The sequence below is a fragment of the Uranotaenia lowii genome, chromosome 1 (genome assembly GCF_029784155.1).
Source record: "Uranotaenia lowii strain MFRU-FL chromosome 1, ASM2978415v1, whole genome shotgun sequence".
Taxonomy (NCBI): domain Eukaryota; kingdom Metazoa; phylum Arthropoda; class Insecta; order Diptera; family Culicidae; genus Uranotaenia; species Uranotaenia lowii.
In genome coordinates, this window is record NC_073691.1 from 157,076,955 (window position 1) to 157,221,133 (window position 144,179).

At 37.7% G+C, this 144,179-nt stretch overlaps 1 protein-coding gene across 1 annotated transcript; it reads left to right on the plus strand.

Annotated features, from left to right (window-relative positions):
* The first annotated feature begins 44,721 nt into the window (after positions 1 to 44,721).
* On the plus strand, positions 44,722 to 76,475 carry LOC129738066 (50 kDa spicule matrix protein-like). Its single transcript, XM_055729248.1, has 2 exons — positions 44,722 to 45,045; positions 75,411 to 76,475. Exons 1-2 carry the CDS (start codon positions 44,722 to 44,724, stop codon positions 76,473 to 76,475), a joined length of 1,389 nt encoding a protein of 462 aa, XP_055585223.1.
* The last annotated feature ends 67,704 nt before the right edge of the window (positions 76,476 to 144,179 follow it).

A 144,179-nucleotide genomic window follows, 5' to 3' on the forward strand; every position in this document is an offset into this window, starting at 1 on the left:
AACTGGCGGGTCGGGAACGTGCCAGTCGCTAACGGTAGCCTGTAAGACATTAGGACACACCTCACAGTAATGAAGTCCTTGCAGCGCTGAAGCTACTCCTGAGACTTAATATTAACATTAATAACAATAACATTAAAAAACAGAGGGAACGTCGAGACAACTGACGTTCGCTCGGTCGAAGTTGAATAAGGTAGAAAAACGCAGACAGAGGTCTTTGCGAAGAGAGGACTCCTTAGGTCTCCTCTACTGAACAAAGAAGTAAAGGAGCTAGGAAAGCAGATTGGCAAGGAGGCTTCCAAGGAAGTAGGGAGAAGCCCTGCCGCAGATGGGTCCACTGAAAAGCGCAGTGGTTCCCTGCAAGAGAAGCAGGTCCCTGTAGTAGGAAGAGGTGCATCAAGGAGCGTCAAAAATGTGGCCTTTTGAAGGCAGCCGACATGATCAACAAGATGCAGGAGTTCTTGCGAAGCACCACTAACGTGTGTTACATTTGAATTTTCCGATACGTTTTTCGAGTCAATGCGCAAACTATTTATTTTTTACCCATTCCCTTTCAAACAATTGGTAGCGTGCACACACGAAAAGCACCCCTGCCTGATACATAAAAACAAACATAAAAACACCGAACCAAAACAACCGTACGAGTTTGGAATCTTATTGGCTTGTCAGCCAGACATCGAGTAGACGTCTGCCGAAAGAAACGTCAGTGAAAAACGTCACCCATGACAGATTTATTCTTCGCGTTAGGCACAACTGAACGAGCGACGACCAAAGTTCCGGGAAAATTTTTCATTCGCCCAGCAAGATCGACGCTGTAAAGTTGTATGCCGGGTACGTTATTAAGGCTCGCATGCTGCTGGTAGTGCGAGCACCGCAGCATTGTGTAAAAACGCGTGTAAAGTGGAAAATTCCAAGAAAAGCCGCCGAAAATAAAACGCCGATCTCAGAAAGCGATTCTTTCTGTCCCTGAAGGGAAAAACGGGCGTAGTGCACTAAACGTATTGCAGGTAAGCGGCAAATTGAAATGGCCAATTAGCTTTTTTAAAAGACCCTTATTACAGGCCACGCACATTACACGAGGCCACATTTTCGCCACCGGATATTTATACCGCAGCTTTCGTGCCGCGGAATTTAAATTGGTTCCTTCGCTCAAACCGGAACCAACGTTGGAGCTTTGAATTGGATCTTTCGTCCATATTCGGACCCTTGGGTACCGGATCCGTTTGCGTCGGATCTGTCAGGTCAGGGCTTTCGACATTCGCTTCAGTTTTAACAATTCGAGAGACGTCTCGAATTTTCGTCGCTTCCGGAAGGTGATCAACTGAGCTTCCGTGACTGAGATCCAATTGTAATCTGACGGGATCTTCGCACCAGGAGTGAGCGTGTCAAAGGAAGGAGAAACCTTCGGGATGGCCATTCCACCTCGTGAAAACATTGGTGCAGATGACAGTACACCGGAGAGAAACGTCATTGGAACCCAGCCTGCTGGCGCTTCATCGAAACAGGTTTCGGAGTTGTCCCGACCAGAACAGCTGTCGAAGTTCTTCAAAATTACAGCTGTTGGATTCGATCGAGGCAGAATTGCTACCGGAGTTCGTCGAGAGGAGCAGCACCGTGCATTCACGGCACGAAAAGGATTATTTCCCGAGGAAAGCCAGGAGACTTTCCGCACCGCGCACCCACGTGCGGGAATCGGCACAAAGGAAAACAAGAGCGAACCGCAGCAGGTCCGTGAGAAGATCGTTGGCCAAAGGGTGTTTCAGAGAGTGGCCAGTGGCCTTAATTAACATGTAAGTCGCGTTCTTTTAAAAATCGGTGTATTTGAGGGTAAATAAAATGGGTTTTCCGACTTTGCAACGAATGAATGTTGCCACCAACTTAAGTTTGCGTTTAGTTATTTCTGGGCCATAGAGCCAAAAAGTTCCATTCAACACGCACATTAAGACCGGGTGCCGAAATTGATGGTGCCTTTGCAGAGTGTCGTCAAGAAACGAACAGAAAGCCAAGGCTGCGGAGAAAACCCTGAAGGAAGCAAAATTGGTTGCATCCCAATGACCTACGAAGGAGTCCAAGCCGAGAAAAGCCGCGGAAAGAGATCGCGACTCCCCCGTCGTAATCGATTACTCCAAAAAAGGAGGGATACGGACTACGAGGATGTTGACGGAGAAAGAAGTGCTGCCGGTTGGCGAATGGTTCGTAATAGAAAAGAGAACGCGAAAAAAAGATCGTCATGAAACCAAAACCACCTCCAAAACCTAAACCTCAACCGTTTAGGGGTGATGCCCTCATCGTGGCAGCGAAAGAGGGCGCAACGTATGCGGACTTGTTCTGGAAGCTACGCGCAGAGCCAGTTATCTGCTCATGGCAAGAGCCTAACCAAAACAAGACGCACCAAAAAAGGATGTTGTGATATCACAAAGAAAAGAGTACTATTTGTAACGGAAACTGATAATACAATCAGATCTATCTTCGTCAAATCATGTTAAGAGATCAGGTAAAAATTGTATTTGATAAATGCTCGGATTTTCCATCCGTCATACTGGCAACAATTGACTAACCATTTCCATTCTGTTCAACTGGCAACTATTCCAGTGAACACTACGAATCCACTATTCGTCGGTTCTGAACAATAGAAAATTGACGTTCTCCCTCTCACTTGCGATTCTCTGTAATTGTTTACCTTTTTGGTCAGTCCGGATCAATCGCCGCGGTGAAAAGTTCGGTCGACGCGAGGACATTGATTCACAACTTAAGTCAAACTCTACAGAAGGTGTGTTGTACTTATGTACGATATGATGAAATTTGACATTCGAATGATTGTTTGAACGATACTTTATGCGAGGTGTGCTGTAGTCTTGTACGATTTGTACCATTAAACAATTTTGGGAACCATATTACGTAGCATATTGTGTGTACAATTGTGATTGAAATACGATTTTTGAGAATAATTTAAAATGGGTTAGGAAATCTATATATATAAAAATGAATTTCTGTCTGTCTGTCTGTCTGTCTGTCTGTCTGTTCCCTATAGACTCGGAAACTACTGAACCGATTTGCGTGAAACTTGGCAGGTGGGGGTATTGGAGGCAGGGGAAGGTTCCTATTATGGTTTGAGACCCCTCCCTCTCTCATGAAGGGATGGAGGGGCCTCCCAAACAAAAGACAATTTTTGCATAAGTCGAGAACCCATCAAGCAAATGGTATCAAATTTGGCATGGGGTGATATTTGGGAACGAGGAATATTTCTATGAATATTTGGTACCCCTCCTTCTTCTCAGTGGGATGATAGGAAGAGGGGGGGGGGGGGCTACCTTACAATTTTTCATATAACTCGAAAACTAATCAAGCTAATGGAACAAAATTTGGCATAGGAGGGTAGTGGAATACGAAAAATGGTTCTATGATTATTTCAAACCCCTCCCTCCTTCCATTGGAGATACAGGAAGGGGGGGAGGGGCTTTAACCACTTTTCTATTGCATAGCTTGAAAACTATTCGAGCAAATGAAACCAAATTTGGCTAGGAAGGGTATATGGGTACGATAAACAGTTCTATGAATATTTGGTACTCCTCCCTCCTTCCAGTGAGGATATAGAAAGGGGGGGAGGGTGCTCCTTTACAATTTTTAGCATAACTGGATAAATAATCTAGCAAATGGCACCCAATTTGACGTGGGAAGGTTTATGATTACGATAAATGTTTCTATGATATTTTGAGAGCCTTTCGTCCTTCAAGTCGGAAAATCTTAAGGGGGGAGGGTCCTCCCGTATAATTTTAACATCCCTCGGAAACTTACTAAGCATATGGAATGAAATTTGGGTTGAGCGGGTATTTGAGCACAGGGAAGGTTTATGTGAATATTTGGTACTACTACCTCCTTCCAGTGGGGTGATATGAAGGAGAGGGGGAGGGAGGGGGCTCCTTTACAATTATTCGCATTACTCGAGAACTAATCAAGCAAATGGAAACAACTTTGGCATGGGAAAGCTTTGGCATGAATACGTGAAATGGTTATTAGCTTATTTGAGACTTCTTTCTCCTTCAATTGAGAATGCAGTTAGGGAAGACGGAAGCTCATATGTGTATGATTGTTTTGCATAAACCAAAAACTTATCTAACAAATGGAACAATCATTCAATTTAGCAACTGGGGAAGAATTTGGCATAGGAGTGTATTTGAATACACGGAATGTTCAATCTTGATCCTGTTCTTCCAGGTAGGGGATAGGTAGGAAGAGCGGCTCCGATACAAATTTTATAGCATAACTCGACAACTTATAAATCAATCGAAACCAAATTTGGCATGAGAGGGTATTCGAGCTCAAGATATGTTTTTTTCCGGTAGTTTAGCATCACTACCACAAATCAGTGGAACGATATAGAGGGAAAAGAGGGCATTGATAAAATTTGTTTAATATTTCTAAAACTTATCGAGAAAATAGAATTAAATTATCATGGGAGCAAATTTGTGTACAAGCAATGTTTCTTCGATGGTTTAAAAACCCCTTCTCTTGCCAGAGGGGAGATATACAGTAGGGAGAGGGACACCAATTTTTTGAATAACTCGAGAACTTATCGAGAATGGGGCCATATATGATGTGGGATCGTATTTGTATACAAGAAGTGTTTTTCTGATGTTATGAGACCCACCTTCTTTCAATTAGGGATATAGGAATGGGGGTAATTCGTATGATAATTCGAGACCGAATAGGTAAAATAAATGTCCTATGATGTTATTTTGTTACTGAAAATGCCCACATGATAGTTTGACAAAGTTTCATATTTATAAAAAAAATATTTTGGCATAAGTTATAAACTTTTTAAGCAAAGAAATTCAGAGTCATAAAAAGGATTAAAACACGGATTTAAAAAAAAAAATTGAGATTTCAAAATAAAAAATTTGCAAATTCATTTTGAAAAAAAAAATTAATGATATTGAAATTGAACTTAAAATTTTGTGCAAATAAATAACAAGTTAAATAACTAGGTACCACAAGTTTCAAAAATTTTTGAAGGTGTAGCAAAGCACACCGGGTCAGCTAGTAGCATATAAATATTAAAAACAAAATAAATATTCATTTCGAATATATCTCAAATAAATTTTTATTGAAGATGTTTATCTTCACATCCTTTACACATATTTTTATCTCTCCTTGTTTCGGCAATCGGAGAGGGAAATGAACCCCAATTCTGCTTTTTCATGTTTTTCTTCCCGTTTTTGTTATTCACGGATGACGGGGTAAGAATCTAGACCTATCCGGGATTTTCTCCTTGGTGCATGCGTCTTTGCAGTAGGAAGGGCACCAATTTTATCAGGGCCAATCATGATTTCTGAAAAAAAAAAAAAAAGAGTAACATCATTATTCGAGTAAACAAAATTTTTGATCTATGTTGTTGAATTACATTTTCAAGAAATTCTTCGTATGTACGGATAATCAGAACTGTTATCATGAGGAGTGCATGAATTAGAAACGTCTATGGAAATCGTAAATTGATCATCTTATTAAAGATGGTTAAATCGACACTTTTGGGACCTGCCTTTCTTAGTGGGGTTTCGTTTCACTATAGGATAAAACATGTATTTTCTAACGCCTTCCGGTACTGATGAAAGGCAGTAGAATTTGCACAGAGGGAAAAATTAGCCCCTTCGTTTCGGTTACCCACGCACGAAATGCTCTGACTGGTTGAACCAGCGAAATATTGCCACCGGGAACGTCATGCACAAGTTCATCCAGCAACCAAACATCCAGCCAAAATCATCAAGCTGTTTTTTGACAATAATTGGTTGAAGTTGACGATTTTTGTAACGTCGGGCACATTCCCTAGCTGAAAAAAAAACAATGAGCCTGAGTAGCTGGTCCTGTTTATCCAAGAATTTCTTACCAGATAACATTATAGCCTATCTTATTGCTGGAAAAATTGCCATATTTATTTCCTGCGAGTGGTTGGGATTTTGTCCGGTTGGTCATATCCTTATGATTGTTTTCCAGGAACACTATTTTTTTTTCAAATCGGCAGATCCAGGCTGTGCTTCAACATAACCCCCCCCCCCCCCCCCCCCCCCCCCCCCCCCCCCCCCCCCTACATCGGATTATGAAGAAATTGAGCAAATTCATCTACAAATAGGAAAAAATAAAATTAAATCACTGGTAATATCATTTAAAATGTTTTTTCTCCTCTTACCTTCAATTTCGAATCTTCCTCAGCAGCAAACTTCACAATCACCACAATGTCATCACTAGATCTAAAAACAAGAAACAGCAACATTTTTTGGTGCCGAAAAATTTAACGATGAAATTTGCCTTCGGTGATGAATTCTTCTGCTTCGTTGTTGTTTATTTTGAGCCACGCATCATATTATGCGATGATGGTTGCACGATAAAACGCCGCTACTCATTTTAATACATTCAATACACCATATCATATTGAATTGTCATTTTATGTGGTGATCGCTTAAATCTTTAAAGTGACTCACAAAACGACGTTTATGTGAGATATTTTACGAATCTGTCTGAAATCAATTGCGATTTCGATATAGAAATAATTTATGTGCGAATGAAATGCGTCTTAAAACTCTTTTGTGATTGATAAATGATTTCATTTTGCATTGGTCTTACCAAATACGACTCCATCAAAAATATCGATACAAAATCGTATATCATTTAGTTTCAACATCTTCTACGATGGAAATACGATATAGTAGAATGTTAAGTATACACAATTACGAATTCGAATTGAGTTGCACCCATATGCGAGTTTGACGATGTTTTATTTTACGATTTCATGTTGGCTGGGCAGTCCCAAAGTTGCAACGTTGCTTTTTACTTTTCGACGACATTTCTTCACTCAAAGTTTGACGAAAAACAGCCAATGTAGCTTGCTTTGGTCAGACGTTTATCAGTTGTTTGGCTGACTATTACAGTGCCTGTCAGGTTTGTTTTACTCTGTGTTTTTCTTCATAACTTTTAAAAGCAGGTTGTGGGTTAGGACACGTTTACTTTATTCTTTACGGAAATGGGAAAATTTGAGGAGAAATAAAAAAATAACTCAAGACAAATCTAACAAATTTTCCAGACTGTCGTATATCGAGTTCATTAAAAATCTTTCACATCTAGCGACGCTCCTGGAACATTTGGTCAATGCTTTCAATTCTCTCACTTCCACTATGAGAACGATTATAGCAATAATCAAAGCGCAACTCTCAATAAACTACCAAATTGCAATTGAACCCGATAAAGCTGCTGCCAATTTTCCACTCCAAAACGCATTAGAGTATTGTCAAATTTTGCCATCACAACTTCCTGGGCATTGACCCGGCAGGGCCGAAAGCTCCATGCTTGTTGAAGCGCTAAATGAGAACATTATTGGAATTTATCGGTCCCTACTCTGGCCGTGGCGCCATCGTTATGTACCGTTCGATTTGCAACTCGGAACGAGTTGATCATTTTGGGATTTCGGCTCTCAAAAACTGTGCTTTCGTCCATCCAGGATCCGAAGCCAGCATCCGGACGAAAATCGGTATAATAATCTTTAATCACCTCGCAACTGGCCCGGTCCGAATCGCATTAATAAATTATGAAATAATAACAGGGCGCGACAATCATGCGGTGAAAATTTATTTGGAACTGATTATCTTTCTGATGGGTACGGCACCGATTGCTAAAATTCGGTTGGATCCGATTCCAGGATGCAATTGTGGGCGGGATGCGATTTTCAGAACGGGCCAAGCATTCCCAGAATTTTCCATGGCCTCGGATATGAAGCATTTGTATGCATTCTTTTTTGCTACAGTTGCAACGAGATTGAGGTTTCGTTGAATCAAATTTGGTTTCAATTTCTCCGAATTTCTCTCGACCTGTAATCTATTATTGTTGTATGAAACACTAATGATGTTCAATATGTTTTTTTTTCTTTTCAGGTAATTTGAATCGTTACGTATTTTTCGATGGTGCCTACATTATTGTTGTTGTAAGTATAAGCTGTAACTTTAATTTCAAAAACATTTCTAGACTAACGTTTACGTGAAATGGCTGGACCAAACAGTCGAGAGCACGAGTGTGCAAAATGACCTACCATTAGCGCCAAAGCTCGACAAATGTCCTTCCCGTTTCTTCCAAATGGTTTGTGATGTGTGCCTTTCTACTTAAAGCAGGTCCCAGAAAGCCGTTTCCTGAATAAAGCGTGTTTATTTCCTGTAGCTCTCAAGAGCATCCTTACGGCGGCAGCCATGCGGGATTTTAATCTACTTGTTTTGAAGATCTTTCTTGCTGGGCAGCCGGCTTCTGTTTTCGGGTCCATTAGCCGCAGACGTTCGAGAACCATTAGTTACCGGCAGCCTCCTCTGGGCTCCAGGTGGTCCTCGGTTCTGATTGAAGTAACAACGTTCCAATATAAAACGATGTCGTGTCCTAGATAGGAACGCACAAATTCTTGATAATGAATTCTATCGGAGAGTCTGTTCTCAAGAACATTCAAATCAGGTTCAATCTTCGGAAGTAACCTCCCCGACATGGGAGATGTGAGAAAATTTTCAGCTATTTTAGATAAAAACTTCAAATGCGGTTAAAAGTATTTCAGACACTACTGGTGGCTCTGGATCTAGCACCAGCTTTTCAAACTATTTTTTTTTTAATTGAGCAGGGAAAAGCCCCCGGGAGTTGATCTTGTTCTCCAACCATTCTCCCGAAGGCATAAAACCTCCTCACATTTATTCATCTTTTTTTTTTCAAAAAAATAAAGGTTTACAGTTCTTGGATTACACAATTTTCTTTTTTTACACTATTTCTTCTTCTTTCGTAAAATTTTCGTTGTGGTCGGTGGTTTCGTGGTAGGCGGTGTTGAGGTGGGTTGGTGGGCGGTTTCGTGGCGGGTGGTTTTGTGGCGGAGGTGGCTGGCAGAGAAGGAAATACAGAAAATAGTGATATTGTGGAGATTAGTGACGGATATAATACGAGTGAGGAACTTGAGTAAGCAAGGCCCCCAGTGAGATTACACTCTGTTAAGGGGGCTTTTTACGAACTGTGTGTCACCTAGTTCACAGTTTTGTTGGTTTTATTTCTCCATCATACTAAGTAGCTTGCTAAGTTGGTTTTAAGGTAAGCTTTGACTTGGCGTTTAAAGCTTATTTTGTTTGATATGACTTTCAAGTACGCTGGTAGAGCATTATACTTAATTTTGCTGAAGTAGTTTGGAGATTTCTTCATTTTTTCTGTATTAGCTCTTCTATGTATCAGATTTCCTCTTGACCTTGTGGGAAATCGGTGATTTAGCTGCTGGATTTGTTGGTTGTGGTGGAAAAGTGGGTTGTGTAGCTTATTGTGGATTTGAATTACGCTTTGAAGTTCGCGTAATGCGGCTATTGGTAATATGGATGGAGGGGCTTCGTGGAATAGATTGTATGTGGAAAAAAGTCTGGGGCGTTTGTACACAGCTTTGAGGCATCGGTTCTGCATAGCTTGTAGTGGTTTGATGTCATTTTTTCTTGCAGCTCCCCAAATAGAGACCATGTATTGCAACTTGGATTGCACAAATGCATGATACAGGGTAGCTAGTTGTTTAGTAGGTACGAATCGAGATATCTTCCATATAATACTGTGTATGGCACTAAGGTCTTTTCTGAGACAATCAATATGTGTGTCCCATCTCAAGCGTTCATCGAAATGAAGACCCAGGTATTTAAAGGTTTTCACCTGCTCTATGACAGTTGTATCAACTTGAAGCTGTCCCTGGTAGGAAGAGAGCCGATTGGTTGAGCTGAAGATAACGTATTTGGTCTTATCCAGGTTAAGTGAAAGAAGGTTGACATCGAAGTAAGCTGGCAACTTTTCTAGATCCGTTGACATCTGGCAAATTATTGTCGTAGCATCGGAGTTCTCGTATGACAACGATGTATCGTCAGCAAATAACCTAGGCTTACCATGCAAACGTAGTTTGTGCAAATCGTTCACATATAGAATGAAAAGAAGTGCCCTAGATTACTGCCCTGGGGAACTCCTACACACAGGTCTCCGAGGTCACTAGATGACTGGTTTGTTTGCACGTACTGCTTCCGATTGGCAAGAAAACTGGCGAAAAGAGCATTCGCGTTGCCTCTGATTCCAAGATCACTCAGTTTCCGAAGCATAATGGCGTGGTCAATCGTATCGAAAGCTTTTTTTAAGTCCAGAAACAAGACTCCTAAAAACTTTCGATTGTCAAAAGCTTCATGGATGGTATCGACCAGTTCAGTTGCAGCTGTCAGAGTACTCGATCCTTCACGGAACCCGTATTGGTAACTATACAGTATTCTATGGTGCTTCAAAAATGTCAAGACACGATCTGCTATAAGCTGTTCCAAAATCTTGCTGCAAACCTTATGGTCAAATGGTAGAAATAGTAAGACGGTAATTATAACGAATAAATCCGTCATTGGTTTTGATGGTTTTGATTAATCGTAGTGAAATCGGCCCAGACAACCAGAAGTCGTATTTTCATTTACAGATTACATCGTATAGAATGTTATTTATATTCATTTTCGTATATCTGCACCTACAATGTGCGGTCCATGCATATTCTTTATCGTATTTAAAAGCATTGCATGATTTTATTACGACAAGAAGAGAGACTCGTATTTATGTACATATGAACTCAACCTTTGTGTACGACAATTCGCAAAAAATCCGTGAAACGATCGATATACGGTGATCAGCCGTGACTGAGAGATTTTGTCGTGCTATGCATAAAATAATTCGAAATAAAAAACGTATACAACTGCATTGATTCGTAATAATGTGCATGCAATCGTATACCTTTGCATATTAATTCTCATGTCTGATTTTTGCAAAACGTATTTGCTGGCAAACGTAAAAGAATACAAAAAAGTTCAATAAAATCGTTTATGATAATGGGACATCGATGATTGGAATCGTATTAAAGGAGGCTTCAAAATGTTGGTCTATTTTTAGATCATCGATGTCGTATTCTACGATTTAAAAGATTTAAGTTATAGAAATATACGATTTGCTTTTGGTTTAATGCCTTTGAAGCAAATCCCCTTGAATTAATATATTCCAAATAGCGTCGAGGAACCATCATGAGCTGCAGATCGTATGGTCAGGGGATCAAGTCCAGGTACTAACAATAACTTCATGAACGTTAAAAAACTTGAATTTGACAGCAAAAAACGCATTTCTTTGAAATAATCTTATTTTTATTATTTTTGGGAACAAATAAACCAATTGGTTTAAAGTACAAAATAAAATAATAATCTTATTTTTATTTAACTAACGGAAAATGAGAGCCCTGCACTCAAGTCGCAAAAGACGACCAAATAAGTCGTCAAACTTTCCATATTGTTACGAAAAATGTCGAATATTACAACCTCAATCATCTATATGATGATGCAAATTGTCATAGTATATTCCAAAAAGAATCAGGGTAGTCGTAAAGGATGCGCATGACAAGTCGGGCAAATCGTAATTTTATACAATCCAAATCAAGAATATGTTTGCTAATGTACCTATATGGCCTCCAAAATCATACGTATATAATGGTTTTGCTACATTATATACGATATGTTTACACGTATATTTGCACGTATATTTGCGTTGCAAATTCGAAATACCCACCAAATGGTTGTCTGGGGGATTACGCTTTCTCTTTAGAGTTTAGAGGTTTATGTTTCGGCAGGTACCAGGAAGGTAAATAGTTTGTTATAGGGTGTTCGAATAAGAAAGTGGTCAAACTAAATTGCGTGTAAATCGATTCCTTGTTTATTCAAAAAAATCAAAGTATCATGAAGATCAATATGTGTAAAAGTCGGAAAAGTTCTCAGATAAGATTATGGTAGACCTAGTCCAAATTGGCGAGTCTTTCGTTTGACACTTGCCATCCACTTTCTCCGCAGCAGAACGCCCGCCAGTTTGCTGAACTGAATCAAAGCAATCGAAAGATTCCTTTTAATTCAATCACGGTAAATGAAAAGTTCATATACCGGTATTTCGATAGCAACTTACTACCTTCTTCAGTGAGCGTTTTCGATTGACCGTTTTTTCTGCTTACAGTTTTTTGTGTCTTCTTTAGGTTCCGCTTAACTATCGCCTGATATTTTTCGACTGGGAGAAGTTCTGGTATGTTGAGAGGGTTCTTATCCTGAGTGTTTGTGGTGACATATCACTCCATGGCCTTTTTCCATAATGGCAGGATGCTAAATTCGGCAAAAACAGCACAGAACAGTCATGTTTCTTCAGGAAGGGCAGCAAACGCTTTTGAAGACACTCTTTCACGTATATTTCCTAGTTGGCAGTCCCGGTTGCACCGAAAATGTCGCACCCACCTCGCTCGTTGCGCCCCTGCTTGTCGTGTTCCTACCGGATTCGTAGCGAACCCCTTTTTCGAAGGACAGTCGTCCGGCTTTCTCGTAACATGTCCAGCCCAGCGTATCCGGCCAGCCTCCACCACCTTTTGGATTCTGGGTTCACCGTAGAGTCGCGCGAGCTCGTGATTCATCCTTCGCCTCCACACTCCGTTCTCCTGCATGCCGCCAAAGATGGTTCTTAACATTCGTCGCTCGAATACTCCGTCACTCGAACAACCGGTCCAATGAGCGTCATATACAGGTTACACTTCGTGCGAGGGCTAAGTATTCTCGACCGCAGTTGCTTGTGGAGTCCATAGTAGTCACGACTTCCGCCGATAATTCGGCGCCGGATCTTACGGCTGGTGTCATTGTCTGCGGTCACCAGTGAGCCAAGAAAAACGAAGTCTTCGACTATTTCCAGCTCATCGCCGTCGACCGTGACCTAACTAGACAAGGCGGTTCGGTCGGTCTCAGAACATCATGCAGAATAGACCATCACCTTGTCGAAGTCCTCTGCGCGATTCGAATGAACTCAACAATTCAGCTTCCCGGAAAAGACGTTCTCGTCACGGTCGATCGTGTCATGTGCGGCTTTGAAGTCGATGAATAGACTTGGTTTTCTTGGCTTTTTCGGAGGATTTGCCGTAATGTGAAGATCTTGGTCGTCGTTGACCGTCCCTCCATGAAGTCGGAGTAGGAATTGGTGCAGCACTTTGTAGGCGGCATTTAGGACAGTGATCGCTCGGTAGTTCCCACAGTCTCTCTTTCCACTCTTCCGGTAACTATTCTGTGTCCCGGATCCGGACTATCAACCGGTGAAGGCAATCGGCCAACTTGTCAAGGCCCATTTTGATGAGTTCAACTGCGATGCCATCCTTCCCAGCCGAAGCCGTCCCATTGTTTTCGAGTGGAAAACAGTCCAACCGATACATTAGAAATGACATTTCCGTTCGCGTTGACATCTGTCAGGGTTTGTCTATCAGATTATCTATTTCTAAGCAGCTTCATGCCCTAAAATCTACTTTTTCTTGATCAAGCAGCACTGATTCGTGGGGGTAGATTGCAATTTAGAGCTAGGCATCCGCTGTTAGTACAACAATACCGCTGATTTGATTTCGTCTTGCAACCACCCGTGACATGACATTTCACGTGATTCGCATCCGCTAGTAATCCGAACCCCTTGATTTTCTGAACCCTGTCTTTTCCTCGCTCACATATACTTAAGCCTAGCTTTTGTCGGTATCTGAGATACAAATTATTCAAGTTATTGAATAACTTTTACAAGCAATTATCCTTGTTCTACTTACTACACGATGCCGTTCTTGAAAAGTCTGGTTAAAAAATTACCGTTGAAAAATCTGAATTATTTTTAGGTCTGTTTGGCCCACCAATACCCGGATCAAAAATCGGACCAAAATCGGTTGGAATTCGGTCCGTTCGACCCGTGAATCGGATAGAAATCAGACCAAATTCCAACCGAATTCGGACGAATTCAGTGCTCTGGTGACACAACTTTCTTGACGACGATAAGTTTTTGCGAGTGAGCTGTCAAAACTACCAAATGGTGAGGAAAATCTAACAGAATTCCAACAAAAATCGGACAGATTTAAACTGACAATTAATATTTTGACAGTAATCGGTCCAGTTGCGAATTCGTTCCGATCCGGGTACTTATAAGCAAAAGTCGCTAAAATCTTCCGCCAGTGTTGCACAGGCAGAAGAATTTATAGTTTGCTCATAATTGAATTTGTGCAATAAGCTGACTTCGCAGATGCCCGTTAAACTTTGAGACCTCTATTTTTTTTTATATATATATAACGCGGACCCCCACGCGAACATTTTCGCTCAACAATGATTCGCATTGATTGGGTGTATGCCAGGCAGAGGTGCCAAATGCACTATTTTTTTCCTGATATTGTAAAGACCTTGCTGATTTTTCAAAAATTCCTGAATGTTTGCGCTTTGAAATTTCCTCATTTTCCAGAGAGAGTATAAAGGGTGATACGGTCAAAATTTGGTCAATGGAAAACGCGTGTAAATCGGTGAAATCGTTTCCGCTTCCGCTTTTCCAAATCCGAATTGCCGGGCATTACGCTTAACCCCTGCCATCAGATTTTGTGCAGCCACCTTGTCCACCTTCTTCGCCGCAGAAAGCCAGTTTGCCTTGAACTGCTGCTCGTCCTTAGCAGTTTTTTTGGTCTTCTTTAGGTTCCGCTTGACAATAGCCCAATATTTCTCAATTGGGCGGAGCTCTGGCGTGTTGGGAGGGTTCTTGTCCTTGGGAACCACCTACACGTTGTTGGCGGCGTACCACTCTATGGCCTTTTTACCGTAATGGCAAGATGCCAAATCTGGCCAAAACAGTACGGAACAACCGTGTTTCTTCAGGAAAGGCAGCAGACGTTTATTCAAACACTTTTTCACGTAAATTTCTTGGTTGACAGTCCCGGAAGCTATGAAAATGCTACTTTTCAAGCCACAGGTACAGATGGCTTGCCAAACCAGATGTTTCTTCGCGAACATTGACAGTTTCATGTGCTTGAAAATATCTGCTACCTTTCCCCTTCCTTTTGCCGTATTAAACTCCTGTCCCGGAAGCTGCTTGTAGTCGGCTTTGACGTAGGTTTCGTCGTTTATTACCACGCGGTCAAACTTCTTCAGCATCGTCGTGTACAGCCTCCGGGATCGCGCTTTGGCCACCGTATTTTGTTTATCATCGCGATTTGGAGTCACTACCTTCTTGTAAGTCGATAGTCCGGCTCGATGCATGGTTGTAGACGATACACCCAGCTTATTTGCGGCATCTCGGAGAGAAAGGTTAGGGTTTCGCTTGAAACTGCCGGCAACACTCTTTGTTGTCTCAGCAGCTTCCGGTTTTCGATTTCCCCCCGATCCAGACTTCCTGGCTGTCGACAAACGTTCCCCAAACACTTTAATTACATTTGTAACGGTTGATTTGGCAACTTTTAGCGATTTTGGCAGCTTTGCGTGCGAGTAGCTCGAATTATCGCGATGCGCGAGCAAAACTTTGATACGCTGCTCTTCTTCCTTGAACGACATTTTGACAACTGAAGAGTGAATTCCAAAATCAAAATAGGAGCAACATTCTACACACACACCTTCAAAATGAGGGGTGTTCAGGTTTTTTAAATGCAAAATTGAAAGAAATACGTCAAGTTGATATTGACCAAATTTCGACCAAATCACCCTTTGAAGTGAGAACAGAAAAAAAAATGTTATATAAAAGTTTAATCAAACCTTTTTGTTCCACCGGATTATCCATCTGCTCGAAGATTCTCTAGAGCGAGACCATCGCAATTCAAATACTATTTTGTTATTTTAGTTAGGCCCGTGTTCTCAACGGAAGCCAAATTTAAAGTCTGAGAAACGGCCAAGATTTGGAACGGGGGCCACAATTGAGAGCAACTCAGTCGTTAATTTAAAGCATTTATTGTAAAAAAGTCACAGTTCTAAAGCCAACTTTTAGTTTACCCTATCTTTCTTACCTCATCACAAAATCTGGAATTAACAACAGTATTTTTCATGTTTTAATTCAATCTAGAATCATATTTTGGATCTGTGTTGATTTTTGTTTCTGGCTCGACTTCCCAGATCCCCAGCCCTCATTGAAAATTGATACGATATGGCGGACGTGTCACGTTTCCGATCAAAAGCAGGAGAAGAACACGCAACCAAGGATCAAAATTACAATGTTTGGCGGAAACATTCCCAGCAATTCGAGGAAAAGCTCCAGCAAACTCAATAGTACTAAAGATGATTGTGCCGTGATGATGGCAACATGCGGGAGTCTTGTCTTGCCGGGTGACATCGGATCCTAATCTTTGACACAATATGGCTCCTGGTAATCCTGGGAGCAACGCGACGCGTATCATCATCTTCATATCTTGAAGGAGTTGTTGGTTGCTTGTTGCTACACGTTTTTCAGCAGCCCAAAGACAAGGGCGTTACTTTTTATGACTCAATTTCGTTGGAATCCTGCAACGAGACGGGAGAGAGTTGGTTATGACGAACTCGGCTGGTTGTTTTGCGTCAAATGGCAACTCGAAACTTCATCATCAAGCTCTGGCTGGCATTGGAAGTATAAGTATTTGTTTTTGCCGCTGCTAATCCGATAAGTTGCTTTTATCGAGGGCACACTAACTAGTAGGTTAGGTATATACGCACGACAAAACAAGTCATATTTAGAGGATTAACTATTCCTACGGCTGTATGTAAATGGCAATTTCAGCTGGTTTTGTTGAGTGGGGCTAATCCAATGTAATCCCTAATAGTTTTTCGGTGGAAGAAACTGAAATTGGTTATCGCTACAAATCGAGCAACGGGAGGCAGATTTAATTAAATTATTTTTCTAGAGAAAAATGTCTTTTAGCGACTACTGATCAAATTTAAAGTTGATCTTCATTGCTGATTATAGTGGCTTCACAAATACATTTGAGAATTTTTTTTATATCTACCAGACGCATTGCACTCTGAAGGATGATTGCTGAATTTAAGCCTGTAGACTCGTTAATGCCGGTCCGGCATAGAATCTTATACCAATAATTCCACCTCCAAGGAAGTTCATTATTGGAGCAGAGTCTGATTCGTGATATTTAATTTTTGTAACTCGGCTGTTTCAAGCAAGACACTCTATTGTTAAATCATATGTCGGAGCCATAATTTTGTTTTTTTTATTCTCAATCACCTGAAATTGAATTCAGATATAAATGGTCGAGTGGATTGAATTTTCATTTCGATTATCGCCAGTCTGGTTTACAATTCTGTTAACCTCACAGCCGACCAAATGGTTCGGTTGAAGTCAAAAGCACTGGACCAAAATTCATGACCGGCAAACACAAGTATCAATCCCCATAAAGCTTGTACCCGGGGCCATTAAATTAGCATTTGGAACATCGTTCATTGGGTTCGATTTTCGGAAGGTAGAGATACCACCGCTGCTGCCGAAAAGGAAGGGACAAGTTCCGTGTAGGATTTTCTGTTGAACTGTAAACACGAATCAAGCCAATCAAAGTCCGGAAACGAAAGAGAAATCTACCATACGAAAAACGCCCTGCCATGGAAGTGTTTCTCTTTAGAATACCTCTGAAGAGCTTTCGGTAGGGGGTTGGAAAAGAAATCGGAAAAAAAGCATCCGTCTATCTTCACCGGTTCTCGGGGAACAGTTTATTTATCCAATCAACGATAAATCTTTAATTCACTTTACACTCTGACACCGTTCCGATCTCGAAGCGACGTTTGATGGTTCGGATTGATTTGTGCCCGGAAAAACCAGCTAGCGCTTCCTGCCCCACTTGGTGGTGAAGAGGTTTCGAAGTCGAACGCACCGCAGGGCAGCAAAATGGTGCGGATGCCATTTAGAATATTGATGGATTGATAAATTAATAACAACTCGAATGAGATTAATCTTTTACTCTCTGGAAATATGAAGCACGGTATCTTTAATGCATTCGATTTTTTTGAATGTTTTCTGTCATTAAAAATTAATTATTTATTGAACTAATTATCGGGGGACCCGAGCAGATTTTGATGCATGGAACGATAGCAAAAGGCAACCAAATTGGGGTATTTATACCAAAATGATAGTATTTTTTGGTGTTCATTTTTAGGCGAACTGTAAAACAAATATCACTATCATATCAACAATTTTTCAGGAAAAGCAAAATAAAACGTTATTGAAGTATCAACCACAAAATGATAGCATGATATGCTGCAGAATATTTGCCGATAGTAAATCAATACCTTTGCGAGTTGGGCGGACAGCAAAGAAGAACAGTGGGTTGAGAGAACAGCTGTTGAAATGAAGGGTTAGCCTCCCAAACTATCATGTTAGATGGCGTGTGATCGATTCTCTGCTCTTTTCACTGCCTAATCTGTATCCTACAGAGAGGACAGCCTACCTTTGGCAGTTGGAAGGAAAGCAAAGAAGAACAGCGAGTTGAGAGAAAAGCTATTAGAAAAAGGCGAGTTAAGGGGACAGACTACTTCAGCGAGTTGGGAGGACAGCAAAGAAGAACAAAGAGTTGAGAGGACAGCTGTTGGAAAAAAACGCTAGTCGGGAGGTCAGCCTACCTTTGCGAGTTTGGAGGATAGCAAAGAAGAATAACGAGTTGAGAGGACAGCTGTTGGAAAATAGGCGATTCAGAAGGACAGCAAAGAAGAACAACGAGTTGAGAGGACAGCTGTTGGAGAAAAGGTGGGTTGTAAGGACAGCCTTTCCTTTACGAATTGGAAGGACAGCAATGAAGAACAGCGAGTTGAGAGGACAGTTGTTGGAAAAAAGGCGAGGTTTGAGAACAGCCTCACCTTTGCGAGTTGGGAGGGTGGCAAAGAAATACAGCGAGTTGAGATGACAGCAGCTTTGAAAAAATGCAAGTCGGAAGGACAGCTCTACTTTTGCGAGTTCGGAGAACAACAAAGAAGAACAGCGAATTGCAAGCTGTTGCTGTTGAAAAAAAGGCGAGTCGGGAGGACAGCCTTTGCGAGCTGGGAGGACAGCTAAGATCAGTGAGTTGAAAGAACAGCTGTTGGAAAAAAGGCGAGTCGGGAGGACAGCCTACATTTGCGAGTTGGGAGGGCAGCCCTTCCTTTGCGAGTTGAGCGGATAGCAAAGAAGATCAGTGAGTTGAGAGGACAGCTGTTGGAAATAAGGCGAGTCAGTTGGGAGGACAGCTCTACGTTGGCAAGTTGAAAGGACAGTAAAGAAGAACAGACAGTTGAAAAAAAGGCGAGTCGGGAGGAAAGCCTACCTTCGCGAGTTGGGTGGACAGCAAAGTAGAACAGCCAGTTGAGAGAACAGCTTTTGGAAAAAGGCAAATTGCGAGGACAGCCTTACCTTTGTGAGTGGGAAGGATAGCAAAGTGAAACAGCCAGTTGAAAATACAGTTGTTGAAAATCAAAGCAAGTCAGGAGGACAGCTTTCCTCTGCGAGTTGGGAAGATAGCAAAGTTGAACAACGAGTTGAGAGAACAGCTGTTGGGAAAAGGCTAGTCAGGAGGATAGCCTTACCTTTACGAGTTGGGAGGACAGCAAAGAAGAACAGCGCGTTCAGGGGACAGTTGTTTGGAAAAAATGAGTTGTGAGGACAGTTTTTTCATTGCGAGTTGGGAGGACAGCAAAGAAGAATCGCGAGTTGAGAGGACAGCTGTTGAAACGGGCGATTCGGGAGGACAGCCTAGGTTTGCGAGTTGGGAAAACAGCAAAGAAGAACAGCGAGTTGAGAGGACTGCTGTTGAAAAACAAAGCAAGTCAGGAGGACAGCCTTCTTTGCGAGTTGGGAGAACTGCAATCAAGAACAGTGAGTTGAGAGGACAGCTGTTGGATAAGGGGTGAGTTTTACGGACAGCCTTTTATTTACGAGTTGGAAGGACACCAACGAAGAACAGCGAGTTGAGAGGACAGTTGATGGAAAAAGGCGAGTCAAGAGGACAACCTACCTTAGCGAGTTGGGAGGACAGTTGAAAAGAACAGCGAATTAAGAGGACAGCTGTTGAAAAAAGGCGAGCTGTGAGGACAGCGCTTCCTTTGCGAGTTGGGCGGACAGCAAAGAAAAACAGTGAGTTGAGAGAACAACTGTTGGAAAAAGTGAGTCAAGAGGATAGCCCTACCTTGCGAGTTGAGCGGACAGCAAAGAAGAACAGTGAGTTGAGAGGACAGCTGTTGGAAAAAAGCGAGCCAGGAGGACAGCCTTCCTTTGCAAATTGGGAGGACAGCAAAGAAGAACAGCTGGTTGAAAGAACAGCTAATGGAAAAAGGCGAGTCGGGAGGACAGCCTACTTTTGCGAGTTGGGAGGGTAGCAAAAAAAAACAGCGAGTTCAGAGGACAGCTGTTGGAAAAAAGGTTAGTTGTGAGGACAGCCTTTTCTTTGCGAGTTGGGAGGACTGCAAAGAAGAACAGTGGGTTGAGAGGACAGCTGTGGTTAAAAAGTCGAGTCAGAAGGACAACCCACCTAAGCGAGTTGGGAGGACAGCAAAGAAGAACTGCGAGTTGAGAGGACAGCTGTTGAAAAAAAGGCGAGCTGTGAGGACAGCGCTACCTTTGTGAGTTGGGCGGACAGCAAAGAAAAACAGTGAGTTAAGAGAACAGCTGTTGGAAAAAGCGAGTCAGGTGGACAGCCCTACCTTTGCGAGTTGAGCGGACAGCTAAGAAGAAGAAAGAGTTGAGAGAACAGCTGTTGGAAAAAATCGAGTAAGGAGGACAGCCTTCTTTTGCGAGTTGGGAGGACAGCAAAGAAGAACAGTTGGTTGAAAGAACAGCTAATGGAAAAAGGCGAGTCGGGAGGACAGCCTACTTTTGCGAGTTGGGAGGGTAGCAAAAAAGAACAGCGAGTTCAAAGGACAGCTGTTGGAAGAAAGGTGAGTTGTGAGGACAGCCTTTTCTTTGCGAGTTGGGTGGTTTGCAAAGAAGAACAGTGGGTTGAGAGGACAGTTGTTGTAGAAAAGGCGAGTCAGAAGGACAGCCTACCTTTGTAAGTTGGGCGGACAGCAAAAAAAAACAGTGAGTTGAGAGAACAGCTGTTGGAAAAAGCGAGTCAGGAGGACAGCCCTACCTTTGCGAGTTGAGCGGACAGCAAAAAAAAACAGTGAGTTGAGAGAACAGCTGTTGAAAAAATTAAGTCAGGACGACAGCCTACTTTTGCGAGTTTGAAGGACAACAAAAAAAACAGCGAGGTTTAGAGGACAGCTGATGGAAAGAAAGGTGAGTTGTGAGGGAAGCTTTACCTTTGCGAGTTGGGGGAAAACAAGAAGAACAGCGAGTTGAGAGGACAGCTGTTGGAAAAAAGGTGAGTTGTAAGGACAGCCTTTCCTTTGCGAGTTGGAAGGACAGCAATGAAGAACAGCGAGTTGAGAGGACAGTTGTTGGGAAAAAGGCAAGTGGGGAGGACAGCCTCACTTTTGCAAGTTGGGAGGGTAGCAAAGAAGTACAGCGAGTTGAGAGGACAGCAGCTGGGAAAAAAGGCGAGTTGGGAAGACAGCCCTACGTTTGCGAGTTGAGAGTACAGCAATCAAGAACAGCGAGTTGAGAGAACAGCAGCTTGGAAAACAGTGAGTCGGGAGGACAGCCCCACGTTTGCGAGTTGGGAGGACAGCAAAGAAAAACAGCGAATTGATAGAACAGCAATTGGATAAAAGGCGAGTCGGGAGGACAGCCTTCTTTTGCAAGTTGGGAGAACAGCAAAAAAAAAAAACAGCAAGTTCAGAGAACAGCTGTTGGAAAAAAGGCAAGTGGCGAGGACAGCCTTTTCTTTGCGAGTTGGGAGGACTGCATAGAAGAACAGTGGGTTGAGAGAACAGCTTTTGGAAAAAAGATGAGTTGTGACGACAGCCTTTTCTTTGCGAGTTGGGTGGACAGCAAAGAAGAACAGTGGGTTGAGAGAACAGCTGTTGAAAAAAAAGGCAAGTCAAGAGGACAACCTACCTTAGCGATTTGGGAGGACAGCAAATAAGAACAGCGAATTAAGAGGGCAGTTGTTGAAAAAAAGGCGAGCTATGAGGACAGCGCTACCTTTGCGAGTTGAGCAGACAGCAAAAAAGAACAGTGAGTTGAGAGGACAGCTGTTGGAAAAAAAGGCAAGTCAAGAGGACATCCTACCTTTGCAAGTTCGGAAGACAGCAAAGAAAAACAGCGAGTTGAGAGGACAGTTGTTGAAAGGACGATTTCAGCTCTGTTGTTGTTCGGACTTTTCAATTTTGTTTGCATGTCTCGTCTCCTCGTGTGTGTTAGACATTTAACATGCTCTAAACTAACTCTAAACACTCCAGTGAGGTTCGAATTGACACAATTACTGCACGCTCAAAACTTAATAGCCACAAATGATACATTGCTATGCTACAACCTGGTAAAAAAAATAGAGAATTTAAAACATAAAAATCCAAAAATCTTTTTAACTTCTAGATTGATTCTTACCTGTATGCTTCCAGTGTCGTTTCGGTCTCTATTTGATCACCAAAAACGCCACCAAAAAATCATAGAAAACAGACTCCAAAAACGTGTCGAATCCGTGTGAAAGAACTTAAATTATCGGCTATTTTGAAACCGTTAAAATTGGCCCAAAAACAAAACCATCTGTTGGCTCGTGGCTGAGCAACTCAGCTATTTTTGTCGATTTTGTATGTAAAGTTTTTAGAACACTCAGAACATAAATACCTCAAAATTTACTTCCTGATCGCGCCAAAACAGAGCTCAACTAGTTTGTTTTATTTTTAGGGTGTAGAAAAAGCAGAACAATGTGGATGGTAACTCCAGCAATATGCTCTTGAAAATGATTACAGATATGTTATACAGCGTGAGAATGTAAGACGGGGAGTGGAGAAAATTCTCTTATAAACCATAATATTATAATCCATAATAATAACAACAATTTGAAAAAATTTTTAATCATTGAACCAGTTTTTGACGAAACAAAGTTTGATGTTGGGTCAATAATGTATTCAAACAAGAAATTTGCTACAGCTACATTGAATGGCGGGAAAAAAGACACAACAGGATGTTATCAATGGTGAAAATATTCAACAATCATTTCACTGATTACATTCACCAAGTTGTTGGCCCTTTTTGCTGCCGCGCCTACGTGTCGTCACCCAACGCGTCTTCATTGAAATGTAGATTCAATGTTCCGTTTCCGCATCTCCAATCCCACTTAGGGTTGAATGTTTTTAACTTTTTTACTGGCTTCGGCCCTTGAGCCTATTTCGGTTGGCGCCTGTGTCTATGGAAAAAAGATGGAGAAACTTACGGGAAAATAAAATTATAAAGTCGCTTCCATCGTTCAAGTTTATTCTCCTCCAAATGGATCCTTGGACAGCGCGTTCTGGTCAAAAGTACCGGCACTGTTTAAATTCCGGGGTCGTTCCATAAACGTGGGAAACCCACTCGAACCTAGCGCCAGCCAAGTGTCCCAGTCAGGTAACACAATGGCAGGGTCGTTAAGGGGAAATGCTCATTCAAGTGGGTAAGATTTAGGGCAAATGGATTCTCACCGTTTGGCCCGGAAGAAAGGAAGCACTGATTGTGGCCAAATGAAAGAACGTGCAAAATAAAAACGGCACTTGATAAGGTAGTTTTTACGGCACAAAAACATGCAAAACAGTTCCGGTTAGGGTCCTTCCGGTTCCGGACTTCTGCCGTCCCCCGCTGGAAGCACTTGTCCGTTTTGGATGGAGAAAACTGGAATTAAATATCTTATCGAGTTTTTCTATGTGATTAATGTTTCCACGGAGGCTACATACAAATTTGAATTGGCCAGTATCGAGGGTCTAAATCGGTGAATTGTTTCGTTTATCAAAATTCATTAAACGAAATTGAATCACACGAATAACCAGATTGTGATTTTTTGTGGCGGAATCAAGAAAATGATGCCTGTAACTATCTATCATTTTTGATATTTCGCCAAGGTTCATCGTCGGAAACCTTTTTTGGAACAAATTATTCCTGTGGGATTATGATATGAGCTTTCCTCACAACTATACGTAACTAAGATTTTCAGTGAACACCTCAGGGCCTACTCATTGCCATTTTTTTTCTAATTCGATGGTACTTTTTTTACAGACGAAAAGCCTAGTCCACACTCGGCAACTTGAACTACGATTTCGGATGCTGAGACTTGTTTATGTTTACATTTTGAACTAAACGAAGAGATGCATTGGGCTTGTGATATAGCTCAGTTGGCAAGTCTGTTGTCTCCTGAGCCGATGTCCGTGAGTTCGAGCCCAAGAGTAAACATCGAACACGGTTGTACCGGATAGTTTTTCAATAACGATCCGCCAACTGTAACGTTAATAAAGTCGCGAATGCCATAAAGATGGTAAAACGACTATAATCGAAACAAAAAAAAAAAAAGAAGAGATGCATTTCTCAAGTCTCCCGACAAGTATGGGAGACTTTCAGCAACCAAAATATAAACATAAACAAGTCTCATCAATCGAAATCGCAGTTCATGTTTCCGAGTGAGGACGAGGCTTAAGACTTATAGGATTTTTTGGTTTCTTCTTTGTTCAAGCTAGTGTCATTTGTCTCAAAATTTCTCCTGATTTGTTTACGTTTATTTGAGATGATTCACCTTTCGCTGATGCCTGTCGGAGCCTGTTACAGGATTGACTTGGACCAAGGACCCAAATTCAGAGCCAGACCGATAAGGTACAGGAAAAATCGGACACCCGTTTCCACTAAATGGCCAGGCCAGTAATCAGGGAAGCAAATCGAGCAGAGAGCCCAATGGCTTCTCATCCGTTTTCTTCAATTACTATCAAGATAACTCGCCTAGAATTATTTTCTCTCAGTCAGTTTTAGTGTTGAGGATATTCTCCGACAAAACAGAAAGCGACCATGAGAACAAACGCATAGAGAGTGTTTATTTCATCGATTTATATCCATCCTGACCCTTCGCCCTCTTGGCTTCATGCAAAAGTGAGAATTTGTCTCTTGTCCGTGAACAAGAATTTATCAGCTCCAGATTACCAACGCGTGGCGAAACTGAGCGGCTTCTTTGAGCAAGAGAGCCATCACCTGTTTATGGGTCCTATGGCGATGAAAGTGTTAACGTAAAAAGAGACGAAATTTGAATCGGAATGCACAACTTATCGAGATCAATATTATAATTGATAAATTTCTGGTTTTTTGTTCTTGCGGATGATCCATCCGTTCAGCCTTTGGAACCTTCTGGATACTGGGTTCACCGTAGAGCCGCGAGAGCTCGTGGTTCATCTTTCGCCTACAAACTCTGTTCTCCTGGACGCCACCAAAGATGCTTCTTAACACTCGTCGCTTAAATACTCCGAATGTTCGCAGGTCCTCTTCGAGTAATATCCACGTCTCGTGATCGTAGAAAACAACCAGTTTGATGAGCGTCATGTACAGGTTAAAGTTCGTGCGAGGGTGAGTTTTCTCTACCGCAGATGCTTGTGGAGTTCATAATAAGCACGACTTCCGGTGATCACTAGAAGCCCCCTACGAGATTCAAATTGACTCGATAATTCATCCGAAATCCGCACACAGCACTGTGTTCCATCCAGCGTAGCCTTGATCAGTCTGTTGAACTTCCTGGAAAAGCCGTTCTCGTCCATGATTTTCCATAGCTCGTCACAGTCGATCGTGTCGTCAACGGGTTTGAAGTCGATGCTAAGATGGTGCGTAGGGTCTTGATGTTCAAGGCATTTTTTTGAAGGTTGACCGCAGTTTGAAGATCTGGTTCTTCGCCTCGACTGTCCCTTCATGAAGCCGGCCTGATGACTTCCCACGTATCTGTTTGGTTGTGGCGTTTGGCGGTGGAGTAGCATTCAGGACCACAGTAAGTAGGCGGCGTTGAAGACAGGGACCGTTCGATAGCTCCCACAATCCAACTTGTCGTTTTTCTTGTAGATAGGGCATATTAGTCCCTTCTTCCACTTCCTACTCTGTGTCCCAGACCCGGATCATCATCCGGTGTAGACGATCGGCCAACTTTTCCGGGACCGTTCCTTCCGAGCCGGCTTTTTGCTATTCAGCTAGCGAATGGTTTCCAACAATGTCTAAACATTAGAGCTAGACGGTACCACTCCGTAACATTCCCTTCGATCTTGTTTGACAAGTGTTGAGCCATCCTGGATTTTAATAGATGAAGTCCCATAAACAATGGTGGGAGTAGTAAGGTCATGCTTAGACACTCCCCTGATTGAATAAGGAGAAAAATTGTTGCCAACTCTGTTGTCTGATCTTATAGGGCTAGTCTCATCCAAAGGTACAAAGACATATTACATATTTGAAAGGGGAACGAAGGTTACTTTGATTTGACTTGAATGCATTGTTGATACCCACCATCGGGCAATTCACCTATTAACGAACACTGATAGAACTAGCAATCGCTATGTTAGAGTGTTGCTATGTAATGGTCTTACTAAAGAAGTGGATAAACTATAACTCTATTCCACCACTGGAATCTGCGATGAACCTTTCATTTCAACAGGTTATGGGCCCAGATAGGCCTGGTAAGGAAAACGAGTTAGTGAGAGGGATACTTGTGAAGTTGTGATTCTCAAGTGCGTCAACTATCGGCACCAGCCAAAGCATTAACTGCTCAGAGACGAGCCAGAATACCATAGCAGAGGGCCAGCCAGCAGCCGGAGGACCGCTATCGCCGATACCAGCCAGCCGATACCGTCCCACGCTAACCAGGAGGTTCCGCTAGAGGTATATTTCTGAAAGGTTTGTGGGTCGAGAGGGATACTCTCGATGACGTCACAAGCCATACTGCGGTTAGCAAGCTTCAACTTAATCCGACGGCCGGATGAAGTCTAGAGATCCGCAAACGGGCTGCGAAGAGGTGGTCAGGTCCAGCTGGAGCGTTACCCCTGAATAATTGGGTGGTGCTGATAGCCGAGAGGATTTCTCTTCCTCTTTGCATGCAAGTGCTGATCGGCAGGCGCAACTCGAGTTCTTCACCGGGAAGTCGGATTCCGAGTTACTCTCTATGCCGTCACGAACCACGCTGCAAATACCAGCGAAAGTTCATTTCCGATGACTGAGTGGAAGACTATCGAGATCTGTATCCAGGATAAGTCAGGTCCGAATGCTTAAGATGGAGTGTAGGCCCGGATCGGTGGTTTCAAGAAACTGCTAATCGAGAAGGTTACTTTGGATGGGGCTCCGCGCTGCATTTAGCTTGCGTGAGTTGTTCGAAGCCAGCAGTTTCATTTTCATGTGGTTTTGAAGCTGTTGAAAGAAGTTTTGTGCGTTCGCATGTTGAGGTTATCAGCTACCAGAATCAACGAATGATTAGATTCTGTTGAACTCACGGTTTTTGGATCTTCCTGGGGATTTTTTTTTCCAGTGGTACAGCCGCCGAATCGGACCGAATTCCATCGCCGCATCAGTGGCAAACATCCGGTGAAAACTCCGCCGACTCGTAGGGCGTCAGATTGCCGCACCAGTGGCAAAATATTCGATGGAATCCGCACCAATGGCGAATATCCCGGAGGGACAGCCGCCGAATCCAAGGCTTCCGATCGCCGAACGAGGGGCAATATTCCCGGCGAACCGGTGCCGAATTTGACTGCATACCATCGCCGCACCAGGGGCGAATATCCGGTGGAACAGCCGCCGAATCCGTCTATTTTCGATCGCCGTATATTCCGTATATTCCGATCGCCGAACGAAGGGCAAACCCCGGTGAATCGGTGCCGAATTCATCTGCAGCTGATCGCCGCACCAGCGGTGAAAATCCCGGTGGGACAGCCGCCGAATCGAACCAAATTCCATCGCCGCACCAGGGGCGAACTTCCAGTGGAACCTCCGCCGATTCGTAGGGCGTCAGATCGACGCACCAGTGACGAAATATCCGGTGGAATCCGATCGCCGCCCCAGTGGCGAATATTCCAAAGAAACGGCCGCCGAATCCGATGGTTCTAATCACCAAACCAGGGGCAATAATCCCGGCAAACCGGTGATTAATTCGACTGCTTTCGATCGCCGCAGCAGTGGCGAACATCTGATGGAACCTTCACATCTTAGGGCGTCAGATCGTCGCATCAGTGGCGAACTATCCGGTGGAATCGCCGCCGAATCGAAGTGCGTCAGATCGCCGCACCGGTGGCGAAACATCCCGGGGGGACAACCGCCGCCGAATCGTAGTCCGTCAGATCGTCACACCGGTGGCGAAACATCCCGGGGGGACAACCGCCGAATCCGAGGCTTCCGATAGCCGAACGAGGAGCAAAATCCCGGCGAACCGCCGCCAAACCGTTGTGCGTCAGATCGCCGCACCAATGGCGAAAATCCCGGTGGGACAGCCGAGGCATCCAATCGCCGTATGAGTGGCAAAAAATTTCAGTGGTTCAGGTGCCGAATTTGAGCGCATCCGATCGCCACACCGGTGGAGAAAATCCCGATGGTATAGCCCCGAATTCCGACCGCTTCAGGTTGCGACAGTACGCCGCACCAGTGACAAAGTTTCCGGTTTGTCGTCCGCGTTCATCAGGCGCCCAGAAGAATTCGGCTGATCATCCGATAAGTCGAACATTCCATCGAAGAATAGAAGAGGCACATCGTTACATTGTGAAAGCTTTTAAGTACACGCAATCTTAGGGAAGATGGGAGGGATGAGTCCTTAAAGATGTTGCCCAATACACACAAATTTTATTAAAATTTGATTTTTTTTCATTTGTGGCACCGACCACGAACCCCTAACACAATGCAAGATACGTCTGGGAGTGAAAAACGGTAAGATCGAGGGGAGGTACTCTCAAGGAACTTGCGGATAGCAAGTGTGATTGCTTACAACGCAGAAAAGTTCACCAACCATAGGAGCCACCTAGTAGAGGACCCAATGCAGAGTTACTAGTGCAGAAGATCGTCAGAGAAGAGGGTACGATATGCAGCGGTTAGGAGGACTCCCATTATCCAAAGTCAGGATAGTTCAGCACAGAGGTCGAATGGTCCAGCTCGTGGATAAGCCTTGAGTGGAGATTTAACGCATCTTATCACAGAGAGGGCTAGGGTGTAGGGTCTCGTGGTGTGGTGTTACGTTGCGGTCAACATGTGTGAGCTCGCGTTCAACTGCTAGAAGAGAATTCTTTAACTTTGGAGAAGGTTGTTTGGGCAACAGCCAGCTGCCAGCCTTTCCTCCACAGCCAAGCACATTGACGACTACTGCGATCGAGTTTGGGAGGCTCAAATTATATCTTATGATATTCAGCTACCGATGCTATTACACATTCCTAATCTGCGAATTGAGGAGAGGTGTTAAAACCAACGATTGGGAATTTCGCCTATTGACGATCGCTGGTGGAGGTAGCAATCGCTAGTGTAGGAAGTGACTAAATATGTAAGGACCTTACTAAAGTAGTGATAAAGAATTAACTCTGTTCAACCACTGAAACCCGCGTTGAAAAATCAACACTGATCGTAAACCTTATCTCGTCTGCAGGTTCCTTTTAGCAGTATGCTAACAACTGTAGTACTTTTCAACGAATCAATTTTCGCTCTCGGTCATCCCACACCGATTGCAATTGGCTGAAGTCTCCAATACCTTTGCAAGGTCACCACAATTCGGGCGAATCCATAGCTGATCCTATGCCAAGTGTTGATGTTATCACACATTCTCTGCACCTCGTTGACGATTGTCGTGCTAGGTGATAAGGCGGCAAGTATCTAAGAACTTCTTATAACTAGGACAAAAAATCCCAAGAGTTCGGGTGCCTCAAATACGTCATTGCTTGTCGAGCTGAGTGGCGAGTCCATCCACTTGGCCAAACCTGTGGCGATTAGGAAGCATCCATGACAAGGTAGTTATTGCGACATGTATGTAGTAATCCACTTCGTCATTAGATCTATTCTCTGATGTTTTGTGAACACATGAAAGTTCACAGGATAGTACGAAAATCGGGCTGGAAGCACTCAAAGGCAGATACTTGAGCGCTTCCGGCGCGATTTTTCTAGGCCCGATATTTGCCATTTCTCTCTTGAAGTGCGACCATTTTAGCCATTTTTTGGTCACAAATTCGACGTAGCTTGAAAATCGAGAAGGCAGACGATCATCATATACAAATATTCGACCCCACTCTTAGATCCCGACTGCAATCCTTCCTCTTCGCGGATGTTGGGAGACGAGTGCAAGCTTTCAGAGTACATCAATCGTTTCTCTTACCTCACATGCTCGTAGCTGTTTGATATTCACACTTTCCGAAAGGCTCAAAATAATCATCTTTTCGTATGTAGTATTCCAGAGAACTGGACTCAGTATCGACCCTTGCGGTACTCCACCTTTTACCACTTTTTCCTGGAGTTTTCGCTTGTTCTGAACTGTTACTTGATCTAGGGCTTTCCACCAGTTTTCAAAGGAATGTAGTTCGGTTTTCTTATTTGATTTAACAACCACCTACTCGAGCGGGCCCTCATTTAGGTGTAGGAAATGCAGTAGATGAAATAATAAAATAAACATTTAGTTTACACTTTAGCAAGCTATTGATGAATAATCCTAAAACAAGTCTTCCAAAAACAACGATCGACATCGATTGTTGTTTATGATAAAGTTCCGGGTGCGAACGTCTTCCAAGTAGCACCCTTTAATTGCAATTAAATTATCTTGATTGAATTAACTTTTTTTTTTTAATTGCTTTGTAAACACGGGAGGAAACGAAAAAAAAAGTAGCATCATTTGGAAAGTGTGCTTCTAGTTTTCCGGGCTGCCCGGGCAACTTTCCACCAATCAGTCACCCACACCCCAGCCCAATCCGGCATTGTTTACTGGATCCGTCTGCTGCTGATGGGAGCGAATAAAAATAAACAGTTCATTTCCGACTGGCCCAGGGAGGGTAGAAAAAAAAAACAAAATGGAAGCGGGAAAAAGAATGCCAAAGAAAATGGCGGGAAAATAGTGTGCATAAGTTTTACGAGTTTCCCTGGCAAAGCAGCTGAAAGCAATTACTGACTGCTAAGTGGCTGGAGTTGAATGGATCTGTAAATGAAACTCGGGAAGCTGGGAGCGTTTAAAGATTGCCGGTGCCGGAGCGAAAATGGAACACATTTTTGCCTTTTTTTTTATTTTTGTATTCTTTTTTAAGGATTTTTTTCTATCGAAAAGGAAAAAGAATAATGTCCAGCAACTATCAAACCGAGAACGAAAGGAATTTAAATATGGCCACCGAGAGAACCGATGCTCGTTATTAAGTAGGTATGCAAAAATCGAGGGAAAAAACTTTACCGGTTAGTCGTGCAAAATGCGAAAGTGCTGCTGCTCTTATCTGCAATTTTGTCGCAGCATAAATAAATAAGCCAAGAGCGGGAAATGACATCATTATGAGTGCGATAAAAACGCGAACAACCAAGCAAACGGCGGGTTCCGATTCGCTTTTCTAATTACAGCCACCGGTGTTCTCATTTACCTACTTTACCTAAGCTTTTGTGGCCCACGCTAAATTGAGGAAACATTCACGAGTTACGATTCTTGAATATCTTCTAACGGGAGCTCTCATTTTTTTGTTTTTTTTAGAGAAAGAAATTGCACTTTTTTCTGCCCGAATCAAAATGGGAAACTGAACTAGAAAGGATCTTTTAACAAAAATACTGGAGTAACGTTCTGTTGGATCTCTTATCGTATTCTGTTGCAAATAAAAACAGTTCTCACGAAAAAAAAGCTGTACATAATTGGCAGATCATTAGCGACTTTTCTCTTCAACCCTCAATTTTAGATCCATGATGTCTAGAAATGTTCTATTTAACCAAAGAGCGTTATAAAAACGTTTATTTCGAATGCTCAGCAGAAAGGAATTTCTCCATAATTGTGAACGTTTTTAATTGACTTCAATTCTGTTAGTCTTCAATACAAGCAACGATTCTAGCTCATAATGGTTTAATAATGTACACAAAAGACTTTCAACCACTATGCATCATTCACAGAAAGCATCAAACAAGCTGGAGATAATAATTGTCTTCCAGTTTTCACATTTGTTGTTGTTGTTTTTTTCCGGGATTTTCATCCTTAAATTTTAAAATTGGTTACTACCGGAACGGATAGACTTTGAATAATAAAAATTACGTAGGTACTTGTAGCTATTCAGCTTTGAGCATTAAGTAAGTCCTACCTTTAATTTTTTACCCACAAATTCTAGCCGCAGCCCATGGCGTAGAGGATAGCCTTCAAGTCTTCTAAGCCAACGGTCATGAGATCGATTCCCGGTCACGGCATAATAGTACACTTTCAGTGGGTTGGTGGTTTTGGCGTTTGTAAGATGCTAACCATCATATCATCGGAAAATGTACGCTTAGAATTAAGTAAAAAGGAATCTCTCCGAGGAAACATCAAGTTTCATTAAGATCCTGTATGTGTTTGTGTTCGTACCTCCTCTTTCATAAAAATAAACAGTCTCTACTCTAATAATGAACTTTCTTAAAGGTGGAATTATCGTTATAAAATTTTATACCGGATCGGCACTAATAAGCTTTCTATCATTGTCCTCCCAGTGCAACCGAATTGCATATGTCTGAAAGAAACCAAATTCCTATCACAAGACAATGCAGGATGCAAACAATCAGCCAGCAAGGATATTGTCGAATGATGTACCGAGTACTGTGTATATATTTAAACCGTCATTAGAAAAAAAAATCATTTTTTCCAACCGAAGGCGAAAAACCACTAGCTTTTTTGGTAATCAGCGGTGGCACAAAAACTATGACAATAAACTTTCGTTTGCTAACCGACTCAGATGGTGCACTGAGTAAGATGCCGGACTGGCAAGCCAAGATGAGATGCTGCAGTGAGTTCGATTCTCACTATTTTTTTTTTTTTTGAATGAATCAATAGGATGAAAATCCCAGAATAACCGAATCAAAGCAATCGAAAATGGTTGAATTAAAAGGAATCTTTCGATTGCTTTGATTTAGTTGAATCATTCAACCAAGTAAGCTTACAACACAACAGAGTCCCAGAATAAGTTTTTCTTGTTTCGCTTGAATGTGGTGGTCATGCATCTTCGAGCTTAGGAGCTTTATGCCAGTAGTGCTTTTGCAATCATATCATCTTTTAAAATTATCAAACCCTGGGGTCTTAAAAGCTTCGTCTTGGTCTAAAACTCATCCATAATTTTTTTGCAATTTTTTTTTTAAATAACGTTTACATGAGTAAATTTGAACTTTTAGGTTTGTATGGGAAAATCGGATATTTTGTACTGAAAAATCAACATCAATTTTGTTTCTTCTGTGGAGCTGAGCCAGATGATGATTTTAGTGCCAATTTCTAAATTTCTGAAAGGAAATTTTCTCTGAACATCTTTGTTCAAGGTCGTAACTATATATTTTATTAAACAAAAAAGTTATTAGCTGTTCAATGTCTTTTCGCATTGATAAACAATAAAATAAATTAACATCACTGTTGGGTGCCTAGCGAGGTATTGCAAGACTTCTTTTCATGAAATACTTCGCGAGGCAGCAGTGATGTCAAATGAATTTATTGTTTATCGATGCGAAAAGATATACCCCTGTTAAACAGCTTATAACTTTTTTGCCCAATATAAAACGCAGTTACGGTCGTCAAGAAAGTTGTTCAGTGGAAAACTTCCTTAAGAAAATTTATAAATTGGCACAAAAATCCTCATCTGGCTCAGCTCCACAGAAGAAACAAAAATGATGTTGATTTTTCAGTACAAAATATCCGATTTTCCCATACAAATCTAAAAGTTAAAATTTACTCATGTAAACGTTATGTAAAAGTTTTACCAAAAATCATGGATTTGTTTTAGACCAAGACGAAGCTTTAAGACCCCAGGGTTTGAGGAATTCAAAAATGACTCCAAATTGACTCAGACTTCTGTTCATCTACTTTAAGTAGGAGGACTCCGATAAAAAACGCTTTTCGGACAATGTTTATGTGATTTCATAAAAATTGGTTCACAAGCAAGATATACCGCAAGAAGATTATATATCAGATTTTTCTAGAACATTTGATATTTGTTAGACATTTCGGTTTCGAGATATTGTGAAGGAATCACATATCCTCCGGGATCAAGTATCCTCATTTCCCCTACGTATTTTCGTCCAAATTTCTTCGAGCAAATTTAAGATGGATTGATTTGTTGTGGTCCAAAAAAATGTTTTTTGAGTGCTTTTCTTCATGATTTTTATTTAATAATTTTGATATTGGTGGATGTTGGGCAAAATAACCTGAAATTGCACGGCCCGAATATAAGCGAAACAATATCTGGTAAGCTTAGGTTAGAATAATTCTGCATTTTTTGGAATCAAATTTGCTAAGAAATATTGAAATTGGATGTCTGTGATCAGATTTTGGAATTTGTTTTTGTTATTGAAACAAAGTTTGGATCATCATTGGGAATAAAAACCTGATTCGAATCTTGGTTTTACATTAGAAACCTCAACAAGATGCATTTTTCATATTCGAAACTCATCATTTTGAAATGTGAAAAAATAACAACTATTTCAACATAACATCTTTTATCCCTTTTGCAGAATTGAAACTTAAGAAAGCTTCACAATGATGATCCAGAATTGAAAAATTCGAAACAATTTTAGCATTCGCAATTTTTAATTTAAATTTCAAATAAATCACTGAAGAAAGAATTCATATTAAAAGGTGAAAATTCATTATTTAAATAAGAGATTTCTGGTTGAGGGTTTTGATACGAGTTTTGATTGTTGGTTCATAAATAAAAGAAAATATTATTTGAAACTTAAATAGATACAAAAAAATCAAAGTCAAATTCGGAATTCTGATTTTGAACTTAGGTTCATAAGGCAGGGTTAAGATCCGGAATTCAGATAAAAAATGCAGATTCAGGTTCAGCTCGATGTTAAGTTTTATAAACAAGATAAACATATCAATTTGAGAATTTCATGGAAGATTCCAATTGCGGGAGTTCGCAGTTTCATAGTTTTAATTTAAGATTCAACATTTAAAGTCAGTTCTAAAAACAAAATAAGCAGAAAATACAACTATAAAATAAAATTTGGGTCCATTCTGAAGATGTCATTCTTTGAAAATATAGATTTCAATAAAAAAAATTCTCACGATTCTTAATATAATATAAATTACTCATGGTATTTTTTTTTTCTCGTCAAAGAACTTGTATTTTATCTTTAGTCGAAAAATTGCCTGTAAATATACTTTATTGGTTTTCATAATGCAAATTAAAGACATTTTGCGTTTAACCCGGTTGAGGCTGACATTATTCAAAAATAAAGTTTCCAACTCAAATATTAAATTTTAATCGATTTAACAAGAGTAGAAAATGAATCTGATTAAAACCGCAAGCATAATTTCTTACTTTATTTAAAAATATTTTATGGTTGAAAGGAATTGGGTTATTATTTACTTATTCAAGAAGATTCAAAAAGTTCTTCTCTGAAATGAAACCTTGAATATCATTATTTATAATTTGAATCCTACACCTACACATTTTTTACACTCTTTAAGAATGACTTGTTCAAGCAAAACTTATATGATAAAAATTTGTCACCAAAGCCCCCCTTCCGCTATAAGTCGTTTTTTTTCTACGACCCTTCATATATATGAACACATTTTAAGTTATTTTCATTAAATTTGGAACTCAAGCCATTTCTGTAGTAAAACTGGGTAGATTTTCCATACTCCTCCTTTTTAAGTCGGGGGCTTCCAGGCAAAATTAAAAAAATATCACGTCTTGAACAATCTTCAAGAAATGTTCATCAAAGTTTAGAAAAAAATGCATGTTTTCTCTCTCTTTTAAATCGAGGGCTCTCATGCAAGGTTGCTGAAATCTCAAAATAAACCTATAATTTCACTTAATTTTAAGCAAATTTTCATCACAGAATCTGTGACACCGATCACAGAATTTTTAAAATTTTCACAGACTTCACAAAATTTTGATTTTTGAATGTTATATTTAAAGTAATATTTTTTTATTACTAAGCACCATTTTCGACATTTTGTCCCTCGCTGTTTCCTTATTACAAAGTAATACTAAATTTATGATTTTTTCAATTCATTAAAATTATATGGTTTTCGAATTATAATTCATTTTTTACATGTTAAATGTAAGGTTTGAAAATTATTTTTAACCTTTTATACCCCTCCCCCCCCCCCCCGTAAAAGGCAAAGTAAAATTTTTCGAAACTCCCCCTCCCTCCTAGTAAAATCTAACGTTTTTTTATTATTTGAGAAATTGACACGTTTCTTAAAAAATCGTTGAAAATACTAAAAATGTGACATCCATGCTTCAAAGCAAAGCACTTTTAAAGTAAAACTTTATAAATGCATTTGAAAAGCACAATTTGTACAAAACAACAAATGAAATGTTATAAACGATCATAGAAAACATCATTTCTGACATAGCATCTCAAGCAATCAAAAGTCACATATTTAATTGATTGAAGGCCTCGAAAGTTACATATTGGCTGACAAAGAGAATCCAATGCCCAATTCCCTTAAGTGAACTTTATGTACTCATTTATGAACTTGAAAGCTGCAAAAGTGAATAATATGTACGTTGTATCTGGCTTTTTTGCCCAATTCCCATGAATGAACTAAATGTACTCATTAATGAACTTGAAAGCTGCTAAAGTGATTTATACGTACGTTATATGGGACTTAAGTCACATAAAGGGCACAAAAGTGCTCAAAACGGGATTCACTAAGTCACAAAAAGTGCATTGAGGTGCTTTCAAAAACAAATCACCACATCGAGTTTTAGTTTCAGTTAGAACAACTTCTCGGCGTGGTCTCGTGGTAGCGTGTTCGATTCTTACCACGAAGGTTGGGGTTCGATCCCCAAGCCGGGTAAATTTTTTTTCAATAAGAAATTTGGTAATCGACTGTCATTCTGATGCGATGTATGTAGGAAATGTAGCAAAGAAGCAATTGAACAATTTATCGAGTTTAGAATCCAGTGCGTGGCACCATGGCGGCACCATGCACAGAATATAAATAGTAAATAATCAAGTGAAGGTGATATGAACCGATGCCAAGGGTGCAGTTGAGATAGAGAGAGATTTTTCGCTCATTTTACGATTTTTTGGAAGCTGAATTAAAAGGCCGCTGGAAGCTGAATAGAAGATCATTAAGACTTGTTTTGGAACTTGGAAGTATCATTAAGAACTTAAATTTTGAGCTGCATAGAACGTACTTCATATCAATGATGGGCTGAGTAAGCGTTTTTTGTACCTGTTTTATGGGACTTTTGATTGCTTGGGATGTTCGGGGTAACAACAACCTTCAATGAATTTCCAGAATTGAATTGACAATATAAAGTCTAAATTCCGATAAATAAAAAGAGTGAAAGATCAGGTTGGAATTGGTTCAAAAATGTTGAACGACAACTACGTTGTCGACTTACCTAAAAACTCAGACTCATTTCAGCGGTTAAGCGATAAAGTTTTATGATGTTTTTGGTAAATCGTTTGTAGAATTTAGAGTTGGTAGTGTCTATCACTGAAAAAACTGTCTAAAAATTCATTGTCTAAAGCATGGGTTGCCAAACAAAGGTTCGCGGGCCAGATGTGGCCCGCGACCAACTTTTTGTGGCCCGCGAAGCACATTTTGACAGAGGCATGTTCTATGAATTGATCGGTTTTCTTGGTCTGCGTATATAATTTGAAAAAATATATTTGAATCTACTCACACTAAAATCAAAACAAACATCCGGAAAATCTCTTTGAAGTATATATGCCAAAGGTGTTAAAGTATATAAAAACTAATTTCGTGAAAACACCCTTTAAATTGGCCATTTTGTATATTTTTTTCAAACATTTTCAATTTTATTACGAACGTGAAAATATGCGTATGCGAATATAATTTAAAAAATCTAAAAATTTTAACATAGAGAATCGTTTGGCATTATTTACTCAGAATAGATCATTGGCATGAAGAGCGTTCAAGCGGACACTAGTTTTAATATTGAGGAGTTTGGATAGCCTCAGAAAAATGATGAGATCGTATAAAATTCGTTAAAAATCGTAAAAATTCACCAAAGCATATTAACATCATAATTCAAATTTTACTTTTACAACAACTTCAACCATTCGAAGCATGAATTCTATTTCCACAACCTCGTTCATCCATCCAAATTTAATAACTTTTGCAAATTATGTAAAATATCGAAAGTTTGCTCTGTATTTTTTTCCAAATTGGTATTGTTTGCTAAGCTATTGATGAAAATTAACCCAAATCTAAATATATTTTAACTGGCATCTTACTCTGTATTCATGATCATCAACAATGAAAAACTAGACCGAATATACAGTTGGGTAGTTAAATTCAACTAGAACCGGTTTGGCGCTGACAAATCTCTCAGAAGAAGAATCTCTCAAATTCTTATTTATTGTGTTCATGGAAGGCCTTTTAAATTCACATGTCTAATCGAGATATTGAAAAATTTAGAAAGAATTGGATTGAGTTGAGGTTGAGGTCCGTACTTTCATAAATCAATTTTATTCACAGCAAAAAATAATGTAACGATGGACGATGTAATTTCTGGGAATTACGTATTTCTGTTGCAATAATACATCTAAATGATGTACACAACTTGAACACGTCGTGAAATGTAATATCAAAACCTTCTATGTGATATCGCATCAAGTAGTCAATGTTTTCCTTTGTTGACGTTGGAATTTGATTTCATTTCAAAAATCAAGAAACGGATTATGGACCTCAGCTGTATTTGTTTGGCTTGTAAGTACTTCCAAAATTAATTAAAAATATAAGCAAACCCACTGCTTCAAAACAAATTTCATTATTTTTCCTTTTTTAGGAAATTTGGCTCATATGGATCAGCGGTACGAAACAAATTATTTGTCTCCAAACAGCCGGGCACATCAAGATAATGTAAAATTAGGTACCATTTGCGACTCAAGTTATGTGCAGGTATTTGATGTAATATAGCAATACTTTTTTTGCTGTGTTTATTACTAGCTGGTTTTACCCGCCCTTGCTCAGGGTCCAGTTTAAATATCAATAAATATGAATCATTTTATTTTTGGAAATTTCGGAAGCTTTATATCCATCTTTATTTAATATTTTGACCTAATTTAACCATGTTATTATCAATTTTATTTTATTAGAGACCTTTTATTCGTATTCGACCATTCGTATTCGAAAATACTTAAAAATAGCTTGACCTAATTCAAATTTTGTTCCACATTCCAATTTATTCGATTAATCACATAATCGTTGTTTCTTTTGATGGTCTTGTGAAGTTTGTAAGTTTTGTTAATTTTTTATTAAGTTCTGATTCGGCTTATTTATAAAAATTATCGTTTTTATATTATTCAAAAATTTATAGCTGCTTATAGAAATTTAGAATAATTTCTTTCTTATGCTTATTAATCCACGAAAAAAAAATTAAAACCAAAATGTTTTAGGACGCTCGAATTGATTGACCCTTATTTAATTTTATCTTCAAATGATAACGATGTTTTTGAATTATCTTTTCCATGATTATCCATGGTTTTGAATATTATCCCACTTTTCAAGATGGATAATCTGCCTGTAGAATGGTATAATCAAGTTTATTTACTTAGAAATTCCAAAAAGGTTTCAGCTGAAACTTTGTTGAAAACTTACTCTGCATGATTTCAATTTTATGTGTTTTTTCTCTGTTTGATTTCACACTGTTTTTTGATTAGTTTATACACATGTAGAAAATTCCACTAATAGTTTTTCGCAGTTATCAAAACACACATCATCTCGAATCCGAAATCGCCCATTCTATGATATTATGGAAAAGATGCCAGTAAAGTTATATTTCAATTTTTCTATTCTTTGAGAAAACTATCCCATAAATTATCATAAGTGATCAATGTAAAAATCGTTAGAAATCTTTTTATAATTCGCACTACTAAACGGTTCAATTTTTGTCATAATTGGATGATAGAACTTACCGCATTGATGATCAACAATAACTCAAAAGTTAAAAATTGGGCTAAAAAAAATTAATTGTACAAACCTAAAATGCCAGATCAAATTCCTAATAATTTTCATGCGATTTATTTGGTTTTAACTTTTTCCAAAAAAATGCACGTTTAATTGTCTAGCCCCCCGTTTAAATTCCTACTCCGCTATGAAAGCGTTAAAGTTGCAGCCTTCAGATTATGACTCTGCATTTAACTGATTTTTCTTTATTTATAAGGAATCACTAAAATATGAAAATGGTTAGTTCCTAAAAGCTGGACATTAGTTTCAGAAAACAGTCCACATAGTTATTCAGCTGAAAAAGTCAATTCATTATGAAGATTAATCATTGCATCCACACTTTGCATCCACACGCTGTATATTTATGTAGATCTTCAACGCCCCCATGGACCACATTGAAAACTACTGTTCTAATAAATTTACTCCGAACAGGCAATTAGCAGTATTTTTTTATCCCAAAAGTAGACTTGCTATTTCATCCAAGAACAACGTGCTAGTAACCTGCGCTACGAACAGTAGAAGAATAAAAAAGCCCGCCAAAAATTTTGCTATCCAATTTTTAATCACCAGCAGGCTTTGATTTGCTTTCCAGCACACGTGAACTTTGGATGGTCGTTTCTAGTGCCCAGCCCATGGTGATGGTGAAAACAACCCCGCCAAAGGAAAAAAAAATCGGATGACAAAATGGGTGCCATGACTTTTGGTTCGTGGGAATAAAAACGAAAGTTGTATGGAAGGGTCCCTTTTCTTAGGTGGCAGGGGCTCAAAACTATTACTAAAACCTTATCATGGTCCAAACACATAACTGTACCAAATTTCAGGCTGATCGGTTAAGCGGTGTGGATTTGTATAAGGTGCATACAAACAAACATATATAGTCCAACTCATCTTTATATATTAGAAGATATAACTAAAGTTCGTTGAAAAAATATTGTTTTAAATGTCAAAAACTTGTGAACGCTTTTTTTTCAACAATACCATTCTACCGTTTTTTTTACTTTACTATAAAATTTTTCAAAGGGAAACGGTAAACTAGAAAACTTTGGAAAATATGCGATAATTTTTTTTTTTGAGATCATAAAATTGATTTTATGTCCATTGTAAACCGATGAGATTTCAAATACCTTGAAAAGATTGACGTACATAACTTGGGAGGCATAATTCATTTCATATTGCATAATATTTATACTATTTTTCAAATGAGACAAACTTAGTAAAAACATGCAAGTAACTAAAACGACTTTAAAAGATGAATCTATAACAAAGTTGCCAGAATTCTATTAGCACGTATCCAGGCCTGAAAAATTTGGACTATTTTTATTCAAAAATCTGGCAAATTCCGGACATTTGATTTCAAAATTGTCGACCAAAATTCCAAGCAATATCAATAGCAAATCAATAGCAAAAAAAATATATGTATATAAAAAAAGTCCATCGAAAGTTATCAGCAGATTTTCAATCGTATTTCAAGTTTCCGCAAAACTTTTCATGATTTTATTTAGAGAACTCACTAAAAATTTTCGCTTTGGATGCATAAATACATAAAAAAAACTTTTTCAATAAAATTTGATTTTTTTTTCGGTTTGGCAAAAAAGGTAAACAAATCCGAGCATTTTTCAATTAAATCTGGGCAACCGAGCCAAATCGGACAATTTGTTTTTTTGGCCCACCAGCCAATTTTATTTCTGAAATTTGGCCCGCCTGTTGAAAATGTTGGCCATCCATGGTCTAAAGCAACTCATATTTATTTTTGTAGATTTTTTCATGATGAAGTCATTTTCGAAATATCATGGATTCAAATCGTGGTGTCACAATGCTTAACTTTCCTTTTTGTTTCTGTAAATTTCTCAATTAAAAAGATTTTGATATGATGAAAAGCGAAAAGCGACAATTTTTTTATAATGTGATTTAGTGTTCTTGGTGGCATGTTGGTTCGAAATGTATCTCCATAAATTTTATAGAACCAGCCACTTTTTATTAAATCAAAGACATTAAAAGATGAATAACATATAATCAACAACAATTAACAAATAGGTAGTGAAAAAAAACCTGAGTAGGGTATTTCGGGGGAATATGCACCTGCTAAGGGAAATAGCCGAGTATGCGGAATTGTACTAAAGTTATAAACCCGTAGATATTGCAACATGTGCTTCGTATTTCTATCTTCTACTCATATTCTGTCAATAATATTACTTTTTATGGAAAAAAAATATGAAAAAATCGTTTTTTTTACAAACGCCTTTAAAAGTAACCTTTGAAATCATTGGATGTTAAACGCCCCAGTGTAGGCAAATGATGCTCCAAAACATTGGATCAAAACGACTCAAAAACAACACAATATTCACAGTGAAAATAAATAAATTCTGTCATTTGATTCGGAAAAAATTGGAAAAAATATTTTTTTTTCCAAGTTTATCTACAAATAAAAACAAGTGGTTTGTTAACATTTCCCAGTGGAAAAATTAAAAATTTTGAAATTTTTTGACTTTATTTTGAACTGTGTCAGTTTCAACCAAATTTTTCTGCTGCTTTTGGCGACAAATTTAGTGAACCAATTAAATTTTTAGTGCACATTTTTCACTCAAATCCGATCGAAAGTTATGATTTATATGCATCCTAATGATAAATTTGAACTAAGCAAAGAAAAAGATCGATATATCATTTCGATAATCGGTCTGTATTCATGGAAAACTGCACTAGAAAATTTTGAATAAAACACGTGGTTTTGTTTACATCTTACCGAACAGCACCTTGAGGGGACGGCGATTTGTCCATAAATTGATGGGATCATTTTGATGGAATTTTTTCGTAGAAAAATATTGAAAAATAAGCCGGTGACGGAGCACTTTCGAGGATGCCTTTTAGAAAACAGGATTTGCGGTGGACACTGTATCTCAGCACAGAATCATCTGAAGTAAAAAAATCAGAGCAAAATATATTTAACAGATGTTTTTCTGGACCCAACGATTTTATTTAACTTAAAAAAATTTTATGAAATTTTTGTGGCTGAAGTAAAAACTATGATTTTTCACGAAAAAATCCGCCATTTTTTATCTGTAAAATCTCACCAAAGTAAAAAAAAGCAAATCGTTGGGGTTTAGTATTTAATATGTAGAAAATATGTTCCAAATTTGAAAAGAATCGGTGAAGTAGTTTTCAAATGATGATGTCCACCGACTTTAAAAATGTGCTTTACGCGTTTGAAGTTTCTGCTCTAAAAATGATGCAGTATTAGATAAGAGGAGATAAAGACCTATAATTTCTACAGTTTTGCTTTGATTGACTTGAAAATTTGACACAACATTCTCAAAATGTTTTACGATAAAAAAATTAAAAAAAAATAAAAATTGATTTTTTTAAATTTTTAGACCCTATTCCCCCCTTAATAAATCTTCAGTTTACTATAAAACAACAATTTACCACAGTTTTTCATCAGTTGATAATTCAAATATATAATTTAACCAATCAATAAAATCAATGGTGAAGATGTTTTAGGCAGTCATCTTGGTGTAAAAGCTTATTTCATTTGATCACTTTCTACAACTTGAGTGATGGATAGCCACCACAAAATTTAATTTGATTGTCATTCGTATTTAAATTTTCGTATCGTATTTTTTTTTTAAATGCAAGGTATTGGTTTTAAGAACACATTTGTGTGAAATTAATCCACAAAAAACTTCGCAAATCTCCTAAATTAATCAAAATATAGTCGCTGGCATTTTACTCCGCAAGGACATTATGGACAGAAGTACCATATATGGTTTCGTATGGCTGCGATGAATTATTAATGTAACACCCCTTGTAAGAGATCGTAAGCAAATGAGAAGCCCCCCCTCCCTCCCCATTCCCCCCTAATGTGCTTTTCTAATTTGTGAACGGCCCCTTATCAATGTTGTCACGGTAAAATTGGCATTGGTGAATTGGCGTATCTAGTTCAATAAGCATCTGAAGCACAGGAATTGATGCTTTTTCGGCTCCGATCAACAAGTCGGTAATTAAAAGCATTTGCATAAGGCTGTTTGATTCTAGGATACTTTGGAAATCAATTCATCTCTGGCAAATAAAATAAGTGAACCCTAAACAAGAGAGATAGTTAGTTATGTATCTGACCTCAAAGAGTGAGACGGAGTGGCTGAAGGAGCAAAAGTTTCAAAAGCTATTGCTGAGTTTGTTTCAATAATGTTTCGGCTCCAGTAAAGGAGACGAGTGTTTTGAAAAACAGTTTAAATTGAAACCTCTCTGAGCTGCAATGGAAGAAGAAACTTCCTCTTCCCGGTAGACATAAGCCCTCCTTTTATTTTCAAATGTTTTATTCAGATAATACACATTAAAACACCGCGGTGCACCGGTTAAGCCTAAGGGTCCTGACATTGGAACCCTTCCAAAACCTTTCCTTCAGTTGGCAGTCGTTTCTCCTTAGAGAAAGGCAGAAACAGATAATGAAACCCTTTAAAAGTCAAGCAATTATGCTTCGATGGCATAATTTATTGGATCTCCCACCTCCCAAGTCATGGAATCCTTCCAAACGACTCGATTCCGTTCGATCCCGAGCATATTGGTTGCCTCAACCGGGGAGTGACTTTTCGCAAATTGGCTCCGTCTGTCTACTCCTACCGGGAATAGAACGCCCAGGCAAACTGTAACCGCACATCCGTTTCCGTGTCTGGAAGTCATCGTGATTTTTACCATCCCCCCGGTTCGGTTTCACTCGAACTCAAAGCTCGTCGAATCTAAGTTGGTGCTGCGTGCAAAGTACACATCCCCCAGCTCGAGGGAAGAACCCAGCGAAGGAACGCTATAGAAGGATGAAATAAAATTAAAAAAAAAAACGAACAGAACCATTCTCCCGGATATAAAACTTCCCACGAAAGCCAATAAATTACGGAACTATTATTGGTGCTGGCTGCCATTCCGGGACAGATGGATTTGGTTTCACGGGAAAGGAGGGAACGCTGGCTTTGCTGCTTCCGTTCGTTGTTTGCAACCATCGATGAATCCCCGATATGTGTACCTTCTACGAAGAATCTGGATCCTGGATCGTGTCTTGGATGCATCCTGCGACGCCCACTACCCAGAAAGATAACCGCCCCCTTCGTAGAGATAAGGGAGAGGTGGAGAGGTTCCATTCGATCGATTGTCGTCCGCATCTCCGGGGTCGGTTCCAGAGCGAGCCGAGAATGCATTTGGTCCGGAAGTTTTCCAGCCAAAAGTTCTGCGCCATTCTTCTTCATCAGCATCAGCTCTCGAAGATGGCAACCGGAAATCCGGCCCAGACATTCGCAACCGGAATGGAACCATCGAACAAGTCTGGCTGGATGAACTCATTTGTCAGTAGGAGAGCTAATTAAAACGGTGCGATAGTCGTCTGAACTAATGAGTTCGAAATGGCAATGGGGTGCGATTCCGGTGCTCTAGAATCATTCCAGCTGACGTCACTCTTTTAGCTCTGGCAAGTTTCAAGCTTACGTATATGATAGTACATTTCTGAGTTAACATGTGTCTTTTTGCCATTGAGCTGTAGTTATGTCGTTTTTGCATTACTAAATCCAACCTTCGAATTTAAATTCAGCTGCCATTTTCACAAGAACATGGAACGTTTCTCACAGTTGCAAACTAACTGATCTGGTGTGCTTTGCTTAACCTTTAAAACTAATTAAAATTCATTTGCATTTCATGAAATAACTAACAGCTAGCTGACTCTGTGTGTTTTGCTTCATAAATAAAGGATTTTTTTTTAAATTGGCGAAAATAGAAGAAGTAAACATTGGAAAAAATCTGAGTGGACACCGAGTCCGGAGATCAAAACTTTGGACCGAAAAGTCATGTGTGCTTACGCCAATAAGAAATCTGACTCAGTTCAGAGTGTGGCCAAAAACGTGCATCCATTGTACCAAGGTAAGATTGGTTCCAAAAGACGAGTGAAAAATCGGTATACGTTATCACCGACGACGAAATCTATTACAAGTTTGATTACAAACGCTTCCGGGTGACCAGTTTAACACTGTCCGGAATGAAAATTTGACTTCTACTCATTTAGCCCTTTCACCCAATACCAATATTGTTGGGGTCGCATGCGATTTTAAGTTATTTACAGCATTTTAAAGCTCAGCGGAAGCCGCCATTTTGGATTTTAAGATGGCGTCAGGCAACCAAATTCAACTTCTACTCGTTGATCTCTTTCAGCTAATTGATAGTGTTCATATGAAGTGTATTCGAAAAAAATGCAACACTTGGTTTACTGGTGCAATTACTTTTGAATGCATACATGGGAATTGATGAAATTTTCAGTGAAGCTACTTGATAATGTAGTGTGCACATGAGCATAATTTGTCTAGTATTTTTGGTTTTTTTACAGAAACCATACCAATCGACTCAGCTCGACGAGTTACGAAGATGTCCGTGGATTTGTATGTTCCATTGAAACGTTCTTACCACCCTACCTCCTATTCTAGGTTTTTTTGATGAATTTAGTATCAAAAAATTATATTGTTTTCCTGTAGGTCATATCTTAAAAACAAAAAAAAAACCAAATTTTTTAAACATATCTTGCTTATGTCGCCTCCAAAAAAGGTAGCCATTTGTTCAGCAGCAGTAGCCAGCAATCGCTAAATTAATTACGGAGGTGATCGGAAATTTGGCAAAAAGTTCATCAAACAGCCGAATACTGATCCCACACTATCTATCATGAGAGTTTAGGAGGCTAACCCCTTGACCACTAGTGAGCGTCGAGAAATGTGGTTCTCAAACTTAAACAGTTTGAAATTTTTTGATAGTAAATGAACGCGTTGAATATCAGTTCGCTTATCCTCCAAAAAACGTACTGGCCATCTTTTTTTTTATATTGAGCTAAGTACTTTTTGCTTTCGATTTTCTTTGATAATAATCTGTTTTATAGATTAACCATATATAATTCAGAAATAAGGAATCCATTATTGTGTCATATGGGGATTTTTTTTTATTATCTGACAATTTGCGCCGGGGGTCTTCAGATTTTCCCCAAAATTGAAATTTGGTTTATTTTTGCGACTTAAAAACACATGTATTTTTTCAGATTTCTAACATTTTTATTTTTTGAGTTAGCTTCGGGTAGATTTTTTTGTAATTAAAAAATAACCATTTTTCAAAGCTACATAACTCTGTTGTTTCTCAACGGAAATTATAAAATAGCACATCAAAATGCATTGAAATTTTATCAGCTTTCCAAATAAAATAGTTGAAAAAAATTGAATAATGACCTTCAACATGAAAAGTTGTAAATAAACTTTAAATGGCGTCTAAACGTACCGTCTGCACCACCGAATATTTTGCAAAAAATACCATTGTATAGCTCGATTCATGATGCAACTTTCATCTGAAGACTCCAAAGTGGGCCATTAACACCTTGAAGAGTTATGAAAGAAATAATGACATTAAATCTCTTTTTTTTTGCATCGAAAACAAACAACGGTCGAACAGCTGCACTCACATATGGAGATAAATAGCAAGCACTTCTAACAACATGGAAACAAAAGAACTTACCAAAGCAGGTAAAAACACTACTTTTTCGTGCTTTGTAGAGTGTTTGCAGAAAAAATGACTTTAAATTTTAACCAAAATTCTTAGTATCGTATTTTTAATGTGATATAACTAATAATGGGAATGTCGCTTTTACAACCTGGTCATATACTATATAACTTATTAACTTTTCGATCAAAGATCATTGTGAAACATAATCAATGCCAATAGTAGAAGGTTCAGTCCCTGTGTTTGGAATCACAAAAATGTGATTAAAAAATGAAATATAGACGGGCTTTACATAGTTTTTATATCGGGAGCTAAGCACTGGACACCAAAATTCTTTCCCATTGATCAATAAAGTATGAGAAAGTGGCACAAATGTTGTAGAAATAATCGAAGAGCTGAGTATGGCCAGCTCAGGCTGTAAAATGATGAAAATATGATACTTACACCGTATTCGTTTTCTACATTCGTCCAGTTTTAAGGTTTACCATACTAGAACAAACATAATTCGTTGTCAGTGTTTTGCTACCTCGATCGTTTACACACGAATCTTCAGTGTTCCGCCGTCCATTTTAATCAAATCTGGGGAATTTCGGATGCAAAACTTAGCGCATAAACTTCTAAAAATGACAGTAAAATGTGCATAACTCGTTGTGACCTGGTGCAAAACTGGGTATAACTAAACGAATACGTTATTAGATTTTTGGATATAACATGAAGTCAGTTAAGCTGCAACAATCTACCGCCTCTACTTTCATAACAGTCCCATATATAAAAACAAGCAAGCGAGAAAATCAGCTTTTTCTGTTTTGGAATATATTTTTTTTTGTAGAGAAATGAATCCAACTTAGATGAAATTTCAGGGACTAGATAAGGGAAAATTGATGTTGAAAAACATGCGAAAAAAATTCGCCTTGTCTCCCGGTGAGACTTGAACCCACATCTTGCGCCTCTCCGGGGCCCATGTATTAACATTCTACTACAGGAGACCAACCTGGCGTATGAATATTATACTGGTTGAGTGTCGATGTCTATCGGAATGAAGGGAATAGTTCTCCCATGTGATCATAATCATTTTTCCTGGTCTATTTCTATTCCCATCTTTTCATCTTACGGTAGTTGGACTCAAATTTGGATATTTTAGGCACGGCAAGATTTGCATTGCCTTCTCATATACTGCACGGGTTGTCAGTTATGATGAGAAATGATGCGTTTGCCGTATTTGGATATCCAACCAAATTCGGTGTTTGGCATTTCAGTCAGTTTCGCTGACTGAATGTTTGAGTCAAGATTCATCTTTGGGTCACAGTTTAGGAATATATTTTTGAATTGTGACCACCACTTTTAGCATAAAAGAAAATCGTTTCTAGGTTGTTATAATTAATCGTTAGACCTGAAATTTTCGAAATTTGGTTATTGGTAAGGTCTAGAGCACCATTTTTATTCATTATGGGACTGTTAATCGACAATATTTGAAACCTTTTTCAAATCTACTAGCAAAACAGACCCATACAGAATATATTTTTCTCGCCAAGCTACTATCTAAGACTTGAATTTGATCATTTTTTAACTTCTAAATGCAATTGTCAGAAAAAGAAACATAGGTACTTTTGGAAAAATATCGTGATTTGCACATTGTAAGTTGAATCTTTTTACGATTTTTGATTGCATCCGATAGTTTTTCGCTCAGGAAGACATTCCTAAGAAAGGCAGACCAGCCTTCGAAAACTAGTGTGCATCATTCGACATCAAGTGAGTTAAAAAAATGTTTAAATGATTCAAAGCAATAAACCAAAGACTATTTCGCCGAAAGAAGCATTGAAGAGTAACCAAATCCGTGGTATTTCACATATGGGACTGTTATTCACATATAGAAATATAGCGAATTGATTTTTTTTTCGAAATTTCTAGAACAAAACCTTTTTTTTTAATGTTTTATTTTGAAGCCCTATGTTGACCTAAAATGACAAAAATTCATATGGGACTGTTATGCGATTAGGAGCAGTCTGAAAAGGACGAAAAAATAGTGTTTTTTACCTGCTTTGATGAGTTCTTTTGTTTCCATGTTGTTAGAAGTGTTTGCTATCTCCATATGTAAGTGCAGTTGTTCGACCATTGTTTGTTTTCGATGCAAAAAAAGAGATTTATTGTCAATATTTCTTTCATAACTCTTCAAGGTGTTAATGGCCCACTTTGGTGTCTTCAGATGAAAGTTGCATTATGAATTGAGCTATACAATGGTATTTTTTGCAAAATATTTGGTGGTGCAGACGGTACTTTTAGATGCCATTTAAAGTTTATTTACAACTTTTCATGTTGAAGGTCATTATTCAATTTTTTTTCAACTATTTTATTTGGAAAGTTGATAAAATTTCAATGCATTTTGATGTGCTATTTTATAATTTCCGTTAAGAAACAACAGAGTTATGTAGCTTTGAAAAATGGTTATTTTTTAATTACAAAAAAATCTATCCGAAGCTTACTCGATAAATAAAAATGTTAGAAATCTGAAAAAATACATGTGTTTCTAAGTCGCAAAAATGAACCAAATTTTCAATTTTGGGGAATATCTAAAGACCCCCGGCGCAAACCCGTCAGATAATAAAAAAAAATCCCCATATGTTTCCAAAGAAAATTTACACTCTGTAAGAAAGCCTCCAATCCACTGTTAAGTGTATTAAATCGGGTTTTTAAAATAGCGTCCAATACTGATGTTCAATGAAAAAAATTTTTGGGCAGAATCGAGAAATGTCAGAAAAAATCCAGCGGGAGACCCAAAAATAGCTAAAAATCAATTAAGGCTATGATCGTTTAGAATCCGGACAGTTACAAACGTGTATATTTTAAAAACTATTCTTTTGATCAAAAAACTTTCTTTGGAGGGAATAAAGGTGTTAGGATATGAAATTTAATGTTAAAATATTTGAAAAATATATTTATCAATGATTTCAAGAAATACTCTTACTTATTGATAAAATCTCGTTATCATCTATCATTTTTACTACACAAGCAAAACCTGCGCAAAATCATGATATTTTACACAAAATCACCTGCAAAAAGCAATTGGAATCTGGTTGAAAACTATTCATGAGTAGGCATCTCGAAGAATTTGATCTCTTTAATCCAGTTTTAACATCCAGTCCATCAGAACACATCTGTCACATTGCGTAAAAATCGGTTGCACAGATTGCGATCTATTGAACTGCTCACTATTAGTTATTTTATATTTACAACACCAACACAACGCTGTCAAAGTTTTGCATATCCAATCTCCAGTAATGTAGCTATCACCAAAATGAAGTGTCCGGATACTAAATGATCATAGCTTTATTCGACCAATATTTAAATGGTTGATCGTTTGAGAAATCCTAGAGGATCTAATAGGGAGCTAACGTTTTAATAAAAGTGAAGATGATTGACTCAATGATGTCAGAGGAATGAGAAAGGTTTTCAAGATCAATCCGAAAATATGAATAGAGGGAGTAACAAAAAAGTTAAATTTTTTGGACTGGTTCGTCTAGTTGACTTAAAAATAGGCCTGACTTCATTTCTACAAGGTAGAAAAGCTGCACACAATTAAAATTAACAAAATACGGTGGACAAATCGTGCGCAAAATATTTGGACTGCTTGTGGGAAGATATTTTGAAGAATTTCGAAATGGATGGCGAACGCACACAGGGGAGAACGATGTGAAAAGGTGATCAAAATTGTTTACGCCAAAACGGAGAGTTTTAGACCCATAATGTCTTCGGGACATTTTACCTACATTTAAAGCAATTTCAAATGAGCTTTTGAAAAAAAAAAAAAGATCCAATCACCTAGCAGTGAGATAAAAAATAATTTTTTGTTATTTTCAATTAAGAGCAATAATGTATTTGGCAAGTTTATTGAAGACGTCAACTTCGTAGAAGCTAACCCAAAAAAGTTAGAAGGGTTCAAAATAAAAAAAATATTTTTTATTCAAAATTTTCATTTTTTTTTAACTATATCTTTTCAGGCCGAGCTTATTCAAGCAGAGTATGTTTGAAAGAATTTTGATTCACCCAAAATCGAACAGTTTTGTCGAACACGCTTTACAAAAATATTAAGACTGAAACGAGTTAGATTTGAAAAACTAAGAAAAAAAAGCTGTTTTCAAATACCAGTATCTTTCTAGTTCGGATGAGTTCGGTTCATTTTTTGGTTGCATCAGAATTAAGCAGGTTTCACCGTTATAAAAACATGGAGTTAACAACGTTAAGTTGTTTTTATTGTAGCCTTATAAATGATTTAAGTTAGCTATTTTTAAGGAATCGATAGGACAATTTTTTTTGTATTTAAAATTAGCTAACCTAAAAACAAACTCGTCTAATATATTGTATTTTAAGCGAAAATAAAGGTTGTAAGGTTCGTCAATGGAGGCTTAAAAAAGTCAAACGTGAGCGAGAGAATAATATGGCTGAAGTTTCAACAAAATAAAAACGGTTGCTAAATGTCAGTTTCAATCAACTTGAAATTTGTCCTCTAAAATCCCTGGAAATTGATAACTTTAACCATTTATAAAGCAACAAAATAAACAATTTAACGTTGAAAACTTTATGTTTTTATAACGGTGAAACCTGCTATATTTTGATGCAACCAAAAACTGAACCGAACTCATCCTAACTAGAAAGATACAGGTATTTGAAAACAGCTTTTTTTCTTTAGTTTTTCCAATCTAACTTGTTTCAGTCTGAAAATTTTTATAAAGTGTGTTCGACAAAACTGTTAAATTTTGAGTGACTCAAAACTCTTATAAACATACTTTGCTCGAATAAGCTCGGCCTGAAAAGATATAGTTTAAAACTGAAAATTTTGAATAAATTTTTTTTTTTATTTTGAACCCTCTAATTTTTTTTGGAATAGCTTCTACGAAGTTGACGTCTTCAACAAAATTGTTACATTTTTCACAATCTAAAAACATGCCAAATACATAATTGCTCTAAAATGAAATTTACAAAAAATAATTTTTCTATCTCACTGCTAGGTGATTGAATCATTTTTTTCAATAGCTCATTTGAAAGTGCTTCAAATGTAGGTTAAATGTCCAGAAGACACTACGGGTCTAAAACGCTTCGTTTTGGCGTAAACAATTTTGATCACCTTTTTACATCGTTTTCCCCTGTGTGGAACGCTCAGAAACATTTCCTGTAGTCTCGCCTGTATTTTGCGGAGATAAAAAAGGAGACAAAATTGAAAAAAAAAATAATATATAGTAATTGAGGAGGACATGGAGCTGTGAAAACTGCAAATTACTCAGTATTCATAACAATTGACACGTTGAATGGCTAAAAATACAAAAAAAAGACCGCCTCAAAATGCGACCGTTTTTTCTTAAAAGAACTTCAATGGGTATCACGAAGTTTAAACTCTGTGTAAATTGGATCTGGAATCGTGGAAACCGGTGGTGGAATGATAAAAAGTCAAAAATGTTGTTTTTTTGCCGAAGGAGGCAAACGACGAAATTTGTTATAACTTACTCAAAATTGTAATTTATTTCGAAGATCAAGCTCCAGGAAACAGAAAAATAGCTTTGATTTAGAAAAAGGTTGGTTCATATTATACATTATAGATGGCGCACGTGTTGCCTAAAAATTAAAGTCAAATAATTTCTTCATTAGACGCTATCTCAAAATCCACTTGACATAATAACACGTAAATTTGCTCATGTAAACATTACATTATCAGTAAACTTCGCTAAAAATTTCATCAATTCACACTCAGGCATGTAAAAGTTATTGACAAAACAAAGTTTTGCATTTTTTATTTCGAATACACTTCTTAAGTTGGCGGTTTTTTTTCAAAGATTTTTATATATTTTTTTAAAATTTCAACTCAAAACCAACATACATAACTTATCAAAAATGTGTAATGAGAATTCCAATTCAAATATGTGGAATCTATCCTGTTTTGAACTCTGATTGTGAACTGTCACTAAGATTTATGGCGGTTTAATAATCAATCACTGAGTGCTATTATAAAACATGCAAAAGAAAGCTTGGAGCAATCTTCTAAGTTTGTGTTTTGTTGTAGTTTTAACAGAGCATTCATGACTCTTTCGAAACGTTAAAAAAAAGTATGTTTAGTAGAAGATTTATTTGCGTTTTAAAAACTATTGGAAAACAAATGACCAATAAAAATATAGACATTTTTAATTACTTTAATAAAACCGTAATAAAATGAGCTGCATTAAAAATGCCATAAAAAAAACATACTAATCTTCTTTGTGCTTGTTGGCTTACCTAAGTAACCATAAGCATTAAGCCATAATCCTTAATCAGTAGTCGAATTAATCATAATACTTTTAAGTTTTATAGAAGGAATAAAAAATAGCACTAATGATAGCACTATATAAAAAAAAATCCATTACAAGATTCGGAACTCTAACGGAAAACGACGGACAAAATCAAAAAGCGACACCATCAAATGTTGCGGCAGAAAAGCAACTAATCAGTTTAAACACTCTAAGGAGAAAACCCTTATTTATATTACATGTTTAAAAAAAACTAGCAGTTTGAGGGTTAATTTGCACAACAAACAATTACACTGAGGTCTTTTTCGACGTGGTTTTTGTTGCAATATTCTCCACGTGGACTTGGCTTTTCAGAATAAGTTTTTTGGTATCAGCAGAGTCAGTATTCGATATTCAAAGTATTTTTTCTTGATAAATTTCCCTAATTGGCAATAAATGACCGATGCCATGAAAATCCTATTATATGGGTATTAGATGAAAAAGCCTTACGAGTAAAAGTTGACATTCGTCATTCGCTTTCACTTTTAAATGCTGTAAATGACTAAACCATCGCTTAAATCTCTCCAATATAAATAGTGAGTAAAATGATTCACAGGAAGAATTTCAATTTCTTTGTCAACCAAGATGAAAAAAAGGTAAAGTAAGGTGGAATAATACTAAACTACTTACGATTGAAACATGATGAATCATTATCAATCAAGGTTAAAAAAAGATTTAATATAATAAACAATACAAAACCAGAAAAATTTTATGTGCATCTAATTGAATTCAACTAGTTTGAATTGAGGCCTTGCAAAAAACTGTATTGTAACATAAATGATGATACCAATCAAAATAAGAACCTAGCCACATCCCAAAAAACCCTTGATCGCAAGATCCTTAGCAATGTTTCATGGAATTTTTATCCATGATCTACCTCTAGTGAATGCTAATTTCCAAAATATAAAATGAACATACACTGTATAGTATTCGATACTTTCAGTGTTCTGTTGTAATTTTCGAAGTTTTAACATATTCTCTCCTTTTAATGGAAGAATAGTTGAGTATAGGAATTTTCATGTCTTTAGATAGAAAACATTTCTCAGAATGATATATTAAAATGTGCAATTATCACAAACTAGTTAGAGTTTCTGTGTAAACTCCAATAAATGAGATAAGTTAGCGTGAGTTGAATACTTTTGTCCATCAGTGTAAGTAAATAACATAAATTTTGCAACAACCCAGTAGAAACTACAACCAAAACCACTGTGGTGAAAAAATAATGTTCATTTGATATACTGAGTTTTGACAAACAGTCGCCAAAACTGAAAATAATCAAAATACTTTCCTTGATTGTATTGTAAGCTGTTAAAAATCTTAATGGTTTTGCTCCGATTGAAATCAATTTTTTCATCTCTCAAGATTGTAAATTTTTTTGTAAATCAATGTCTTGAAATTTTAATTTAAAATGTCATTACTTTTCACAAGAATATTCGATGTTGATTTATCTGGGGAAAGAGAAGAAACATAAGGACTTTGTGAACGTCGGTTCTCGTCTGTTATAATATTTACTGTTTCAATCAAGGAATTTGATTGCGCATAAAGCAAGTTACTTTTTAATTGAGTCAGTGGCATAGGTTTCCTTCAAATATTGGTAAAATTATGTCACAGTGCATTTTGCAAATTTATTCCAAAATTGGATAAAAGAGTATCAGAGTGCATTTCAACCCCCAATTTGTATGTGGTGGTCCTGCATAGTTTTGCCCGAGAGCTCGAGTCCTTATGCTAGTGACGGGAAAGCAATCATATCATTTTAGGCGCAGTGCACATTTCAGCAGATTTTTTGCACAAAGTTACACTGTATCAAAAAATTGTCCGTACAGCACGTACCTTGACATCCAAACAATCAAAAAGTGCACTTTTTCAGTCAATAAAAATACTACAATTACATCATTCGCTGCAGAATCTAGTCCTTTTTGTAGATCAGTATTAAAAATGTTTATGAATTAAACCTTAAAAATAATCCAATTCATTTTGTTTTGAAAGTCCCAAAAAGACGTCAAAAATTGTCCGTACACTGAGGGTTTTGTCAAATATTAATCAATAAAACAGTTAGGGGAAAAGTTCATATAACGCCCCATATGGCTAATACGCGCCACCCTTGTTTTGAAGAATCTGATACATTTTAAGCCTGCAAAATATTACCAATTTGTTCTAAATGCTGTAATTGGTCATGGCAAGTATGAATTTCTCCTTAAAATGCTCCTGTGCCGTGATAATTTCACAATTTAGGGTTTTCTTCATTTCGATCTAAATTTTAAAACATTTTCAATAAGGTGTCACCAAGCGGAGAAAAAAGAATAAGACAATATTTTCTGACACATCGATAGAGGAGAATCTAAACTATGATTTAATGCTAAAAAATCATACCGAACTCGCTAAGGTATGCTTTTTATGGGCTTCTTACGGCTTCTTACGAGCAACACGATCTCGGCATTTTTTCTCATGAAGTATGTTCCATACCGTTTGAGGATTGACCTGTATGTTTTCAAAATTCTTCAGGCTGTCAGCTAGTTTCGGGGCACTGATTTTAGGTTTCTGACGAGCTTCAGTTTGCGGCCTCTTCCTGGAGTAGTCTCCAGGGAGTTAGTCTTCTTAAAGTTCTGAAGGACATGCTGAACCGACGATCGTGGCCGTTTTACTATACTTGCAATTTCGGACAAGCTTCTACCGTCATTCTTCAGGCAAAGAATCAGTTTTCGGATGTCAAAGGGTATTTTTTTTTGTGAGGAGCAGACATTTTCCTGTTAATTTGATCCACAAATTGTTGAAATCTACTGATTTATGCTAAATACCGATTATTTTACCGCATTTATCGCTCAGACCACTAGAAATTGACTTTGCTAAGATTCAACTCACGTTTCTGCGTTTAAAGGACTGACAAATAACTGTTTTCTTGACTAACATTTGACAAAGGCCTCAGTGTACGGACAATTTTTTGACGTCGTTTTTGGGACTTTCTATACAAAATGATTTGAATTATTTTTAAGGTTTAAATCATAAACATTTTTAATACTGATATGCAAAATGGACTAGTTTCTGCAGCGAATGATGTGATTGTAGTATTTTTATTGACTGAAAAAGAGCACTTTTTGATTGTTTGGATTTCAAGGTACGTGCTGTACGGACAATTTTTTGATACAGTGTAGCTCCGATCGACATTGAAATTTTGCAACCTCTTCTTCAGGTGTAGGAATATGAAAAGAGTTAATGTAAGTTTAGTTAAAAAGTTCACCTTGAATTAATAGCTTTTGTACTAGGCGTTTGTAGGCGTGATAGCCATCTAAAACTCTGTTATATGACAGTTAAAATTCGATTTTTTTTAATTTTAACAAATTCAATCCAATTTATGAAAAAAGTAAACATTTCAGTTGATTACTTCTACTTGGTACAAAAATTTATTAAGCTCGTTGCAGAATTTTTTTTTGTTTGTGTGCTTATTTCGATAGAAATCAAAGTATATTTAAAGTTTTTTTTTTATTAAAAAGCAGTTTGTAAAAGTTCAAAAGTTCTTTTGAGAAAAATAGTTTGAAACGAATATTGTTTATGTGAATTATCGAACTTTAAAAAAACATTCGTTTTCTATTCGACAATTCATATAGAAAGACATCTGTTCCATACTTGTTTTTCTCAAGATATATCAACGTCGTTTAAGACATTAGCATACCATTTTTGGCGTATAATTTGACCTGTGGCTATAAGATAATCTTCCAGAAATGTAGTTGTATTAAAAATATTGGTTTTCAGGATAGAAATCTTGTGGTCGAGCTACCAGCAATCAATAAATCCAACCGGCGCACCTGTCCATCGGATGAAACCATTTACTTCTCAGCCACGGGAGCTCATCGATGACATGTCACGAACATTGGATTCCATTCCATTGCCAGTAGACTGAGTCGATTTGTGGTCATTTTTAAATTTTTCAAACCCTGGGGTCTAAAAAGCTTCGTTTTGGTTCAAAGTTCATCCATGATTGCTTAACTTTTAATCAACGTAAACATGAGTAAATTTGAACATGAGTAAATTTGAACATGAGAAAATGGAGTATTTTGTACAGAAAAATCAAAATAATTTTGATTCTTCTGTGGGACCGAGTCTGCTTATGATTTTTGTACCAATTTATAAATTATTCAAAAGAAATTTTGCTCTGAACAACTTTGTCGAAGATCGTTACTTCGAACCTTATAAGGCAAAACAGTTATAAGCTGTTGAATAGGGGTATGTCTTTTGGAATTGGAAAACGATCAACTCAAAGGACATCACTTGACATGCATGACCACTTTGCACCCAGCATTTCCCAAGCAGTGATGTCAGTTGAAGCGATCGTTTTTTCAATGCCAAATGCCATATCCCTTTTCAAAAGCTTATAACTTTTTTGGCTCATAAGATTCGAAGTAACGATCTTCGACAAAGTTGTTCAGCGAAAAATTCCCTCTTAATAATTGGAACATAAACCATTAGCAATTTTGGTTCCAAATACGAAACAAAATTATGTTGATTTTTTAGTACAAAATATTAAATTTTTCCAAGTAAACATGAATGTTGAAATTTACTCATGTAAAAGTTACTTAAAAAATTCTGCAAAAAATCATGGATGATTTTCGAACAAAAACGGAGTTTTTACCACCCGCATGTTTGAGAAATTAAAAAAATTACCACAAACCGACTCAGTCCAATGGCCAGTGCAAGCTAGCCATCAGCAACGGTGGGTTTGGACAAGTTGTGGTCAACACTGGAATGGTGAAAGCAAGAGGAAGGATGGACTCAAAGTGATCAGATTCCACAAAATGGCGTCCTCACTTATGTCCGGTAGCATCGTCGTCGTCCAAGTCTAAGCCCGGCGTTTTCTTCTAGAAACTTTTAGTTTTTTTTATCCTATTGCCGTCTCTTCCAGCTGCCCGGCACTTTATGAAATGCGCTTCCCCAGAAAATTTACCGAGCTGGCCATAAAGGATGATAGGGTCAAAATTTGGTCAAGGGAAAACGCGTGTAAATCGGTGAAATCGTTTATTTAAAAAATGAAATAAAATTTCTTTTTCAAGTTTAATTAGTATGGGAGAGTGGGGAATCATGGGCCACTTTTTTTCTTTGTTTCATAACTTCTTTGCTAAAAAACATAAAATGAAATTAAAAAATGGTATGGTTTTATACATTTTAAGGTATCATTGAGCATTTTTTTTAAATTTTGAATGTGTTATTTTTCCCAAATTCTAAGTGTTTTAAAACAGGCAATTTTTTTGAAATTTTAAAAAATGGTGGGGAATCGTGAGCCACCAATTCCAAACTGACCAAATAACATGTAAACTTTATCAGTTGACCCATAACTGTAATTTCAAAATTCATTTCGTTGTTTTAAAGCAATTTCAGATGATTAAATATAAAAGGGAGTTGTGTATGATCGAATAAATTCAAAAACCTGGCTCGGGAAAATTGCTTATATAGGATGGACAAAATATTTTTAAAAGCTCTTCATTTAGCATAAGAAAACTTTACAGATAAGGAAAACGTATTTTATGTACTGAATGTGTATAAAACATAAAAATATAGGTGGTTTAAGATGTGTGGCCCACGATTCCCCACAAGCTATGATTTGCGATTTGTTTGCGTTTGTGTGACTTATTGATGTTTCAACAAAAATTCCTTTTCCACGTGAAAGATCATGACAAAACTAAGATTATAAGCGTATGAGCATATTTTTGCTATGAACTTTAGGTTCCCCAGCGATGCAATTGCCGGGAGCTTTTTTATTTATGTTAGTAATTTTTTTAAACTTTTTAAAACTTGATGAATAAAAGAAGCATATCGTACGTATTTAAGTCAACAACATACAGAAAAATATGCTTACGCAAAGCAACAACAATAACAGTTGGATTGAGATTTTTATATCAACACACATCTGAGATATTAAAAGTGGCCCACGTTTCCCCATGGCCCACGTTACCCCACTCTCCCCTATAAAATTCAGGAACAATATTCAGTTAGGCTTCCGCTTTTCCAAATCCGAATTGAGAGGCCTTACGCTTAACCCCTACCATCAGATTTTGTACAGCCACCTTGTTCACCTTTTTCGCCGCAGAGAGCCAGTTTGCCTTGAACTGCTGCTCGCCCTTAGCAGTTTTTTTGGTCTTCTTTAGGTTCCACTTGACAATAGCCCAGTATTTCTCAATTGGGCGGAGCTCTGGCGTGTTGGGAGGATTCTTATCCTTGGGAACAACCTGAACGTTGTTGGCGACGTACCACACCATTGCCTGTTTACCGTAATGGCAAGATGCCAAATCCGGCCAAAACAGTACGAAACAACCGTGTTTCTTCAGGAAAGGCAGCAAACGTTTATTCAAACACTCTTTCACGTAAATTTCTTGGTTGACAGTCCCGGAAGCTATGAAAATGCTGCTTTCAAGCCACAGGTACAGATGGCTTGCCAAACCAGATATTTCTTCGCGAACTTTGACAGTTTCATGTGCTTGAAAATATCTGCTACCATTCCCATTATTTTTGCCGTGTAAAAAAACTTCTGTCCCGGAAGCTGCTTGTCGTTGGCTTTGACGTAGGTTTCGTCGTCCATTACCACGCAGTCAAACTTCGTCAGCATCGTCGTGTACAGCCTCCGGGTTCACGCTTTGGCCGTCGCATTTTGTTTATCATCGCGATTTGGAGCCACTACCTTCTTGTAAGTCGATAGTCCGACTCGTTTTTTGGCTCGATGCACGGTTGTAGACGATACACCCAGCTTATTTGCGGCATCTCGGAGAGAGAGGTTAGGGTTTCGCTTGAAACTATCGGCAACTCTCTCCGGTTTTCGATTTCCCCCCGATCCAGACTTCCTGGCTATCGACAAACGATCCTCAAACACTTTAATTACATTTGTAACGGTTGATTTGGCAACTTTTAGTGATTTTGCCAGCTTTGCGTGCGAGTAGCTCGGATTTTCGCGATGCGCGAGCAAAATTTTGATACGCTGCTCTTCTTACTTGGACGGCATTTTGACAACTGAAGAGTGAATTCCAAAATCAAAATAGGAGCAACATTCTACACACACACACCTTCAAAATGAGGGGTGTTCAGGTCTTTTAAAAGAAAAATTGAAAGAAATAAGTCAAGTTGATATTGACCTAATTTTGACCGTATCACCCTTTACCTCCGTTTATGGCGGATGTTTCGGGGAACTAATTTTGTGGCTTCTGCACGTTCCGGATCGAGTTCGCAGTTTCGCTTCGTCGATGTTTGCGTGATGCACCCGCAGGGGTGGATAAGATTTTTATTAGGATTTTTTGTCTTTGAATGTCTGATTTCCGACGTCTAGATGAAAGAAAATAGTTGGTAAAAGTTGAGAGTGGAAGAGACCCACGGGTTGGCTTAAGTCGTGCTCCAGCTGTTCCCGCCATCGTCCTTTTGGAAATTCTATCGATATCGAATGAACAACATGTTCTTTTATAGTTCCAATGCTTCCTACTTTACTTTAACGGGGAACGTTTCACGTTTTGTTTGACTCATCGAGGTTTATAACTCATAACTCTTAACACTAAAACCCAACTCGAATTAAAACCAACAAATTAGTAATTTTTTGTATTTTTTTTTTTCGTTTTTGCTATTTTTGTTATTTTTGTCATTTTTGTCGTTTTTGTCATATTTGTCATTTTTGTCATTTTTGTCATTTTTGTCATTTTTTGTCATTTTTGTAATTTTTGTCTTTTTTTCATTTTGTCATTTCTGTCATTTTTGTCATTTTTTGCAATTTTTGTTATTTTTATTATTTTTGTAATTTTTGTAATTTTTGTAATTTTTGTAATTTTTGTAATTTTTGTAATTTTTGTAATTTTTGTAATTTTTGTAATTTTTGTAATTTTTGTAATTTTTATAATTTTTGTAACTTTTGTAATTTTTGAAATTTTTGTAATTTTTGTAATTTTTGTAATTTTTGTACTTTTTGTTATTTTTGTAATTTTTGTAATTTTTGTAATTTTTGTAATTTTTGTAATTTTTGTCATTTTTGTAATTTTTGTAATTTTTGTCATTTTTGTAATTTTTGTAATATTTGTAACTTTTGTAATTTTATTAATTTTTGTAATTTTTGTAATTATTGTAATTTTTGTAATTTTTGTAATTTTTGTAATTTTTGTAATTTTTGTAATTTTTGTAATTTTTGTAATTTTTGTAATTTTTGTAATTTTTGTAATTTTTGTAATTTTTGTAATTTTTGTAATTTTTGTAATTTTTGTAATTTTTGTAATTTTTGTAATTTTTGTAATTTTTGTAATTTTTGTAACTTTTGTAATTTTTGAAATTTTTGTAATTTTTGTAATTTTTGTAATTTTTGTACTTTTTGTAATTTTTGTAATTTTTGTAATTTTTGTAATTTTAGCAATCAAAGTAATTTTTGTAATTTTTGTAATTTTTGTAAATTTTGTAATTTTTGTAATTTTTGTAATTATTGTAATTTTTGTAAATTTTGTAATTTTTGTAAATTTTTAAATTTTTTTAATTTTTGAAATACATATTTCTAATTTTTGTAATTTTTGTAATTTTTGTTATTTTTGTAATTTTTGTCATTTTTGTAATTTTTGTAATTTTTGTAATTTTTGTAATTTTTGTAATTTTTGTTATTTTTGTCATTTTTGTAATTTTTGTAATTTTTGTTATTTTTGTAATTTTTGTAATTTTTGTAATTTTTGTAATTTTTGTAATTTTTGTAATTTTTGTAGTTTTTGTAATTTTTGAAATTTTTGTTATTTTTGTAATTTTTGTAATTTCTTGTCAATTTTGTAAATTTTGTCTTTTTAGTCATTTTTGTGATTTTTGTAAATTCAGTAATTTACGTGATTTTGTGAATTTTAAAAATTTTTTAACATTGGAATTTTTGTAATTATTGTAATATTTGTAATTTTTTTATATTTTTGTCATTTTTTTCATTTTTGTCCTTTTTTTCCATTTTTTGTCATTTTTGTCATTTTTGCCATTTTTGTCACTTTTGTCATTTTTGTCATTTTTGTCATTTTTGTCATTTTTGTCATTTTTGTCATTTTTGTCATTTTTGTCATTTTTGTCATTTTTGTCATTTTTGTCATTTATGTCATTTTTGTCTTTTTTGTCATTTTTTGTCATTTTTGTCATTTTTTGTCATTTTTGTCATTTTTGTCATTTTTGACATTTTTGTCATTTTTGTCATTTTTGTCATTTTTGTCATTTTGTCATTTTTGTCATTTTTGTCATTTTTGTCATTTTTGTCATTTTTGTCATTTTTGTCATTTTTGTCATTTTTGTCATTTTTGTCATTTTTGTCATTTTTGTCATTTTTGTCATTTTTGTCATTTTTGTCATTTTTGTCATTTTTGTCATTTTTGTCATTTTTGTCATTTTTGTCATTTTTGTCATTTTTGTCATTTTTGTCATTTTTGTCATTTTTGTCATTTTTGTCATTTTTGTCATTTTTGTCATTTTTGTCATTTTTGTCATTTTTGTCATTTTTGTCATTTTTGTCATTTTTGTCATTTTTGTCATTTTTGTCATTTTTGTCATTTTTGTCATTTTTGTCATTTTTGTCATTTTTGTCATTTTTGTCATTTTTGTCATTTTTGTCATTTTTGTCATTTTTGTCATTTTTGTCATTTTTGTCATTTTTGTCATTTTTGTCATTTTTGTCATTTTTGTCATTTTTGTCATTTTTGTCATTTTTGTCATTTTTGTCATTTTTGTCATTTTTGTCATTTTTGTCATTTTTGTCATTTTTGTCATTTTTGTCATTTTTGTCATTTTTGTCATTTTTGTCATTTTTGTCATTTTTGTCATTTTTGTCATTTTTGTCATTTTTGTCATTTTTGTCATTTTTGTCATTTTTGTCATTTTTGTCATTTTTGTCATTTTTGTCATTTTTGTCATTTTTGTCATTTTTGTCATTTTTGTCATTTTTGTCATTTTTGTCATTTTTGTCATTTTTGTCATTTTTGTCATTTTTGTCATTTTTGTCATTTTTGTCATTTTTGTCATTTTTGTCATTTTTGTCATTTTTGTCATTTTTGTCATTTTTGTCATTTTTGTCATTTTTGTGATTTTTGTCATTTTTGTCATTTCTGTCATTTTTGTCATTTTTTTCATTTTTGTCATTTTTGCCATTTTTGTCATTTTCGTCGTTTTTGTCATTTTTGTAATTTCTGTCATTTTTGTCAATTTTGTCATTTTTGTTATTTCTGTCAATTTTGTCAATTTTTTCATTTTTGTCAATATTGTCATTTTTGTCATTTCCGGCAAAAATTAAGAAAGACCATTTTTGAAAAGTGCCTTGCCTGTTGCCGGGCCAATTAGGCTTCTTCAACAACGGCCTAATGCCAATGATGAAAGGCCAATCTTCGCAAAAAGCACTAAATTGGGCATCGTTTAATTAGCAATTATTTTAATAGGACACCACAAAACGCGTCTTCGTTTCCGGGAAGCCGTCCGTCGCCATCGCCTCATTTAACATTCCAAGGCGGAAACGAACGCGGGAAACATGAGGTACCTCGATTGAACGTGACGGCAGCAATTAGGTATGCAGCTAAGCAAGCCACCTACGCACCTTTGTGGGTTTCCCTACACATCGAACGCTTTCGAGATGGAAGGGAACAAACGATTTCCTGACGTCGACACGAGGGAAATGTCTAAACCGAAAATACCGCTCGACAATAACAGTAGTAACAACGAAACCGCGTCATGATGCTTCTTGAGACTGAGTATGACGGTCGCCATGTCTCGGCAGCTCCTTCAGGTGGCACTTTGCGGTGATTGAAATTCAATTGTGTGGCTTTTCTTCGACTGGATGGCTGCTCCCGACGGAGGATAGCAATGGAATGGGTGGGTTCGAGGAAGTCGCAACTCTACGGGGAAAGCGCTTTGATTGGATTTCCCCAAATCCTCTTACGGGAATCCCGTCAGGGTCTCTTTCTCAGCAATTCTACACACATCGGCCCTACGTCGGCCGCATAGTTTCAATCAGAGACTTCCATCATACATAAGATGCGGTTGTGTAAGGGTCGGTGTGAGGGCGACGGATGTGGCGTAATTACGTCGGCTCTTCGCCATTTCGCTTTGATTTACGTGAGCTAATTTCGCCATAAATTTGCTGTAAATAATTGGCAACTTTCGTCGACCTTTTGTGCGGAAGGCCATCGGAACCGATGTGCATGTGGGGAGCTTAGCAAAGGGAGAAATGTGGGGTAGTGTTCTCATAAATTGAGTTGTCAAACAATATGGCACTCGCACGGTTTCCGCTCCGGCTGCTCCCCAAATTAGCTATGATTTCGAGCGGAATGAGCTTTCCCATTTTGGGAAGATTCCAAGGAGGGCGTTTGTCAAAACATTCAATCGGCTAGACCTTCGGTTACCAAACCGGTTTAAATTGATTTTATGATGCAATAAATCTACCGAAGCTTAGTCGCCTCCTTTCCGATGCTAGTGGCTACATTGATACGATTTGAATTTCTTGACAGAAGCATTACAAGAAAAGTTCCAATCACTTGATTAATTGCATCCGTGAGGTCATCAAGCGAAGCTTTACGAAATTGGAAATGAATTTCACGCGTGAACGGTTTTATCCGGCTGGGTGAATCGGGCAGCGTGCATAGTTAAATGAAAACCTCAAAAAACTATATCAACATCAATAAATGCCTGCCACGAGCCTCAAATTATTGAAGTCAATGAATAGTTATCGAAACAACACTACCTTGACGAAAACCTTATGCATTACACAAGTTGAAAATGATCAACGAAAATACATAAGGGACATTTGAATGTGAGGACTTTAAGGATATTGAAATATTTTTTTTTTGTTTTTTTTTTCTCTTTAAAACTGTATAGAATATTCTACCGAGTACTCAACCGAGTTTTCATTTCACCGAATAGTTGAGAAATTTAACACTAGAAAGACCGTTTGTTGAATATTTTTCAAATAATTCGTTTTAAAAATCCTCAAAAAAATACGACTTTTGATGAAGTTTTAATCTTTACAAATCTGTTGATTTTTTATTTCTCTAGTTCTTTTAATAAGCGAAATAAATTTCGCCATGGACTCCTAAACCGTGACCAGTCAAAATGAATGATAAAATTCACAACCCAAACTAGATATAAGTTTTTCGAATTCTTTTAGTGTTATTCGCAATCTTCATTTAAAACAATGATCCCTAGTTGAATTCCGGTGGGCAGAAGTGTGCCATTCGTTATAAAATTATTGATTTTCGAAGCAAAGTCCTGAAGATTCGTGGGAAAAGTTTTCGGATTGGCCGCTGTGTGGCGCTTCAAGAACTTGACTCCCAATTTTATTGGTCTGTTTTGTTGCTCAACTATAACTAAGCCTTCTATCAAGATTTGGCGAAATTTCTTCGAATTTTGTAAAAGTTATGTTAGATTTGATAAGTTTTGTGAGTAATACGTTATAGATACCTTTTACACAAAATTAGTATGAGTAAAATAGTTATGAATTTTGTATTCATTCATTCATATTTGAAGACATAAGTTATGAAACTGAATAATTTAAATGAAATTTCAAGATGCGTGCACGGAATGGCTGCTAATTCGCTGTAGTAAATATAATATAATAGACACTATATAATAATACAGTCTGAAATAGTTCTCAACTTGCTTTAGAATACAATATATTTTTGAGAAAGATGTTGAGAAACGAGAATATTCAAATTAGTTTAAATGTCGCTTTATATACAAGCGAAGTAAACAGTATCTAAAAAATATACTTGAAAATTTGTTTAAAAATTCAGAAGGAAAGTTTTGTTTGAATACTGTGTGGTCAATCCTGTTGACCAGGAGTTTTTGTTCAGTCCAAAATCTGATTTGCTGTCAAATCAGATACAAATTATAGGTTTTTGGAATGCAATATAAACCAATTAAAAAACTTTTTAGAGATACAAATGAACATAGGAACTTATCAATGTTGATTCAATTATTTTTGTTTTCGAAGTTTTCCGTCGCACGACATAACTTGTTAAACATAATTTCTAAAATTCACTCGATCAATGGCAACCGTTTTCCTTTTTACTTCGATGTTAATTCAATTACCATCTTTTTAGATAAATACACGATTGGAAATACCTGAATTATAACAATATAAATAAATAATAAATTTCAAGATATGATTGAAACTTTTTTTTTCTGAAATGAATAAAACGGAACCATAAATAAAAATTGTTGATTTAAAACTCATGTTGAATCTTGGTTTAGAGTTTGGTATAGTTTTTATTCTATTTTCAAGTAATCCGTCCAACGATATAACTTGACAAACACAATTCCTGAAATTCGACTGCTCTTTAATTGCTGCTTCTGTTTTTCTATAAGTTGAGCAATTTACCATGGGTGCACGGTTTCACTGCCATTCATCCAAAATCAACTTTTTTGCATGCTAAAGGTGAAAAATAACGACATTTATAGATTGGAAAGAAAATTTGTGTAATATACTTGGTTCTTCACTATGGGTGCACGGGTTCATCGCATTTTCAGTTCAATTAAGTTAAAATTTGTCAAAATACATTAAAAAAAATGCAATATTCGATGAAAACCCAAGTAACCAAAAGTCGCATAGCTACTTAATCGTGTTCATTCAAAGTTCACGTTTGGCTGAATAAAAAGTACTCGAGAGAAAAAACAACTATTTTTCGTAAGTGCTCAATTTAGACTTCTTAACGAACCTGAAAAGTCCATAGAAGTATCAATGAACATTCTTGTGCGTTTTAAGTGACTTAAAAAATTCTAAAATTTTATTCAAATATCGTGCATCAGGGCTTAAGGAAGAGCCGCCTCATGGGGGGTGTTTTGGTGGCTGATATTTTTTCATAATACTACTGTGTGTAATTTTTGTACTATTTGAGAATCCATTTTTAGTTCTTTCACATTAATAGTTTTTCGTAAATATATGTAAGTTGCTTTTGAAACTTTGTCTTGTGATCAAATAAATGCTTGGCTGACTTTTTTTTATAAACTTTACAACTTCCTTTCACCAATGGTTAAAACCTTTTAATATGCTTCAGACAGAGTCTGGTAGATTTAGTTAATTTGATTTGAGCCTAAACTTAGTTTTTGAAAGTCTACAATTTTAATAAAATAACTTCTATGCTCAAACCAAATACACTGAATCTACCAAACTCTTGATCAAATTTAAACCATCGATGTTAATAATTTGCAATTTTAAAAGTTACGAAAAAAAGATATAAATTAGCAGTTAAAATCTGATTATTGTAAACTTGATCCAAAGTTTGGATTTTAGTTTGAAAATTGACTCTTGTAAAAGCTTCAATATTATTAACCTTAAACTTAGATTGCCAGAACTTTTTCAGCGCGTTTCCAGGTCGAACAAATCCGGGTTATTTTATCTTAAAGCCTTGCAAAATCCGGGCATTTGATTTCAAAATTGACGACCAAAAATCCAGGCAATATCTAGGCAAATTTTGTCAAAACTTAGAAATTACCCAAAAATCAAGGAAAACATTGAAAAACATTTCTTTTATCAAAACTTATCGACAGATTTTAAATCGTATTATAGGCATTCAGAAAACCTTGCATAATTATGTTTATAAAACTTGCTGAAAAAATTTCGTTGTGGAGGTATAAATAAAAAAAGAATACAACACAATTATTGAAAAAAATCCAAGCTTTTTTCAATGAAATCCAGATCTTTAAAGTAAAAAAAAAACATGTTTTTAACAGAAAATATTTTAACCAGAAAATATTATTAGTCTGCAATCTCTTGCGATTTAAGTTTCTCATCGAAACTTTCATCTTGGTATTCTTATCTTGAAAGAAAAACTCATTTACGAGCTAAATCAGAATCTGACTTCAAAATATAAAATCTGAATCTGTCTGAACCTGATTTCAATATTAATATTTTAACCCTGTTTTCAAAGTTTCAAAACGATTTCTGAAATTAAGATTCCAGATCAGAATTTGATTCCAAATTCCAGATCAGAATTTTTTATATGAGCCAAGAGGTGAATTTTTTTTCATGAATCTGTAATTTAGAATCTGATACTTTCAGTTTCAATTTGAATTAATTATTTCTTTTATCAGGGAAGTGAAAAAATCGAAGGCTTCATTGTGGTTGGCGGCAAAAGCAATTTCTTTTAATTTGAGGGTAAAAGAACCCGATTTGTACATTTTTAAAAAGGAAATAAGAGATTCAAAAGAAGATGGTTTTTAAGAGAGTTCGGAAACGAATTAAAGTAGTAGTAGCAGAAGTAGTAGTAGTTAGTTAAAAATGAAGAGTAGGAAATGTGGAATTATGAATTTTTGTAAATCCGAACTTAAGTTTTAAGTAAATTTAATTAAAAAATATTATCAATTTATAACCCAACATGGGGAACAAAATACCAATTTCAAATGATAAATCTAATTTCGAATATTCAATTCTTAACCATCATTGTGAAGCTTTGTTATGTTTGAATTCCACCTAAGAATTAAATTAAAAAACTCCGAATCTAAATATGACACAAAAACTCAGGATGGTTTTTAATTATCATTTTTCATATTCAGAAATTATTATTTAAACATTTGAATGCATATGAGTTTCGAAAATCATGGAATCAAAACATCAGTTTTGACAAAATCTTGAATTGAAATTTCGAAAACCATGGAAATTTGGGGGTTTAACCCCCAAAACTTCCAATTAACATTTTAGTTCCATGCGAAACTTCTAATGAACTTTTTAGTTCCATGCTGGAGTTCTACGAAACTTGTGCGTTGTTTGAGTTGTGTCGAAAATTTTCACCTGATTTTTTCACATTCTTTTAGAGTTTTTCTAACCTTTCTTAATTGATTACAGTTCAATCTATCATCATGTTCATTCAGAAGTTTTCCCAAAAAAGTTTCTTTTTTCCCTACGTCTATGGTGAATTGGACAAAAATGGGTGGAGGGAGAAACATAAAAAAAAGTTAAAATAGTTTGGGAAATGCATTTCTATCAGCGATTGTATATGTTGAAAACGCAGGTTTCAGTGGTGGAATAGAGTTATCTTTATTCATGTTTCGTCTGTGAGGTCAGTAGAATTCAACTATAATAATAAGCGATAGCTAATTGTCACTTTCCACTTCTTATATTTCCTAGCCGGGAAAGTACTCATTTCTCAATGAGTACTTCGATATTCTTAACCAGAATATCTGGCAACACTGTTGTGTTACCACGAACCTAAATTGAGTTCTTTGGCTTCACAGTGTGATGATGTAAACATTTGTATCGTGTTTACCATCATCAGCTGTCATCATCAATCATCGATTCCATTGTTCGCAATTGCGAATTGCATGGAAATAGTGGCAACCAAAACAAACAATGTTTTGGTTTCGTCGGTAGAACAGCAGATTTCCTCTGCTGTTCACAAGAAATTTCGATCGGAATCCTCCCGAAATCGTGAGTATTAACAGAATACTTTAGTGTATAAATTTGAATTACATAAAACTAAAGGGTGATACGGTCAAAATTTGGTCAATATCAACTTGACGTATTTCTTTCAATTTTGCGTTTGAAAAACCTGAACACCCCTCATTTTAAAGGTGTGTGTGTGTAGCTTCTATTTTGATTTAGGAATTCACTCTTCAGTTGTCAAAATGCCGTCCAAGGAAGAAGAGCAGCGTATGAAATTTTGATCGCGCATCCAAGTAACTTGCACGCAAAGTTGGCAAAATCGCTAAAAGTTGCCAAATCAACCGATACAAATACAATTAAAGTGTTTGGGAAACGTTTGTCGACAGCCAGGAAGTCTGGATCGGGGACCGGAAGCCGCTGAGTCGATAAAGAGAGTTGTCGGTAGTTTCAAGAGAAACCATTACCTCTCTCTCCGAAATGCCGCAAATAAGCTGGGTGTATCGTCTACAACCGTGCATCGAGCCAAAAAAACGAGCCGGACTATCGACTTACAAGAAGGTAGTGACTCCAAATAGCGATGATAAACAAAATACGACGGCCAAAGCGCGATCCCGGAGGCTGTACACGACGATGCTAACGAAGTTTGACTGCGTGGTAATGGACGACGAATCCTACGTCAAAGCCGACTACAAGCAGCTTCCGGGACAGGAGTTTTATACGGCAAAAGGAAGGAAAAAGGTAGCAGATATTTTCAAGCACATGAAACTGTCAAAGTTCGCAAAGAAATATCTGGTTTGAAAGCAGCATTTTCGTAGCTTCCAGGACTGTCAACCAAGAAATTTATGTGAAAGAGTGTTTCAATAAACGTCTGCTGCCTTTCCTGAAGAAACACGGTTGTTCCGTACTGTTTTGGCCGGATTTGGCATCTTGCCATTACGGTAAAAAGGCCATGGAGTGGTACGCGGCCAACAACGTGCAGGTGGTTCCCAAGGACAAGAACCCTCCCAACACGCCAGAGCTTCGCCCAATTGAGAAATACTGTGCAACTGTCAAGCGGAACCTAAAGAAGATAAAAAAAAGCTGCAAAAGTCGAGCAGCAGTTCAAGGTAAACTGGCTTTCTGCGGCGAAGAAGGTGGACAAGGGGGCTGTACAAAATCTGATGGCAGGGGTTAAGCGTTAGGCCCGGCAATTCGGATTTGGAAAAGCGGAAGCCTAACTGAATATTTTTCCTGAATTTTTTACAAATTAAACTTGAAAAAGAAATTTAATTTGATTTTTTAAATAAACGGTTTCACCGATTTATACGCGTTTTCCCTTGACCAAATTTCGACCGTATCACCCTTTACGTTTGTGGTGTTTCTTTTAGTGGAGGGAACGAGAGAAACTTCTTTGGAGGATTTTGCTTCAGAGCCATGTCATCATAGAATATTCTACCGAATACTCAGTCGAATATTCGTTACACCGAATAGTTGGAAAGTTCAATATTCGGGAGATACATCTCTAGTTTGAGATCTGTGAAGCTGTCTGTTCAATTTTTTTCAAGAATTGCATATCAACTTTAACTTTAATTTAAGATTAAATGAAACGAGCCCCAGGACATTGATTGAACTGCTCAACGAAACGAATGAAGAAACTTCATTTCGATATTTGATTATTTCCATTCTTCCATTACTAAGTAGTCACATTTTGTCCATGAATTCGATCTTATTCGGATGATAACAGACAGAAGTAGTATCAAATTTTGTTATTCTCATTCGATTGAAAATCACCAAGATTAAACAAATATACTGGAACTCATCGAGTATCGAGAATGTTTGCAAACCCCTTTCAATATGCTAACCAAACTCGGTCAATTACACAATGCTTCCGAATCTGATGCTTCGAATGCCGAAAAATAAATTTTCTCCTTTACCGTTCAACGCTCTATCTTGATCCGGAGGAATCGGACACAACTAGGAACTATTCCCAAATTGGAACAACTGAAAATTATGTGCTCCATCCTTTACCGTTCAATGCCTTCTGTCGGCATCCTTTCGGTTTTTTTTTTTCAAACTTATCTCGCAGTACCATATCCATCCGTAATATTATTTTATTGGTTTTCTGTGACTACTACTGCATCTTTGAATCCCATTTCGGAAGCTGCATATAAAAGGACCTGTCTCTGGAGCCACTCCACCCATTGATGCCCATGGAAGAACGGATGAACGAGGCAGAATCCTTGAACCGGAGCCAGGGGATGATACCACAGGAGTCACACCTGAAATCTGGAACTTTCCTAGTGGCTCCGGAATAGTTCCGAGGCAAGGGAAACAGGGGTCTCCGGCGGAAAGATCCCAATCGAACATTGTTGAAATTCAACCCAGTTTCCTCATATCAATTACGATTTCCCCCGAAACCCCTAACATCTTTTCCATTGCTTTGTGTTTGAATTTCGAATAGCTGGAAGATGTTCTGCACCGAAGAAGAGATACGGTAAAAACAGGCTCATTTGCATCTGCTTTTCGGATAATTTATGAACCAGACTGGCTGCTGCTGATCCCTCTTTTCCTGTGAATTCCATCGACAGTTTCCTTTCTTTCGCCTGGGAAAGTCGAACAATTCGAAGATGTGTGTGACCCTGCTGGGCTAAAAGTGGGCGGCGGAGTGCTGAACTGTAACATGTGAAATAAATGTTCCACTCGATGAAAATTTATCTCTTCCTTTTTGGGGGTAAAATCTCTCTTCCACCTCCCATTCAGTTATTCTTTTCTAAAGAGCCAAGCATTTTAGTACAGACGGAGAAAGAACTTTGGACGACGACGATGACGACGCAGGAAAAGCATATTGATGCAAGTCGAATATGCACGTGTTCTGGCAAGACAATACGTTTTCGATCGGATTTTCTCTCTTCAAGTCATGCCAGGAAATGGAAGCTGTTTCTCATTTGTCAATTGATTATTTCGGATGCCTTACAAATTTTAAAGGGAACTTCGAAGTCCGATTTTGACAATGGAAGTACATACGTTTCTCGGTTCTTAAAACAAATTTTGAATCAAAACTTACTAATACCAATTGATCTGTTTTAAGTAAAGTCCTTTGGTTGTAGAAAAGAAAAGCGTAAAATAGTTTCAACATTCGTCCACTGTGATCATCAAAGAAGCTTTCGGTGCATTTCTAGCAGCGTGTTCTGAATTCCTTGACTGATAAACCTGTTTGTGGAAAAGCAATCTTTATGAGCGACAAAATTTGAATCTCCTCTCAGATTTAGGAAACTTTCTAAATTAGAGTTTGATTTCTTTGATGTTTGAAAGTACGATTCCGATCAAACGAGAGTTCCAAGTGTTGCACATGATCTGAATAGTCTGATGAAACAATATTAAAAGTAATGAAATGAAATAACGCTCTGGTCATGAATCATGGAATAAAATAAGTAAAACTTAGAAAGCGCTTGAAATTTTTTTTAAACACACATTTAAGACAAACAGCTCGAAAGAAAATCTTAATTTAACAACTTTCGATTATGTCATTAGGAAATATTTTCTCAAGTTCTCAAGTGTCTCAAATCTCAAGCCTTCTGTCTTTAGTCTTCTAAGACAGTCTAAGACTTAGTCTTCAATCTCAAATCTCAAGTCCCAAGTCTCCGATTTTAAGTTTCAAGTCTCAAGACTCAAATCTCGAGTCTTATGTCTCAAGCCTCAAGTCTCAAGTCTCAAGTCTTAAGTCGCAAGTTTCAAGTCTAAAACCTAAAATTTCAAGCCTTCCTTAATTCCAAAATCAATTCTCAAATCTCAAGTCTAAAGTCTAAAGTCTCAAGTCTTAAGTCTTAAGTCTCAATTCTCTAGTCTCAAGTCTCAAGTCTCAAGTCAGAAGTCTCAAGTCTCAAGTCTCAAGTCTTAAGTCGCAAGTCTCAAGTCTCAAGTCTCAAGTCTCAAGTCTCAAGTCTCAACTTTAACTATGATGAATTTCACTTTATGTCTATGATTGATTTTACCACATTTATGATTAAAGATAATTTCTGTTCGGAGTTGTGTTTCCTCGATATTTATATTTTTTTGTTTATTTTATGAAAATTTAATATATATTCAACTTTATTTATCAAACATATTTTCACATAGATACACTTTTACACATGCAACATAATAATGTTGAGGTTCGTTTTCCCGGCACCTCCGCCGAGCGTTCCGAGTTTGCTGCTGCTGCTGTTGAAAATTACCATCGCCGCTCAAATCATGAGAAATCCTGTTAAGATGTTCCAGGAAATCATAATTTTCATCTGCCCTCCAGCCGGGAGTCAATCACTTCCGGCAGGGATTAACCTAGAAGAGGGAAACAGTTATTAATATCGGATAAAATAATAATCAATTTAGGACTGGCTGTCGACTTGTACTTACGAAATAGTGTCCCGGAACTGCTCTTCCCGATTCCACTTTTTTGCCAATTAAAATGAGCTGTTGACGACATTTTTCATACTTCCTTCCACCGCTGGAGAAGACTGCAAAAAAAAACGGGAAATTCGGAATAACGTCGAAATTCGCGTTAAATAGATTCTTACCGTGAATTTCTAGCATCCTGGAGGTTTTAGTACTTTACTAATTACCAGTCGTTGAAGCAGCATACGCTTTTCCGTTCCGTGGGAACCGGCCTGAGTCTTTCGGTCTCGAACAATGTTCATGCAGGTTTCTTTCCGTTTCGTCGATTTCGACCCGAAGTTTTTTTTTCTTTTTCTGCGGACCAGCTACACTCATGTGCAGGGAGACTCATATTTGTGTACAAATGCACCTGATTGGAAAAATCAACTATATAAATATTTAGATTATAATAAATATAAAGTTTAATCTATTATTCTATAGTTGAATATCCAAATTCAATCATACAATTGTAGTTGAATCTATCATATTGCTTCAATTTTGGCATTAAAGTTCAATTTACTATATTCATAGTTGATTGCGTAAAGTCAAACAGCAGTTTGTAGTTTAGTCTATTAAATTTATAGTGAGATGCGAAAAAATCAACTGCACTTTGATGATTGGTACAATAAGCTGAAATAATTGTAACAACAGTCGTTTTTTCTCCGTGAAGTCTCAAGTCTCAAGTCTCAAGTCTCAAGTCTCAAGTCTCAAGTCTCAAGTCTCAAGTCTCAAGTCTCAAGTCTCAAGTCTCAAGTCTCAAGTCTGAAGTCTCAAGTCTCAAGTCTCAAGTCTCAAGTCTCAAGTCTCAAGTCTCAAGTCTCAAGTCTCAAGTCTCAAGTCTCAAGTCTCAAGTCTCAAGTCTCAAGTCTCAAGTCTCAAGTCTCAAGTCTCAAGTCTCAAGTCTCAAGTCTCAAGTCTCAAGTCTCAAGTCTCAAGTCTCAAGTCTCAAGTCTGAAGTCTCAAGTCTCAAGTCTCAAGTCTCAAGTCTCAAGTCTCAAGTCTCAAGTCTCAAGTCTCAAGTCTCAAGTCTCAAGTCTCAAGTCTCAAGTCTCAAGTCTCAAGTCTCAGGTCTCAAGTCTCAAGTCTTAAGTATAAAGTTTCAAATCTCAAGTTTCAGTCTAGAGTCTGAAGTCTAGATTCTCAAGTCTTCGGACTCCGGTTTAAGGTCTCCGGTCTCCGGTCTCCGGTCTCCGGTCTCCGGTCTCCGGTCTCCGGTCTCCGGTCTCCGGTCTCCGGTCTCCGGTCTCCGGTCTCCGGTCTCCGGTCTCCGGTCTCCGGTCTCCGGTCTCCGGTCTCCGGTCTCCGGTCTCCGGTCTCCGGTCTCCGGTCTCCGGTCTCCGGTCTCCGGTCTCCGGTCTCCGGTCTCCGGTCTCCGGTCTCCGGTCTCCGGTCTCCGGTCTCCGGTCTCCGGTCTCCGGTCCCCGGTCTCTGGTCTCTGGTCTCTGGTCTCTGGTCTCTGGTCTCCGGTCCCCGGTCTCTGGTCTCTGGTCTCCGGTCTCCGGTCTCCAGTTTCTGGTCTCCGGTCTCCGGTCTCCGGTCTACGATTTCAGGTTTCCGTTTACGATTTCCGGAGACCGGAGACCGGAGACCGGAAACCGAAGACCGGAAACCGGAGACCGGAGACTGGAGACAGGAGACCGGAGACCGGAGACAGGAGACCGGAGACCGAAGACCGGAGACCGGAGACCGGAGACCGGAGACCGGAGACCGGAGACTGGAGACCGGAGACCGGAGACCGGAGACCGGAGACCGGAGACCGGAGACCGGAGACCGGAGACCGGAGACCGGAGACCGGAGACCGGAGACCGGAGACCGGAGACCGGAGACCGGAGACCGGAGACCGGAGACCGGAGACCTGAGACCTGAGACTGGAGACCAGAAACTGGAGACCGGAGACCGGAGACCAGAGACCAGAGACCAGAGACCGGGGACCGGAGACCGGAGACCAGAGACCAGAGACCAGAGACCGGGGACCGGAGACCGGAGACCGGAGACCGGAGACCGGAGACCGGAGACCGGAGACCGGAGACCGGAGACCGGAGACCGGAGACCGAAGACCGGAGACCGGAGACCTGAGACCGGAGACCGGAGAACGGAGACCGGAGACCGGAGACCGGAGACCGGAGACCGGAGACCGGAGACCGGAGACCGAAGACCGAAGACCGGAGACCGGAGACCGGAGACTGGAGACCGAAGACTGGAGACCGGAGACCGGAGACCGAAGACCTGAGACCTGAGACCGGAGACCGGAGACTGGAGACCGGAGACTGGAGACCGGAGACCGGAGACCGGTGACTTGAAAGAAGATAAATAAAACCAACCCTGACCGGTGTCCGGTCTCCGGTTTTCGGTCTCTGGTTTCCGGTGTTCGGTTTCCGGTTTCCGATTTCTGGTCTCCGGTTTTCGGTCATCAGTCTCCGGTCTCCGATCTCCGGTGTCCAGTCTTATGTCTTCTGTTCCACGCCCAATTATAAATGTTCATGTGCCTTACACGGATCTTGATTTTGTTTCAGAAAGGGTTAGTCTTATTCATCTTCCTTCAATTTGTTATTTATTCGTCACTACTTCGTTTAAAAATGAAAGAATTTGTGCCCCAGTTTTACATAAACATTATGTAAAACAGGTTGCTGGCAACCCATTTTCAAACACAAACTTTGAAATCGTCAAACTTTGAACCTGTGGCGATGGAATTGGCGTAATGGCTACCTGTGCAATCCACACACATTTTCCTTGTGATTTATCCACGTCAGTAAGTGAACAATATTCTTAAGTTTATTTTACAATCTGTCAGATTAAGCTCTAAGGTTTAACCATCTCTGCTGATACCAATTGTGGTTCTCACTTGTATGGTAACATTCGTAAGCAACGAATCTGTGTTTAATCTAACTTTTTCCCTAGGGTTTAAAAATCGTCGAGTGCCACTAAAATGACTAAATGACTAAAAAAAAATTGTTGTCCTTGTTTATTCTTTCCTAAATTCTATTCAATCACCAATTTGATGATTATTTTCTTTCTCTTTTTTCTTGCAGGTAACCGTTTAACCATCCATCTGACCTCCTTCGACGGTGCCAAATTCAATCCGATAACAGTGTTGTCGGTGCATACATGCGAGAGTGCATACCGTTCCGTTGCATTGACCCATTAATGCCAAAACAGCCCGGAAACCGGAAAGCAAACTTCAATCCGTCAACCGCGCCAAACGAAAGCGAACAACCAAAATAGCATTCCGGCATCGCTATCATCCGGGGAACATGATTTACATTGCAAATCGGGACGCAAGCATCCAGTCAAAAGCAGCCATTTTGCAAACCCCCAAAAACAGTCAGTCATCGATAGAATTTAAATAAAAAAAGTTCAACAATGCGATAGCCAGGGGAAGCGGGTGCCCTTAAATTGATATTCTGAATAATTTAATTTCAATTGCACCAACCCTTCACTTGATTTTTCAACGGGATTCCGAATGGGTAGAAAATCGAAAAAAAAAATCTACATGAATTGAAAAATGTTCAACGAGTGTGGCGGTCGAACGTGGGAGGAATGCATTTTTAACCGGAACTGCATTCCGATTCCGATTCATTGATGCAGAGGGGAAGCTGCGGAGTGAGGAAGGGTTAAGTTTCCGATAATAGTGATTCCGATTCCGGGAATATTGGATTGGTGAATGAAATGCATCCATTTTGAGAGCCCTCCCTCGACAGGTCCCGTCATCTCTTTCCTTTCGGATTTTTTTTTTCAGCTGCATATTTAAACTCAGTCACTGATTTATTCAACCTTCTGCGGTTGCCTTCGTGATTGCAATGGTTTTTTTTTTCTCTGGCGCCGATGAACGACGGTTTGATTGGATTCGACACGGATTTCTCAATCTCGAGGATGGGTAGAAATTGAAGTCTAATTAATATTTACCTAAGGATGATTTGAGTTAGTCACTGCTGCTGGAATCGACAGCGATATGGGGCTGCATTTAAATTCACATTTCATAAAAATTAATTTATCTCGATCGTTCGATTTCCCATCAGTGCAGTGTTTTGATAGAACGATGAACTTTCAAGTTGATTTGCACTTCGATTATCGATGTTAACTTGGCACATATACAAAACGCATTTCATCGAATGAACCACTAAATTTGTCACAACATATTTGAGTTCCTTGAGAAGTAAAAGTGGAAAATTATTTTCCCTTTTTCGGGAACCTTTCACTCAGCAAAATTTTAACTTTTAGTGATTCAGTTTAAAAGCTTCTGTTTTTTCTGGTTACTTGAGTAAGTCTCTTGAAAAACTTCAATTTCAGGAGAGTAGCTTGTCATAAGTAATCTTGTGCTCAGTTTTGGCCGAAAATCAACTCACTGTTAGCCGCACATGCTCCATTTACCTACTGTTATTATTAGGGAATATCCATAACTGGCGTAGCTTTTTTTGTTGAGTTTTTATACCACCCCTCCCCCTTGTAGCATTTCGTCACAAAGTCATAGACCCCCCCCCTAGATAATAACGTAGCTTTAATAACCCCCCCCCCCCCCACCATTTTTAATTTTTACTTTTATCAGCATTTTGCAAGAATAATACAAAAAATAACAAAAAAAAAGGGAGGGATGTTATAAATGGAATTTTGAAAAAGAATATCAATCAGTCAAAAAATCAAGCTACCTTTCAACAAACAGGATAACTAGAAGGTATTCAATCAGTTGCGTCGGTCCAAATTATGTCCATTCTGGATTCCAATGAAATCGTTGGGCAGCTTTCCTCCATCTGTTCGGCTGGAATAATTGCACCTACTCTCTATCGTCCTCCGGAGTGATGACCAGCACTTCGTGTCCTCTTTTAAATTACTCAAAACTATTTTGATTTTTTTTTCGATATTTAATTAAAGCCACGTATGTAGTTTTACTTGAACCCCTACCCCCCCCTCTCGTCACACACCGTCCCACAAAGTCAACCTCCCCCCTCCCCCCAAATGCTACGTCATTTATGGATGATCCCTTAAACGAACAGCGTAGAGAGAAGAGAGTTTAGAGAATAGCTTTTGGCGTAAAGCGCTTTGACGAATAGCGATTGATGAATAGAGTGTGACAAACACTCGATTCCAGGGTTGCCAATTTTTTTCCAAAATTTAGGAAACCGTTAAGAAATAAGGATAAATCAGGCTTAAATATAAAAGCCACACCCACACCGATGACTTTTTCTTGTCTTTCTTACAAAAAGGTTTAGTTATCGATCATGGTGATACATATCATAAATTTTATATCTTCAAATGTTTAAGTCACCGTTGTTATTATATTTTCGTTTTTGGATCGATTTATCACGGAAATCACCGAGAAAAATCAATCCAAAAACGAGAAGATATCATAAATTATGAGTTCTAGACCCTTTTTTCTTGGTATCTATCGATTCAGCTCGATAATTTAAGAAGCTGTGTGGATTTGTTTTTGTTTATAAAGCTTAACTGGGCTTAACAGTTCTAATGAACTTTTTATTGACAGTTCAATCATTTATTATGGTGCGGATTTATTTTCTCTACAAATTTTGATGAAATATGGAATTAGATGAATTTTACTATTTTTTATGAATAAAGTTCTCATCTTGACTCTGAAATAAATAAAAAAGTGATAAAAAAAACTAATAATGATAAATTCAATATACGAAAGATCCAAACACAACCAAATTTACAAAAAAAATCAAGTTAGAAGAAGAAAAAAAAACGTTCTTAGTTTTCAAGCACATTGGCCCTAAGAATATATCCAAAGAATCTTTGCTTATTCTCAAAAAAGCTGAATTTCCGCTTATTTTAGACTGTTGAGATTTTAAATGTTGTGTTGTTTGTGAGATCTGAGATAAGATATTGCCAGCTCGTTTTTGCTCCTCCCCGAATTTACTCGGTTGGGATGAAAATAAATTGGATAAGCATTGTTTATATATTTAGCCATAGTGGATTGAAAAATAAACAACATTAGTCGTCCTTAAATTACTCATCTATAACAAATCAGAAATGGGTTTCGAACTCCGAATTTAATATAAGGGTTCATATTCTGCAAAACATTTAGATTTCCGAACTGGAATTTATTTTAAAAGCTCTAAAAGATATAACGTTCGAAATAAAATAATGATTACAAATTAAGTTTATATTTTTACATAGAGTAGTGCATAGGAAACTTGTGAATTCGATCAATACGTTGACTTTATTGCAAAAGTATTGCGCTTGCATACCCAAAAGCATGTTAAAAGTATATTTAGAGGTTAGAATAATCAGAAAAAAATATAACAAAAAGTTAAAAAAGCTGCCTTTAAAAATTCGTTAATAAATCGTATCGTATTTACTAATGATGAAAAATGTGTAGAATCGCGTTAATTTTTAAATCCATCATCCAAAATAGTTCAGCGGTGACTGAAACAATCTCAGTGGTTGATCGATTGGTTTTTACACTTCTTTCTTACCTTTTTTTAGCCATAATCTTTTGGCCACAACTATTAATTTGTACGGTTGAGAAGCATGCGAGATAGAGCGATTTAAAGGGAAAAGTGTTAAGTAATCACTCTAGATGAAGGTTACCAGAATTTTTTGAGCACGTATCCTGGCCGGACAAACCAGGCTATTTTATGTAATCCTGGCAAAATCCGAGCATATGATTTCAAAAATGATAACCATAAATCTGGGCAATATACGGGCATATTTTTTTCTAAACCCAGAAATTACTCAACAAAAATTATTAGAAAAATTGAATAACTATTTTTTTTTCATCAAAACTTATCGACAGATTTTCAATCGTATTTAAGGCTTTCAGAAATCCATTCATGATATTTTTTATAGAACTTGCTTAAAAAAATTCGTTTTGGAAGCGTTTGTTGTTTCTTTTTTTTAGTTTGATTTGCTAAAATAAAGTGAATAAATCCGGGCCAAATCCACGCATTTTATAATGAAATCCGAGCAAACGGTCCGGGCCGGACTTATCCCAAATTTTGTATTAAATATCCGGGCAAACTCGTATAAAACCGGGCAATCTGGCAACGTTACGCTAGATACCTTAAGGGACTTTTTTGTCAGGGCTTCCAGGAAGTGTTTCATGAATTCATTGGGGATCCCAGAAAAATCTTGAAATATATGGGAGCGTCTGGAAAAAAAATACAACCCTCCAAATTTTCCAATAGTGACACCCTAGGACGGATTAAAGTTAAAATGTACATTATTCTGTATTGTAGGGACCACATGAATGTAGTTAATATAAAACTAGGAGGCCGAGACTAAATGTTTGTAATCTTGTCTGATATTTTCAAGTAGTTGGACAATAAAGACGCAAATCCCAAATCATCAAGTCTTGCTTATTACAAATCGGCATCCTGCAGTATATTGAAACGTATAATTTTCCGTGAAAATTAGAAAATCAGGCAAGATTAGGCTTACTTCCTAAAATCAGGAAAAATGGAGGCTCATCAGGTTATCAGGATTGACCTCGAAAAAATTAGCAATCCTTAAAAATCATTGGCAACCCTGTTTCGGACTTAACATTGGGTTAATTGCGTTTGGGGAATATCGGTTATCGACTAGCGTTGCCGCTATCAGCGAACAGGTATTCGGAAATCGCTATTCGTAATAAAAGACGCTAACCGATATTCTCAAATAGCGTTTGAAAGAAAGGATTTGACGAAAAGCCTTAAGCGGATAGTGTTTTTTTGTTTCGATTATGGCATTCGCGACTTTTTTTAATCAACGTTGTAGTTGACGGACAGATATTGAAAAATTTACCCGATACAACTGTGTTCGCTATTTACTCTGGGCTCGAACTCATGGACATTGGCTCAGGAAAAATCTGACTTGCCAACTGAGCTATATATATCATAAGCGACCTGCATGGGATAGTGATTAGAAAATAACGTTTAGAAAAGAATGTAAAGCGATTAGTGTTTGACAAATAGCGAACAGCGATTAGCAAGAAGCTTAGAGAGGAAAACGATTTAGAAGAATTGAATAGCCAATAGCGCTTGTCGAATAGTGTTTCGTGAATAACATCCAGTGAGTAGCATTTGGTAAACAGTTGATAAGTTTTAAATGAATCGGCATATTGCGTATTTTCTACAGACTGCATTGCCAAAGCATATGGCGCTATCATGAATCTGATTTTCTATCGTAATACACAAATATCAAATATGTTTCTAGCGAACTCCGTTTCGTTTCAACTTGGAAAATTTCATGAATCGTTTAAATGAATGTCAATTGCACCCGAATGCATTGTTAAGCAATTATTGCAAAAATGTTGGACGATCACTTTTTCTGACGTTTGCTACTAATTTGAAATCAGGAATCAATTGACCGTGCCAAAAAAAACCCTCGTAGATGAATTTTCATCTCGATGCGATACAAACTCTCGTAAAAAACAAATTTAAAAATTATTGCAATAACATATTTAACAGTTAATATGGATGACCCCCTTTTTTTTCGCTTGATACATATATTTAAATCAGGAATCAATTGACCGTCCCAACCTCCGTGTATATTTCGACTCGACCGTTGCATATCAACGCAATAATTGCCAAGAAATTAAACCCCTTTCGGTGGCCGCTTTGACAATCGATTGCCCTTTCCTCAAAACTGGCGTGTACAAATTTTCAAACCAATCCACATAGAATAATAACGTAAATATCGTAAAAACAGTGAAAAATCAAAATGGACGACCCCTTTTGACACCTCAACCCAAAACTTGAAACCTGATTTAAATAACCCGTTCCTCGAAATTTCCATACACAAAGTCCCATCTCAATCTGATGCATAATCATGACAATATCGTAAAAACAGTAAACAATAAATAAGGACGACCTCTGTTCGTTCTTAATAAGTCTTTGTGCAAATTTTCATCTCAAACCGGTGCATAATAACATCTATGTAACAAATTTTTTTTAAATTCTACGGACGACCTCTTTGGCCGCTCCTTTACAGTAAATTTGATACCTGAAATCGATTTCCCGTCCCTGAAAACTCCTGTGTACCAACTTTCATCTAAGTTCGAAGCATAATAACGTCAACATCGCAAAAACGGTGAATAGTTTATATGGACGACCCCTTTGGACGAACACCGACCCAAATTTTGATAAAAGGAATCAATTGTTTGTCCTGAGTAATTCCTATGAGCAAATTTTCATCCCAATCCAATGTGGACCCCTTTTCCGGCTCTTTACACTAAATTTGATACCTGAAATCGACTGCCCATCTCTGAAAACTCCTGTGTACCAATTTTCATCTAGATCCGATTGCTCGTCACTCAAAACTCCTGTATGCAAAATTTCATTTCAGCCCAATGTTTCATAACGCCAATATCGCAATCACAAAATATAGTTGATATGGACGCCCCTTTTGGCAGACCCCCGTTCCTAACTTTGATTATTAGAATCGAATGCTCGTCGCTTAAAGCACTCATTTGCAAATTTCCATCACAATCTGATGTACCAATAATAACGACAATATCGCAAAAACAATATATGTGTTGTATGGACGACCCCCTTAAAAAGAGGTCATCCGAAAATCTGAAAACATTTTTCATCATTCCTGGTCCTAATAAGCATCCATGCCCAATTTCAGCTCTCTAGCTCCTCAGACAGTTGAGCCTATAGAGGACAAACAAACAAACAAACAAACAAACAAACAAACATACAGAAATTGCTTTTTATACATATAAGATAGATTTTTGTGAAATATCGCACTCAGGAGTTGCTCATCATTCACTGGCAATGAGCACAATCCATCAGCCAGCAATGCCATTTTATGTATAGTTGTATGACAAGAAAATCTATGTCTGAAATCAAAGAAAAAAAAATCATCCAGCACCGTCATCACCATCATCATCATCTGTTATCTAGTAAGTAGGTATCGCAGAAGGAGTCGTCATATCGGTGATGTCTCGTTGGGTCGTAAATCCAGCTGAATTGTGGCACCCCCGCGGATTTTTTTCCCTAATTTTTCTATCAGTGCTGCCCATCGAAATGCGGATTTTTGAGCCTTAATTCCGGATTAAAGAAACAAAAATGTATTGAAAATTTCTAACGTCAAAATTTTGAAGATAGTTAATTTATAAATTTCTCTGTGTTAAATTCTATTGAGGTAAAGTTTGGTTGGTCTCCGCTGCCGAGAATTGTACATGAATGTAAAGGTTATGGGTTCACTTATTCTGGATTCGAGGCTGAGGATTTATCCTCCCATTTCTATCCGGAAGACAGTAGAAGCTGTCCGTTTGATGAACCGGAAGGTGAATTGTGCCGGAATGGCTACGGGTAGGAAGCCTAAGTCAAACGGTGACGCCTCAATAGATGATGATGGCGTTAAGAAGAACGAAGACGACAACGCTCACATTTCGGCGAGAAAATGGCACGGAAAACGGTTTGTGGGAGATTACAATTTATGCGACAATACTGGCACACTTTATTGCGGTTCCAGAGAAACAGTGCTTAAAGTGTTTGATGGGTGTGTTTTGTAGCGTCTTGGTTTTCCGGGTAGGGCGTTTGCGGATTTACAGGATCGTCAAATGGCCCATCAAGATGGGTGCCGATCATTAACTGCCGGAAGGCTCGCGAAGTGGGATTAAAAGTGGAATTAGAACCTTGTATATGGGTTGTCTGATCTGAGCAGGGCCGTAGGAAGAACCGACTCATGGGGGGGGTTTTGGTGACGGATTTTTAGCTATGATTTTTTGTCCAACAATGCTCGAATACAAAAAAAAATAAAAACAAACTATGTTTGTTACTATATGATTATTCATTTTTAAGTACTTTGACATTACAAGTTTTCGTATTAAATCGTAACTTTAGAAAATTGGTCCTAGAACTAAGAGATGAATCTTTGAATTTGATTAAAAGTCTGGTAGATCAAATTTAGTTGATTTGGGCTTAAAATAAGCTTTTTTTAAGAAACTGTTGAAACTGTTTTTATAGGAAAGTCTTCCATTTCTTAAAAACAAACTGATTCTATACTCAAATCAAACAAGTTCAAACTATTCTTCAAAGAATTTAGGCTTGATAAAAATAAATCAAATTTTCAAAAAAAAGTAAAAGATTAAAAATATCAGGTTTTCGGATCAAATTTTTTTGATACAAACTTGAACCAAATAAACGATTTTAGTTTAGAAACTGGCTTTAAAAAAACTGCAATAGTATTACATTGCGGACCAAATACGAAATATTTCGTGTTTTCGCTAGCCGCTAGTATGCTCTTTAAAAAAGCATAATTGAAATGAAATAAATCTAATAATGAAACCTCATTCTACAAAATGGAATACGACACTTATCGTTACTCAAATATCTATATTAAATAAGAAGAATTTTGTCTATTGGGTACTGGATCATAAAATGCCAAATTTTGGTGCCCATAATGTGTGGAAAATGTCAAACAATGCACAGGAAAAATATAGATATTCGTGCAGGATTTTTAGGTGAAGATTTTTCTTTACCAGTAAATATTTCTTATAAAGAATCAATACCATAATGAAAATCCTGTGGATAATGTTTTTTAAATAAAATATGTTTTTTGCGGATGAAATAAAAAACTCAAATTCTAACCTTATTTTGTGATTTTCAGCTAAATTGTGTTTCCAAACTAATTTTGTTGATAAAATTGGAATCTAGAACTTGAATTGACAAGCAATTTTAACACATTAAGAACCACCAAGAAATCTACTACGAGGAACACCGAAATTTGGCATTCTATATCTCAGAAACCTCGGACTTTTTTATGTAACAGAAAACGTTGTGTTCAATTTTGTCGAATAAAGTTTAACACTTGAATTCAGTCCATTCGAGTTATATTTCGAAGTGCAACACAATAAAAAATTGCGCTTTGAATTTGTATCCGAATTTCTATACGATTTCTGAAGTGTTCGAAAAATACGATTTTCTAATTTTAATCCAGATCAGAATTTTATGCGCTAAGTTATAGAGCCCTCATTCATGAATCTATTTTTTGAATTCTGTATTTCAGGTTAAATTTAAATTCACTATTTAAATAAATTATTTTTTATCTGTATTGTGAATCAGATTAATATATAAAATTTACTCAGATCTGTATCTTTTTTTCCAATTTCGTATTGGCATTTCGAAGCTTTAAATTTTTGAATTTTGTTTAAGAATTAAGTTCAAGAACTTCAAATTTGAATGTAAACAAAAATTATATTTTTTTTATATTCATAAAACTTTAATCAAAATATTGAAAATAAATTTGATCTCGAAAAACATGGTCCAAATTTTATATGAAATGCATAACCAAATTTTAACCAGGGTTTCAAAGCAGCTTTTCATTTTTAATTTCTTATGATTATTTGAACTGAAAATCAAGAATCCTGAACAGGATACAGAATCCGAAATACAAAAATAGATATACAATTTTGGTTATGGGAATTATGGAATCAGAACCTCCGAAATGGGTTTAATTTAATTTGAAATTTAATATTCAGCCCTGAATTTCGATGACCAAGTGAGAAAATTTTGAAAAAATGTAGCAGAATTTTGGACTTGGGATGGGTTTTTGAGTTTTTGGCATTAATTTTTAGTCTGGATTGTTATTCTTGATTAACCTTACTCCATTATCATAATTTGGTTTTGAATTCAAATTTTTGAGTGTAGAGTAGAATATCTCGCTTGCTGTTTTGGATCCTCATGGGGGGGGTTTAACCCCCAAAACCCCCCCCGTTCCTACGGCCATGGATCTGAGTTATGGTCGCCGTGAAGTTGCGAAGGGTTTCCGTGTGCCCAAATTAGAAAAGAATGGGCCTTTTAAATAAAAAAAAAATATGATATCAATCGTCAAAAAGTTATATAGTGACGGTTAAGTTACGGTCTTCGACAAAGTTGTTAAACGGAAAGTTTCCTTTAGAGAATTCAAAATTTTCACAAAAACCATAAGCAGGCTCTGTTCCACAGAAGAAACAGAAATGTTGGTGATTTTTCAGTACAAAATATCCAATTTCCCCATACAAACCTAAAAGTCCAAATTTACTCATGAAACGTTTCTTAAAAATTCTGCAAAAAATCATGGATGAGATTTAAGCCAAAACAAAGCTTTAAATACCCCAGGGTTTGAGAAATTCAAAATTGACCCCTAATCGACTCAGTCTACTGGGGCGTCTCTGAGACAAGAGAGTCAAGCGACACGGTTTAGTGTCCAACTTATGACTTGTGCTCCGGTCCGATTTACATAAATAATGCGGGCTTCTCTGTGGCCGTATGGTATAAATATTACGTGATTCTGTGTCTTTGGTCACCCTAGCTCCATCCTTATCCTTCGAACTCAACAACCAGGAGCGCCCAACTCTATCACCGAGTGCAAAATGACAGCCTGGGCATCGGGCAAGAACCGGGCGATGTTTGGAGAGTAGAAGACTGAAAAAGAAAGCTTAGAAAGGAAGCCGGTATTCAGTGCTGAAAGCTCGAACGAAGGAGTCACCTTTTCACACCAAGCGCTCAAAGCTCACGTGAAGTTTTTGCTCACATGTTTGGAAGAGGAGTACGTGTAGATTCAGATAGTCGTTCCGTCTGTACTAGAACCTTTTCCAGCCTGACAGGATTCCTTCTCTGGCCAAGACTCCGGACGCCAATCAATCGGAACGATCGAAAGGACGTATTTTCTCCTACACCTAGCTCTTTCGAGGATTTCTGAAGCGATAAATGGAGACAACGAACAACCGAGCCATTTTTGCGGCACTCTCGGGTTCTAGGCGACCGGAATTCCAACACGTGGCTTAAAAGGAAGCAGGCAAAATTGACAAACGTTCTGTGGTGTGTTTCTCCGTTCGTCATTACGCCCCCTCCAAGCTATCAATCTGTCAGCAAACCTCGTCAAACTCTTCCGTTTGCCAAGACCAATTTTCGTGTCATCTGGCCATTAGCAACCATCAACCCTAGAACTCTTTACCAGCTGACCACACTTAAGAACCCCGTCTTCAACTAACTTAAGATTTCTGCCCGTCTTCAATCAACACAAGCCAAAGATCTGTCTTCAATCAACCTAACCTTAAACTAATACTTCCGAAACCACGGGAGTCCTCTCCGAGACAAGGACATCAACGGCCGCAACACACTCCCTATTTCTTTGGGTTTTGATGTCTTTCCAATAAACGTTTAAAATGAAAAATTCTAATCGTATTTGTTTCTCCGAGAGCTCACATTATTGGCAATTCTTCAGTTGCCGTACCATTATCCCTGTCCTCCCTGTTGTGGTTCCTCTGTTAGTTAGTGGAAGCCAACCCTAAGGTTAGTAGCCGCTTGAGCTAGCCGATACTAATAAAGGTAGGATAGATCTGTGTGGGCTAGACTCAATATAAGAAGCGCAGTGCATATTACTTACATTGCACCTCTAAGGGCATAGGCACGAGTGATGAGCTGTTCGTTATCTATCGCTAACGCAATGGACCTCTCTTGTACCTATACTCCGCGGGCGTTACTTTTTTTTTGATGATCCCACGGGCCCATTTTGGTTGCATTGCCAATGTCTTAAAAGTGTTTTTGTCTGAACTGACTTTGATATTGCGGCAGGCTGTTTAATTTGACAATTCTGTTATATTGTTTACTGACTTGTTTAAGCTGCTCCAAAATTTATCAAATATTTCGCTGAAATTCAAAAGCACCCAAACCGATTCCCGCTTGTACTGGCAAATCAGCTTCATCCACACCCTCAACAGGTAATGTCCAGCTCCAACTCGCTCGGAAAGGTGAGATTATTTTATAATCGCACAGTGGCTCGAGTACGGTCACGTCCGTCCACCATTGCTCTCTCACCTCGCTCTCCACCGATAGCTATACTTACCACCCATAACACTGAACTAAACCCACTACCGTTCCGGAACTTCGCTGAATACAGTCCGAACAAACACGCCCTATCCTGCTTACTCCACTGAAGATTTCCCGAGCTTCAAAGAGTAAACAACAGCAATTTCCATCTTGCTCCAGCTAAGTGGATCCAACCAAGGTAATGTCAACATTCTAGACCGGTAGCCCGGGTTCAAAAATTTGTTTAGTTTCGGCTGACAGCTGAAGCCCATTTGACAAGTTTCACAGCAGCGCCACTGGAACGTCAATATCGGTTACATTTTATCTGGATATACGTTTTCACAATGTCTAACTTGTGTAAAAAGTGTGCACATACTTTTGATGGGGAATTTGTCAAATGTGGAGGTTTATGCTCGATTGTTGTTTGCTTCAAATGCTCGGGTTTGCAACGATTGAAAGTTGATGATATCCAAAGTTCGTTTTTCAAATGATTTGATATTAACCAAGGTTTCTAACAATGCTTTTATTGACTTCTTGAAGGATTCTCTTAGAACTAAGATCCGCGAGAGTATTCTACAAGAAGTCAGGAATGAACTACGCTATAACGCTTCTCCGATAAACGTTTGTCCCACCCCTATTCTTAAACCAAGAGCTGGTTCCGCTGCACTTTCTTCTTATCCGGTAATATTATGTTCTTCATTCTATTTATAAAAATCAAACTGTTATACGCAATTATCTGTTTCACTAACAAGCATTGAAGTATGTCGAGCATTAGGTGGTTTACACATTTGGCAATCCTTCCAGGGGCTGATTTTTGGGTCAAATTTAGATTTAAAGCTTTTTTCGAAAACATTTGTTTTTGTTTAGCAAATATTAGTACGAATAGCAGTACCATACCGAAAACGGTGTGCTTCTTTCATGCAAGCTCATATGATGTGCCGAAATGCGAGCTGAATATGCTGCTCCGTATTGCGAGCCTTGTGCCTGCGAACCGAGTGTGCTGCGCCAAATTGCGAGCCAAGTGGGCTGCGCCAAATGCGAACTTTGTGTTATTTAGGTGCGAGCCGAGTGTTCTGCGTCGAGTTGCGATCCGATTGAGCTTCGCCTGAATGCGAGCCTTGTGCGAGCTCTGTACTGCGCCTAATGCGAGCCGAGAGTTCTGCACCGAATCGCAAGCTGAAAAGGCTGCGCCTGCGAGCCGCGTCTGCTGCGCCGAATTGCGAGCTGAGTGTGCTGTGCCGAATTACGAGCTGAAAAAACTGCGCTTGTGAGCTGAGTGTTCTGCGCTGAATCGCAAGCCGAGTATGCTGCGCCAGATACAAGCCAAATGAGTTGCGCCTGAATGCGAGCTTTGTGCTGCGCCGCTGGGAGTCAAGTGGACTGCCCCTGAATACGAGCTTTTTGTGGTGCGCCAAATGTGAGCCAAATTTTTTGCGCCTCTCAATACGAGCTATGTGCTATGCTAAATACGAATCGAATGTGTAGAATGTTGCTCCTATTTTGATTTTGGAATTCACTCTTCAGTTGTCAAAATGCCGTCCAAGGAAGAAGAGCAGCGTATCAAAATTTTATGCGCGCATCGCGAAAATCCGAGCTACTCGCACGCAAAGCTGGCAAAATCGCTAAAAGTTGCCAAATCAACCGTTACAAATGTAATTAGATAAAGTGTTTGGGGAACGTTTGTCGACAGCCAGGAAGTCTGGATCGGGAGGAAAATCGAAAACCGGAAGCCGCTGAGACGACAAAGAGAGTATCGTCTACAACCGTACATCGAGCCAAAAAACTGTTAGAATATGTGCTACTGTGTACCCCTTGTCGCTAAAATAATGTTAGCGTGTTCGTCTCGTTTGGCTACACTGTCGTACGCCAACGGACGGTTTAGTTCTAGATTAGCTTTTCTCCCGATTAAACGTATATTTACACCAGTCGCGTGTGTTTTATTTCCCCGGGATAAAACCAGTTTCCATCAAGTCACTTTCCGTACGGCCATCGCCGATTCCGCTGCGAACCTGTCCACCTCGGAATCTATCAGGTTATGGGCCCAGTGGAGGTTTTCCGGAAGTGATTTATGCTAATCGGAACAGTCGCGAAAAGTGAATTGCGTGTGTTGCGGTGGTCCGCCATTTTGCGAAATTTGAAATTTCGGTGCGGGAGAAGAAATTTGCTCTAGTGCGTTTTTTGCTTGTGGTGTGCGGTTGGTTTTTTCCGTGGCAGCAAAAATGGAAGCAATCTGCAAATTTGTGAAGCTGGATAATCAGAACTGGTCATCCTGGAAGTTCCGGATGGAAATGCTCCTGACCAGGGAAGGATTATTTTATGTGGTGGACGAGCGGAAGCTGGAACCGGTGACGGCAAAGTGGTCAGCGGATGACAAAAAGGCTCGAGCGACAATGGGGCTCTGCATAGAAGAAAACCAGTATGGTTTAGTGAAAGCATCCCAGTCGGCTCGTGATTTTTGGGAGTGTTTGCGGAGGTATCACGAGAAGTGCACCGTGACTTCCAGAGTGTCAGTGCTGAAAAAGTTGTGCAACTTGAATCTGCAGGAAGGTGGCGATTTGGAATCGCACCTTTGTGAAATAGACGAGCTATTTGATCGGTTGCAAAGTGCGGGGCAGGAAATGGAAGATTCGCTGAAAATCGCGATGATTTTGCGAAGTTTGCCCGAATCGTATGGTGGCTTAGTGACAGCGCTGGAGGGACGACCGGACGACGATCTAACGATCCAGTTGGTGAAATCCAAACTTTTGGATGAATGGGAGCGCCGAAAGGAACGTTCGGGTGATTCATTCGGGGAAGCAAGAGTGCTGAAGAGCGAATCGGGTTCGCGAAGAGCTTTTGGGGGAAAATCGGAAGTGCGATGTTTCCAGTGCCGGGAAAAGGGCCATTACAAGCGCGATTGCCCAGATTTGGAGGGCAACAAAAGAAAAATTGAGCCGCAGAGAGCCAAGCGAGCAATAGAGCGAAATGCTGTTTTATTTATGGCTGGGAAGAAAACGCCAAAGTGTTGTGTGATCGACAGTGGGGCCAGCAGCCATATGTGGAACGAGAAAGGAGCGTTTACGTCGCTCAAGGAAAAGTGTGCACGGGATGTTGTTCTCGCGGATGGCTCAGTAGTGAAGTCGGCCGGATGTGGTACGGTTGTGGTGACTGGTGTTGATGGCTGCGGTGAAACAGTGACAATTACGCTGACGGACGTTTTATATGTGCCTTCATTGAATACAAGTCTGTTGTCTGTGCCAAAGTTGACAGCAAAGAACTTCGAAGTCCTTTTCAGGAAGAACGATTGTGACATTCGTGACCAATCAGGGAAAGTGGTGGTGAAGGGCATACGGTCAGGTGATTTGTACCACCTGAAGATGGTGGAGACTGTGGGGAAGTGTGAGATCAAGCAGCAAATTAAATCCTCTCAACACCAGTGGCACCGGAAGAATGGACGCCGTAAGCTAGAGTTTGCTTACAAAGCGGGAAAAGTGAGTGTTCCGAAGGAAAGCTATCAGCTAGAAAATTCGGGAGGAGCTCAAAGTGAGGAGGAGCAGTTTACCCCTGGAATGTCGGTAGAAAATCCTTTGTGCGTGAAGGAGGAGTCCGATGGGTTCGGCACGGAGGTTTCTGGTTTGGTCGCTCAAATAGTAGTGGAAACAATGTCGTTTGCCGAAGCAAAGAATTGTCCGGAACGTAACGCTCGGGTGATCGAGTCTGGTGAGGCGGCAAGGTACAAGGCGCGTTTCGTGGCTCGAGGCGATAAGCAGCGTTGCGGGATGAATTCCGACGGAGTGGTAGCTCCGCTGATTTGCCATAGGACCGGTGGTTTGAGGCTGAAACTCGATGGTGTCAAGGACCGGAATATCGAGGAGTTCGTCGATGCTGAATGGGCCAGTGACCCAGGTTCTCGCAGGATAACCACAGCAGATGTGGTTTGCTTTGTCGGAGGAGCTGCTGCTGGTGGGCGAGCCGGCGTAAATCTTGCGTCAGCATCTCGTCCAGAGAAGCAGTGTATGGGGCAGTAGCAGGAACGTGCGAGGAAGGTTACGGAGCTGATCGGTCTTGAGAGTAGCCAAGGGGCACAAGTAGAGGAGGAGTGTTAGAATATGTGCTACTGTGTACCCCTTGTCGCTAAAATAATGTTAGCGTGTTCGTCTCGTTTGGCTACACTGTCGTACGCCAACGGACGGTTTAGTTCTAGATTAGCTTTTCTCCCGATTAAACGTATATTTACACCAGTCGCGTGTGTTTTATTTCCCCGGGATAAAACCAGTTTCCATCAAGTCACTTTCCGTACGGCCATCGCCGATTCCACTGCGAACCTGTCCACCTCGGAATCTATCAAAAACAAGCCGGACTATCGACTTACAAGAAGGTAGTGACTCCAAATCACGATGATAAACAAAATACGACGGCCAAAGCGCGATCCCGGAGGCTGTACACGACGATGCTGACGAAGTTAGACTGCGTGCTAATGGACGACGAAACCTACGTCAAAGCCGACTACAAGCAGCTTCCGGGACAGGAGTTTTGTACGGCAAAAGGAAGGGAAAAGGTAGCAGATATTTTCAAGCACATGAAACTGTCAAAATTCGCGAAGAAATACCTGGTTTGGCAAGCCATCTGTACCTTTGGCTTAAAAAGCATCATTTTCATAGCTTCCGGGACTTTCAACCAAGAAATTTACGTGAAAGAGTGTTTGAATAAACGTCTGCTGCCTTCCCTGAAAAAACACGGTTGTTCCGTGCTGTTTTGGCCGGATTTGGAATCTTGCCATTACGGTAAAAAGGCCATGGAGTGGTACGCCGCCAACAACGTGCAGGTGGTTCCCAAGGACAAGAATCCTCTTAACACGCCAGAGCTCCGCCCAATTTAGAAATACTGGGCTATAGTCAAGCGGAACCTAAAGAAGACCTAAAAAACTACAAAAGACGAGCAGCAGTTCAAGGCAAACTGGCTTTCTGCTGCGAAGAAGGTGGACAAGGTGGCTGTACAAAATCTGATGACAGGGGTTAAGCGTAAGGCCTGGCAATTCGGATTTGGAAAAGCGGAAGCTTAACTGAATATTTTTACTGAATTTTATACTAATTGAACTTGAAAAAGAAATTTAATTGGAGCTCTGCTTTGAGCTCAGTTGCACTGAATGCGATCTAAATGCGATGCGAAATAAGGTTAAAGCCGGCCATACACTACACCACATTTGTACAAATGCGATGAAATTCGATGACATTCTGTCGCTGTCAACTGCTTGAATGAGCGCGCAAACTCTGTGGCATTGGTGGCATGGTGTATGGTGCTGATTGTACCAAATTCAGACCATTTACTTAGCTTTAGGTGTGTGTTTGTTGTTGCTGCTGCTGCTGTTTTCTCCAGCCATCGCTTGTGTTCGCATCGTGTTTGTATCGTGTGTGGACGAGCATGGAACCATCAAATTTGCACACGCCATTGGTGTAGTCTACCTTCTATAATCACCTCCACCCCGGCTGGGGCTGAGTAAATGGCCTGAATTTTATACAAATAGCACCATACACCATGCCACAGAGGGTAGTTTGTACAAAATATTTCGATTCCGACCGATATTACTCAAACCGTTGGCGCAATCATTCAAGCAGTGCCATACCCGATGCAAATCGTGTTCACAGCGACGAAATTTCAACTAATTTCATCGCATTTGTACAAATGTTGTGTAGTCTATGGCCCGCTTAACACGTTCGTCGCCACGGCACCCATATTCGGGTGACGGGTGTATTTCCTGGAGGGCCCCGTCACATCAAAAAGCGTGTGACGCTCTCTTACTTGAGTTTACCACTCAGCTTCGCCACACGTTTCAAATAGGGGAGTTCTCCCTCTTTGCTTTCTCTCTCTGAAAATATTTTTGGGCCCGGCTAGTAAAACTACCAAAATGAGCGTGGCGACGAACGTGTTAATCAATTGAGTACACCAGATTACGACTTCTCTTGAAAGCGAGTGCTGCGCCTACGCAATGTAAGAGCGGGTGCTAGTTGGACAAAAAGCAGAAAAATATCTAAAATATAACAATTTTTTTCTTCATTTTTCCTGAGAGAAGGGTGAATGTGTGGATCAGGCTCAGTATAAGAAGTGCAGTGCATATTACATGACACCTCTACGGGCAAAGGAAGGTGTGATGAGCTGTTCGTTATCTATCGCTAGCGCAATGATCCAACATGCTGTTGCCCGATTAGAACAAGATGGTCACCAATGCCCTCCCCCCTGATCTAAATAAAGAAGTATACGATCCAAAAAAGTGTCTGTTATATCCAAAAAGGAGGTGCCGATTCAAATATGATGGTAACTGACTCCAGCAGGGTGGCTCTCAATTAAAACAAGGTTTTGTCAGATCCATAGAAATTTTAACTCTTTCAACTTTGTACTACTTTCAGAGGAAAAACCATAAACTGCTCCCTCGATGGAAAAAAAATATTGTTCTTAAGAAGAACCTGTTTGTCATCCCCTTGGATAAAACGACGGTGGTGCCAGATCCTTAATAGGAGCGGAAAAATCCAACATAGTGGTTCCAGATTAAAACAGGGTGGTCTCTGAGTTTACCAAATTGGGATCAGATCCAAACAAGGTGGTCTCTGTTCTCAACAAGGTGGTACCCAGCAACATTTCAAAAAGTATATATATATATATTGAAATTTTATATATATATTTAAATTATCAGGATATCGTACCAATCTGAAATAAAATAGTTGAACCAATAATAATGTTTGGTTCAAATGATATTGAAATGATGTTTTCCATATAAACTGCAGGCCAGCCAAAATTCTGCCCGCCTCAGTGCTCAAACTAAGGCGTTTGCAGTATCTGTATTTCGCCTTTATTTATGCAATTCATGCAGAATTTGTGACTTGAAAATCCTGATTTTTTCTTCTTGTTGTCCTGATTTTTAACGAAAACACCTGGCATCCCTGTACCTTTTCTAGGCAAGAAAGTGGCTGCTTTTTATAATTTTCGGGTTTATGGCAAGTGATGCCAGATTTTATTAGTTGTCCATCAAGGTGGTAACCTCTTTTTGCGAGTTGTATTGGGATTGGGCCTGCTAAAAAGAATAAAGCTTGCTCTTTACTCTTACACAGATTTCCATAAGAATGACAGCTAATCGGAGTGAAATTGGAGTGAAGGCTATTGCTTTCTCTGTTTAACACACGAGAAATCGTATACCGGGATTGCGAGCGCGCCCATCGCCCATTTCAAGGATCGGCAATCGATTGCATCCTCCCAGTTTTTTTTTCTTTTTTTTGTTATCATGGCTACAAACTACAGCAGAACGTTCTAATATGCGCTATTTTCATAATCAAAAATTTTGTTTGCGTTCCGTAAGTACCGGTTAACTAAAAAAAGAGTATCGACGGCTTGTTATATAGTAACATAATTATTGCTAACTACGACCATTCACTCTTTTAGTAGCGTTTCTTGTCTATTAATCAAGACAATATCTAACATTGACCAATGATTGTACGTCTTAAGCTTGGAGACGAATATAAAAAATCACGATAGGGGGCAAATGAAACCATCAAAACCTTACCCTAGAAGGGGAGGGTCAAAGCATAAGACAAGAATTTTCAACACTTTACGAGCTCACATTTTTTTCTTGTGCTACAAGAATCCATTCCATAAAAGCTGACGAAAAAAAAAAATAAACAAGGGGAAAACCCGCCCATGGTCTAGTCTTCCGGGTGAAATTTTATGATCGAATTGTTGGTACTTTCCATACGCCGGAACGATTGTGTAAGTCCTGGAATATGGAGCCAATGATTTTTAACGCCCGACGAATCCCCGTTCCATCTTCCGGATGGAGAAACGCATTATGAGGCTGAGGTTAAATTTTTTATTTGCTCAGTCCTTGAACAAACCTATGTAGAAAAAGTTAGCCCGACAGAGCGGAAAAAAATACTGGTGCCCGTAAAAAAATTTGGCATTTGATGGACCCTTGAACTATGGCACTTGTGATTTGTGTTGTGACAAATTGAAGGCTTGTAAAGTGAGGTTTGATGGAGCTCGGATAACGTTGTTCAAATCATTTTTTTTTCAATATAATTATAAGTGCATCGTTTATCTGCACGGTTCATCCATGGATTTATTTATCAATATGATTCTAAACGATGAACATATGGATATAATAATTTGAAAAAAAAAAAAAATAAGAATTCATTTTGTAAGCATTTCATATTTGCCTCATATCATTCCTCGAATTAGGATAGTGTCAATTCAAATACACTTCATTCTCTTACTCTTAACAAGTGGATTTATTGGCATGCCAAATACAGGAACACCTCCGACATTCAAGTTGAAGAGAACCCGGAATATTTATTGTCCGCCTTTTGCTCAAAACAAGAAAACGTTGGAACAAAACCTCGGAGGAAACTGAGACGACTAAGGATTCAGTCGAGAAAGCCCGAAATAGAAGACAATGCTTAAAAAATCGGTTGTCGGAGCAAGCTTTTGAAAAATCTTTCAATTTACCTAATGGAATCCATCGCCCTCCTACCCCACCTGGATGACGTCTGGCAGCTCCCTTTTCCAGGCGACAGCTCTCCCCGATGTTATCCGATGCTGGCGAGGAAGCTGCATCCAGCAGGATGCAATACATTTAGCAGCTGCTTCACAGTGGGTCACTGTGCCATGAAATTTAATAAACTCGAGCTGGTATATTGTAAATTTGAAGCCAAATTTTGCTGTTCTCTTTCTTTGATTTCTTTCGAAGCATTTGAACATGTTTCTGAAAATCTTCATTTTCTTTCCCAAGGAAAAAGGTAATTCGCTAAAACAGAGCTCTCTTGACCCGGAAGAGCTGTGAAAAAAAAACAAAAATTCGAACTAAATCAAATCAAGAGTAGCACCGTCCCCATGTGGTATCCAAGTCAAGAGAGTAAGAGTATCCATCCATTTGACACCGGCCCCAAGGACTCCATCCTTATAACAGGTGGGACTCTAAGAAAACGTGCAGAAGCTAGTCTTGGGTCGATACTTCGAAACTCGAAACGTGACTGGCAGCATGACATGGAGTGAGAAAATGGGAACACACTCGAATGTCAAGAGTAAACTATAAGTACAATTTGCTTTGAAGCAATTTTCAGTTGGCTCGTATGATGATGATTTGAACGAAAGATATAAATTTAATAGTTTTGATGTTGTAAGATGAGATTGAAGGCGTTTGTTACACCGAAGGTAAATAAACGTGAAGATTCATCAGCTTTAAATCAGATAACTATAACGAACATATACATATGTACATTAGACTGAGTCGATTTGGGGTCATTTTGGAATTTCTCAAACCCTGGGGTCTAAAAAGCTTCGTCTTGGTCCAAAACTCATCCACGATTTTTTTGCAAAATTTTTAAGTAACGTTTACATGAGTAAATTTTAATTTTTAGGTTTGTATGGGAAAATTGAATATTTTGTACTGAAAAATCAACATCATTTTTGTTTCGTCTGTGGAACCGAGTCAGTTGATGGTTTTTGTGCCAATTTATAAAATTCCTAAATGAAATTTTCCGCTGAACAATTTTGCCGAAGACCGTAACTTCGTATTCTTTTAGGAAAAAAAGTTATTAGCTGTTTAACAGGGGTATGTCTTTTCGTATTGATTAACAGTAAATACAATTGACATCACTGATTGAGCCTCGCGAAGTGTTGCATGGAAAATAGTCACGCAATACCTTGCTAGGCACCCTGCAGGGATGTCAATTGAATTTATTGTTTATCAGTGCGGAAAGATATACCCCTGTTAAACAGCTAATAACTTTTTTTCCTAATAAGATGTGAAGTTACGATCTTCGACAAAGTTGTTCAGCGGAAAATTTCCTTTAAGAATTTAATAAATTGGCACAAAAACCATCAACTGACTCAGTTCCACAGACGAAACAAAAATGATGTTGATTTTTCAGTTCAATATATTCAATTTTCCCATACAAACCTTAAAGTTCAAATTTACTCATGTAAACGTTACTTAAAAATTTTGCAAAAAATCATAGATGAGTTTTGGACCAAGACGAAGCTTTTTAGGCCCCAGGGTTTGAGAAATTCCAGAATGACCTCCAAATCGACTCAGTCTAATGTACATATAGGATCTCAGTGAAATGGTGAAACTTCATGTTTCTTTGAAGAGATCTGATTTACTTAACTCTTAGGCGTACATTTTTCAAGGATATGATGGCTAGCATCTTACAATAAAACCACCAACCCACAGAAAGAGTACTAGGTATGTATGCCGTAACCGAGATTCCATCTCATGACCTCTGGCTTAGAAGACTTGAACAATATCAGGCCACGGTCGGAGGCTTTGCAGCGATCTTTACAACGAGTATTTTGTGATTTTTTTTTTATATATTTGAAGTAAGGAGGTATCGCATTTTGAAAATGATGCTTTTGCCTTTTTGAAAATCGGTAAAAAAGGAGAGAGAATCCTAGAAGGGGGGGGGGGGGGGGGTGTGAGGGTCATTCTCAAAAATTCATTATTAGTATTGAAGACCTCAGCGAGTCTATCGGCCAAATTTGGCGAATTTCAAATATCATTTTTTCCGATATGCACACTAGATAAAAAAAGAAGAGAGAAGAAATCACGTTCATTCGGAAAAACCTTTAGAAAAAATACCATTAATTTCCAAAAAAAACGCCGTAATTAAAAAAGATCGCGAAAAAAGGACCTTGCTGATTAGAACACTGTGTGAACAAGGACGCAGTGAATATAATGTGAAATTTTAAGGAGCTAAAAAGAAGGTGCAAGAACTTTTTGAGGACACCCGGAGACAAATTTTTGATCTGAGAATCTAAGATGACGGCTTCCAATTAGCTTTTTAATGCTGTAAATGACTGAAAATCGAATTAAACCCAAATAAAATAGGTGTTGGATCAAAGAGCTCTAAAATATAAATTAAGCCTAACTCTCTTCTGAGTAGCAGTCGAACTTCACTATCTGCCGACATCTTGAAATCCAAGATGGCGGCTCCTGCTCAACTTAAAAAAAAGTGTGAATGACTGAAAACCTTAAAAAACGCCCTACAACATGGGTATTCGGTGAAAGAGCTCAACGAAAAGAAGCCGAATTTTGCTTTCTTACCCAATCTTTAAATTTATTCCAATAACCCATACACTGATGAAATCCAAATTCATCCAATATATGTGGACTTCTCCAGAGCATTTGATTGGGTCCCTTATGGGCTACCAATCTGAAAATTAAACATTTTGATTCAAGTCGTTTAAGCCACTTTTCATTTCATCCGGATTTCCCAAAGAGAGCCACTTGGGCCCACTCATTTGGATCTTCTTTTCCAACAATCCTACTGGGAAACGGAACTTTTATGAATATGACCTAGACTTCCAAATATCCTAAGCACTTCTTGCTGACATTTTGGCACTTATGGACTGGTTACTGTAGTGGCCAAAATTCGCTTCGCCAGACGCCATGGTTTCAGGCCCGCTTCTTTTTTTATCGGAGCTGCTAAAAACTTCGACTGCTCTTGTCAAATCTATTTCCTAAACAGCCGTTCTTCCTGCTCAGTATAAGTGATGTCAAATATCCAGATTTTGTCTGGATCTTCCAGACTTTTCGGACTTCTGCCAGATTTTTTTTTCTAGAATTCCAGACTTCCAGACTTTTTATATTTCATCAAGACAATTCCAGACTTTTCGGTTTGGACATAAATTGTTCTAAAAATACAAGAAAATCAACATTTCCACGGTGCAAAATAACAGGAAATGATTGAAACAAGGAAATTAGAAACTCAAACGTGTTTTTAAAGCAGAATGCTGCGAATATGTATTTATAATTGAGAGAAATGCAGAATTATTTAACGACTATTAGAGGCTATCAGACACATTGCGATCTGGCGACAAAAAAAAGGTTAACAATTCGCTATCCAGACATTTCCAGACTTAAAAAAAATCCAGACTTTTTTGGAAGAACAGTTGACAACCCTGCTCAGCATCCAGCATGGCACGAGACGAGACTTGCTCGAGTAGGATTAGTTCACCAATATAATATTAACGCTTGCAGCTGTTCGTTTTTCAGGTTGATTGTCCCAAAACTGAAAAGTTTTGGTGAAATAACCTGCATAATATCAAGAAAACTATCAGCGGCAAATAATTCTCAGTTCTCTCTCGTATCAACAATGATCACAAACACACGCTTAGGCTGCGTTTCTGGTAACGACGCATAACGTTTACGATTATTTCTTATAAAGTCTGTTTCACATAGAATCTGGTCGCATCTTTTCATTTAATGCAGCGCGTGTTTTGATCCGGATGGTTTGTTTACTTAGGGGTGAAAATTTCATCAAGGTTGAAGCAGTCAGTCAAAAGTGATCGCCGATGGAACGCGAAAGGCGAGAGAAAATTCTGCACACTCACGTAGAGAAACCGACGTGGTCAGGGGTAAAGATCGCAAAATTCCTGAAATATCCTAAATCGACTGTGAATTCGGTGTTGCAACGTTACCGGGAGACCCTTACGGTGGATCGAGCAAAACAAACCAGGCGTAAAAGTGGAATATATGACCGGAAGCTGCGAGCAAAGGTAATTCGATCAGTTAACAATAATCCTGGAATCTCTTTGCGTGATTTGGCGATAAAGTTCAAGACGAACCAAAGTACAGCTCGGCGAATTTGTTTGCGAGAAGGCTTGCGGTCATATCATGCAAGTAAACACCCCAACAGGACGCTGAAACAAAACCTGGTTGCCAAAACGAGGGCAAGGAAGTTGTACGAGAAAGTGTTGACCAAGTACAACGGATGCATTTTGATGGACGACGAAACTCGCGTCAAAATGGATTTTGGACAAATACCCGGTAACAAATTTTACCGTGCGAAGTGTAAAGGGAATGTTGCGGGTAGATTCAAGTTAGGATTGTTCGATCTTCAGGAAAAGATCGATCTCCAAGATCGATTCAGATGAACGGTTCTGGGATCGATCCATCTAAAAAATCGGAGCTTGAAGATCGATCTCCGATGAATCGATCTTTTACATTTGTAACAAGAGTGACCTGCTTTTTATTAAAAATATTCAAAAGAGAATCAAAATTCCAAATTTGTATAGTTGATGAAAGGTAAACCGTAGTTAGTGTTTTAAAACAACATTTATAAAAATCCAAATATTTCGGAAACGCTTTGATATGTATAAGTAATGTACTGACAAGAAATATTTACGAGTAAAAAAAATAATTTCAAGGTATTTTTTATTAAGATTTTTTAATATATACAAAGAGATATCGAACAAAATAAGCAGAAAAAAGTGTAAAATCAATTTTTTTTATGAAAAAAGTAACTTTTGAATAACAACTGTTATTTCTTAAGATTAGCGAATTCTAGCATTTTTTTTAAATCTTAATCAATCACAAACACCTTTCTGCACCCAATTCACAAGGTTTGTAAAGAATTTGCAAAACTGTAGTGAAATAAATTTGAAATTTCATAAATTATTTTTCAACTGATCATGAACAAAACCAAATGAAAAAAAATCAGCTCGACTAGGAATCGAACTCGAGTTTTCTGGTTATCTCTCCGAATTAGTAGATGTCAGATGTAAACTGCTAGATTTTACGGCATAAAACGCTCATCGTGCCCCGATTGCTGGTCCTTATACTGCCCCTACAGTGACTGATTTTCAGATTTCGGCACAATAATTTCAAATGCATTTTTAAACGTTGTTGAGTCTAAACACTATTGGACACCCTGAGATGTTAGTGAAAACGCCTGGATGTATACTAGCTGATTGATTTGTTTGGACTATTGCTATAATGTTGCCAGGAATCAAAGCATATTGTTTATTCGCTAAGATTTGCGCGGTAAAAATTGTAATCGTTATCCAAAGACACTAAAATATTCTCTTAAGTTTTAGTCATCGACAAGAGAAGGTGTCTTGTCCATTTCCCATCCAAAATATATCCAGAAAGAACAAACGTTTATACCGTCAACTGGAGCAACATGCAACACTTTTCAACTTCAATGGCTTCTTAAATCTCAATACTTACAGATAATCCTACCTCTTGTACTTCAAAAGTTTTAAGGTTGATAGGACACCAAACTGACGTAGTCAGAAAAATTATTGGTTTTACCAGTTATTTTTAAATTTACAAAAACGTGCGATTTTCACCCTACTAGGAAAAAGGGGTTAAATGCAACAAACTAGGGTAGGTGCACCATCCTCCGTCGTATCCCTCTGATTCGTCTTAATTCATGAATGCATGTTTTAGAGCCGAAAAATCACTTTCCACCTTAATTAGCTACTCCACATGATAAACTTACGCTTGGTAGTTCATTTTCTATCACAAATTTGTCACTTTTAAAACTATTTTTTGAGATATTTGATTTTGAAATCGCGAAGTGAAATGAATTATTGGCGTATTCCGCCATATTGAAAGACGAACTTAGTGATCCCTCCAACGTGTTACTTTGCTTTAACGCTTCCTGTCAATGCCTGTAACGATCAAAATCATTAAATCCAACAGAAAAATGTTTAAATAAAATTAGAAAAATGATCTCAGACTAATCTGATTTCTATAAATTTGTTAATTTTCGATTGAAATCGAATCGCTCGGAACCCATAATTCGTCGTAATTTTGCGACAAGCATAGGAAACCGTTTTGCAATAATTGGAATTAGACCGGTTTATTTTTAATATTTTTGCTGACCACAGTCGGACTCATAAAGAATGAACATTACTGATTTCCAAGTAATTTTGTTTATTTTGAACTCATTCAAGCTAGGAACTTGTGCACTGGAAGATAAGTGCAAAAAGTATATTTATATTAAAAAATTACTTGAATGTATTCAGCATTGCTTATAATGCATGGTTTTAAATGAACAAAGAATTGATGGCTTTCTTAGCTAAGTGGTTGGTGTTTTACAAATTATTTACTACCAGTACAGTGCATAATTTAATAGACGTTGGGGTGCACGCAAGAATATCTCATACTTTACACATATGTATTTAACGTTCAACTTCAATAACATTGTTTCTTTAAAATTTTATATTTTGAGATTTGATTTTTTTTTTGGTTCTATTATCTGTTGACATTGAACATTTTCTTAAGTATTCGATACATAAGACACATCAATTCTATGAAAATAAGACTGTTTGAACTTCTTTCATTCAAACTGCAATATCTCACATACGACCAAACGCTTTGCTCTACAGAACGGTCACTGAGAAATCCTTGAAAACTAAAACTAAAATTTCTCCAGTTTTCAGAGATTCTTTGAATTGGAATCAATAACTACTCGAGGAAAACATCTCAATTCCTGCACAGAAAACCTCGATTTCTATTTAATTTTAACGATGCATGGAAAAAACAATGCAATTAATTTCCGTTGAAAGTCAAAATAACCAGAAAATTTAGATAACCGTATCATTAAAATTTTGAAATAAGAATTCATGAGTCTCTGGTTTGGATTTCAATACAAGTTGAGATAAAAAATCGATAAATATGACTTTTTGTACATAAAGTCGTTCAAAATCCAACAAAATCGAACCTGCTTATATTCTGATTCCTATCATATAAGTTTTGAAACTTGACTCATGTTTGCTTCATTTTTATAAATTCTCAGTGAATTTGCAACAAAAGATGTTTTGTCGTTTTTGACATATTACAGTTTGAATGGAAAAAGTCGAAAAGTTTAATTTTAGTGGAATTACTTTACGTCATTTCCCAAAAATTTGAACCCAAAAACTTGCATTTAACTGACTTAAATGCAAACTTATTTGCAACTTTGACAACAACAAAATTTTAGAATAACGAAGCGTCAATTTCCGAAAAAAAAACCTTATTGCAAAAACTTTTATCGCTCGTAAAAAAACACGAATAGATGAGCTGAACCAGTCTAATGCGCATTACACGCATCAACGTGGCGTTGCTTTGTTTCGATATCCTTCGCCAGGGTTCCCACATAGATAAGAATACACATGTTGACAAAACGCAAGTGTGATTCTCCCTCTCCTCAAATGTCTTACTATTCAGTCTCATTACGTAGAAAAAACATATAGAACTATTAAAATTGTTGATGTTCTTTCAATATGTGCAGTTTTTTGTGTAAATTTGTGCATGGTAATTTGTGGAAAATTTATGTATGAATGTTATAAAATCTTATTTTACAGACTAATCTTGGATCATGGCAGCCCTGTCTGTTGGAGAGTGTGTTGGTACAAAATACATTTGCAGGGTCGATTCAATTTGTGAGGTCTAATATTGTGCTGCCTGCAATTGCCTTAGCCAAGCAATGGTACCTAGCTACAATAACGCTACCTTGAGATTTCTTGGCAAGACCATTTTATTGCTACTTAGATCTCATTCGAACTTTGCAGTTATCCTGCGCGGTTGATCCGTGCAAAGTAAATTATAGCATTTGCATGAACCGCAACCGCAAAATTTCAAATCTATCCCTCATGAGGGAGGAATAGTTTGAGACAATTTCGGTAGAATTCAATAGAAGGTATAATATTTTGCTGCCTGCAGATGCATTGGCCAAGCAATGGTAGACCTTTTTACAATAAAGCTATCCTAGTTTCATGGCTTATTGCGACTGGTTACTTGAGAGAAAATTTGCTATTATCCTGCGCGGTTGATCCATTTGAAGTAAGCTTATGCCAATTGCATGAACCGCAATCGCAATTTTTTTAATTTATTCATAAAGAGGGTGGAATAAATTGAGACAACTTCGGTCTCCTTGTACGACGAAAGTAAGGACCTGGTACGACAATGAGGGAACTTGAATGTGGAAAATAAATCATTAATTGGCTCAAAAGTACGTAATGGATTTATCTATTTCCTGCATAATTTCATAACACAATATTGAAATTATAGTTCAATGAATGAATGACAGTTTTTAAACAACATGGAAGGCAGTTATATTGAACTAATTAAAAAAGCTTCCTTAAGCCGTTGTCTTAGGGGCCCCTACCCTATGTAATTAATGAAAAATCAGATGAAAACGTTTGAAAATTTATAGTTTTTGATATATTTGTGATGTCATAACGCATTATGCACCAATTGCAGTAATTTTTGGTTTTGTTCGAATTAAATTTTACATTTTTTCTGTCAAAAATTTTTTTTACACTAAACATACCGACACTTTGTATATACCTATTCATACCGCGAGCGGTCAAATGACGGCAAACACCGTTTTCGCTAAAACTCCCTTGTTTCTCAACCGATTTCTACCAAATTTATAGTTTTGAAAAGCTTATAATTCGACTCAAATATGTTTCTCAGACAATTTTCAGCTACAATCAATAACTTTAAAGTTATTTACAGAACAAGAAAAATTTTATGAAAAAACATGCTTCAGGAAAAAGGTTGTAAATCAGTTATTAAGTGCTTGAAAAAAATTTCACTTAGTGCTTGAGAAAGCTGAAGTTAGAAGCTATATGTTGCACATATGGAACATTTTTTTTAAAATTTTCTAAGATCATGGCCACAAAAAATGTAAAAAAGTTGTGTAAAACCCGTACTTTTCAATCAATCAACCGTCAAAGCTGTTCCTGTTACAGTAGAAAATTTTGAAAAAGTGAACTGAAAAGTAGACGTAATTTTTCACATTTTGGCATCTTTAGATTTTAAAAATACTAAATACATAATTTTTGACGGCTTTTCAAAGGTAGTCGTTTTGCGAACTTTTTATGAATCTGGATTTTCTGAGACAATCCCTACACCCAAATTCAGCTTTGCATTGGATTTTGAGTACGTTAACGTAAGGTTTAGGCAATAAAACTATATGCAAAAGAAAGCAAATTTCATGCCGGTTCTCGTGATATAACTGCATTGGCAGTGCAATGCTTTACAAAAATATAATAAATATATTTCTGAAAGTAAAACCAGAAAATTTGAGCGAATGCTCGTTTGTTTTTTCGTTTCCTTTCACCCGTCTTCGTGTGCAAAATAGCTTTGAGATATTACCACCCACTGCGCCCGTCTGCCAAGCAAGAATTTGTGCTGACTTCTCAAAATTCAGAAACTACTTCACTGTTTTATTTATCATATTTTTGCCAAGCATTGCACCGCCAATGCAGTTACACCACTAGAACCGGTATGAAATAAGCTTTCTTTTGCACATAGTTTTATTGCCTAGACCTTACGTTAACGTACTCAAAATCCAGTGCAAAGCTGAGCTTAGGTGTAGGAATTGTCTTAGAAAATCCAAATTGATAAAAAGTTCGAAAAACAGCTACCTTTGAAAAGTCGTCATAAATTATGTATTTCGTATTTCAAAAATCTAAAGATGCCAAAATGTGACAAATTACGTCTACTTTTCAATTCACTTTTTCAAAATTTTCTACTGTTACAGGAATAGCTTTGGCGGTTGATTGATTGAAAAATATGGGTTTTACACAACTTTTTTACATTTTTTGTGGCCATGATCTTAGAAAATTTTTAAAAAAACGTTCCATATGTGCAACATATAGCTTCTAACTTCAGCTTTCTCAGGCACTGAGTGAATTTTTTTTCGAGCACTTAATAACTGATTTACAACCTTTTTCCTGAAGCATGTTTTTTCATAAAATTCTTCTTGTACTGTAAATAACTTCAAAGTTATTGATTGTAGCTGAAAATTGTCTGAGAAACATATTTGAGTCGAATTACAAGCTTTTCAAAACTATAAATTTGGTAGAAATCGGTTGAGAAACAAGGGAGTTTTAGCGAAAACGGTGTTTGCCGTCATTTGACCGCTCGCGGTATGAATAGGTATACCACATGCGTTATTCGAAAACCGTAATACTTAAAAAAAATTTAAAAACGCAAAAATACTTGCATTTCAAAAACAAAAATAGTTCTGTCGTTAAATTTGCGAAAAAATAATTATATAAGGCGTAATCATCGTTTAAAGTTCAAAAACCGTCATTTGACCGCCTCCGGTACATGTAAATATGGAAGTCTGAATTATGTTTTAAATTATTACAATTTTCTTCCAACTTCAAGCCGATTGGGACTTCTTCCACTATAGCCGGAATTTTTTAATTTGGAATATTTACTAATTGATTTGTTTAGTTTCATCTTAGACGAATTATTTCATACAACGACAGGAATATGAAAAAAAGCTGGGTTATCACTTCGACTTTTCTTTATCCATGTTGAAAATGCCATTTTGAATTGTATTGAAGTGTAATATTGCTAATTTAATAAATTAATGACATTGCTAAAGAATTTTTTATTGGAAAAGTCTGCTACCGAGCATGCTTAGAAAATAAAGCAATTGCTAGGAGATTTGTCGAGCGATTACTTTAGATTTGGGCTTTATTCATACCAAATAAGCTTGTTCTAAAAGTAAAAGCTCCTGACAGAGAAAACAGCTGTCAAAAAAAACTTTATTCATATCAACCGAAGCAATTGCTTTAAACCACTGCTCGACTGCTCGATTTAGTTTAGCAAAAGCAATTGCTAGGTTTTTTTCATATCACCTATTATAGCTATTTTCTATGGTTAAACAAGCATGCTCCTTAAGGTGGTCATTATGCCCTTATTTTCCCTAAATGAGAAGAAAAGATCGAAAGATCGAATCGAAAATAAACCGATCTAATCGATTTTTTCCTAGCCGAAGAATCGATCCAAAAAATCGAAAATCGGAATTGAAAAGATCGATCTTCCAAGGATCGATCCAAGATCGACCAATCTTAATTCAAGTTTGTTTTCGCAAATAAATTTGCTTGTAAGTTGATGATTTTGCAAGGGATCTGTAGTTGTGGGAAGAAGACTAAGATTTTAATCACTGGGGACACAATAAATGGAAATGTTTACAAAAAAGAATGTCTCCTAAAGAGGGTTTTGCCATTCATTCGGTCCCACAAAGGTCCGGTGATTTTCTGGCCGGACCTGGCAAGCTGTCACTACAGCCGGAATGTCGTAAAGTGGTATAAGGAGAACAAGATCGATTTTGTTGAAAAAAGTATCAATCCACCAAACAGTCTGGATTTTCTTCCCATCGAGAAATATTGGGCAATAGTTTAGGGCAAACTGAAGAAATGTGGCAGAACCATGAAAAAACCCGCTCAAATGGAAAAGTGTTGGAACAAGATGGCGAATGAGGTTACCAGCAGTACTGTGCAGGAAATGATGGGTGGTGTCAGAAAAAAAGTTCAAAAATTCATCCGAAAAGCTGACAAATGATTTTTATGTATTTTTTTCCCTTAAAGTGCAATAAAAACCCTACAAAATGACATTTTTAATTTTGTTGTACGTTATTTCTTTGCGGAGAAATGGGCTATTTTATCCAACCAGATTCTATATAAAACAGACTTTAGAGCACTTCTAATGGTTTCAACCTACATTAACTATGGGCTCATATTATTTTTCGCCTTATATTCTTTCCTGATTCCTACAGTTATGAAGCCTGATTAGTCTAAAAAAATGTCATTTTGACAACTATTTCAGAGGAAAAAAACGGAATGATAATGCCAAACATAAGATGTTTGGTTGTATTCATACCTTAAATGTTATCCGCCATACTTCCTTGCTGTCCCTTCTTTTCCCGAAGCTGTTTTAATTTTCGAAACTACTCGCATACAACCGACCGCAGCGAAGACGATTCGTCTAGCTTAATATAAATTATCATTAGCAGACAGCAACTGGAAACTATAATTTGCCCCGAAACTGCAGCAGCCATTTTTGCACCGTGATAGGAAAACCCTTAAGCATTCCGAATGTTTCAGCGAAAGTTCTGTGCGATGCGCTCGGTTCTAATGCAGCTGCTGCCAGCTAGACAACCAGCCACTTGCCAAACCAAACGATAATGCAAAGTTATGGACCAAATTCCACCAAATTATGCACGTGTCACACATGACCGACATATATCACTTTCTGTGCACGATTCGTGGCTTAGAGCATCCAAGGAACCTGTACCAACTACCTTCTCGGAACTGCTGATGAAGTTTCTTCTGTCGAGAAAGTTGAACAGCGAGCTTTCCTTTTGCAGGACCGAAGAACAGCCGTTGGGGTACAGTAGAGTTCAGAAATGTAGGAACAGGACGCTGTCCTGATCAGAATTAAACTTCCCAATAAGTGAAGCTTAGCAATCAGTTTAAAAAAACGGGGAATACTATTTCAGATTGAAGGGATTAGTGTTCCAGTTCAATCGATGTAGCATGTTCCTGGATCAATCCAATCTTCCGGTTACTCCATCTCCAGTGCTATTAACCGGTGGCTGTAGCACGTAATAGCTGTTGGCATTATAATAATAGCTTTTTACTTTTTGCTTCCCACGGAAGTGGAAGCATGCACAGACACATTTGCCAACAGTTATAAACTACTGAAGCGCGTTCGCGTAGCAGTGGGAAAAGTTTTTTCCTCCCTGTTTACTGCTTACCCATCTCTAGTATCATGATATTTGTCTAAGCGTTTGGTAGAGGGAAGCACCATGAGCACTGATTTTGCAGGCAATATTGTTGGATTGGTATCGGGAGAAAGTATTTATAATATTGAAGACACTTATTAAATTGGTTACTAGCGGATCACGGGTAACAAGATAAAATTGATTTCTGATTTTGTAAACTTCAAACCTCTACTAAACACAGTTTTCGGTGCATGTATTAGTAAGGTGAACTGTGTACATCCGTAGTATTTTCCGTATCATAGAGTCCGATGTTCCAAGTTTTTTTAAAACTCTCGAATATTACTTACTCATATACTCATAAAGTTTCCGCGACAATCCTCCGGTGCATAGGGCCGTGGTAAAAGACTTCCACTGTTGACGATCCGGAGCCACCGTCTTCACTTGGTCCCAGTCAAGACTCTTGTCGACAATTCGTATTTCGGCGGCTAGGCTTCGCCGCCGCGAGTTTCTGGGTCTGCCTCTTATTCGATGTTCTTTTGGATTCCATTAAAGCGCCTCTCTGCAAATCTCCTTCTCATCTTTTCGCAGCGTGTGCCCAATCCATCTCTACTTACGTTCCCGAATCTCGATTTCTAGCGCCCTTTGATGACACAGGCGATGTTGTTGCTCGTTTGAGATCCAGTTTCCAGGTCATCAAGCACGGATGATACTCCGCAGGCAGCGGTTCACAAATACTTGCAGTTTTCGCGTCTTCTCCGCATATGTGCACCAAGTTTAACACCCATACAACAATTCGAATTTGACGTTTGAGTAGAAGACTCGGATGTTCGTTCGTAGAGAGATCTTGTGTGATTGGGATTGGGCCTGCTAAAAAGAATAACAGCTAATCGGAGTGAAATTGGAGTGAAGGCTATTGCTTTCTCTGTTTAACATACGAGAAATCGTATACCCGGGTTGCGAGAGCGCCCATCGCCCATAGCCAGATGTTGCGAAGACTCGCAAATGCAAATCGGGCTTCTCTGATCCGGGTTTGATTTCTTTCTTGGTTCCACAATCAGGCGTTGTCTGGTTAACAAGATACTGGATGGAAGCACTCCACTTTCTCAACTTGTTGCCCAGTTACCACGAAATTGGAAGGATTTTCTGTGTTGATTTCCTTCGACTTGGTCTTTCCGACATTGACTTTGAGACCTGCTCCCTTGGAGCTTTCGGTGATGTCGTCGAGTTTGCTCTGCATATCCGGTTGTGTTTGGGCGAGCAAAACAATATCGTCAGCAGGTCAAAATATTTCAGTGGCTCCATTGTAGAAGGATTCCACGGCAATCCTCGGTTCGGTGCACAGTCGATTGATTCAATCAGACTCTTATCCATTATAATCGATTTAACTATTTTATTACAGATTTGTTCGATATGCTGATAATTTAACTATAAATCCAGTATCAGTTGAGATATTTTACTGAAAATCAGGACAATTCAGTACATTCAAAGACCATTTTTCAAAAATCAGCTCAGTTTTCCGAAAATCGAAACAAATCCTTATTTATCAGGACACCTGGCACCTCTGGTTCGGATTGACTCCCATCCCGTCATCGTATTTGCTAGACACCAACACTAACAACAACCAAACAATTACACAGATTTTTCAATGCGAACGGAAAGCTTGTCAGGCATGTGAGAAGAGGATATGGGGGGCGTGCATCGTCTGCGTCAACGTGTTGTTTTCCCCTTCTCAGAGCAATCTGTGCTTGAGAATCTAGCATAGGGAGAAGGATGGGCCTTACAATCGCTATCAAAATATACGATGTGAAAGTCATTGGGGCTGTACCGCTTAGTTCAACCCATTTTCAATTACTACAATAACTAAAAAGGTTTTTGAATTCGGTTGGACCAAAATCTAGACTGGAGTACAAATACTTTTGAATGTGTGTCTTTCCGTCTGTTCCCTATAGACTCGGAAACTAATGAACCGACCATCGTGAAACTTGGCATCTGAGGGTTTTTGGGTGTTTGGACCAATAATTTTTTTTTACAGATATTTTTGTAGAAAGTTGGAGGGGGTTTTACATATTCATTGTTAAATATATCAGAGCTCGAACAGTTTTCAAACGATTTTGATCAAATTGGTACACAATAAAATTCCTGATGTCATCCGATTATTCAAAGATTTCTAAACATTCACTGTTCTTGTAAAAGGAGCCCTATACCAAATTTTCAAAAATATGAATGAATTCGAACAATTTTCGAACAAATTCTGTCAAAAGTTGATAAATATTAGCGTTTTAAGGGCAAGTTCACTGGTGTTGGGAAAAAGTGGTAGAAATTTCTACACTTACGGCATATTTTGAAAATTTTGCCATGCAAAAACATATTCAATATCTGTGGCCTTCAAGTGTTTCTACAACACGTGTTGTATTTTCGCATGCTGTGATGCAAAAATAGCAATATTTCTATCACATACGGCTGAAATAGAAACAGTGTTGTAAAAAAATACAACGCCCTAAGATCTTGAAAACATTTTTTCATGGTCAAATTTTCAAAATGTCAAAATTTCTACCACTTTTTCCCAACACCAGTGAATTTGCTCTAACATGATGAGATGATTTATTGATTCTGCAAACAGGTTTTGATCTATATGTATTGTTGTATTGAACGACTCTTCCATTTAAATAATGAGGGCACTCATCTATGTACATATATCTATAATAATGAATGTTTGTCTGTCTGTTACCTAAACACTCGAAAACTACTGAACCAATCAATTTAAAATTTGGAATGTAAAGAGTTTTTGGGATCGGAGCTGATTTCCAAAATACTTTCAAACCGCTCCGACTTAAAGAAGGGGGCTCCTATACAAAATCATTGAAAATATGACACAATTCGAAAATTTCCGAAAACTACTGAACCGATCAACCAGAACTCTGATTGTAGCCTTTTTGAAGACCGGGAATTGTTTCTTAAACTTTAAAACCCCTTCAAGTTAAATAGGGGGGGAGGGGGGCATCCATACAAAATTAAAAGAATTATGACACAATTCGATCAATTTCCGCTAGAGATGTACCGAATAGTGGTATTCGGCGAACGGCCGAATACCGAATAGTGACCTTTTCAACTATTCGGCCAAACGAATATTCGGCCGAATATTCGGCCGAATATTCGGTCGAATGTTCTGTTGAATGTTACTTTGATTTATCGGCCTAGCGGTGAAAAGTGATGTCCTTTTTAGTAGGGACATCTAAAGATTATGAAATTTTTATATAGATGGATAGAAGGTTAGAAGAAATGAAAGATGGTGAAAATGAGCGGGTAGAATTTGTCTAGAAGCATTACCATCACATACCAAATTTTTGTTCCTCACGAGCCTACTACTATGAAGTGGTAGATACAGATAGAGTTGCATCTACCACCACACATTAGTAGGCTTAGCGTGGTCCGCCCCACAAGCGAGAACTTGTAGTGCGGACGAACAAAAAGATGATATGTGATCGCTCTGATAAGCTTAACTTTAACTGCTTCTAGACAAATTCTACCCGCTCATTTTCACCATCTTTCATTTCTTCTAACCTTCTATCCATCTATACAAAAATTTCATAATCTTTAGATGTCCCTACTAAAAAGGACATCACTTTTCACCGCTAGGCCGATAAATCAAAGTAACAAACAAAAATACGGTGGTTAATCTCTTCATAAAATTAAATAACTTTGGCCAAAAAGAAATAAAAACACGACATCATAGCATCGGTGGTTGGTCACTATCAGACTATCGACCGTACCGTTTCGCATGCAAACCCCGCATGTAACGAATGCGAAGATAACAAACTGAGAAGACTTAAACATCGATAGATGCGTTTCTGAGTTAAAGGGAGCTTATCAGAGCGATCACATATCATCTTTTTGTTCGTCCGCACTACAAGTTCTCGCTTGTGGGGCGGACCACGCTAAGCCTACTAATGTGTGGTGGTAGATGCAACTCTATCTGTATCTACCACTTCATAGTAGTAGGCTCGTGAGGAACAAAAAATTGGTATGTGATGGTAATGCTTCTAGACAAATTCTACCCGCTCATTTTCACCATCTTTCATTTCTTCTAACCTTCTATCCATCTATATAAAAATTTCATAATCTTTAGATGTCCCTACTAAAAAGGACATCACTTTTCACCGCTAGGCCGATAAATCAAAGTAACAAACAAAAATTACGGTGGTTAATCTCTTCATAAAAGTTCTGTTGAATTTTCAATGAAAAACAAAACAATAAATTCATATTTCTTCTATTTCTGCCATCTTAATGCCTCTCATGTTTTTAAGTCGATTATTTCCAACCATACGTATAAATCATCAGATCTTTTTCAAGTATAGATCTCTTTGATTTTCAAAATGTCACCATTAGCTGAAAGGACATCAGATGACTTGTCGCTTCTAGGACGTTTATCACAGAAGAGTTTGGTTTCCAGTGAAATTTGGGACATAACATTTCAAAACAGGTGTCAAGCTGTTTGAATTTGCTTTTTTCTATGTCGAATTAGATGAATGTCCAATTTTTGCTAGATATTTTAAAAATAGGTGCCAAAAAGAACGCTGATCTTTTTAACCTTAAGCATAAAATACTTTCTTTGACACGTGTCCACAGGGCTGGGTCGGGTCTGAACGATTCTTTGAAAAACTTGTAATAAAAACGGAAAATCTGAACAGAAACTAGGCATTATTCTCAAACATACAAATGGAAAAGAAATAAAATTACTTGAAATTTAAAGTTTTCATCGAATTACAACAGAACGAATAAATTTACTCTAAACAATCGTTTTCAAACGCAAAATTTTAAAATTTTCAAAGAGACTTTTGAGTTTTTTATTTGATTTCTGAGTAAACCCGGGTAAAATCCGGAAAGTTTGAAGAAATATGTGTCATCCTGGTCAGATTTAACTTTTCTCGAATTCTTTATTCGGTTTATGGACAAGCCTGAATATATCAAGAAGTATAATCGATATATAAAGCTATCTACAGTGAAAAATACACTGGTACACCTTAATGTTTTACTGAAACCATAAGTTTTTGATTATTTTAAAGCTTTTTCAACATTTCTTGTGGATATTTTATAAATTATCCAACATCAGATGACAAATTTGACAAGTCTGTTTTGTTTTAATTTCATAAAAATAAATATTCGGCCTATTCGGCCGAATACCTAGCTCAACTATTCGGTGAGCCGAATATTCGGCTTAACGGTTTTTTGGCGGTATTCGGCGCCGAATATTCGGCCGACCGAATATTCGGTACATCTCTAATTTCCGCAAACTACTGAACCGATCAATATGAGATTTGGTGTGTAGCCGTTTTTAAGATCGGGAATGGTTTCTAGAATACTTTCAAACCTCTCCAAATCCAAAAACGAGGGTTCCCACAGAAAATTTACAAAAATATGAAAAAATCTCCGATGGATTTTTTGTTAAAAATTGAAAAACGTTTTGGTTTCGACATAATTGACGGTGATTTATTGAATTGACAAATAGATGATATATTGTATTGAGGAACGCTTCCTTTTTTAATGAATGAAGATTCTCATATTCAATAAATGTTATTAAGCGGACTCGAATGCCACAAGGATGGTAGATTGTTGTTAGTTAAAAAAAACATGTTATTATCAAAATCAATGTCTGAGTGTTTTCAAAAATTTTGGCACACTTTTGTATTTAAAAATTCCTACAGCTTTAAATAGGGACGATTTTGTTTTAAAATTCAAAGATATTATTTATTGTATTGATAATCCCTCCTTTTGAGGCTCCTCAAACGTTAAAACATAAAGTTAAATAAAATCTCCAAACGATCTAAGTCACAATTTAGACAACTTTGTACTTTTGTCGTATTATTGCCCTGTTTGTCATCCAGTCGAAGACGCCCCTCTTTTTACCATATGAAATTGCATAGTTTATCGTCATGAAAAATATGACGTCATATTTTTGATCATCTTGATTAGTGATTGCTGGATATCGCTAGCTCGTTTTTATAATGCAGCCCAGTTTCGCAAAAACGATCAGAACAAAAGCAACAAAAATTCACACAAATACACACAAGCACACAGACTTCGTCAAAACTAGTCGACCCATAATAATCTTCCAAATTGACCGACAAGTATACCTTTCTGTGAGTAAGGCAAAAAGGTGATAATTTGAACGTTGGAAGATCCCACAAGTCCTTCAATTATGACGTGGCATCCATTTCAACACAATGTTTTTAAACAAGTGAAACGATACGCAAAATGTTCTTAGTTTTACGCATGAACGTCCGTGTGAATAAAAGCAAAATAATTTTACAAAACCAAATAAACAATAGCCAAACATTACTGTAATGACCATTAGCCAATGGTTCGCTTAATGCATCCTCAATCGAGCCGGATTGCGATGCATTCCAAAGAATTATATAAAAAAAAACCTAACGACGGGCTGCTACCAAAGCATATTTTAATTGAAATTCAAACATTCAGCGAATAACAACGGACGCTTTCATTGTCATTAATATTAATTTTCGCCATTGCGTACGGCTTTTTGCAGCGATTCCTCTGGACCGCCCTCGGACGTTCTGGAGTTCGTGCCCAGAATGAGATTAACTCCCGCGGGGAGCGAAAAAGATCTGTTTGAACACTCGGCCCGCCCGCATTTGGATGGGTCCATCATCAGGGCCCTCGTGCCATGTTCCCGAAAAGCGACACCATATGGGATAATCCGGGGGGTATCGATTTCAAGGGGCAACCGCATGCACGTTCGAATCGCTAATTGAGGGTGGTCCGGGAGGGTCTGGGAAGAAGGCGGTTCAGGAGAAGGGCCAGGACCAGGTCACATATTCGAGCGCACCAAACGAACCGCAATCAACAGTTTCGGAAAACCCGGTTCCGGTACATGTGAGTTTGGCTCGGTATCAGTAATTCGGAATTTTAATTTTATTTTCAATTATATTATACTCCGCTTTACCACACAGCGGTCGGTTGTAAATGGGTAGAAAATCCTGGGAAAACATTGAATGGAGCCTGGAAAAGTTCTGGGCCCCGAAGCGGTGCGTGCGTCAGTAGGAAGGGCTTTTGTTCACTGATGAGCTTTCCGGAAATGGTGGCTTCCATCATTTTCCCCGACGTCCTGTGTATGTTTGTATGTCTCCGGATGACTGGAGGGTGAAGCTTACACCTTCGGTGCAGGAACCTTCCGGCGGGTTGTTGCACATTTCATCTGATGTTGGATGCATCGAATCGATGCATGACTTTTCGAAAGCAGCAGCAGATTATTTTTTTCCGGGGGATATTCCACATTTTTTTAATAGAAAGTATTGAAATAAGTAACAGTTACAGGTTTTAACTGATTCTTAGTTTTTTTATGATCTGGTAACAATGCAAAATCATTGTTTTCAACGTTTCCATTTACGCCAACAAGCCAATCAATTCATACATACTCTTTGCATAAACTCCGCATTTTTCCACGGTTCCAAGATTCAAAGCATGGTCGGACAGCACTTCTCAAACACGACGGCCGGTCAAGAAAATAGCTCTATTCTCTGCTTAGATTTCGATAGCGCTACACTTTGTTCCAAAATTCTCTACACTCCTGTCGTAAAAGCAATGCCGGTGCTCGAAAAACACCACTCCCAGAATTCGATAGAGTATGAACAAAATTGAAAATTGAATCACCGTACTTAGAATTAACACGTTCGTCGCCATGGGGTATTCGGGTGACGAGTGTATTTCCTGGGAAACCCCGTCACCAGAGATGCCAATATCCGTGATTTTTCAGGATTTGCCTAATTTTTCGAGGCTCTGCCTGATCACCTGATAAGCTATTGAATTTCCCTGATATGCCTGATTTAGCCTGATTTTTGCGAACGTGATGAAAAACGGGTAGTAAGGTACTGGATTAGGTAACATTGCTGAAGTTAAAAAGTGAAAATATGGCTGAATCAAAGCAATCGAAAGATTCCCTTTAATTCTTGTTTAAAAAAGGAAATAAAGGGAATCTTTCGATTTATTTGATTCAGTTGAATTATCTAACCCAGTAGGCTCACAACATATATTAGAGTGAAAATGTGGAGCGATGACCAAAAAAAAGGTCATCAATTTGAGCGAAATTTCCGTTGCTGTAACGTAGCCTGATTTTTATTTCACCAGTTCTCTGATTTTTGAAAAAAAATGTTGGCAACCCTGCCCGTCAAATCAAAAACGTGTGTTCCTCTCTTACTCAAGTTGGCCGCTCTGTTTAAACACACGTTGCAAATCTTGAAGTTCTCCCTCTTACCATTTTTGCTCCGAGAATTTCTTTGGGCCTGGCTAGCAAAACTACCAAAATGAGCGTGCCGGCGAACGTGTTAAACGGTTCATGCATGCGCAGTCAGTGCCAAACAGAAAGTCGTACGGCGTGGAACGAAGCCGATAGAGAAACGAGAGGTGCCGTTCACCGAGCAGCCAGAGTGGCACTTAAGCGAGCTATCAAAACAAGCAAAGAGAGCTGTTACAGAGCGTAATGCCAGAGCGTAGATGATAATCCATGGGGCCAAGCCTATAGAATTGCACTGGCGAGATTCGGTGGCCCAACGTCGCCGATCGTGTCCGTGTCCGGAAAAACTGAAAAAGATCGTTGCGCATCTTTTCCCGACGCAGTGGCCACTAACCCCATACGACGCGGGAGCCCACGACAACGAGCCAGTAACGAACGAGGAACTTGTGGTTATCGCTAAGAAACTTGCGGTGAATAAGGCCCCTGGTCCGGACGGAATTCCAAATCCAGTGCTGAAGATGGCGGTGCAAACCATTCCGGATACATTCAGAGTGGTGCTACAAAGGTGTCTCGACGAGGGATCTTTTCCGAATCCGTGGAAAACGGCGAAGTTGGTGCTACTACCGAAACCTGGGAAACCATCATCGTACAGACTCATTAGTCTGCTGGACACACTTGGTAAGCTACTGGAGAGGATAATACTCAAGAAACTTATTATCTACACAGAAGGCGAAAGTGGACTGTCGGACAGACAGTTCGGTTTTCAGAAAAGGAGATCTACGGTGGGCGCAATCCGAATGGAACGGACAGGTGTTCGTCACTGTGACGATCGACGTTAAGAATGCCTTCAACAATGCTAACTGGGAAGCTATTGCCAAAGCGCTTCAAAGGATGAGTGTTTCCAATACCTTCTGCAGGATAACAGGAAGCTTCTTCGAAAATCGAGTCCTGACGTACGAAACCGAAACTGGGTTACGGTCTACTGCCATAACAGTGGGTGTTCCACAGGGTTCCACACTCGGACCTGTGCTTTGGAATGCCATGTATAATGACGTGTTAACGCTGAAAATACCAGCAGGCGTGCATATAGTTGGATTTGGACGATATCGTGCTCATGATCACCAGTAGCAAGAGACGAGAGCGTAACATTGGCGAAACTACGGAGCTCCGCCATAGAGCGCAATAGATCCAAATTACGGAGCACACATCGGCTGATAGCCATGCGCGATTCCTGTGCATACAGGACCATATCAGCAGATGCTGCTTTTGTCATCGCGGGCGTGATTACCATCGACATAACTCTGGCGGAGGATATTGAGTGTTACAAAGCAAGAGTTGTTAGATGAGTGCGAAAAGTTCAACGATCAGCTTCAATGCTCAAGTGGCAGGGACGCGTCGAAGAACGCAAGATGGACGCATTGGCTAATCCCGCGACATTCATACTGGGTAAATCGGAAGTATGGAGAGGTCAACTTTCACCTGACGCAGTTCCTTTCGGGTCCTTCATCGGTTTAAGCTTATCAGCTCGCCTTATTGCCCGGAATGCGTAGATATGGAGGAATCGGCAGAACATGCTATTTCCGTCTCCACCAGGTTCATTTAAAGGCGTCAACAACTTCAAAATTTGAACGCTGAAAATGTTGTGATTGAAATGTGTCGCGACAAACAGTCGTGGCGTGCTATAGTCGACGAAATCTCGCAAATCATGCGCGATCCAATAAGAATCAGGAAAGATGATGAACGGAGAGAGCGAGATAGTCAACCAAACTTGAGAAGCTAATGGAAGGTCTTGGGCCTCTTATGACAATACAATTCAAAACTATAATATAACTCTATAACTCTAATCTGGACTCATACGTACAACAGCCGCTCGCTGACTATATGCGGAACTGGAACAGGCCGTTGAATAATAAGTTAATTGACAAAATTGACAAAATTGACAAAATTGACAAAATTGACAAAATTGACAAAATTGACAAAAATTTACAAAATTGACAAAATTGACAACATTGACCAAATTGACAAAAATGACAAAAATAACAAAATTGACAAAATTGACAAAATTGACAACATTGACAAAATTAACAAAATTAACAAAATTGACAAAACTGACAAAACTGACAAAATTGACAAAATTGACAAAATTGACAAAATAGACAAAATTGACAATATTGACAATATTGACAAAATTGACAAAATTGACAAACTTGACAAAATTGACAAAATTGACAAAATTGACAAAAGTGACTAAATTGAAAAAATTGACAAAATTGGCAAAATTGACAAAATTGACAAAATTGACAAAATTGACAAAATTGACAAAATTGACAAAATTTACAAAATTTACAAAATTGACAACATTGACAAAATTGATAAAAGGGCTCCTGACTTAGGGAAAGGTCAAACACAAAATCATGTTGAAATTTCACTGAACTCTTTGTGGATGAAAACTGATGTTGAAATGTTGTTGACCTGAATACTAAACTTCGTATTTGACGTTTTGGATAAGTCAAAATGATCCGACATTAACTGTTGAACTCATCAATTGACAAACAGCAGAAATGAAAACTGTTTTTGCAACTGTTTTAGAATGAACTTATTCAACAGATTTTTACACCTTCACTGAGGACTTAATAGGACAAAGAATGGTCGATTCCTTGTTCAAAAAAAATTCTGATCACCTTTAGATGAAGAAAATAAATCATTTCGTGGGACCCCTGAACGAGTGGATCAAGTTGTAAGGGACTCGAAAAGGGTAAGCAGTCCCGAAACGAGTGTTTGATCGGACGTGTTCAAATAACACGAAAATAAAACATGCCGCAATCTAGAAACAGGCAGCTAATCGAGAAACGGTTCCGTGTCAAATGTTCATTTCCAAACACCATATAAGTATAATGACGTAAAAATGTAAATGAAACGGTGTGCCCATCTATCGCGGTGGCTAGGAAACACCAGGGCGACACCAGGAGGGCACTCTTTAAGGGTTTCTCCAGTAGTGGTCCAACCATTTTTTCGTCACCCGGCGACCCACCCAAATCACATGTTGTCGGCAATTAGGCTGGACGCTGCTGCCGGAATTAATAGCAATCCAAAGTGGCACGATTCTTGTTCCCGTTCACGCTTTTGGCCAAGCTGTTGACCAGGCTCGATTTCTTTCAGGCACGTTAGGTCCTTTTGATTCCACAAGAACCGAACGAATGAAGGCCGAAAAAGTAAAAATCAATTCCAAAAGAAGCCAAGCTTGGATTCAACACCGGCAATTGGAATTTGAATAACCCGGAATGATTTCGAGCCCACATATTCGTTGCTCTGTGGTTACATAATCGTAAAAAGATATCCTCGTATCCAGCTCATCTCATGAATCACCCGGGAAACCAATTTGCCCGGTAGTCCATTTGCTGAAAGATCTCGCTTCCCAATAGATCGTTTTTTCCCTATTTAGCTCGTTTTCAGCCTTTCGGCTGTCTGGGAGCTTTGGGATGAAAAGCTACGAAAATTTCCTTCCCTACCATTTGCTTCTATAGGGGACATAGGAATATGATTGACACCATAAGAAAAATGCTTATTTTATCTTACCAAACAGCTTAAATATGTGAATTGCATCACTGTTTAGTATTCGAACACTCCAGAGAGGTTTTTCTTCTCTAGCTGGAAAATAAAAAGAAGATGATCCCTGTGTTTTTTTTCCTTTTTTCTCAGGGATTTTAAACAAAGTTGGTTTATTCATCCCGATCACTGTGTTGAAATCCGAATACAAAACACTGAGTGGGGCAAAATGGGAAGCAAATTTAAAGCTGTAAGGTTTACATAAGTATCAAAAGTATACTAGCATACAAAAGTACACATAACCAATCCCAAAAACAAATGTTCTACCCATGATACATTTCTCTGGTGTTTTGTTCTAGTTCAACTTGTTGTGTAGGGTGTCCAATTTGCCCTCATCATGTTTGTTTAATGCCTCTATCCTTAAATAACAGGAAAAATAGAAAAAAAATAACTAAAACTTCGAATATAAAGAGAAAATTGATGATCTCGAAACTGATTGAATATTTTTTTTCCTCTCCATGCGCTTCGAGCTGCGGATTCTGTTGACTGTTGAGAGTTGTTTGAAGTGCTCAGTCCATCGTTTGAGCTGATCTGTTCGATCGGTCAATAACTCACTTGCACCACTAAGGCGGCGATAAATGTCATAAAGTAATCGGATATCTCCAATGGCGGCGGCTCTTTCTCCCTCTTCGGCTATGGAGTTTGTCCAGGCTCAGTTGTCTCGTCTACAAGCTCGTTTAACTGTCTTCTCTAGCTCCGCATATCGTAAGCGGGCGGCTACTTTGGCTGACCCGGTACATGCCTGCTCAATACAGACTTTCGCTTTTCTCCAATCATCGACCATCCTTCAAGTTTCATCCGACATCCTTTCGATTCTTCTTCCACAAACTTTACCGAGAGTACCATGGCTAGTCGTGATAAAGGCATTTTTGATTCCACACCACTGTTCTTCGAATGTTCCGTCTGTCGGAACTCTAAGGCTCGGAATTCAAGCTGTTCAACGTATGTTCTTTTCACCTCTGGATTCTCCAACCGGCGGACGTCGACACACAACTTTCTCTTCTCGTCGTTGGACACGCGCAACTCTCAGTCGTATCTCGCAAAACGACAATGTCTGGCCTTCGTTTGTTGCGGACATCAAGAAGGCTCCTACTCCATTTTCGGCTGATACAGATGTGGTCAATTTGATTTTCTGTTCGGCCATCTCGGGATACTCAAGTGACCTTATGTGCTTTCGATGGGAGGAAAGCGATCCACCGATCATCATGTTGTTGTTGCCCCCAATTCTACACACAACTCTCCGTTTTCGCTTATCTGTCCTAGGTCATAACGCCCCATGATGCGCTCAAGGTCCTGATCGTCGGAGCCTATTTTTGTGTTGAAGTTACCTTAGTGGATTTGGATGTAACCCTTTGAAGTTTTTTCATCCACTCTGTTCAGTTGACTGTAAAACTGCTCTTTCTTCTGCAAATCGTCAACGTTAGTTGGCGCATAACAATGGACCATTGTAAGGTTTCTTATCCGTGTTCTGCATCTGGATACGATTATTCTTTCGTTTATCGGTTCCCATCTAACCAGGGCCGCGTAGGCTTGCGGGCTGAACAGGAAACCAATTCCTCCTTCCCGAGTAGCGTGTTCTCCTCGTATGCCAGAGTAAAGCAGAACTTGCCTGGACTGTGTCTTGTGTTCTCCAGCGGTAGGCCAACGAACTTCGCTCAGTCCCAGAATTTCAAGCTTGAGGCGACTAGCTTCTCTAGCATTTCTCTTTCATTTTTTGCAGTTGACAGTTGACTTCTGGATCTAATAATTGAAGGTCTCCGTGGTACCAGTCTAGATATAGTTGATTCGTTTCAATTTTTAAAAAAGCGATGGAGGTTGCAGGGAAATTGTCCAACAAATGGATGTTTCAGAGCAAGTTGTTTGTTGCATGGGGCAATTATCTGTGCGATATTCCATAGCTTGGCAAAAAGAAACGTGTTCGTAATAAATACTTTTTCTATCAAAATCAGCCTTCTCGTGTTAAAAAACTGAACAGTTGACTTGACGTTGTTTTTCAGTGTTCTTTTGTAGTTTACTGCCACCATTTGCCTCCAGTCAATTTTTACAATCATTCCTAAAATTCATTTTTTTCATTTTTTTTAGTTTTCTTTTAGGACCAATTTTCAATGCGTTAAACCTTAAAAATCCAAATTTCTTCAAATTCTATTTGATTCCAGTATTTTTCCGAATTCATCAATAATCATCATAATTTTGCCAAATTGGCTGAATGTCTTAAGGCCGCTAGAAAAGTTATTTGTTTTAATTCTACAATCATCAGAGATAGGCACTCATGGAGCCGAGTAACTCTTTTCACAATATGTAGAACAAAACCCAAATCGAAACACTTGTCATGATTGCACCCACCTACCTTTAAAAATAAATCTTAACCTTATTTCTGGGTTTCCAATCCGAGTTTACTCGAACTTTAATCTTTGTGGAGATCTCTACCAGCGTGTTTCTCTTGGGGCGACGACTTGTGCTTTTTCTCAAAGTGAGAGTAAGAGCATACCTCCTCGGTGCGATTGATCAAATTTCTGTGAAATCCCTTTGAGAGCTGCCGTTTCAAACACTGTTACCAATTCGGTAACATTGTTTTGTTTTGCTTTAATTTTATTTTTATATTTATTGATAGGTTGGAGTTAGGTTAAAACATTATAAATAGCTTAGATTAGAAAGACAACGGCGGATTCAAATTCAAACACGTGGTGGACTGCGGAAAGTAGGCGAAAATAGAGGAACGCACATGGGTTTCACGGCTTGCGTACGCCTATAACGCAGCGCCGCAAGATTCACGCGTTTTGGAAAAACGCAAGGAGAGCCGAGCCGAGGTTTCTTGCTGAGGCGAGACAAATCACCAAGCCTCTTGGTTCCCGGCAGTCTTCGAGGTAAGAAGTTCCCAGCAAGTGATCCGCGAAGTAAGAGAATAGTGAGAACGACGAACCTCCAAAACCGAGCCGAAAAAGCACCAGCGATTAGCTTGACCAGAGCTGGTGTGTCTCAACCCCGAAGACGAACAGCCGTAGAAAGAGGAAACCGACGAAGATCCAGCACGGGCAACAACAACTCCCGTGCAGTGCGTGCAATCCCAAGCAGCGTGTTGGTTGTTTAGATTAGCCAGCCACTACTTATTCCATCCCATCACCGAAGACCGAGCGTGTGGTTTGGTCTGCTTAGCCAAGGAGAGAGACCGAATCTACCAACCGTACCGTTAGTGTGGTGTACGGGTACGGTACCGCACTTCTCGGGCCCCACGTTGGGCGCCAGGTGAAACTATGCTTTTTCCCCAGGAACGGGTTCAGCCCAGAAGGGGCTGCCCAGCAACACCCAGTCCCTGGTCTAGAGCCACGGGGACTAATGGGTTTGGGCGCTCAAGGCCTCTTTTGTTCCTGGGTCTCAGGGCGTTTGTTAGGCTGGGGGAGTTTTCGGATGGGTGGATTCCTAGTAAAATAAATACCTTGGTTTTATCTGGTGTATTCGGCGATTTCTCGATGGGATGTCACAATGTCACAATTCAAGCACACGGGGTTCGGGATGGTTGCGGGGCTGGACCTTCGGGGCGGTCGTCTGAGTCGCCACGGACCGGGCGACGCCACAACGTGGGGCCCGAGAAGTGCGGTACCGTACCCGTACACCACACTAACGGTACGGTTGGTAGATTCGGTCTCTCTCCTTGGCTAAGCAGACCAAACCACACGCTCGGTCTTCGGTGATGGGATGGAATAAGTAGTGGCTGGCTAATCTAAACAACCAACACGCTGCTTGGGATTGCACGCACTGCACGGGAGTTGTTGTTGCCCGTGCTGGATCTTCGTCGGTTTCCTCTTCCTACGGCTGTTCGTCTTCGGGGTTGAGACACACCAGCTCTGGTCAAGCTAATCGCTGGTGCTTTTTCGGCTCGGTTTTGGAGGTTCGTCGTTCTCACTATTCGCTTACTTCGCGGATCACTTGCTGGGAACTTCTTACCTCGAAGACTGCCGGGAACCAAGAGGCTTGGTGATTTGTCTCGCTTCAGCAAGAAACCTCGGCTCGGCTCTCCTTGCGTTTTTCCAAAACGCGTGAATCTTGCGGCGCTGCGTTATAGGCGTACGCAAGCCGTGAAACCCATGTGCGTTCCTCTATTTTCGCCTACTTTCCGCAGTCCACCACGTGTTTGAATTTGAATCCGCCGTTGTCTTTCTAATCTAAGCTATTTATAATGTTTTAACCTAACTCCAACCCATCAATAAATATAAAAATAAAATTAAAGCAAAACAAAACAATGTTACCGAATTGGTAACAACACGCCTCCATCTCTTCCGTTTCAACTTCCGATAAGCTCGACGACCGAAGAGAAACCAGCTTGACCATGTTGAGTGATGGCTCCGGAAATGTTTCAAACTGCGTGGTTGATTTCAATACGTCCGATACCCGAAGCGACCTTCTCATCAGCGACCTTTTCATCAGCGACTATTTCGATTCGTTCTCTTGGAGTTATGGTTGGGACATTTTTATTCCTATTCTGTGGACACTCAGCCTTCAGAGGCTCGAACTTGCAAAGGAAGCATTTTTACTTAATAACTCCCTGCCACGACGCTTAAGGATGTATAAAAATGCTGGTACTTCTTTTTTCACGTCAATGTAGACGCCTCGAACACCGGCAAATAGGTCTAACTCGAAGCCGGAAACTTCTCCAGCACCTCGATGGAACTGCTGCTATGTAACAATCTGTAACTTCTGGTAGCATGTCGAAGATTCTTACAGATTTCGTAATGCCTCCAGCAATCCCCATATTGAAGGTTACTCCGGTCTCTCTGGAATAATACACAAACTTGTGCTGCTCAGGGTTCCGCGCTACTGTATCTTTGTAACCATGGGAAAGTTCTAGCCAAGATTTTCAAGATTCGTCGCGTAAATGTAAATGTTGAGAAAGTGCTGGTGATCAAGTGTAAAGCTGAGCGAACCTGCCTTGAAACCCAAAAAAGCCTCGAACGCAGCCAACCAACATATGCGCACAAGAATATTGGCACACAGCACCTGATGGCAGCACCTGTCACGTCTGAGGAGTCAGGGTTGAACACACCAGCAGATCATGGAAGCTGGGCTGCTGAGGGGAAGCCTTAGAAAGGATAGAGGGGCAAGGAGGGTTAACGGTTGAGGTCATGGTCATTTTCAAATTGTATTTATTAGCGCGTACAACGGAAAACCAAAACTTCCGAGTACAATTCGTTCCACATTGCTGGAACAGTACTAATCCCGTTAAAGACTACGGTTAACTACGGGAAAGAGTGCAACAAGCTCGATTTTTGGTGGAAGGGATCTATCAGGAATCCGTTATCGGTTCTCGAGACAACTCACCCGAAAGCCGAGCATAGCTTCTTCCCAGAACGTGGAAGGCCCGCTGACTTCTAGGGTATTTCGGTGGAATATGCACCTGCCAAGGGAAATGACCGAGTATGCGGAAAACATAAGCTGAATAGAGTGTCCATTTCCCGACCAATTTCTCGTTCCCGGGAATCGGGAAATCTGGTGGCCTGTTTCCCGGGAATTCTCGGGATCCCGGGAAATATTCAAAAACATGTAAAATATATGCACTTCGATTCAAATATACAAAGCTTATCGAACCTTTCGTGCATACAAGTCCATAATACATACCATTCTCATACAAAAAAAAAAGTCCATAATTTGTTCAAAATGTACACTTCATAATGTTTTTTAAAGTTATTTTTATCAAATAAATCAAACTGTTTTCAACAATGATAAATTAGAAACAGTCTAACGAACTATAAAATAACTTGAAAAAGTCTAATGAAGAATTCATCCATGCAATTAGGAGTTGATAAAAAAAAAAGTTATTATATGTTTGTTTATTCCAACAATTTTTCGTTTTTTTTTTCTGAACACTTTACATAATTGCTTTTCATATGAAAAAAAAAACGATGTATTTATCATTTTGAGATTTTGAAGTTTAACTGGCTTTCAAAGCCAAGGGAAACAAGTGCATGAATGTTACTTTCGAGAAGACACAATCTGTCTACCTGCTGCACGATTTTTCATATATTTTTCGATCTGTTGTTAGTTTTCGTTCAATAAATACGGCGTGGAAATAAATAAAATATTTTTAAACTAATCTATCTGATTTTAAAAAAAATTGCACCTGTTCGGGTGAAGGAAAGTCGTTTCTGAAGCGGCACTTTTTGTGGGGCTCAAAACTACAAATGAATTTTATTTCAGCAAAAAGGTTAACAAATCAATTTTTCATACCTACATCTTGTTATCCCCTAACCTAGCAAATCGAAACGGTCCTACACTGGACTGTGGTGCAACTCACAGATTGCACTATCCTACATTTGTAGATTAATCGTTAGAAGGAAATGTAATTTTACGGAATAACTTTAATACTCACAGTGAATAGTTACAATAAACTCTCGAAGATTATATTTGAGTATAAATAAAATGCTAACTACTCCTATCTCAACAATACGGTATGAATATTCTAGAAACTTGTGTTCTTCTCTTCTGCTAAGTCATCGCGCTTAGTGTTGACGAATGAATCACACCACAGTCTGTCAAACACACTTTGACGATCAGAGGCTCTTTTAGAGAGAACGGCCATGTCGGTGCTAACAGCACCAAATGGTTGCAAAATGTCTACTGCAACAGAAATCGGCATATTTTTAACGAGTTTTGTTCAAAATGAACAAAAAGAATGACTCCGGAGGCTTCAGGCTTTTCCAGAGAAAAAAATTCATACATTTCAGGAATTCCCGGGAATGAAACTACAATTCCCGGGAATCGGGAATTCCCGAATTTTAAAATTCCCGGGAATTCCCGCCCGGGAAATCCCGGGACAGTCACTCTAAAGCTGAACACCCAAAAACATTGCAACATGTAGATACTTCGTATTTCTAACTTCTACTCATTTTCTGTCAATAAAATTACTTTTTATTGTAAAAACTAAGAAAAACATCGATTTTTTACAAACGTTTTTGAAAGCTACCTTTGAAATCATTGGATGTTAAACGCCCCAGTGTAGTCAAATGAAGCTCCAAAACATTGTATCAAAACGACTCGAAAACAACACAATATTTATGGAAATGAATTGATTCTGTTATTTAATTCGGAAAAAAGTAAAAACAAAGTTTTTTTTCAAAGTTTATCCACACATAAAAACAAGTGGTTTGTTAACATTTCTCAATAAAAAAAAATGTAAAACTTTGAAATTTTTGTTTTTATTTTGAACTGTGTCAGTTTCAACCTAATTTTTCTGCTGCTCTTGGCGACCAATTAAGTGTACCGATTCGATTTTTAGTGCACGTTTTTTACTTAAACCCGATCGGAAAATGTAATTATTATGCATCCTAATGATAATTTAGGACTAAGCACAGAAGAAGATCGATATAAATATCATTTCAATAATCTATCTGTATTCATGGAAAACCGCACTCCAGCACCTTGAGAGGACGGCGATTTGTCCAAAAATTGATGGGGGCATTCAAATCGGATATTTTAAATTTAAACAGTTCACAATAAAACAACAATTTACAACAGTTTTTCCACAATTGATAATTTGAATGTAAAATTTGAACAACCATTAAAATCAATGGTGGGGATGTTTTAAGCAATCATCTTGGTGTGAAAGCCTATTTGATCACTTTTTTCAACTTAAGTGATGAATGAGTTCCCATTAAAATAACAAGGTATTGATTTTTAGAACGCATTTGTGTAAAAAGAACCCACTAAAACCTTGGCAAATATTCAAAGTTTATCAAAATATAGTCGCTAGCGCTTCACCCCGCAAGGGCATTTTGGACAGAAGTACCCTACTCGAGGGTGTCGTGACTTTCTACCACGAAGTTATCGACGTGCCGCATAAGACTGAGTTGATTTGGGGTCATTTTTGAAATTCTAAACCCTGGGGTCTAAAGAGCTTCGATTTGGTCCAAAACTCATCCACGATTTTTTGCAGAATTTTTAAGTAACATTTACAAGAGTAAATTCCAACTTTTTGGTTTGTATGGGACAATTGAATATTTTGAATAGAAAAAATTAAAATCATTTTTGTTTCTTCTGTGGAACCAAGCCAGCTGATGGTTTTTGTGCCAATTTAAAAATTCTTGAAAGGAAATTTTCCGCTAAACAACTTTGTTCCAGACCGTAACTTTGTATCTTATTAGACATAAAAGTTATTAGCTGTTTAACAGAGATATGTCTTTTCGCATCAATAAACAATAAATTCGCGAGGTATTGCACGTCCTTGGAGTAGTGGCATGAGATCAAATCCAGCCAGAAGATTGTTGAGGCGTTGTGGACCTTCAGGAGAGGAAACAGCCGCTTCTGGCAATCTTTCATGTACACCTGTCTGTTCATCGTGTTCTCGGTCACGGAATTTGAACATTTTCTGAGTGCGGACATGCTCCGGAACGCTGAACTTATCCTTGGCCGTGTAAAACAGCTAGCTGAGGATCTGTTTGAAGTCAGTATTCAGCTTTCGTCAGCATCTTGAGGTTCAGTTTCCTGGCACGAATTGTGGCGGACTTGTTCTGCTTCTCGTTGAGATTAGGGGCCTTTTGTACCTTGAACGTTCGAAGCCCAGCCTTAGGCCTTCTGGAAAAAACTTAGGCTTAGGTGCAACTTCTTAGCCACATCCCGAACAGAGGCGTTCGGGTTTCGGTTGAAGGCCCCAACTACGCGGTTATGATTTTTGGTATTGTACGGAATACTTCTGGGCTTCCGATCGGTGGTCAATCGTTCCTCGAACCGCTCAATCACTCGCGACACCGTGAAATTCGCGATACCCAACGTTTTAACGATGGAACGATGCGAGAGATCCTTGTTCTTATCACGCACGAGCTCTTCTTTCGACTCCATTTCCGCGAGTTTTGATCACAGGATGTAAACAATGCACTATGAACTAAATCCACCCAAATTTTCATTACTTTCTACCCAACGGCTAAAAAGTTAGAGCAATTTCATAGTTTGGCAATTTCATCGTGAACACCCTTTAGACAACGTTGTAATATAATCGTTTTCACGAAAACTGAAGGAGATTTCAACATAAAAATTTCTCAAATGTATAAAAAGCTTAGCTCTGCTCATGTGTTAAAGATTTTATACCCATATTTGATAAAACCAGTATTTTGCTTAAGAGACGCATATAGCCTGCTTCTCCCCTATTTAAAGAACAGATGATTATTTTGTTGTAAAATTCGTACTGTAGGAAATTCATTTGAAAAAATACGAAGAGTGGGTGCTCGCTATGCCCTTATTTCCCTTACTTGAGGCAGCAATTTTCACCAATTTCTCATCGACCATTAGCTTGGTTGGAGTGGCAAAAAACCCGGCTCCGGCCATAAAAACCTCATTCGAACCCAATTATTCCGGCCCCACTTTTAAGTATCCATTGATTCGGAATAGCACTTCCAATCTTTTGGGCCCCACCGTGGCAGAGTACCATCCACAAATGACCAAGGAGCTGCTTCGGTGTAGTTTTGCGCGGGAGACTCGGCTCCTCCCGGTCCTTTTTCGGTGATTGGAAGCCCCGGCGCCCACAGTTTTAATTGCACATAAATTTCTGGTCGGCTTTTATTTGGCACTGTTGCTGGCGGTTACATGAAGGCGAATGTTCCACTTTGTGTGGGTGGTTGCCCGAGAGCCCACAGGAAGTGCCCTCGCTTTCGGTGCATTCGGTGAAAAAGCAGATGTGCTCCCCCCTGAGAGATTAAAACAGATCATTTGGCTCCGGGTTGCTGTTAGCAGCTTCCCGTGGAGCTTTATACGGAAACAAATAGGTGGTAAAATTGAATGCTTACTCCGGTATTTTCAATGGATCAAAGAGTGCATTCAGACGCTTTAGTTTTTTTCTAAACCTACTTTTCACTTTGACACCTTGAAATTCCTTGTATATGAATATGGAAGCTTAAAAAAATAAGGGTTTTATATTTTCCGATTCTACAAAGGGCAACAAAATGCGATATTTGTAAAAAAAAAACACCAAGAACTATGTTCCATCTCAGCAGTGTTTCAAACAAAACGAGTATGAATTGAAGATCCATGCCTCGTTCAACGCTACACTCGCGAGCGAAGGATGCTTTGAAGAGGGGAAAATACACAAAAATACGAAGGACACTCACTCAACTTGGCGGGTGTTCATGAAGTAATATGCATTCGAGGAATCAAAATCGAAAAAGGAAACGAATGGCACTCACTCATCACGACCTCCAAGCTTGAGGGAACCGAATTCAAAGGCACACATAATGTCGAATTGCCTTGTTAGCGCGTGGATCGAATGTTTAAGGATTATTCTGCTATTGCTCTGCTACCACAGGCAGGCAGCTCGTTTTTTCGTTCTTTTTTCTTTCCCTCTTTGCACCGTATGTTGGGCGCCTTCCTTTTGCTTCAAACGACTTGTGCGATTCGTTTGGTTGTCGTTGTTGTTGCTTCAACCTTATCGCCGAGCTTGAAGATGCTAGCCTCAACACAAGCTGTCGGCATGAGGCATTCAAATTACTGGATAAACTATTTGAATTTTAACATATTTCCATATTTTCAAACGAAATTTGAAATTCATTCTTCAATTGGAATTCTTCAAACCAGCAAAGCAAATCGCAGTTTTTTTCCGGAATTTTTAGAACAAATCGCAGCCTGTCGAGCGTTCCTTAAATATTTTCAACAGATTGCATTAATAATATATCAACCAGAAATTAACAAAATGCGTCCCGCGGGCCGGTTTCGGCCCGCGAAAATATTCTCAAATTATATTTATTTCGCGAATTTTCTCTACAATAGAATCTTAGTTATCAACATATAGAAGTTAATACTAAATCGGGGATGAATGATATGTTTATGGTTTGTTCAAATATGCACTTCATGTGTTTTATTTTTCATTTACCTCACAATCATTTGACTGAACTTATTTTTAGAAATTTAAATTCTAGTAAAATAATCGGAACACTACTGAAGCACATGATTATGATTATTTTTTCACTTCTGTCCATGAGAATGAGGTTTGATAAATAAACTTTACTGATAATAATTTTAACCAATTGAACAAAAAACAAAAGTTGCGTTATCATTCAAATCTGGCAAAAATTTAAATCATTAAAAAAATAGGAATAGAAACGGATTTGTCTTTGATCATCAATTAGAATTATTCAAAAAATAATCACAAAAACAGACTTTGATCTAATAATTATCAACTGGCATTTCAATCTTACACAAACATGTTTAACTTCTTATCTGATTGATTATACTTTTTGATTTTCTTTCCCACGAATTTGTTGTGGTTTAAAATTTTACGTTCTTATGTTATTAAGTTCTGCCAATTATTTAAGACTGTCGAAAAGATTTTGAGTTTAAACTGACCCGACATAAGCCAACATAAATTATGTTCTAAATTTATGTTTCTAACCAAATCAACCCTTCAAATCTTTGTTTTTCCTTTTTCTTTTTTTCTTATTTTAAGTTTTTGGCATATTGGCAAATTATAATTCTTTTTCTATTTTAAATGTGTATTCTATGTATGTATTTGTATTCAAAAAGTTGATAGCTTCAATTTTTTATTGTTATTCAAAAACATAAATCGTTATGTAAAAGCTATATTTTATTACAATATCCAATTTTAATTATTTTTTTTTGGTTCAGAGCTATGATTTTTTAATTAACTTCTAAATTTTATCTTGAAATTTGGTACTCTTTTGTTGTATTCCAATTCTTAATTTCTATTTCTTCTTTCTTCTAATTAAAAGTTGTTACATTCTGATGAGTTTAAAGAACCAAAATATTTCAATGAGAATTTCTATCCATGATTGATCATCATTATTTTTGTTGAATTTTTATTTAAAGTTTAGGATTCAGATAACAAATTTATCAAAACAATAAAAAAGTTCTAGACATTCATCAAAAACTTTTCGATGTTTTCAATAATTGTGTTGCTACAGGAAATGGGATAGTTGACTTCTAATTCCTTTTTTTTTATTATTTCATTAATTTGCATCCGAACAAGACGAAATTCAAACACGGGTGTTCCTTTCAGCGATCTATCAACTTTTATTTTTAATTTAAATTTCATAGACAAACAAATGGGTTAAACACAGCATTCAACCATTTAAACACATTATGGACTATTTTCTGGATGTTAGAGGCAGTTTGTTCACGATTAACTTCAAACATTCCCTAATTAAAAGGCAAAATATAGTTATAACCTGTGCGTGAAAACTTGGATCAAACACATAATTTTTGTAATGTTATTGCATTTCATTTTTTTCAATTTTGGCAATATCGTCAATTTCATAAACTTAATCATTTTTTTAATTTTTAGTCAATTCGGTCATTTTTTTTCTATTGAATATAATTGACATTTTTTGTCGTTTAAAAATTTATAAAATTAACATAAAAAAATGAAAAAGAAATCACTACACTGATAAATTGTTTTGTCGTTTTTTTTTCATTTTAGAAATGTATGTAAATTTTAATATGTAATTTGATTTAATGTAATTTAAAATGCATAACCAAAATATTCAAAACATGTTTTTGTTGATAGCCAAATTCAGGTGAGAATATTTTATGGAAAAAAAGGTTAAAATCTAAACGATAAATATAATTTTTTTTGTTACTTTTAAGTATATTTAACAAATTTATAAATTATAGAAATTTGTTTGAAATGTCATATTGTCATGTCATGTCATGTCATATTGTCATGTCATGTCATATTGTCATGTCATGTTATATTGTCATGTCATATTGTCATGTCATGTTATATTGTCATGTAATATTGTCATGTCATATTGTCATGTCATATTGTCATGTCATATTGTCATGTCATATTGTCATGTCATATTGTCGTGTCATGTCATATTGTCATGTCTCACGTCATATTGTCATGTCATATTGTCATGTCATACTGTCATGTCATATTGACATGTCATATTGTCATGTCATACTGTCATGTCATCTTGTCATGTCTCACGTCATATTGTCATGTCATATTGTCATGTCATATTGTCATGTCATCTTGTCATGTCATATTGTCATGTCATACTGTCATGTCATATTGTCATGTCATATTGTCATGTCATATTGTCATGTCATATTGTCATGTCATATTGTCATGTCATATTGTCATGTCATATTGTCATGTCATATTGTCATGTCATGTCATGTCATATTGTCATGTCATATTGTCATGTCATGTCATATTGTCATGTCATGTCATATTGTCATGTCATGTCATATTGTCATGTCATGTCATATTGTCATGTCATGTCATATTGTCATGTAATGTCATATTGTCATGTCTCACGTCATATTGTCATGTCATATTGTCATGTCATGTCATGTCATATTGTCATGTCATGTCATATTGTCATGTCATATTGTCATGTCATGTCATATTGTCATGCCTCACGTCATATTGTCATGTCATATTGTCATATCATATTGTCATGTCTCATGTCATGTCATGTCATTTCATATTGTCATGTCATATTGCCATGTCATATTGTCATGTCATATTGTCATACCATATTGTCATGTCGTATTGTGATGTTATATTGTCATGTCATATTGTCATGTCATGTCATATTGTCATGTCATATTGTCATGTCATTGTCATGTCATTGTCCATCTGTGCCACACACAGCACCTTAGATTCCACTATTCAACATAATCCCTTCCAAATGGCTGATTCTTTCAGCGCCTCGTGCTAAGTTCAAGGCATGAAGCATTAAAAATTTGTTGTTGCCTCATCCTTTGCGCCGAGCTTGAAGATGCTCGCCTCAACAAAAAATACCGGCTTGAGGTCGAGGTATTCATCTTCAATAATGTAAGCGAGTATCGGTCGTTCGGCCTCTTGAGCCATCAGGAAGCAAGGAACGCTTGAGGGATGTACATTCCCCGCAGCAAATGAATCCCGTCACTCAGAACGAATCCTGCTTGAGAGGGGCTGTTAGCATGAACGTGTAGGTATCGTCTCCGGTAGCACAGGGCGAGCGCTCAAATTGTGTTAGTTGAGTGCTTCAGGGGAAAAATGGCATGAGCGATGGAAACACTGCATCTCAGCCCTAAAAGTATAAATTACGTACTAACGAATGTACTATTTATGCACGAACCACTAAGTAAATCAATCCAAAATATCTCAAATGATTCAAGACTAAAAGGATACGACGGAGATGGGAAACCTTTTTAAAGTCTTTGCAATGTTGTTTGTAATTGTGCATAATGTGTAAATGAAAATTGGAAATTTTTTCATAATTCTACCTATACTGTACTGCTAAATCTTCATCCAAAAACTTATAGCCTCTGTTATTTTTTCAAATTCGGCCAAAGCTAAGATAAAATACTTCCAGCCGCCATAGAAGACGTTAAAATTTCTAAAGCTTTCCAGATTTATTTCACATTTTCTAAAAACAACATCCGAAAAAAAAACAAAAAGGCTCATTTTTTCAATTTTTTTCATACATATTGGTTTATTGGAAATTTGGAAAACTATTTGAGTGCTGCTGACGTGTTTTGATTTAAACAAAATTAACATTTTAGGAGTTCTTTTTCAATTTCCTTTGGTTTTTTTTTTGGAATAAATATCGGACGCAGCTTAGATTCGTCCGAATTTCATGTTGAAAAATTGGAAACCAAATGCCCAGAATTTGCCGGTATTCAAAAAAAGTGTTCTGTTTGAAAGGAAAAATCTGCAATACTTACTCTAAGAGCCCTTTTCACTTACTTTAGAGTGAAACAATTTAAGAGCTCCCGGCTGCTATATCTAACGTTTTTATTCCGATTTTAAAACAGTAAACGAAAATCGCCAAGTTCGGTATTTTTTTCACCGAACCAGCTCTGTAATTTAGGGAAAATCAGTAACTGATGGTTTTGACGTCTATTTTCAACAGAACTTCGATTATCGATTCTTGAATTACCGAAGTTTGTTTACTTCCAAGCCAGGCTGTCACTTTTCGGAGAAAAAACGCCGAGTAGACTGTGAATCAGGTTCCAGGCAACATAAACGTCAAAATGGCGCTACAAAAAAACAAATTGCGTGACATAAATTAGTCTGAAACGGAAAACAAAAATCGGAAAAAGTGAATTTTATTTTTTCAGTCATTTTAACTAACGCTGCTTTTAACAACTGTAAGCCGCTGTTTATCCTTTCTTTGAATTCTTTAAATTCTACAGATGACGGATTCAACCAAGGTGATATTTTTTTCAAACGGTTGGCAAAAGATAACAAATTTTTATATCAAGTCTGGGGAAGCTAATGACGAATAAAACTTTGATGAAGTGTGAGTGTTTGATGAAGGTGAGGTGAACTTATCAAAATTTTGTATCTTATATAGAAACCAATAGAACAAATGCCCACAGGATAAATTTTTTTTTTAATCAATTGAGAAACTTCATTTTATTTTATAATAATAATTATGATAAAAGTTGAGGTTAAATGGTTCAGGTGTTCAATACTCAAAATCAAAAATCAATAAAATATAACGGTAATATCACGATAAATTCACCGAAATCTGTAAAATTTCCAGTAATTTCTACTACAAACCTTGAAACGTTTACCAATTTCAGCTTATGAACAGCATATTACGCGTGATGATTCAAGACTCGATCATCTCGCGTAATACGCTGTGCATCTTCAGCTGAATTCACCGAACAATATACGGCTTTTGGTAAACATCATCGAATATTTTACAGTTTTCGGAATATATTACCGGTATTCGGTAAAATACACATATATAGAATGCAAAAATTACCGATTTGTCGGTAAAAATCACCAATATTTAGGTTATATTAATCGGTATTTTGAGCATAATTACAGAAATTCTGGTAAAATATACCGCTTTTTCGGTAAGTATTACCGAACTTTAACATCTTTTCGAATTAAAAAATCACAGTGTTTTGGTAATAGTTGAAGAATTTTTTTTAATAATTTTAGTTGTTTCGGTCATAATTTTAGGTATTTCTGTCAACTCTATCAGTTGTTTGGTATGAAGTATCAAGCTTTTATAGAATTTCGATTAAAATCTCGAATACGCTGTGCAGCTTCAGCTTTTATCACCGAAAGTTTTAGAATTATTGTTAAAAATGAGAGAAAATTTTATAGATTCCAGTAAATATTACCGGCAATTACACATGGTAATACCAAAATTTCCGAAATTTTGGTATAATTTACCGAAGTACCGATTTGTCGGCAAAAATAAACAAACTTTCGGTAAAAAAAATCTTTTTTTTTTCATTTTGTTGAGTACCATTTACCGATAATTCGGTAATACTTACCGATATTTTGGTAACCAGTTGTTGCACGATCCGATATTTTCTCCAGTTTCGTACAGGTTGGAATTTTTTTCCACAATCATGGTGTCAAAATTGTCCAACCAACGTTTCTTTAAGAAAAACCGATTCGATAAATGTTTTGTTTTCATGTAGAAGCTTATTTAACGTTGAAGGAATCTTAAGGTTTTGGTAAAAAATTAGCACAAAACCCGCGCGATACTAGAACAAGTAAAACTGTTTTAAGATGCATATTTTACAACCAATTATTGCAAATTTTTGCATTTTTGGAAAAACATTGGAAGACGGCTGAAATATTTACAATATGAATCATCTGTGCAATGACAAGGTAGAGGACAATGATTAGCAATACACTCTGTATAAAAATGATTTCTGTGTGTTTGTTTGTTTGTTTGTCCTCTATGGACTCAGTCATCTTAAGACCTAGGGAGCTGAAATTTGGCATGGATGACCAGAAATGGCCATAAAGACCAGGAATGGTGGAAAATTTTGTTGCGTTTCTTCGGGCTTGAAGAGTATCTCTCAATACCGAAAATTGTGAAATATTCGGTAATTTTAACCGAAACCACAAAACGTTCTTCAATTTCGGTTCATAATGCTCAGCGTCTTCGAGACTTGAGATTCGATTCATCTAGCGCCATGCTCTGTGCATATTAAGCTGGAATTTTCAAACGTTTTACGATTTTCAGTAAAAACTTAAAAAGGAATTCCATTTTCAGTAAATAATATTGACATTTCGGTAATAACTGAGGAAATTTTGGCGAGAAATACTGATTTTCGGTAAAATACTGTTCTTTTCGGTTTAAAACCACATGTTCTTCGGCAAGAATAACTTATTGTTTGATAAACAGTTACCGGTGTTCCGGTAATAAATACAGGTATTAAGGATAAATCTACAGGTTGATTTGTAAATATAAAAAGACTTTTACAGCATTTCGTTTAAAAAACAGGGGTTTCAATAATATATACAGATTTTACGATAATAGTTACTGGTATTTCGGGAATAATTTCAGATATTTCGGTAAATATCATACCTGTAAACTATGTAGGTTTTTCAGTTAATTTTTTCAAGCTTGTTAAGATTTTCAGTTAAACATTACCGTCCTTTCTGTATTAATAACAAACCTTTTGTTCCAAAACTACTGGTTGTTCGGTAATATAACGAGCTGTCACGTTAACAGCTGGAAATTTTTCGACATATTTCCAAAAAAGGTACGTAATATTTCACAGCTGTCACTATTCAGCAATGAAAAAAATACATAACAGATTACCGATCTCCACATGTTAAGAATTCGATAAAATAATTATCGAACTCGGCAATTTTCGTTCATTGAGTACACAATAAACTGAAATTACCGTGTACAATCAGATTGAACTGGTTTTGCAGGAAATCAATGTCGTCCAGACCGTTTATGGTGTAGAACAGTTTGAGATCATCAGCATAATAGAGTATAGTCCGTCGAGGAATGAGAGCACGTCGTAAAAATTTATTGTGAAGATAATCGGTCCTATGTGACTACCTTGGGGCACACCGAAGGAGCCCGAGAACTGGCTGGATAGAGAGTCTCCTGTGCAAACTGTCAATTTACGTCCAGTTAAGTAAATTTGAAACCCGCCAAGTGAAGGTCTACAGAATCCTAAGCTTTCAAGTATACCAAATTGAACTAAAAAGGCAATTACGAAATTTTTGCGGCAACTAAAATGTCATTCCAATTTCCTTATAATGTTTAGAATTAAACCAAAATTTTAGGGTAGTTATATACATATATTTACTTCAAAACCAAACGAAAAGTTAATCGATGGAACCTCGAGTATAAAAAAGAACGCATTTTCACTTGATGTCCTCCATCAAAGTGTTTACAGTGTCATCCGGTACCAGTTTCTAAGGATTTTTTTTCCATTTTCTCAACATGTCTTTCTCGTCTCTGACTGTCTCCCGCTTCATTGTTTCCCAGAACTACTCCATCGGGCATCACTCCGGATAGCTTGGCGGGTTCATGTCCTTCGGACCAAAATTGACACAATTGGCCTCATATTTACCACTCCAGGACACTTTTAGAAAAGTAGCATGATGTCAAATCTGGTCAAAATAGGGAACTTCGTCGTGCTGCTGAAAGAACGGTAAAAGGCGCTACTCGATGCTCTCAGATTTGTAAATCTCGTCATTTACTGTGCCTTTTGTCACGAAAGGCTCACTCCTCAGTCCGTAAGAGCAGATGGGTTGACAAACGAGATATTTGGAGGCGAACTTCGACATTTTCTTTTTCTTAAATTTATCGTCCACATCGAACTTGCTCTTGCCGGTGAAAAAATCCAACCCCGGAATTTGCTTGAATCGGCTTTTATATACGTTTCGTCGTCCATCACACAGCGGCCATATTTTGTCAGCATCTTCTCGTAGAGCTTCCGTGTCCGAGTTTTAGCCGTCGATTGTTGCCACTCATCGCGTTTTGGGAAGTTCTGTACCTTGTATGTATTTATTTCAGCTCTTTTCTTTGCATTCTGGACTTAGCCCTGTGACATGCCTGGCATGGCTTGATACGCTGCGATTTGATTTAATCATCCTTTTCACCTTTTCCTCCGTCTTTTTGTTTTCCGGTCCCGGTTTTCTTTCAGCTCATTTGACGTGGTCCAACGTCAACCGCTCCTGGAACCGTTTCCATACTCTGGAGACGGTTGAATGGTGAAGGTTCAACATTTTTTCCAACTGCCGGTGCGACAAGCCAGGAAATTCCAGATGTTTGGGAAGAATTTGTTTTCTCGACGCGCGTTGGTTCACCTCCATTTTCGTTGAATCGAAAAACACGACTTCGAGTTTGACAATATGTAAACAATACACATCAATGAGAAAGTGTGCAAAATTTGGTTGATTTTTACCCAATGCCAATTGTCTTTATGTCAATTATAACACCAAGCGAGGATGCCACTTTCGGCATTAGTTTCGACCTATGGGTAAATGTTTCCAACCCCGGAAAGAAAAATTGGGCAGCAACTTGCTCAAATATTGTTCCTGCTGCTGCTACTGCTGCCTAGGAACCCAAAATCAATGATAAATTGCTTTTCCGGAGCACATAATTTTATGACTCCCCAATGGTTACGCCATGACGAAGTGCGCTCCCGTTTACCTTTTGTATTCGCCCAATCGATCAGGTTGCATTCTCCGGCAACAAAGAAAATATCCAATTCACCTGCACCGGAAACTGAAAAGTGAATGGAATGAAAATGCCTTTTTTGCTTTTCTGTCCGAAAAATTCAATTTTATCGCATTTTCCAATTTTGTCTGTTGTTGTTCGGTGCAAGCTTTGCGAGCAAATTTTATTACCATTCTTCTCGATGGGTTTTAAGTTTGGTGCCCCTTCAGGTTTCCTGTCTTAGGAAGGGTCTTAGCCATACAACATAGGATTGGTCGACGAATCTTCTTCAAGCCTCAATCGATTGAACAACGCCTTTACACCCACATTTTATCACAGAATTGTCGGTTGAAAATATGCGCTCAAAATTGTGTTCGATCGGTTCGGGTCGTAAAAAAGCGAACGGTTCGCCGGGTTCGACTGGCCTTTGGCTCCGGTTCGGTTCCAGGGAAGATCTATGAGCCGAGCATGAATGGCAAAAAATGGGTAAATCCCTTCAATGGATCCGTTCGAAGCCACGCGAACAAAAGATGACATGGAGAAAAAGAGGAATCCCCTTGGAAAGTGTTTTACCTCATCCGGCGGAATCCAAGAGGGATCGAAACCAGAGAAGAAGAAAAAAACTCTCAAAGAAAATTCCTTTCGTTTCCGATCGAAAAGAGCCTGGGAAAAATGGTGGGGGTGCCTCCAGGCAATTGAAGAAAGCAAAACTTTGACAACAATGGAACAAGCTTCCTGTTGTAATGGTTCCTGGTTTAGTGCAGCCCACCACCCTTTACTTCTTCCGGTATTGCTGCACCAAACTGTTAAACGAGAAAACGGAAAATTTGAAGTTATCGGAAATGCTACGAATCACAGAAATGACTGAAATGTTTGAAAATGTAATCATTTTCAAATTTCAAATTTCAAATTTCAAATTTCAAATTTCAAATTTCAAATTTCAAATTTCAAATTTCAAATTTCAAATTTCAAATTTCAAATTTCAAATTTCAAACTTCAAATTTCAAATTTCAAATTTCAAATTTCAAATTTCAAATTTCAAATTTCAAATTTCAAATTTCAAATTTCAAATTTCAAATTTCAAATTTCAAATTTCAAATTTCAAATTTCAAATTTCAAATTTCAAATTTCAAATTTCAAATTTCAAATTTCAAATTTCAAATTTCAAATTTCAAATTTCAAATTTCAAATTTCAAATTTCAAATTTCAAATTTCAAATTTCAAATTTCAAATTTCAAATTTCAAATTTCAAATTTCAAATTTCAAATTTCAAATTTCAAATTTCAAATTTCAAATTTCAAATTTCAAATTTCAAATTTCAAATTTCAAATTTCAAATTTCAAATTTCAAATTTCAAATTTCAAATTTCAAATTTCAAATTTCAAATTTCAAATTTCAAATTTCAAATTTCAAATTTCAAATTTCAAATTTCAAATTTCAAATTTCAAATTTCAAATTTCAAATTTCAAATTTCAAATTTCAAATTTCAAATTTCAAATTTCAAATTTCAAATTTCAAATTTCAAATTTCAAATTTCAAATTTCAAATTTCAAATTTCAAATTTCAAATTTCAAATTTCAAATTTCAAATTTCAAATTTCAAATTTCAAATTTCAAATTTGAAATTTCAAATTTCAAATTTCAAATTTCAAATTTCAAATTTCAAATTTCAAATTTCAAATTCCAAATTTCAAATTTCAAATTTCAAATTTCAAATTTCAAATTTCAAATTTCAAATTTCAAATTTCAAATTTCAAATTTCAAATTTCAAATTTCAAGTTTCAAATTTCAAATTTCAAATTTCAAATTTCAAATTTCAAATTTCAAATTTCAAATTTCAAATTTCAAATTTCAAATTTCAAATTTCAAATTTCAAATTTCAAATTTCAAATTTCAAATTTCAAATTTCAAATTTCAAATTTCAAATTTCAAATTTCAAATTTCAAATTTCAAATTGGAAATTTGTAATTTCAAATTTCAAATTTCAAATTTCAAATTTCAAATTTCAAATTTCAAATTTCAAATTTCAAATTTCAAATTTCAAATTTCAAATTTCAAATTTCAAATTTCAAATTTCAAATTTCAAATTTCAAATTTCAAATTTCAAATTTCAAATTTCAAATTTCAAATTTCAAATTTCAAATTTCAAATTTCAAATTTCAAATTTCAAATTTCAAATTTCAAATTTCAAATTTCAAATTTCAAATTTCAAATTTCAAATTTCAAATTTCAAATTTCAAATTTCAAATTTCAAATTTCAAATTTCAAATTTCAAATTTCAAATTTCAAATTTCAAATTTCAAATTTCAAATTTCAAATTTCAAATTTCAAATTTCAAATTTCAAATTTCAAATTTCAAATTTCAAATTTCAAATTTCAAATTTCAAATTTCAAATTTCAAATTTCAAATTTCAAATTTCAAATTTCAAATTTCAAATTTCAAATTTCAAATTTCAAATTTCAAATTTCAAATTTCAAATTTCAAATTTCAAATTTCAAATTTCAAATTTCAAATTTCAAATTTCAAATTTCAAATTTCAAATTTCAAATTTCAATTTCAAATTTCAAATTTCAAATTTCAAATTTCAAATTTCAAATTTCAAATTTCAAATTTCAAATTTCAAATTTCAAATTTCAAATTTCAAATTTCAAATTTCAAATTCAAATTTCAAATTTCAAATTTCAAATTTCAAATTTCAAATTTCAAATTTCAAATTTC

Excerpts from the sequence above, each read along its gene's own strand:
- LOC129738066 (XM_055729248.1), top strand. The coding sequence starts at position 44,722 with ATGTGTACCTTCTACGAAGAATCTGGATCCTGGATCGTGTCTTGGATG. Across the intron at positions 45,046-75,410 it reads CTGGCTGGATGAACTCATTT|GTCTCCGGTCTCCGGTCTCC; the intron begins GTCAGTAGGAGA and ends CTCCGGTTTAAG.